General features: G+C 39.6%; 1 protein-coding gene across 1 annotated transcript; it reads right to left on the reverse strand.

Annotated features, from left to right (window-relative positions):
- Nucleotides 1-10201: 10201 nt before the first annotated feature.
- On the reverse strand, nucleotides 10202-109963 carry GALNT2 (polypeptide N-acetylgalactosaminyltransferase 2). The gene is made up of 16 exons (XM_062572247.1): nucleotides 109802-109963; nucleotides 57747-57837; nucleotides 51716-51869; nucleotides 46997-47095; nucleotides 46362-46429; nucleotides 45364-45429; nucleotides 41869-41990; nucleotides 35802-35889; nucleotides 31910-31997; nucleotides 30703-30806; nucleotides 25840-25966; nucleotides 21837-21929; nucleotides 21549-21632; nucleotides 19680-19806; nucleotides 15081-15200; nucleotides 10202-13671 (listed from the first exon to the last, which is right to left on the reverse strand). Exons 1-16 carry the CDS (start codon nucleotides 109910-109912, stop codon nucleotides 13516-13518), a joined length of 1698 nt encoding a protein of 565 aa, XP_062428231.1. The 5' UTR covers nucleotides 109913-109963; the 3' UTR covers nucleotides 10202-13515.
- Between the last annotated feature and the right edge of the window lie 34216 nt (nucleotides 109964-144179).

The raw sequence follows: 144179 nt of genomic DNA on the forward strand, positions 1-144179 counted from the left end.
GCCAGAGGCACAGCCAGTAAGACAGTTTCATCTTTGGAAATTAAAAGTTTAATGCAACGAAAAGAAAATGATGGTGAGAATTGAAGAGCTCAACACTGGGACCAAAACTGGAATCAACATATTAAATAAAATAAGAAAATCTTAAAACACAAAGGGCGCTTCTGGATCAAACTGTGTGCAACTTTTGTCCCTGCGTCACTGGTTCTCATACCCTCCTTTCTGACTGAGCGTTCCCTCATTCTCTCCTCTCTGCTCCCTTTGGCCTCCTGTTGCCTGCTTACCCCGAAGGGCTGTTCATGACCTTGTCTTCTCCCCAAGCAAAAACCTCCATCCTATCAGAAAATCCTCTTGCCTCATCAGCTCAAAACCTCTCCTTCTTATTTATGTATATGTCCATTGCTGTCCAGAAGGCATAGGTCACAACCCCTCTTAGGCATTAGCTCCCCCCCCCCAACCCCAGCCCCAAGGATTCCTACAGACCTCTGCCTGTGAACCCTTCCCCAGGTCAGGCTTTGAACGGGATTTCCCAGGAGTGCCTGCACTGATGTCACCAGAGATGTTGGCAGGCAATTCATGTATTTTACTCTATTTAGCCATTCTTTGCAGAATTTGTTTCCTGTAAAAGGTCTCAGATCAGCAGCCTGGGAACCCAAAATCCATTCTTTATCCAAAAAGCAGGAAGAGTGGCAAAGCAAATTCTAAGACTGATTGGGAATTAATGGTCCACAAATCTGGATGAGAATAACCAACCCTGAGCGGACGCGCTCATATTCCCCAGCATAGGCGTTGCCTCAGCAGTGTGGTAGCTGGTTACAACTGCAACAGGAACACACTGAGGTGCAACAAGCCAAAATATGCTCATTTTCAGGTACACTGACTCTGGGCTGGATATCAATCTCAAATAAAAGATTAGATATTTCCTCTGCCAAATTCAGATTCCCCAAGAACAACAAAGCAGAACTTAAATCACAGCATTGCCTTGTATCCTTCAGGGAAGGAGTGAGGCAAAACATGTTCATCTCTTCTGGACAGATGCACAAAATTAGAAAAAGGAAAAACTTGTCAAGCTTCCAGCAGCCAGATGCAATGATGCCACATAATAATCTACAAAATTGGGACGTTATGAAGAAATCTGGGGAGAGGGCAGATATTTATTTCTCTAATTTTTTGTGACTGGGATGAGCATGAGGGCAGGTTTAGCTCTGTTGGTTAGAGCATGGTGCTGCTAATGCCAAGGTCACAGGTTCAATCCCCATATGGGCTATGCTGAGGGTTGGACTAGATGACCTCCAGAGGTCCCTTCCAACCTTACCACTCTATGATTCTATGATCTGCAGCAAACCATGCCACAATAAATTACAAGCCACTCGCAGCAATTGGCAAGGTTATTGGCTACAAGTCTATCTGTATCCACAAGTCTTTTAACACCAAAACTGGGGTGGGGAGGAGGTAGAGATAGGCACACACATGAACTAATATACATATGTATGCGTTGTCTCTTGATCACTTAAACTGAAAGACCAACTGGAAGATCCCCAACTAAAAGCAACTGTGTCTCCACACAACCACAGAACTTCTTCTCTTGCTCAACACCCACAAAGAGTAATTCCCTACCTTTCAGCTCTTCTCCATTTTGTACATACTGTTCCTAGTCTCCATCTTCATTGTAGTCATGATTCATCTCTTTTCAGTTCTCACTTCACTGCTGTGCCCAGCAACTCACCATCACCTCATACAGAGGTATTTCTGAGACTGGGTGGAAAAGAGACATTCCAACAACTAGGGTGGCAAAACATTTTTGTATTCAGATAATATCACCCCTTTGATTCCCATCCAGTGATTAAATAGAGCAGATGATTGAACAGAGCTCTGTTCAGAAATGCAATTTCCAAACGTCAGTGTTGGGTTCCTCAGTTACTGTCTTTCCAGACCAAAAAAAAAAAAAAAAAAAAAAAAAAAAAAAAAAAAGTCAAGCAACAAACAACTGAGCAACCAATGCTATTAAACACTGCAATTTGCATTTAATAAACATCAGAATACGAGAGAGTATTTCTTTTTGTCAGGTGACGCTTTGTTGCTGCAGCCAAGTTTGCACTAGAGAAGCTCTACTGCACTCACACTAGTTGCTAAATGTCTACATTCCCTACAGTGGTCACGGCCAGCGTGGTAAAGAGACAATTTAAACAAGTCACCCATATTTAGGGCCAATTTTAATAACTGGGCCAATTTTAGCAGCCGGTTTCAAGGCATTTTGCATCACGGTGATTTTGGAACTTGCTTTCCCATTGCAGAGAACACATCTACTTTCTCCCGGGATGCACACACACAGCGTGGACGCTTAAACAGACTCTGTGGGAGTTAACGACAGCTTTTCTATTGCTTGAGCAATAAGCAAAAGACACTCCTGAGCTTTCAGTACCACAGGCCACTGAACAACTTGTTTCTTACGATTTACCCAGTAATATTGCCACCTTTTCATTGAAAACATCTATGGAGACACTGTAGTTCGGCAGACTAGTTGTAAACTGCTTATTGTGGCCAATTTGCAAGGCACTGGGACGCACGTTTCTCCAGATACTTCCCAGAAGAGCAGCCTGCAGGAGCAATGATCAGACAGTTGCAATAGAGACCTTGTCTGCAGGGTTTTTCTCCTTCAGCAGGAACCGCAAGACTTTTTGCCAGGGCAGGGAGACGTTCGCTTCGAGCCTCTGAACGCTGCTCTCGCTCTCGGCACTTACAGCCAGGGTCATCCTCATGCAAGAGGAGAGGAAACGCTCCCCGAGCAGGGGAGACCAGGCATTCGACAAATCTGGGCTGCAGGACCTCGCCTGCCGCAGCCCCCTCCTCGGCCGACCTGGGAGCGCTGCCCCACAGCTACGCAGCGGGGAGAGGAAGGGGGGACGGGACACAAGCCTGTGGCCGTGCGCAAAGTTTAACCGCCAGATATGCCCAGAGCAGCTCCCGCTGCTTCTCTCCCTGCGCTCACCCGACCTGTCCTTGCTCCGGCTTTACTGCTGCTGGTGCTGACCGAAACTCCCCTCGCAGAGCAAATACCCGTGCTGCTTCCGTGCTGCAAATAACCAACAGCTTCAAAGCTACCAAAACGGAAAGAACTGGAACAGAAAGAGAAACAAGCACAACCTCCCCCCCCCCTTTTTTTAATAACGACAAGTCATTTATAACATTACTAGATTCAATGCTGCAAGGCAACAGTGCCCTTCCGTGGCTGACAGAGCTTCTCGAGCAATGGCAGCCTCGCTGCAGCTTGCGGTGTTTCATCGCCTGAGGTAGCTTAACCCAGTTTCTCATTCGCTTAATGAAAATCAGCGGTGGATGAGATTTGCTGCTGCTCTTTGGGACCCTGCACAGAGGCTGAAGCACCCATAAGCACACGTGCTGCTCTGCCTTCTTCTGGCAGCAGCCCTTGAGAGAGTAAGGAGAAGTCATTGCAGATTTGCTTAAAACGGGTGGCTGCAAAGTTGTATCTTCCCTCATTGCAAACAACAAACAGCACCTTATCTAAGGCCTAGGGGATTTACAAGCCAACAGAAGATTTACCCTTCAGGGGCTTAAGGGATTGAGATATTCAGTGGAGCGCACGTCACCCCCTGGAAAAGCAGCCTAAATCCTACGCTCCAGGCCACCGAAGGAGTCTGCGCACTGCCTCATTCCCCTCGGCATCAGCGAGGTGCACTGCCACGGGGCCAGTATGGCACACGCCGGACCCCTCATCGCAAAGGGGCCGTCAGCACGCCGCAGCCGAGGGGCCCCGAGTGCAAGCGCTCGCTACGGAGCGCGCGGCCCAGGAGCGCTGCAGGCAGGTAGCAAGAACAGCCGCAGGCCTGCGGGGTGCTCAGAGTTGCAGAAAGCTACAGGGACAAGGCAGAGTGAGAGCATCCAGGGAAGCATCTGAGATGTTTCAGACATCAGGTACCTTCACACAGGCCCTTGGGCTTCGCGGGACCCTCCCTATGTGCAGCTGAGCCATTCGAGCCCAGATTCAGTTGGAGAGCTGTGCTATAAATTTGCAGCAATTGGAAAAGACGCATGATTTATGTTTGGCATGGCTGTCAAAAGCTAATTAAAACAGCAAAAGCAAACGGAAGAGGGCTCTGCCTATGACATGGGTCAGTCAAGTCAGGTAGAACTTGGGCTTACTTATCTGCGTCAAACCAGACACCCCCCACCCCAGCAAGCTTTCCACCTTTCCACCCCCTCAGGGCTAATTTAAGAGCTGTTCTTCACAGCCCATAATAATTTTGTGTGTGTGTGTGCGTACGCACGTGTGTGTGTGGGGGGGGGAAACAAGTTGCATTCTGCCAAACGGAGGAAACTGGAACAAGGGAGGCAGCAGGTAACTTGTCCTGCTGCCATCTCCAGCTTTCCTGAGGAAGCCGATGCTCCAGGGCACTGGCTCAAAAACTGAGCTGCCAACAAGAAATACACCTCAATCTCTCCCCGCTGGGGGAGTCGGGCAAACAGTAGCTGCTCTGTGCAGACAGAAAAGCGCATTTCCAACAGATTTTTATTTTAAAAAAGCCATGGATTGGTATGTGTAGATGAACACAGAAATAACAGTACTGCATAGAGAGCCATATGGAAAGGATTTTCTCTATGGATGCCTTATGTTCAGAAAAATCTTTGCGACTAGTATCTCAACTCCTTCCTGGCAGGCAGGTAAGCGTGGTCACCTCCTGTGCCCTGGAAGTCAGTCCCTGACAACACAGAAAAGATCAGTTCATTAACAGAGCTTTTCCTAAGACCCAACTTTTTAAACCCAAGAACGTGTTTGCGACGATGCTTATTCCAATTGAAGTATTTAGACAAGGACAGAATTAGGCAAATAGATGGGAGTTAGGCTAAAAGGTCAGGTTCAGCTCACGTGGCTTTAGACCCACCTCTTGTGTCCCCCATTACTTTTTACTTAGCTGGGTGTAAGTAATATTGAGAGGAAAGTGAGCATCTTAAAGCTTTTTTATTATTATTTCAGGAAAGTTGCTGGAATAGTCCTTGCTTCAAAAGCTTTACTCATTTTTGCCAGTTCTTCCACACAACCTGGGCACATCCTCAGCTTCATCACCAGAAAGTGTTTTTCACATACATGTAAATGGGTCACAGAACGAATAAAGTCAGGACACTAAGAAAAACGGTGGGGTTGGTTCCCACCACATCTCACTCTATGCAGGAGCCCTCAGGTTACGATAGCCACTTCCCCCTTTTTGTCATCGTTTCTGCTGCATTGGAGCCCAGGCTACTTAGACCTGGACCTCTTTGTGCCCGGTGAGAACATTCTCTAACTCTTACCAGCCTTACTCCAAGGGCTGCCATGAAAGGTCTAAATTCAGGCACAGCACAAAGATAGTTATATTCAGGCTCACGGAAATTTCCATGGCATGTTTTCAAAAGTTCATGAAAGACTTCCAAAGAGGGAGAGGGGGAGGAAGAGGAAAAGCTATGTGAATTCCCAAAGACTGCCCTCAGGGGCTGTGCAATGAAGAGTTACCAAACTGTCAAAGATGCTGTCTTCCACTCAAGATGTTACTGAAAATCCTGATTCTTACTCTTTTACGTCTGTGGTAGTTTCAGAAAGGAAGGAAATTCTTAAAGTGGCATTTGGAACTTGATCCCTGAAGGAACTAGACTTTCACTATTATTTACAAAAATTCATTTCCTAACCTTGTCTAGAATGATTTTTTTCATGTTTATTAAAAAAAAGTCTGAAGTTTTAAGTCTCTTTGCAGCCTCTTACATTAAAAAAAAAATCAAACCCTTTTTCACCTTTTAGGCAAGATGTTAATTAGACTGCTTTGTAAGCAAGTTGTAGCAAAGAAAGATAATATTTGAAACAAGAGCTGGAGATGGGATTCCCTAAAGAGCACATTAAATATCAGCTGCTTGGTAATTACTTCTGGGTGTGCTCAGAAGGTGCCACCTTGCACCTTCCTGGAGACACTCGCTCACCAACCTGCTCTGCATTCAAATATTTGTATTCATCCAGATTCGAGTGTGAGCTGCTCAGGGCATTTCAGCTGGAAATTGCTAGCTAACATGGTCCAAACAACCACATAATCCAATATCCTGGCTCTAACAACAGCAAGTAATGCCTAAGGAAAGATCAAAGGAATGAGATTAACACCAAGTAATATTTCTCCCACTTGCTCTTCAACCTTCTATCACCCTCTGACTGAAAGACTTCCTGGTGCATGCTGTAGTGTGCTAGCTTTCAGAATCAGACACTTCTCCTTTTAACATCCAGGGAGTAATTATCAACAGCATGAAGCGCTTTTGTTTTAAACTTGGTACCCAATTACATGCTTTTTTGCCCTTTCATTCACTATTTAGGATGAATAGTGCATTAAATTGTTTCCTATTCCCTTATTAGTGTTCACCAGCTAACCTCCCCTTATACAAGGGCCATCCCTTTCCAGCTCAGAACAGATGGAGCAGGGTGGACCCTGCTCCTCGCTGATGAAGGATTGAAGGAGCAGGGATAGAAGGTGGGCCACGGTATCTGCACTGCGTCTCTTGGTTTGCATTTTAGCTATGCCTGCCTCTCTTCTTCCATTTTCCCCACACCTCAAAATTTCATAGAATATTATGTAAATACTCATCTAGTCCACCACACACTCCCGTTCTGAATAAACAAGAACCACGATAGGTTGGAGTTCCCAGCTGGACAAGCACAGTGTTTGGGTCATCCCCTAAGCAAACTGACAGACTCTCAGAAGTGCCAGTTCAGATCTGCAGCCTGCGAGCACTGCTCACGTACGTCTGACAAAGTGCTTTGCTTATTGCTTTCACACACAAAAGGACTGTCTTACAACCTCCAGGCCACACACAGATTTATCTTGCTGGACTGGATTTGCTGGAAGCTAAGATCTGCCATCCTCAGGATTATTGATTTAGGGCCTTGCAGAGCACTGCGTAGAAGCTACCTGTCTCTGTTGCAAGCCCTAAAGACCAACATGAGTGATAAGCATAATCTTGCTTCTGCTGCAGTGAAGAGAAGTTTTACAGGAGCCTTTGCTCCACTACAGAGGACCTTCATTCCTCAACATCCCATAGCTGATCTGGCAATAGCTCAGAGAACCACTGCAAGAACAGCTGACAGTATGGAAAACCTGCCTTTCAGCCAGTTTAAGAGGCTCAGTCTGTAAAAGCAAAAGTTAAGAGTTGATGGCATCAGACTCTGGAAGCTCTAATGGGAGGAAGAATATTTCTAGCAGTGAAGTTATTAATTAGCAGACAAAATGGTTGGGACTTGAAGCTGGACATCCAGCCCGGAACAAAGCTGAGTACTTCTGTCAGAGGTCATACCCAAGCAGAAACTGGAGGACATGGGACAAATATCACTGTTGAGGATGCTATAGCTTATGCTGCAGAATGCAGAAGAGTTAGATCTCCTTTGACCTTAGCCTATGAATTTACTGACGTGCTAACCATGCTGTAAGTGATGCTATGTGATGGAAGATGGAAGTGCAGTCTCCTTCTCTGGAGATATTCAAAACCTGCCTGGACGCAATCTCATCTAACATGCTCTAGGTGACCCTGCTTGAGCGGGGGGGGGGGGGGGTTGGCCTAGATGATCTCCAGAGGTCCCTTCCAGCCTCAACCATGCTGTGATTCTGTGATTCCATCCTAGAAAAAGGAGGCCTAAGGTTTCTATTGTGCTTTTTTCTTCTCCCTTTCTCCTGATGACAGTTTGTGTTTTCCTACCTGTTAAAGGCTGGATCAGCTAGATGAGGTAACCACACAGCAAAATATGAACTGAAGAGTCCAGACAGAAAAAAATGGGACCTTGAGCTCTTCAGGCAAAAGACTTAGCTCAGCAGCTATGTCTCTACCCTCCTCACTATGCACTTCTTCCTCTGACCTTTCCACTTCATTTTTCTTTCCACTTTTTTACCCAGACAATAAGATACCAGGACAGCATATTTCCAGGTTTTTGTAGCCCTTAGTGACAGAGCCGTGACCTCCAATTCAGAAACAACTTGCTTGACAGGATGAAGCATGGTACAAAAGTTGGAAAAAAAAACATTTCGCAGAAATTGTGCTCAGGTGCAACCAAAACTGACTTTCTGTAGCCATTTTCTAACCTACTTTTTACCACAAAGCTGAGGTTACTGAAGTGGTATTTGAATAATATGGAAATAGGGTAAAAAACATGGGTAAACCTATTGATTTCCAGGCCTCTTTTAGTAATAATAATTAAAAAAAGACATAAAAGATATCTACTTGATAGAAAGATGGACATGAATTCAAGCAGTTCTCTTTTTGCATACAGAGCAACAATATGATTTTGTGTTGCAAGAATTCAAGTCAAAAAGAGTATTTTGCACCCAATTCAGACAACCTCTGGAAGGCTGTACAGAGAGAACATCTGTGGACTGACTTCATTCCCATTTTTTCAAGCTTGATTACTAATCAATCTTAAAATAACTATTGGATGTTAAGCTGTAAATAAGATGTGCAGTCTAACAAAAGATACACCCTGACATTTGTGCTCATTCTGTAATCACAGCTTATTATTCCAGACTATTTTTTCAATCATTTCTATTCATCTGAAATCATTCTATACAGGAACAAGCCTCTTGCTAGAGTATCCTATATCAAGTTATTGCTACGAAGTTATTCTTTGCATTTCAGGCTGGAAAAGGACACTGATAACGCATGCATGTGACTCTAGACCACATTAACTTATAGTATATCTACATTTAATATAAATCTAAGACAGACATGGAAGACAATGATATTTGTACACAGAAATATAACTTTATGAAATAATTAGTTATGGCAGTAGCACTCCAAGCAGGGGGCAGACTACAACATCCTACAGGACCCACCTCAAACCAGACAACAGTTCTTATCTCAAGCAGTTTATGAACTTTTAATCTCCCTCATTATTCAGCTACTTTCCCAAACACAATTAGGCATCTTCCTGAAAATTCTGCATTTAAAAAACATTTTGGTTAAGGTTCAGAGAAAATATTCAATACTTCATTCCAAAAAGTATAAATATATCTGATTTTACGCACAACGATAGGCAAGTGGGGTACACCTAGGCATATAAAGAAGCAACATCAGGATAAGAAGCACAACTTGAAAGAAAAAAAAAAGAAAAAGAAAAATGGAATTTACACTGAATGGGAAACCTTTGTATTTGGAAATAAGAGGAAAGAAACATTGGAGTTTTGGTCAGAAGCAACATAAAACCTGCTAGACAGTTCATTCAGTCCAGATACTTTCACCAAGAATTTTACAGGGAAGAGTACCTACAGAAGGTATGCAAGATTCTAGGCAGACATACGGGGACAAGAAGATATCTATATTTAGCATTGGATTAGACTAACAGCTACTACTGCCGGAAGCCTGTTGTAATTGTGTTTGTCACCTGTTAGCTCAGAGGTGTCAAGTGACATTCCGGATGGAGAAATCTCATTCAAGTTCTCATCTATAAACACAAGGTGGTTTCTTTGGTTTACTGCAGTTTTACAGGGCCATTTTATTCTCTCCAAGCATAAATATTTATCAGTGGTTTACCCTCTTACAAAAGAAAAAAAAAATCTATTTGATATCGTTTAGACTTTCTGAAAGGTGGTCAGCTAGTTACTGGCTTCTCGCGTGCAGGGAGCGTAAGTCTGCAGTCAGGAACTCTTCTTCAGCCTGACAGGAACAATCTTCCTGTCAATCTGACGGAACAGGGGAGTGTTTAGATCTTTCCCACAAGTGCTCCTGCATGGTATACCAGCTGGTCATCTCCCTGAGGGCAACTATAAAGCTAAGTTTTTAGAAGGAGTAAAGACCTTACTGCTGTATACTATTAATAGTGGGAAAGAAGGAACGCCCAAGTGACTTGAGGAGCCTCTGAAGCTGAATGAAGCATCACAGACAAGATTTTCACCTCCTTCGTTCTCTTGCTTCCTATTTACCCTCCTGGAAAAGGTCTTACCCTCCCCTACCTGCTTAGTTTGCAGCCTACCTCTGCCTAGATGACCATCACTGACCACCTTACATCCCTCCCATGACAGCAGGTGCCAAAAACCCAGCCTCTTCCTGCTCTCATGTTCCCAACTTTCCATCACCCACCATACACGACTTGCTCTCTGCCTAGTCATGCCAGTTCAACAGTTAAGTTGCAAGCTTTAACTAGACCTGTTGAGCACCCACCCCACCCCTCCCAAACACACATTGAAACCAACACTTTACAAAGTGTTTGGGTTTTTATTTAATGCACAATATTTCAGATCCAGCTTAAAGCACATCACAGATGGCTGCTTAAGGAAGGTCTGACGGATGGTAGGAGCAGACAAGGACAGGCACTCAAGTCAGCTACAGTCCCTCACCTCGAGTCCCCACAGGCTGCAGGAGGCCTTACCATTTTGGAAGAGTAGCTTGACAGTGAACAGGGGAATAGTAGAAGTCTTGACATTAGGCCAAAAAAAGAAAAACACACACACCCACCCACCCCACACACCCCAAACCCACAACCAAAACCACCAACCCACAAAAAAACCCAAACAAACAGTCTGCCCTTACCAGTGCTTTCAGGTGACTTCAGTCAGGGTTAATTCAAAGGAAAATAGACTTTAAAATAAGACAGTTTCTTCTAAATTGTCACACTAATTTAAATACAAGCAACATTTTTTCCCCTCAAATAGAAGCATACACCCAGGTACACATAGACACACTTTAAATAGGAATTTTATGACACAATCAAGTCAATTAAAGCATTTGGGAGATGCTTCAGTTTATAAGCTCCAGGCAGACTTTTTGCTTTCACTCAGTTAAATTAGCAACCATGACCTTTTCTATAAAGCATTCTTCTTTATTTAAGTTAAACATTTTCTCAAGGATGGTTTCCATCTATAAAATGAACAAGTACAAGCTCTGTACAGCAGACTTTTCAAACCAACTGAAAAAAAGTTTCCAGACTGTGTCTTGAGAATCTGCAAAACAAACATGTCACCATTCTTGCTCTGAAGACAGTAAGAAAAGTTCTCAGAATAATCCATCACAATTTGCTTCAATGGTTCTTAATTTATCTTTCAAATAGGCTGATTTCTTAAACATTAAAACCCCCCAAAAATCACAGTAAATAACTTTGGCACACTGTCATGTAAACATAACAAAGATACCACTTCTTTTCTGTTCTCTCAAAGAAAAGTAATGCTGTCTATAACATACTACTCCTATATTAAAATCTCTATGCACAGCATCTGTGGGGAATTAGACAAACTTCTACTTTGAGATACACGTTGACATTTAAGACTTGGTTAGGGGGAGGAGTAGGGAATTTTACTAGTGATTCTGACTTGGAGTTAGGATGCAGGTCAGAGTTGCAATTTCTGATTTCAATTACTACTATCTTTACTATGATCAAAACTGCAATCGGAAAACATCCACAGCAGAAGCTGCATGGATTTTATTTATTTATTTATTTAAATTCTGTTTTGCCAAACCTGCAAACAATTGATTTGCTGCTGAGCCCATATCTCAGCATTTATTTGGCAGAGCAGCAGAAATCTACTGCTGTTTGTAAATCACATTCATCAACACCTAGGTTAAAAGGCTACCAACTGGGAGAGACTAAAAGCTGAAGACTAGCTTATCTGCTGTGTGGCCTCTAAAGCAGAGAAGTTCGGAAGTGCACTGGAAAAGCCCCCCAAAAAATTAATTATTCATAGAAAAGTCAGAAGCTGGATATAACCATTTCCTTTAATGCTCCCATCCAAATAGGGATGCAGGTACTTGCAAGTCACAGCTTCAGACAAGCAAGGTATTTATGGGCACATTTACTGAAACAGTTAAAGCCATTTTGCCCACAAGAGTACCACCTTTACATCTACTGTATAAACACAACCAAAGGAAACTGAAAATCAGGAACTAGTCTATTTCCAGAAACAACGAAAGAAGGAAAAATTGTACCAGCATACTACAGTATAGTAAGTGTTTATCTCTACATTTCTGAGATCCATAATCTTACCAAAATCATTTCCTGGCACTGCGCATCTGTTATTAATTTGTCTAGGTTGTGTTGCTTATTAGTGATGGAACTACTTATTTACCGCTGCTTTTCATTGTAACAGCTCACTGAAGTATTCGCTTAAAAAAAATGTTCTATGTAAACCTAAGAAAGCACAGGTCAACTTTCAGGGTCAACTTTGACAGTATTACTTTAATACAAAAATGACATCAACTGGATTTAAGTTGTAAAACGCATTGTTTCCACAATTAGAAATACCATATTGTATCTGCTGGTATCCAGACTAATTCCCAGAGCCAAGCCTGAATCCATTCAAAAACTCCATTTAAAGAAAACTCAAGAAAATTCCCCAGTAGTAGGTCTATAAGTGAAGCAAGTGCAATTCAGAGGTATTATGTAGCTGCTCATCCTTGCAAATTAAAATCAAGGTCTTGTGCTATCTGTAGACAGTAGTGTTACTATTTATCTTGCTTTGAAAACTCAAAAGGGGAGTTTGAGACAGAAAGACACTATCCCAATCAGGACCAGCATAAAACTGTGCTGAACCCACATGGCTGCATCTGTGAAAGATCTGCACTGTTTAAACAGGTTTTTTAAACAAAGGAAGAAATATTTTAAAGTACTACAGAAATGATCAACACAAGTGTCAAGTAAAAGTTTACAGATGCCCAGAGCACATGTTGTGAATTTCCAAGTTGGAATAAACAATCCGAGCAATCATCTGTGCAGATACGCTGGCTTGTTCTGCTATTTTCTTTCTCCTCCTGAGTTGTACGATCTCCAGTGAGGGTGAAGTGTTAAGAAGTAGATCCAGTTTGCAAAGCAAAAGCATCCAGTGTTAGCATGGATATCATACTCAGCAGCACAAAACCTGCATCTTCAAAGTTTCACTCTCCTAGCATCCCAATCCAGTTTCTGGTTATATATATGCCAATCACTTTGCTGATAATTATAGGATGATGAAAATTGATATAAATCATTGAGAGCTGACAATATATATATTTTATATATTTATATTTAGAGTCCATCATAGAAAAGTTCATATTCAAATATACCAAGTACACACAGGAAAAAAAAAACCTTCAAAATGACATTTCTGTTTCTGGAAACCACAAACAATGATTTCTAAGCAAATGGAGACTTCAAATGATCTTCTCCTAAGTAGTTTTTCCCACCCTCCCTCCACATCCTTTTCCCCAAAGGTGTTTTTGAGATCCGTTTTCTATTATACATTAGCTGTTCCTAGAGTTAATTATCTGCTGTGCAAGTATGTAACTGAAGACAGAAAGGAACTGTTAAAGTCTTCATACATAAAACAGGAACCATGCTGCAGTCATGTCCAGTGAAGCCACTGCAGTGCTCCAAGTCCCCCTGGTTCCCTGGTGTCTGCTTCAGCACTCTCCTAGTTTCAGATAAAGGTGGAATACTGAGGTATATAAGTTCCATGGAAAGTTTAAGAAATACATCAGTAATGCAATCAAAAGTTTGCCCAATGTCTATGAACTGAAACAGCATTTTGCACGTAAGTCCTTCTACTGCTGCAGATTAAGTGTGAATTTCCATTGCTGTGACAAAGAAGGACTGCAGACCTCAACGGTGAGACCACCATTTTTGGCATTTCGGCTGTCTAGACAGAGGTTACTGCCAACATGCCTGAGTTTAGAGTTGCTTTCAATTTGTTCCCATTTCTGAAAGAGAAAATAAAACATATTAAGCTATAAAAGCAGAAAAAAGGATGAGTGCCACATCCTGTCTTCAGAAGTCTGAGTCCTCATATCCTTCCCCAACTTGTGCTTGGGAAAGCTTTGAATACTGCCAAAGTAGTATGTGGTGTGTATGGTCAAGGCTTGTCTAAGCTATCACAAATCTTGCCAAAAACAGCTATTCACATTCAGCTAACACTACATTGGATACAGGATACACCAAATCATTTTTCTTCATTTGAGTTCTTCCCAAATATACTGTCACACCATGTGCGCTCTTGATTTGAAGAAAAAAATTACAACACATCTACAATATCACTACCAGTACAATTCTGAACATAAAGCAGCAAAAAGCACAATCAAAGGCAACCTTAACAGAGATCTAGAAATCAGTCATAAGACCTTCAAATATATGGAAGATAACCAGCTGGTTAATCTGTGCTGTCAGAAACTCTGTTATCCAAGCTGGTGCTAGGGATAACAGAACAGAGTTCATAAAAGTAGTGTCTACTGATGAGCCCAAAACACACACACACTTTTCTCCAGTAATTATGGCTTATTCTGCCTTTAAACCTGACCAAGGGAATCCTTCTTTCTTGGCTTCGTTACCTGTAAATATTTTTGGAACGTTTCAGTGATCTGTTTGTACATGTAAACACTGTGATATAGAAGCAATGAAGTTGGCTGAAGACCAGAACTGATGACTTTGCAGAAATTGATAATTGTTACAGGACTAGATCAAAAAGATAAATACAACTCTGCAATTGTGATTTTACTTATGCATGGCAAATAAACGGAGCAACCATGCTGCCTTAATAATAAAGTGCTGTTATAAAGCCTGTTCATTCCTTTGCTTTCTCCATAATTTCAATAATGTTTTCCTTTTCTTCTAACTTCAAATGCTATATAAAATAAGGTTTCTTCACTACTGTGGATGCACGTTCATGTATAATTTGGGTTGTTCACAGTTGAAAAGGAGAAAGAAAAACCCCAAACCATCCTCCTCTGAGGCAGTTTATATGTAAGAAGGCCTTTCAAAAATAATTCTGGAATATCTATTTTGTTTCAAAAAAACAGACATGACACCTGAAGAGTGTTGCACACAAATGCTGTTGTGTGAACCTTTACATTAAGGCCAATCTTGATATAACAGCTCTGTATGTCAATATAACGTGGATACTTGTCTATAAATAGAAAAGCTCAGTACACAAGCATATTGCTGGAGCTGGTATCACCAGATGTCTCACACACTGATTTTACACACACAAACAATACGGAGACAGTGACGAGCAGAAGGCATAGCAGAAAATACAATTACCAGTGCACTTGCTTGCACTCTCATTCATATACTGCTCTTTTCTGCTGCTTGAGGAATGCATTCATGATATACTCACCTGTCTGCTATCATTTTCCCTACAGCCCTGAAGTTTTATTAGTGAACCAGGTGCTCTGTCCACAACAGTAAGGCACAAATCCATATGTTTTACTGACTTGTCCTTTGTTAAGGCCCATTCCTAGAAAAAGGAAGAAAAGTGAAAAATTTGTATATGCAAACATATGCACATGGAACATAACTGCTACCTCTGCATTTCTAGCACAGGTTAAATTCCTGTGAAGAACTCAGTGTGAGTGCTAGAACAGTTCATTATTCCACACAGATCAGGAAAAAAAAAAATTAAAAAAAGGTCATTTTCAAACAGAGTAAATTCAATTGCTTTGATATTCCCAGATCAGCTCTGGGCTAGACTAGCTTTTTGCTCCCTCTACTGGCTTTGCAGAGGTACAACTGGCAGTCATACAGGTCCTCAAATTTAAGTATAATACACCTTTTACAGTAAATACACTCATACAGAAGTCTGTGTTGCAGCATCTCTGGCCACTCTAACTATACACTAAATAATGCATGTAATGCAGAGGGAAAAAATTACAGTTCCTAATACAATAGAGTAACAGAAAGCAGCATAGAAGACTGCCAAATTCCAGGACAAAGGCAAAAAATACTTCCTATCCAAGATGTGATTTACAACATGTAATTTCTTTTGAATACATTTAAATATGCAATTTCTTAAATATAGAAAAAGGAAAAGCCATTTTGCCAATATCATCTGTGTAACAGAGGTTGCACAAACATTGTTCAACTTGTTAGGTTTCAGTGTCCTACAACAGGCCTGATCTTGCCCTGATGTTCAGACTTTCTCCATGCCTCTCACTCTAAAGTTTGGTCTCTAGGATCCACATTGCTTTTCCTATCTCTAACCATCCTTTAAGGGATCTCCTCTACCACTGGAGCCACACTAACTGTTCAACTCAAGCTCACTGCTACACAAAAAAAAAAAAAAAAAGCACAAAACACAGCATGATCAACTCTTCTCCAGCAACTCATCTCAGATGACTGTTAAAATGGCTTGTTTTCTCAGTTCCCTCCAGTTTGTACAATGTCATCAAGGGCCATTCATAGCCACTTTTAATAATGACTTAACATTAAGAAATTACCTAAGTATTTTTAGAACTCACCTGGAATTTCTAAGAAAATATAAGAGCCCCTGAAGAGCATCTGTTGATGATCCACTTTAAGATTTACATTTACTACTTCATTGCTAGGTTAAAGTGGTGAAACATGTTGTTTGAGAACCCTTCAGTCAAAGACAGTTACAGAATCTCAAAAATCTTGCTTTATACATCTTCACCCTTCCATCAGAAGACTGAAGAGCCCCAGATATAGCAGAAATCATGCAAAACCCTAACATGTTTATGAAGCTACATCATTGGCTTTTTAAGTCCCATGCTCTGCTGCTGAAAGCAGTGATGTAAGTGCCCTTCACAGAGTGCACAGATGCTTTCATGTGGTGACCTGAAACTATGAGCAGCTATAAATGCAAGCAAGCATCAAGCAAATTCCACTGCATCAAATGTTGGGGGGCAGGAGGGAGATAAATCACAGCAGTTATGTACACGCTCAGTACACAGAACTGTCCTATGGCTAGCCTGTGACGTGACTGGAAAAATCTGGGCATCTGAAATAAGTGTGCCATAAACCAGAACTAGCAAGTTAGTAGAGCATTAACCTTAGACCTTTCCCTTGTGTCTGTGTACACTTGGATTTATCTCCTTAACATAACCCTACATATTTGTACTCTATTGTCAAAATAATATAGCAAAATTTCTTCAGCTCTTTATACGTGCAGATCTACCTTTTCTAATCACTAAGTTTCACCAACTTGTTTCAGGAAAAGAATCTCATTTCCATTTACATTTCACATTTTCAATTAGGTCTAGCATATGCCAGAGCACACGTTCCACATTATGGGAGAGGTTCTCCACTGCTCACCATAGATAAGTACTCCTGATCCCCTCTAAGTGATCTCAGTATGAATGAGTATAGAATAGACAGGGCTAGGTCAAAGAATCTGGTCTGCTCCCCAACCCTCTTCTCCTGTGTTAAGCTCACTACATTCATTCCTGCTTGAGAATTTTTACACCTTCGTCTGTGGTCATAAAAAGCTGATCATTCCCATTTAATCACAAAGAAGCAGATTTTGAGGCTTCTTCCTAAATAAGGTTTACTTTCTCAAGAAGTCTTTTTAAATTAACATAACAAGACAGTGTCAGTATTCCAAAAATATCTCACAAATTTAAACTACATTTATGCTGTCTTCTGAAGATCTAGCACTCAATCATCTTGGGCCCCAGATGGGAACACCAGTAGAGTCTCAGGATAACCCTGAGCAAGATACAGGCCATATTCCACATCTCATTGCTGCCTCAGTACTTCCAGTAAAAGAAATATTGCAAATTCCTATCCCAGTCAGAAAAGCCTCTGTCCAGTTAAGTGCTGATAATAGCTGACTGAAACAAATCTAAACTTTTCTTCACAGTAGCATCCAAACTGAAATCCTCTACTATATTCCTTCCTCAAGCAAACACTTTCCATTACAAAAAAAACAAATGCCAGATAGGCAAAAACAATATATCTGAACATAAATGATCTTTTTAACCACCTCAGTTTCTGTAGAAACCAAAAGGCTAGGATAAAGGTACCTACTCTACAAGCTTATGAATAGCGTAAGCTATTTCAATATGTATGGCAATAAAGGAGCTTCTGCCACTCTACTACTGGCTGAAAGCACAAAACCTTCCATCTATGCTTACTTCCTTGTGAAAAATCTCTTTTCCAAACACTTGTGAGAGACATTTCTTATCCTTCAGGCTAAAAGCACTTGATGACTCTTTGTAAGATCCTTTTAAATAGAAAAAAAAGGAAGCCTGGTAGCCTCTCTCATGTTGTTCTTCCAGTGCCAGAGGCCTCTCCAATCAGCAAGCCTCAACTTAGGAGGAAAAATAGTCAGATATGAAAACAAGCATTGCTTCCTACTCCCTGCAAAGTTTAGGAAGTCAGTCTCCTGCTTTCTCTGCACCTATTGTTTAAGAGCAAGGTGTCAGTTGCAACTTTTCTGCAGAACCTGATGCATTTTTCACTTGTTTCCCTCCTTTTCTCAGCTTCTTTGGGGGAATGTTTCACCTGTGCTCCTTTGGATAGGATGGAATTACTCCAATCCAATATTAATTCAGCTTGGACATACAAAATATTTTTCACCCATTCTGCCTCCTAATCTGCCTGCGTGTCTTTTCTTGGGGAATTGTTCAGGGCAAATGTACATTAGGTTTTTTTATGGTCACTTTCACAGATGAGACTTCACAGAAGAGTCAGACTCGGGGAGTGAGGTTTGAAAGATGACAACTTTATACTTCTATAGAAAATATACATCATCATCAGAAACTTCCAAAACATCTGCACCAAAACAACTTTGACATGCCCACTTTTTCTTCTAAAAAGATCCTGGTGTTTTGAAAAGATAAGTGCACTTTCATAAACAGAAAAAGCCTCACTGGACATATTTTCTCCATTACTAAAGGGATTAAGGAATACTTCAAATTATGATGACAATATATTCTAGTTGACATGATGCATTTCCTGAAATAACTTTATTTATTGTTCTGTTTGATTGTAGGGTTTTTCCCTTTAATTTAAATCAGAGATCGAATTTTTGATATATTCACTCATTCAATAGTAATTTTTAATCGGTCAGATATTTTAACAGGGGATGTATTTGATGTGCTAATTTTATTTGTTTGATTTAGGATTAGATTGCTTCTGAAAAGAATTGAGTGACTGCCACTGACAACTAGTGAAACATATGCAAACTCCTGGTTAATGATGCCTATAAGTAACAACTGCATAATTAGATTCCTTGCAATAATTAATGTTCCCCTTTGGATGTTGTTTTCAGATTTGACACATTTGTGATTAGCTTAAAAGTAGAAAAGATTTACTGAAACACTCCCTTTTGGGAGTGTTACTGTTAGTGAATTTTACTTTACTGTTACTGTTAGTGAATTTTACTCCTTTACTGTTAGTGAATAGGTGATAACATTTAGGAATCTCTTTTCTGAAAGAGCTTTCCTGGGATTTCAGACAACTTTTTCACACTCCATTCTGCACATTGGAAATGACTAATAGAGCACCACAGTAATGTATCCTGCTGATTTTGCTGACCATAGGCTATATACTTAATATAATGGACAAAGTTCCAACCCAAATACTTTCTTCAGAGGGAGGAGAAACAACCAAACAAAACCACCTCCCCTCACCATCAGTTCATGGATAAAAGCTTTCTACAGAAGTAGAAAACTTCTGGGAAGGATATGACTGGCCTACAGGACAAAACTAAATATTAAGAGAGAGAGGAAGGGAATAATCTTATATATACTGCATGAATCTCTGGACTCTGAGATTAACCCTGAAAATGCGAAGTTATATTTGAGGGAGATGTTATTTAGCCACACTATTTTTATAACTGGTCTACTGAGTTCAATTCGATTCACCTTCCTGTCACCAGTACCTAGTACTTGCTGGAGTACTTGCTGGAGTTAAAGTTTCACTTCTTTTTTTAAAAGATCACATGCTCTGGAAAAAAAATGAATGGCATACAGACCTGGTTTCCCCCGGCATTATGGCATTCATAAACTCCAACAACACCATCTGCAAAATGGCCCAAAGTGTCAAGGCAATTGGTACCTTGCTGCAAAGCCCCAAAAGCTATATCTTGATGATCAGGTACCCTAAAATAAAATGAGAAATATCTGCTTAATTTAGTTTCTCTTTTGTTTTTAAGCTTCCGTTATCTGAAGTATTTTCAAGGTGAAAAGTTGAAGGTAAGTGATGATTTCTATTTGGAAAATTTAATCATCTTTTGAGAGAAGGTAATTATTTGACATTAACTGATCAAACATGAGCAGACTTGCACGCTTAGGACAGAATATGAAAAGACTCAGCAGAACAAATAAACAAATGAACTCAGCACAACATACAAATTAAAGATGATAATGTTAACGTTTAAGGTCACTCAAGGCTTAAAGTTATCTGTTAGTCATCTAGCACTTCTCTTGTTTTTTCCAGCTAAGTTAGCTTGTGGCAGAAATCTGACATTTCATATTTGTTCCAGACTTTCTACAAAAGTGTTAGGAATGGTGTCAAAGAAAAATTAGTGTTTTGTTGTTATCTATTTTCAGACAGTTGCATAGAAACTGAAATTCATATTTTGGAAACATTTAACCAAGTCCAATCAGAGTACAGTTGTAGGGTATCTATCAGTTCAGAGCAGACAGTAAAATAATAGCATATTCATTCCTTTTAAAACTTCAGACTTCCATAAGATTAAGTGCAACTCAGAACTGCAGCTCGTACAGCTCAGCAAAACTGTGCACATGAGAACTGACAGAATAAGACATTACACTTAAGTAATATTTATTTTAGTACATTTTCCAGGACAGCTTGCAAGCCGTATTTCTTCTGTTAAATTAAACAAAAATAAATATCCTCTGGCATTTTTTTAAAAAAATAAAGAGTAACTTATTTCCTTTGCATCACTGTCCTAGTTTATGGGACTGTTCAGTATCCATGGTTCTGTATTAGCTTTACATGGGTTGTGAGGTAGAGGTAGGAAAAAAAAAAAAAAAAAAAAAAAAAAAAAAAAAGGATTCTTACGAGCCACAACTAGAGGAAAAGCAGACAAACTAGTTTAAGTTCAGATTTGGTAGCCATATTTATCAAGATGTTATGGAACAGAAGTTTATTCATTTAAGTGATACAAAAATATTTCTCTTAAGTTTTCATTCATCAGGATACGTTCTAAAGCAGTAAATATTAATTTTCATCATGTATTAAGTTAAATTCTGTAATTATTGGTTTATTTCACAAGTTGTTAGCAAGGTTACCTCTTATTTCCCCGTTTTTTCACATGCACAAAGGTTAATGATTGCCCTATAATGCAGTAACACAGAAAAAAGCAGAAGATTCAACTTCTTATAGCTATTCATTTATCAATGTCTGCAAAAGATACACAGCTTTATCTGCTGACTTCAGTTACTTGCACTGTACTGAGATTGTCTGCTCACTGAACTAAGCATGTGCCTAAGGTGAGGGCAGAAACTTTAAAGGAAGATGACAGGATGCAGAACGATGCCCTTCAAGCAAACAGCTTGCGTAGGAGATTAACATGAGGCTCAGAGATGAAATATATATGTATGGGCACTGCTCTCTAAAAATACAGGACACAATGGCAGCATGCAGTTGAAGTAGGTGGAAAGGAAAATGGATTACTGGGAGATAAATGGCATTTTTGGAACAAAACTAACAAAACAAAAAGCAAGCAAGCCCATGAGGCATTGTTTTCACAAACCAATTTTAAAAATATATATTTGTATATAGGCTTTATGTCCAAGGAAGGGGAAAGAGAAATTGATGTTTTCTGAGGGGAAAACAAAGACAACTCCACACTACCCAAAATGCAGCTGAAACTCACCGTAACTCAGGATAAACATTTTCAAGGTACCACTTGAAGGGTTTACAGTTAAGTCTCTTTCTGAGTTCCATTCGGCTTTGAATGCTAGAGGGCAAAAAACATAAAACAGTTTTCAAAGTCAGGCTGTTGTGCTTCGTGTATTTTAATGGACACACGGAAAATTCTTATGCTTCTTAGTAGAACTATATCTTAGAGAGATAATACATGACAGCTAGCACTGCCATCACCTCAGAAGGTGCTGACTTGTGAAGACTAAATGAACAGCAGAAAGAAGCAACTGTGACTTACTTGCCATAAGGTACATTTCTGGCTGAAGGCACTGCTGCATAATAGAAATTTTTATACTCGTCCATCCAGACTTCTGCTGCTCTACGTGTATTTCTGGGGGGGGGGGGGGGAGGGGGGGCAGGAAACACATGAAATTCACAGGTTATATTTTTGCTAGCTACAATCAAGCCATGTCATTTGTTCTTGATGTGATTTTAATCCTTCCTAGTACTACATAGTCAGCTGTCTCAAACCAGGTAGAATGCTCCCTATTAACGATATAGGTAACAAAACAATTAGCAAATCAAAAATTGATGCATTCAGAATGAAATTTATGCCCTCTCCACACACACAGCTTCTTCAGGTTTATATTCAGCATTTAATACATATTGTCTCACCAAACTTTCTGAAAAAAATCCTCCTTTTTCAAGTTCCTCTTACAAAGAAACCAAATTCACTGAATGCTCATCTGGATAAGTATGCTAATTGGAAACCTCTAAAATCTCAACAGTTGCTAATAGCATGTCTCTTTTCAGCAAGGTAAAAGACATTAATAACTTAGGCATTTTCAATCTGTGTCTATTTCTACCAACATAGCCTTTGGCATTCCAAATAGACACAAGTTGCAATGACATTTAAGTCTATGAATCAAGCAAGTATACTGTAGCTTAACTAACAGAGGAAACCAGAACATTAGAAAACATTTTAAATGCTGTAAAATACAGAGAGATCTAATTACTGCAGTAAAGGTTAATAAAAACAAAACCCCAATTCTTTACCTCTGATGAAAAGCATCTCTAACTAAAATTACTGTATTTGTAATCAGTACCTTTAAATCTCCTCTTGGATTGCAAGAAGATAATGCCTTTTTCTGTGCTGTGGCTTCTATGGAAAACTCATATTTACTTCTATTGTTTGCAGCTTTATGCTTAAAAATTAAGTCTTATTTAGAGCTGCTATGTTCTGAAGCTTTTCTACATTTGGCAGTAAGTTAATCTAAAGCAACTACAGTAAACTCAGTCAGTCAATTTCTTTAATATGATTCTTTCTAATTTCAGAAGATAGAAATAGTTAAAATTAAGTGCTTCTTGCAGACTTCTCAGAGGGAAGGAGGTAGGGAAGGAAAAAAAAAAACCACAAGATACCTCAATCATCTTTTTTTTGTCTGAAGGCTGAGTTTTTCTTGCCCCAAGTTTTTTTTAAAAGAAAAAAAAGTCCTGTTCAACCTAGGCTGCTTCAGTTCACCTTCGCTTACAGTCTATCAGGCCTTTGGAAACTGGCTGCTCAGCCATCACTATGGCTGCCTGTGGACCGAACAATCTGGTAGCAGGAGAGAGACTAGTGCGGTCGCAGTTTGCGAGGCAAACTCAAAAGACACTTGCAACGCACATTTCTGTACCACACTTTGCCATACTCAGGGGTTAACAGTTCAAGCACAGTGCAGCACGAACACGGAAAGTCTAGATGCTGAAAGCTGCCTGAACTAGTAAGACCCCAGAGAAGTCAAGGTACTGAGGAACACTCTGTAGGGTGCAGTGAGTGCTTGTGCCATGCCGCAGTTAATGAAACCTGATGCTGTGCTGCCAGAAAGCACTTTGCATGGAGCAGCCTGGAGTCAGCAGGGTTTATTAGCTCAGGTGGAGTGAAGTGGTGTGTTAAAGCAGCTGGTCCTCAAGCAATAAAGCATATAAGTGCAAAGCTATCATGACTTAATAAACCCTACCAGACACAAGCTGTGTCTGCCCACACCACACAGCCAGGATGTCTTCTGCATTCTCCTCTCATGCTGCAAAGCTCCCAGTCTGTCATCCTGAACCACCAATTTGTTCCGGATGCTAAAAGGCAGTGCGTACTGACTAGTCTGACGTGACTGATGATGGGATGAGCCAACAAGTCCTGACTGCAAAAACAGCACCGATGTCACGCACCTAGTGTCTTGGCACCATAGTCCCACACATATTGGGCAATACCTGTATTACAAGGGTATTGCATTATGTTCGGTTTCTCATCCTCTCTCACCAAGAAAGTCAGTTTAGGCATACTGTTATACTAGTTTGACACCCAAATCAGCTGACTGAGGATATGACCTTCAAACACACCACAACTTGTCAACCTTGCTTTTAAGTGATATGCTACTTTTCTAGGTCAACTCAAAACTAATTCCAATGAAATAAAAATTTTAATAGCATTTCAATATTTGAAACAGTGGAACAGCCAAGGACAGAGGCAATAAGTCAGTTGCAGAAAAACGTAGAACAGGGAAAGGGTGCAAGTACCCAAGACACTAGACAGCAGGCTTCAGTTCTCCTTATTCAACTCTATATAGGTACTTCTTTTTAAAGTCATTTTAAACACAAGTGACTGGAAAACACAGATGTGACTTTTAAAAAAGCTACCATAGTAATTATCATAATGTTTCAGGGATCAAATCACAATGGTGATTTGACCAGACTACAGCCAAATCTGAATGACTAACCTCAATATGAATGCAGCATCTTCAATCGCTGCTGGCGTGATGCACTTCCGATCTACGCTGCATCCTTGCACAGTCACATCCTTTTTTAGTTTTCAGTCCTAAGCTGTATTTAGGTACCTATTTAACTTTATAGGAAGAGCAGCATCATGGCAACAGCTCAAAACCAGAAAAGCTGCAGAACAGTGGGAAAATTGTACCATTTTTCAGTAATGTGATCCTTGTTATGACATTGTCATTTTAAAACCTACTGTGAAACTAAAACAGTTGTGTCATAAGCCTACATAATATAGCTTAATTGGTGAAACTTTCTATCCTCCTGGCACACTACAAATAGTGGAATAGGTCTGTATTGTATTTGTTTTCTCACATTCATTTTTACCGCAGCATAAAATATGGAACTCAAAAGATGGGGGACCAGATAATTAAGGGAAATTCTCTATCATAACTACTGGAAGAAACAACATGGTGACTTTATTTAAGTAGACTATCCAATTCATTAGCATCATGCTGCTGGTAGGACAAGTGTTGAAGGCAAGAACTGTTCACCTCTGAAGTGTTTCTTTAATCTAATGTGAAACACTACGCCAAATGTATCAGCTCAGAACATTTTTCTGAATTTAAGTTACACCTAAGCTCTCTACTACCTGGTGTCAAACAGAGTTTGGGCTTTGTTTCCTTCAAGAGCAAATAAATGATCTGATTTGCAGCCAAAACACTCACTGCCTTAAGCTGAGACTTATGATACCTCTTTAATTCCCTGAACATAACAGCTACTTTTCTAAACAAAGAGCTACAGTGACCTTCAGCTAGGATTGATAAAGAGTCTTGGTCAAAATGCCATTCACACACTTATGCAAATCCTTAATCCACATGACTTAACACTATGAACACAAACCAAAACTGCTATTCTCATGCTACTGAAGAAACTGCTCAGTATTTCAGTTAAGGCCACATTTTGAATCAACAGCAAAATTAACATGAATATTATACTAAGCCCTTAGCCCTGCAGTTTAAGTCTGCAGAAAAGGCATTTGTAGTCATATCACAAGAAAAGAAAATGTAATATAGAATGAAGTTTCAACAGGCTGGTATTAGTGCCAGAATCAGTCTACATAATTGCTAATATACTGATCACACACAAACAAAAAGTAAACACAAATATATAACTTAGGTCATTCTGAATCTCAGTGAATGATCGACCTGTTCCTATAAGATGAAGATTTATGGGATGGTTTTGAAAATAAAGCTTTTTTATAAAGTAGATAAACAAAGTTTTGAAAACTGATAGAATGTCAAGCCAAACATATCCTCCTTTTCCAGATTCTCAGTCCACCTCAGCAAGGAATTCCCCCTTTTATCTCTGATGTTCTTTTCTCAACCTGTATAGTTGTAACCATTAATTTTCCTTTTAATTAATATTTTTCCATGTTAGATAACATTGCAAGTATTTCTCCTGAAAGGTCCTCAAAGTGAAATCGCTGCCACCTGCTGATCATTTGAAGAAATCAAAACACCCACTATTCAGTTGAAGGCTTGCCTAATAATTACCTTGCAAACACAGTACCACTTCCACCAGGAAACGTGTAAGGATGCTGTTTGCGGAATACATGACCCACTCTGCTGCAAGGGATGATTTCTAGGCTCCCACCACACTGCCAAACTCGGAATGAGATCTCTGCAATGAACACATGAGTGAAAGACCAACATCTCAAATAGGATACCACAACATTACAGCATTTTGTTTACAGAGAAGGCTGTTACTCATTATTGCTGAGAAGATCAGTAAGAGTGCTGAAAGACTTTAGCATAAACAAGGGCATATCTGAGCATTCTACTTCACTGTTCTATAAACAGTTTTGCTTCTAAGTTAAGTGGTTATCTAAATGGCTATCTTCTCTTATCTGATATTACCAGCATCTTCCAAATCCAAAATTATGTTGTAATTTGGCAGAGTAAGTCAGATCTATACATGCTTTTAAAGTGTTTTAGCTGAAGAATAAGTAAGAGTAGACACACTTAGATAAATTAATAAACTACCTTAACAAAAGTTACTCAGCTAAAGATGGAATAACACAGTAGACAAATTCAAGGAAGGATTAAAACAATCAATAGATTCAGGCTGCTGACTTCTTACAAAAGATGACCAAAGCACAGGACTGACAGTGGAAGGAATTACTTCGAGTCAGTCTTGATCTGATTAGAAGTGTAACCTCTTCCGCAAATTGAATGCTACGGACAGCACACCTCTAAGGCAAGCTGGTGAGCTGACCTTCCTAGTGAAGGAAAAGATGATCTTGAAAGGGTTTTGCACACTTTTCTACTTAGAAGTAGTCACCTAGTGCTGACAGAAAACTCTGCTTGTTCACTCCAAGAAAACCACAACAAGAGAGGGGCTCCTGGAAGCGCTGATCCCCTCATTCCATCTGGAGTGCGGCAGCTGCAACCAGTTGCTGAGCGCTACTCTTCGTTCCAAGCCTTTTTGCAATCATTCAGCATCTTTCTGTAGCTAAAGCCACCCACATACTGAACTACTCTAGTTCAAAATCAGTGTCTAAAGACTTAGTAAGTGCCAGAAGCCCTCCTTACACACACACACACACAATGATAAAAATAGCAACACTTCAAAAATCAAAAGTATCAGGAAAAACTAAGGGTTAGCATACAGAGTATGTCCTCTGGACGATCTCTCCAGAGGAAGAAGAGGTGCAGACATTTCAAATGTTCACAGTGAGACTTAACTGCCCTTCTTCTGAATGGTCTTTGCTTCTACAAGGATCATTCCCTATTTGTTCTACTTTGATAATCACTTCTGCAGTATCAGAGCCAATTAGGCATGTTCATGCATTCAAGATCTGTTGACAGATGATCTCCCAAAAATATTAATGACAATAATACTGTCTTTGCCATATGGTCTTGGCTTTCCAGTCGAATGAACATGAGAAATCAGCAAAAGTAATTAATTTCTAAAGCAGCTAAGCATGGCATTCTCTCCATACATTTTTCAAAGCAGTGACTTCACTGTTGCCTGTACGTTATTTTGAACTTGGAACAACAAAAATCAGGATTTGCAATAAATGACTAGTCAACATTTTTAACTAAACAAGCTATTAAGCAAAAATGCTTTTATATTTCTACTAGAATAAGTTATATTTTTTAGATAAACACCTTCAAGCTTTACCAATTCAACTCAGATTTGGTCTCACAGTGCTCAAATTCTGAAAGCATAGTAGTAATAGTTTTCTCATATCCCTTTGCTGGGATATAGAGCAGTTATACAGTTTATACATTCACTTGCCCAAGACTGAAGTGAATCAAAAAACACCAAAAGAATGATGATGTTGCTGTCAGTGAAGATATCTTAGTAAAAGAAAGATGGAGAAATTTTTAATAAAAGTGCTTTTGCATTAGACAAGCAAGAGAGATTGCGGATAAAAATGAAAATCAATGCAATATGCACAAAGCACTTCCTTTTTCTAAAGAAAAAATTTGAAGATTTAATCCAAAAAGTCATCATCTACAGAACATAGGTAGATGCTGAAAAGCTATTTCAGTTTTAAAAGTCATTCAGAAGTAGCCCATGTGTGAGCATTTGGTTCATTATTCATAGCTTCCTCTCTTGTATACATTAAGTTAATGCTTTCCCACTTGCTCAATTCCCCCTCCCATAAATCCCTAAAGAAAGCAGAGCAACTTGCACACTTCCAAGCACCTTAGGTCTCAAAAAACAGAAGTGGAAATAAATAGTTTTTTGAAAAAAAAAAAAAGGTTAATGACTAGTAAATAGGGAAGGGCAAACTAATTCTTCTTTGGTACCAATGTGGCTTCTGAAGTCTGCATGGATTTTTAAAGAAAAAGTAATGTACAGAAATTTAAACTTCAGATTTGTTTCTTTTAAATCACTTTTTTGACTATACTTATAACAAACAGTGATCAAAGAAATTAACACTGAAAATTTTAATGAATTTAGATTTCATCAGAAAGGCATAAGCAGCAAGTCAAACATTATTTTAGTACATGGTATTATACCTCAGTAAGAGATTTGCTCCTGTCGTGGTATTTAATTGATACAGAAGGTATGGGGAAACTAACTTTAGCAAAATTCATAAGATAACACTGGATTTTCAAAATGGATTCAAATCTTTTAAAAATTCATCCAGTCTTCCAGTGAACTCTGATCTTACACAGGCTTACCAAAAAAGCATTTGTAAAGATTATCAGAATTGGAGTTTCTTAATTCAAGAAAAGACTGAACACATCTTAACACATGCTTGAAGCGCAAAACACAGATAGTCACATTTCATAATGATGAGAAAATGCACCACGTTGATACCCTGCAGCATCATGGTAAGATCTGTCCCTTGGCTAATTTAGAATTTAAACTGTAGGCAAAATAGTGCAGGGCCATCTTCAAATTGCTGAAGTTAAGCCTATGTTCACATGTGAAATAAAACATAATTTAATCATTGTTCTGCACATGCTTCAAGGAAAAATGTGCAGTTTTATATAGTATAGGAAGTAATTCCAAGCACTCTGCTTAAGTCCATCTGGCAGATTATTTGCATATAGCACCAAGCCTCCAGTCCAAGATATGCTTGAGAATAAACAGGTCATACAAGAGTGCATAGAACATTTTAAACAGTACATCAAGTTTCCGGTATGTTCTGCATGTCTCATTTATTGCCAATTAAATCATAGGTTATTTGATCTTTATTCTTCATTTTCATAGCTTCTCCAGACTAACTGAACAAGTCATTAGCTGTCTGCTATGCTAACTGCCTTCGCATTTTCAGGAGTAAGTGGAGAAAAAGCACCCTAAAGTTTTATTTCCTTCTCCTGGTTTTGGGATAGAGGGACACAACACAGCAGGAACATAAACAGCTTTTTGCATGCAGACTTCTCACCTTGAGTGAGTGCTGTTACCTGCACCTTGTCCTATCAAGGCCTTGATTATCAAAGCCTGAAAGCAGCTGCAGAGTTCTCAGAAAGAGAATTCAGAGAGTCTGCTCAAGTACATGCTTTGTTAGTCAAATATTTAAATGTTATAGTAGCAAAAGAAGTTCTCAGACTGAGTGTACTGCAATAACAGTTTGTCTAAACAGTTTCCAGGATTTCTAAAAAATGAAATTACGATATTCATAGAAATATAATTTAACAATGTACAGTCTAAATAATGAAATAATCAGAAACCCGGAAAATAACTTGTTCAGAATACCAAGGGATTTTTGAGTATTGCATAGGAAGGTCAGAAACTAGGTTGCAAGGAGGTCTCTTCCACCATTTAAGTTCCTTACATGAGTGCTATGCTCAGTTTCTGTCTCTGCATGTAGAAATGTGCTGTTTACAGTAGACATTTTACTGCAGTCCAAGCATATGCTCCGTGCACACATTACTTCAGTAAATAAAAAAATCTCACTGGCTGTTAAATCCTGAGATACCTTGAACTCCTAACAGCTAGAGTTTGCAATAAGGAAGTTCTAAAGCCTTATAACTAGCTTCTAAAACTCACTATTTAAAACCTGAGACATACTTTTAAGTTGAAAAACTAAATTAGTGACAGACTGGAAATTGTAAAGAGTTAGAATTCTGTCCATTCCAAATCCTTCTTTTAACATAACTGGAGCTGAAGAGAAATGTCTGCAATACTGTAACACAAAGAGCCAATGCACTCCACTGAAGTAAAATTTAACCACCAGACCAAAGAAGGACACTGTCAAAGCACAAACTCACTTGACGTCCTCTCCCTTATCTCAAACCCTGCTCAAAAACATCTGAAAATAAGGAGTTACAGCAAAAATACCTTTTCAACCACAATTATCTTGTGAGACTGCAATAAGAGTACAAAATGAAAACAAACATTAAGCTTACATGCCACACAGTATAGTAGAATCAATGATAACAAAAGTAAATCATAATTCTTCAAATACAATTTAATTGATTTCTTAAGGTATAGGTAAGAAGATTAAACCCATGAACCCCTGTGTTCCGTTTTACTGGATTAAGTCTCAGCAGCATATAAAGACAACCCTTAAAAATTGGCAGCATTTAAACATTATTGCATTTAAATCAATATTATTAGAAAAGGAAATTATGTTCAAAAATACAATCTTGAAAGCCTTATCCCATCTACATCCTCTAAGTTTTCTATTTTACTTTCCAGCCTTCATGAAAAAAAATGAACCGCATAATGAACAAATACTTTCATTTCCTCACATTTAACATACAAGTCCCATCTTATTTTAACTCTCCCTTTAAAACAAGTCTTTGAGTTTTGTCAATAAGTGACCTTAAATTTTAACTCCTATTGAAATACTTTTTGCTAAAAAAGCTATGAAGTCAATGAATCCATGACAGTAAAGGCAAAGACATAACTTTTTCTTTCCAAAATGATTGAAAGGTAAGTGATATACGTACCTAAGTTTTCTCCACCCCAAACATCCATCATCATGTCATATTTCCCTAGCTCTTCAAAGTAGGATTTGTCCATCACAAATAACCCGCCAGCTATCATGGGTGTCCTAAATAGACAAGAAAACTTAAGTAGAATATTTAGAAAAACATGAATTGGTAAATAACTATTATTTGCATCTCAAGGTTAATATCTCGTAGAAAAACTTGCAGTGCTTTTGAAGGCAGCTAATTTTGCATCTGTTATTTCTCAAATTCTCTGCACATCATTATACAACATTTTTACGGTATGTATAGCATTATGACAATGTTCAGCTTCTGAAGCAGCTTCCAAATCCTCATTTGGTTCTGAAGTTTCTTATATAAAAGGGTGGCATTTTGTGCTAAGGGCACAGCATTAGAACTGATGCTGTGTTTTTAGCCCTCAAAACATACCAGCTTCAAACACAAAACATTTACTGAAGTAGATTATACATTTACTTAAGTAGATTTACTCTTGACAAATGTCCTTTGAAGTCAACTTTTTTTAATGTTCAATTTGTTTCTCATAATCCTGTTCAAATAATTAATGAGACACATCAATTCTGTAAGGCTATTAACTGCTTATCACACCTGGAGAAAGTGATTTTTTACTTTATTTAGTAACAGATTCATATCTGTTACTAGATCTATGTCAAACTTAGTAAATATACAGTTGCTATATTTTAAGGCACATATCATTTATACTGAAATATAAATGTATCTAATAGGGAAGTGATTTAAAGAAAAAACTCATCAATATTTTTTTCCTGAAGGACAGAGCAATATTTCACTTATTATAATTCTAATAATATATATATATATAATATATAATTCTAATGCTGGAAAATGGACTCTGGGACTGTACTAATTTTGTTTCCATTCAGACCTTGCAAACTGTTAGTATCTGTTTTAGTCTGTTTGTGAGATAGCAACATGTGCAACAGTAAAAGTGAAATACCCAAGAACAGAACAGAATTAGTAGTAAACTGCACTGCAGGCTATCTTCTCATAATATCCTGGAGCAATGTTTATCACACATTTAAGTCTTCATAAAATAAACTAACCAACACTTCCATTTGCAGTGATAATGTTTGACAGCTACCGAGTCCTAAGAAGATGAATCAATAAGTTTCTTTTATTCAAAAAGTTACAGCATTATCTTTCAAGAGGAGAAGTGGTGGTGCAGACATACTTTATGGGAGCAACAGGATTTCCTTGCCGCGCTCTTCTTTGCTCTGGTGTCATGTAATCCCACTTGAACACCAGATTCCAATCGAAGCCTTCAAGAAGAAAATGTCAGAGAAGGTAGAACATTAAAAAGGGCAGGGGCATTGTTCAATATAACATTTACTGAAGTCACTGGGAACTGTACTTTAAACTAGAAATAAATCAAATATTTAAACTTATATAAATTTGGAGGGAGAAAACAAATGAGCAAGATTCCAGATAAAGGGAAAAGCCGCTGGATAGGACAACACAGAAGTAATCTCAAGTGGAAAATAACTTTGATTTCTATTCTTTCCATCTATTACACAATTTAAGAAACTCAGTCAGCACCACAGTTGAGCGATCAAAAGCTTTTTATGAATCCAGTGTTCCATATACTTAAGTCAAACAAAATGCCATACAAAGATCTTTTTACCTATTACAATTGCTCTCAACAGCCCTTGTTGTACAACTACACTTTAAATCTTGTCAAGTGCCCACATATTTTTGTTTGCAGAGTCTCTACAGCGCTCTTCGTACTCCTCTCTAGAAGCAGGAGCTCTCCAATCATAAAGATCACAACAGGTTATGTCATTCCCAACTTACTCCATTAACATTTATTTTAATTCATCAGTCTTTCCTACTGTTAAAAAGCTTTCTCCCCTGACGTACATACATGTGTGCATGCACACAGAGAGCTGGTGTGGTCCTTTTGAGTTAAGCACAGAAAAACATAAGAATAGCCAGAATAGCCAAGACCAGATAGCCTTCTACAGCAGCATGCTGCCTGACACGCTTACAACTAGCTCCCTTTGGCAACAATACAAGAAACCTAGCAGATATAAGACGGTCTTCCTATAACGAAAACATTAACAGTTTTTGACCTAGCTTACACCCTTAAGTATGGACATCTTTAAAAAAAACCATACAGCTAGCAAATCTGCCTCACACTGGTTGCTTGCTGCCAAAAGCATTTAGAATCTGTGAGGTCATGTAATGAATGATTTCCAGATTTCTGTTACACAGATGTCAATAGTTTCCTTTCCCCAGCATTAGAGGGGTAGAGCAATTAACTTATCTTTTCCCACTTCCCCAAAAAGTAAACGGTTACAAGTGTATGACCAATTTGTCTGCATGCTTGTCTGCATAGTAGAGATTAGTTTGGATAGTTAAAAACTAAACAGTTTCCATTTTAATCCATAACATACTTACATCACACAATAGAGAAGATATCCTGAGCAGTCCCTAAAACATAAATGCCAACTTTCTCCTACAAATCTGAGTATTTAAACAGCCTTTCATTGCTACAATATAACATTTTATGGAATACTCAAAAACTCCATGTAGTTACACAATAAAATGGTTGCAACTGACAGTAGTTTAAAACCTCCATCATGAAAAGTAAAATGAACTTCAATATTTCCATCCTATTAGAAAGCCTCATTTCATTCTACATACCCAGTAAAACTGCTTGCAGCTGGGAAGACTAGAAGTACTCTTCTAAAGCACAAGCAGTAGAGAGATAAAGTTACATATACTCTAGTGAACACAAGGGGTCTCTTTTGGAACATTGCACAGCACTACAAAACTCAGAACAAGCATACAAATTGTCTATCCATAAAAATTGTTTTCCTCCTCCATTTTCACTGACCCTGGGGAAAAAAAATCTGCACTTGGTGAGATAGTATCAGTAACTGTAAAAGGAGGATTTTTAAAGACAAGTGTATATGAATTCTTCTATTCATATTTATTATTATGAAATTCTATTAAGCATAAGCTCTGTGATATGGCCTACTCTACATAATCAGATCTCAGCTAGCTACAGTTTATTCCAGTAAGTTGTTTCTCAGAGAAGGAGCACTTTTGCAACCCTCCCCACGATTCTGTTACACAAGTGAACAGATTCAGTAGTGACCACACTTGGGAATTTTTTCAGCCCTGTCCTCTTAAAATCTGTTGAATTTGCTAGACTGCTTGTCTTGGGTGATTAAGCCCATTCAAAACAGACCAGGCACAAATGCTGTCCCAGCTGTCTCAACTCTTCATGCTTCAGCCACAGATACTGATCTAAGGTTGAAAGCATAGTTTGATTTCCATGTTTAGATTTGGCCTCAGCAAAAACATCCCAGGATGCCAAATGCAGTAGTGCTTCTAATGTGGTAATCTGTCCTCTGGGAACTGGAAATATATTATTTGCATTTCAGCAGATCTTCAAATAACTTTAAACATTGGTACGTGCAAACTTTCTATTGTTAACATTAAAAAAAAGATGACTTCTCACTCCCCAGTCCAAAAGTATAAAGGCTCCATGGATTTTTAAAGAATCTTCCTATTGTGTATGGGGGGCAAGGGGAAGAAAAAGAGTACTAAAAAGCAGAGAAATTTGGGAAACATAGCTTAGTTGATGAAACATAAAAAAGCAGCAACAGTGAAGTAATCTGTCTCCTCCCATTCTGACTAGGAGGAATCACAGAGCATGAATCCCACACAAACCAATCTAAAGTTTCAGTGCAAGAATTGCTCCTCATACTATGGACAATAGCAGAAGCCACATAATGGTACAGAGATTTCCAGAACTTGCAGTATAACTAACAGACTGGATGAAGGCCTTCAGGATTTAATAAAGCTAGCACGCAGATAATAACATGGAATTATATATTAGCATATTTTAAATACTTTCACTGTAGGTGTTATCTATATTAATGAATGAGATAGTTTAAGTAAATACTGATTTTACAGCATTATCTAAAAGGTTAGAGAACCTCTTGCCTCCAGATCACCGGCTAGAATTTGAAACATAGGCAACATTATGCAAATATACATTCATTCCAGTAAACTAAGATGAACATTTGGTAGTCAGTTAAGGACTGGTATATCAAGGACTGAATGGGCTTAAATGGCTTGAAACTCATTCCTCACTCAAGACAGCCCATCCAGAAAAAGCTGAAACACTGTGGGAACAGTGCTGAATAATTTCCATATTGTACCTCATCTTATTTCTGTTACGCAGACACTTCAGTTTCTAGAGTTAAGGGAACAGTTACTTAAAGATATTTAGCAAGGAGGGTGAGGAGTGGGAGAGCGCTGTTTTAAATGCCAGATTCCTGCTAACAGTGGAAATAAACAGAAAACAGTTAACATACTTGCCATGAGTAGGATTTTAGCATTTGGGCTCCTGTTTGGGACCCCAACTCCCCTTTTGGGAGATGGAAAGAGCGGGAAGGGAAAATTTGAGGGTGGGGATGGAGGTGTTGCACAGGGCTTTTTACTGCTTGCTGTCAACAGTTCACACCAGACACAGTAAGACTATAGCACTTTAAATAGAATTTAAAAGAAAAATTTTATAACAGTAATAATATAACCACTACAGATTTTCAAGGTCACATTTTACTCTACCCATGATCATAGATCATGACTGACAAAAACATTCTTAAACACATTTGAAGGCTTTCTGCTTATTTAGAAGAGTTTTTTCTTCTTTAAGCAAACTGGCATCTTGAAAAAACCTCATAGGCACTGCATTGTTGATGGGCTTCTAAACTAGAGAGTAATTAGGACTTATCTAAAAAGCAAATGATAAATTCCGCCACAAGCTGCTTCTGACACATATAAATAATCCTACAAATGCTGGTGTGAGTCTTGCACACTGGTAAATGGCAGTATAAACTTCTATGAGTTAGTCTAATAAAGGCAGACTATTGCAAAGTAAAGGACAATAAGGCCAATTTCAAATCAAACCTAGAAAGAACTGGCCATTAGAAGGTCAGCTAGATATGGGAAAGGGAAGAACAGTTAACTGCCCATTCCACAACTGCAGTGATTATGAGCTTTGATTCTTGATGCTTTCTTTTTATTTGTATTCCAGTACAGGTACATACCGCCTTTTAAATCAGCTGACGCCCCCACGTACTGGAAGTTGTCCATATTAATTACATCAATAATAGGAGACACAACTCTGGTCTTGTCCTAAAATAAATATTAGAAAGTAATATTGAAATAATGAAATCAATATATAAAGATTCAGGCAGGATGAGATGTTGAACAGTTCAGCAGGATTTCATGAACACTTCTTCCCCAACTTTTCCTGGTTTTCACTTATGGCGCTAAATAGCCACTCAGAGGGAACTGCTCACCATTGCTTCAGAAAGTAGAAGCAATGCCTTATAGCTAGGAAGCCTATATCTATAGACTACTTTTCTATAAGTAATCCTTCTCTTGTGACTTGGTCCAAAGAAAAGAAGTAGGCAGACTGTTTCTATTTTCACAGCAAATCTCTAGTCACTCAGTACACTGCTGTCTTCAACTTTTAAGTGACATTTAAGCCTGTTTAGTCAGCATAGTGTTAGGTTAAAGCTAATTCATTCCACACTATGAAAAAAAAAAAAAAAAGAAAAACACTCTCCACAGTCAGATATTTAGATAGAGAACCTAAAAAAATGCCCTCTTAAAATAATGAATGCTATTAATCTCTGGCTGCCAAGATTCCAGTGGTACAGATACCATGTTTATCTCTCCGAACATGGTATTATATACTACTCTGACCAATGTTTATTACATAAGCTGACATCTTTGTCAAAATAATTTTAACAGGAAAAAAAAATCCAGCAATTCCACATACATCCATTCGGATCACAAAGAATGAGTACTACTTTTTTCCTTTTTTTTTTTTTTTTTTTTTAAAAAAAAGGCACTCATGATATTACAAATGCAATATGGTTAGGCCAGTCCATTTCCTCTCCATAAAGTACTTCAAAAAGTTTTTTCTTTTCTATATACATCAAAGCATAGCAGTTTCATTTAAACAGTCGTGGTTTGATCAAACACTGTCAAAAATCTTACTAGAGCATAAAATAAATGTCACAGAACTTTGACTCTGCATTCAGAGACCAGAGATTCAGAATAGTATATTATCAATTCTGTGAATATAAAGAATGTGTTAATAAGCAGGAAATATTTTGATAACTGTTACAGAAAAATTGTTCTCATGGTTAAAAAATTTGCCAGTCTAAATCTTGTTATTTTAAGAACCTATTTCATAAATAAGTCTTCAAACAGTCTAGACAGTGGTGTAGCAATCTATCTCCCTTGCTAATCAGTACTATACAGAATGGATTGGTACCAAACTGTTATAAGAATAGCTTAAGCTCATAGCGAGAGATTTAGAAGTGGCTCCTTTAGTCAAAAGGCTTTAGGTTGGTCCAGTTAGGACATTAAAAATGCTTGTATTCATTTATTGAAAATTAACTGCTAAATTAACATTGACTTTAGTATGCCCAAATCAGCCATTTCACATATTATAGGTCATTTTATGTAAGTAAGAAAAAGGTTACTAACTTTCGTAATTAGGCAAAAGGAGATTCCTAGTTGTGTCTTCAGCTAAAAACTCAGTCTGTTCATTACTGATTTCTACATTCCTTTTAACTATCATTTCAGCTATGCCATACAGACCAAGTATATACCTCTAAGGGATACAACATAACTTAGCATGCAACATCCAATCAGGTCCTCTACTAGGTACTGCTTGGTCTAAAGCACGCTACAGAAACATAGGAACAGGCAGGGAAAAAAAAAAAAAAAAAAAAAAAAAAAAAAAAAAAAAAAACACACAAACCCACCCCCTGTCCTGCTGCACTACCAATCACATCTTCAGCTCACATTTCTGCTAGCCATAGCCTCAAGTCTAGATACGTACAATGGCTTTACTGACTGTGTTACCTGGGAGGCAGTTATGATTTACTATACCTTAACTGCAAAGCACTGTCTCTACGTTTAAGTGTCCTCCTCCTCCTTTAAACATTTCTAAATACAGTGACAGAATTAATAAACTCCTCTACTTATGAGACAGAAGACACCCAATCCATCCAGTAATTCACAATATACCCATCAACAAGTGACTTAAAAGCAAAACAACTATTTTTGCTAGTTCTTTCCTCAAAAAAAATCTGCATTTCCTCAAATGGTTCTGCTTGGTACAGCTGAACCTGGTAGTAAAAGCTTCCTAAACAGCCAGCTGCTACATTAGGCAGAGCTTCAGTTAGGTTTCAGCTCATCTCCACTCCATACAATGCCCAGCAAACAGGTAGCATGTTCTGTCTCTCCATGTTTGAAATTTCCCCAAGCCACTGCTAATTCTGATTAGTTCTACCAGTATCAATGCACCATCAGGCTAGCAACACTTGCTCTGCTTAACAAATTTTTGGAATTTAGTTATTTCTCTGATACACAAATACCCAGGTTCTGACCATTCAGTCCTACATACAACCCACACTTTTTTGGCTTAGAAACATGCTGTTTCTTCCATAATTTCAAACTACAGATTTGTTTAGGAAAGCAGGTAAAACATTTGTGTATTCTTAAGCTAATGTTTTGCAGAGCTCTGTTAAGTAGGTAAGGCAGACAGTGCGCTAAACAGAGCATGCAGTCTCTGCGCAACCACTCCTGCTAAATTGCCCTAAAGTAACATAATTATTTACCTATAGTGTTATGATAATAGAAAGTTGATGTCATTTTGGAAACCAAAAAAACACAAGCAGAAAGAATTCTTGCTTTTGTAGTCACTTGCTTTATTCTCAAAGTTTTAGGTCATAATTTATAAGGGAACACACAACTAAAAAAAAACATGTGCTTCCTGGTGAAGAATAGAGAGAAATAGTCTGAGAATACTGCAACCGTTTGGTGTCTGGAATTTCCAATTTGTAGCATACTATTTCATCTTCGTATTCAGTAAGGTGGTTACATAGACTCTATAGAGTGTTAGATTAGTATATTATTCTCATAAAATATCAGAATTATCCTCAAGATTCCATACACTGCTTTTTCGTACAATCTCCAAAAAAAATCTCTAGACACGTCAAAGATTAAGCTTCACAATACTCGAGAGAAAATATGAATGTTATCCTTTGAGCGCTATGCCAGCTACAAGTGACTCATTCAAGGTCACAAAGTGAAACAAATACAGAAAGAGAAATGCATATCTCATTCCTTAATCTTAGTCCTTTCTTCTACTTAAAACCATCTTTGTTTAAACCTATCTTCCAAAAGTGATACCAGAGTTAACAGCTATGCTGTGAAAACAGGTAGGTAGTTAAATTCTATATCAAGTGTGTTCCACCCATATAATACATTGGTTATACAAGAAAAAATTAAAATTAGAAGATGCATCACAGTGATTAGAAACAGAAAATGGAAAATGCCAAATAGAAAAAGCTTTCAGGAAATAGCTAGACATTATCAATATTTTCATGATTGTATACTTCTGATATGTTGACATTTGGGGGGTACAAAGAGTTAAAATCTGCTGATTCCTGGTTTAATCAGCCCTAACCAATCCAAATTAAGAAAGTTTTGGGAGAGCATAAAGGCAGCCCTAGAGAACTAGACAGACAGTCATTCTGCAGGAGGGAGCAGACATACCAACTCCAGTTTACACAAGTATCAGTATGTTCTGAACTCCAAAATTATCATTTTTTAATGCATGTTTTTGCTGCTTTAAGCTTTTTCCTCAAATTGCTGAAGAGGAATCCCTGGCACTGTCAAACACTCCTAGGAATGCTAAGGAAGCATGGTCAATAAACATTAACTAGGGAACCATTTTGAAGAAAATCGTGGGGTGGATCATCCTTAAACTGAAGAGAGTCTTGATGCCTCAGGTGCTCCTAACATTAGAAAGCTGTCTTAGACCTCTCGTTTAAGTACGGTCACAGTACACCCAATATTATACTGTAGAACTGACTCCATTCAGATTGTGTTTCTAGAAGATGGGACTTCTTTTGTTTAACCACCCAGAAAAATCACAGAAGCATGCCCCCCAAACTCCCACAGAATTCAATGCCAGCTGGGTAATTGTTGAACTTGGAAAACTTTCCACCAAATACAGAACAGATGAAGCAAGAGCATCAGAAAATACCGCACTTCTTGTAGTAGCCCTAACCTGAAGTAGTTACTTCCGAGTCCAGAGAGGAAGTGAATTTATGTATACTCAGCTTCTTGCCACTGAAATCCTTAAGAAAATGTTTCTAATAAATATCAAATTACATGCAGTCTGCACTGTAAGCAAAATCAATTCATTTATATAAAATAACAAAGAGTTATCATATACTACATATAAACAATATGCAGGCCCTAATCACTTGAGCGTGTACCTTTATCAAACCCCATACCTGCCTGATAGGGAAACCTCCCTTTCTAAAAGAAATAAAAATGGTATTTTTACCCTTTATCTAAAAGTAAACTGGAATTCTACATCAGTTATTTAACAGTATGTAAAACTACTAAGAGTACAAAAGTATTCATACAGCTGAAAACTATTCACTGTCACATACATAATTAGTGTGACAGTTGTGAGGAACAAATTTTCAAGGATTTCAGTGCTCCTGTGCTGCTAAAAGCAGCTGCTGCACAAGGCAAAAACATGAACCAGGATTCTCCCATCAAGTACACCATATGCAATGCTGGATCTTCATCAACTTGTCAGCAATTTAACAAAAGGTTTTGTATTCTGTTATGACGAAAAAGTAAGATTTTTTAAGATTCCGTATCTGTTTTAAAGAAAACTAAATGAGTATGCTTTGAGAAAAAAACAAAAACAGAAAAACCCCACACACTAGAGCAGAGAAAGGATAAAGGGCAAAGTCTGTCCAGCTAAAGAAGAGTTGTACTGACCCCTAAACTATCATTCTCTTTCAATTTCTCAAGTAGATACCTCAAGTCATTTACAGAAATAGACTTGAAAACAGTTCCCCCACATCCTAGAGTCAATTAGTGGTTTAGGAGAAAGCATTCTCCACTTCCTTCTGAGATTTTTTTTTTATACATACATTGTGTGTGTGTGTGTGTGTGTGTAAAAATATAAACAAAATTATTTCAAGTCTGTTTTCCTGCTTAAGTTATACAGAAACTCCCTCAACACTTATAAAGCTACAACATTGTAAACAGGCAGAAAAATACAAAGAAATTTTATGTTAATCTTACTAAGTCCTGTGGAGGTTCTAGGTACCTTAGTGTCCAAGTTTGAGTAAACTGAAGTTATTTCTCTTCCAAAATATGACTTTAATTGCTGGTGTGTCTAGCTATTTGGAGTACTTCTGGAATACACAGTGAAATATCGCAGAACCAAACAGAAGGAGCAAAACCAGTCACCAGTTGATAGCTGCTCTGTTGGTATATTGAGGATAGGGTCTTTTTTTTTGGGGGGGGGGGGGGGAGGAAGAGATGCAAAAAAAAAATGTGTAGAGGATAAGGGAGGAACTGGACATTAACAAGATAGAGTAGCTTAGCAAAACCATTTCAAATAAATTCTTAAGTCTAAATCAAGTTAAATGGGAAATTTACTCGGAAAAAAACACAATTAAGAAGAATTCTCCTGTCTTGAGTGTTCCACAGTGCTTTCTGAAGTTGCACGTGATTCACTTTGATAGAATTCTCCTGGAGCAAGTTAACAGGTGCAACCAACCCATACAGAAAACAGTGTATTTGCATTCTCAGTGCTGTCAATTGTTAGCACTATTTTCATGGAAGCTGAGAGCATACAGCCCCCATAAGTTTCCTTGGTAATTTTGCTTTCACTGTTCAACCCCTCTCCAATTACTTGATCAAATCTCAGTGAGGTATAAGTATTCAGGTAAACAGAATTACATTGACATGGTGTTAGTCAAGCTGAAGTATGCTTCGCTCTACAAATTTCCGACACTTGCTGAGAAGGTCTCTGAAGATTCAAGAAGTATCCATTTTAATTGCTTGGAAAGATAAATGTTCACATTTTATGTTCCTATGTTCATGAATTAAATGAACAAAAAGTGAGTTTTACTCATAGAACACTCAGAACATCTCCATCATCTCATTTCAGAGGAAAAAAATCTTGAAGATGCATTAATGTAGCACATACTAGACTGCTTTAAAATTTAAAAGCTACTTCAAGAAATTGTTTTAGAAGAACTCTTTACTAACCTCAGCTACTCTTTCCAGAAGTGGTTCCAGCCAGTGTTCATTGCATTCACAGTGACTATCCAGGAAGGTCAGTACTTTTGCCTGTGCTGCATCTGCCCCTCTGACACGGGAGCGCATCAAGCCTGAGACACGAAGAAAAAGAGAGTTTCAGTAGTTATGGGAGGAAAACAATCAACAGTGATGAGACAAACTACCACATTATAAGTTAGCCATAAATTGTATTATTTTTACTCAATCAGGACAATCACAGAAGTTCTGTTCTAAAAAACAGATGCTAGCTAACAATCCAGTTAAATGACTTTAGAATATGAAGCCAGCAAGCTTCTAAATTACTGCTCCTTAGTCCACAGGTTTTGTTCCAACTTAAGGAGGATTTAAGCATTTTTTTTAAAACAATGATATACAAATGCAGCCGGACCTATATTTAAGACAAACACCACTTATATTGACAAGTGTTATTTACCATATATCCTGAAAATAAACACACTCATTTTGTCAGAAACATATTCACAACAGCAGATAGGCTAGTAATGTCAAAGTAGTACTAATTGAAGGATTACTATTGGGTCAATTTAAAGAAGTCCTATTTTTAATCAAGTTTCATCAGGACTGATGAAAATATCAAGCAGCTTGCCTTCTCTCCCCCCCAATTAAAAAAGTTATCAGAACAGTCTGTCCATTCTTCCCTCAACTCCTTCTAGAAATGCTGGAATCATTTCAAACCATGCTATGTTAATTCACGCCCAAGAGCCTGTTCCCCTCTTTCAACCTTTTTCCTGTTTCTCACAATTCTTTCTTTCTCTTAAAAGAAACCAACCAACCAAAAAACCCCACAAGCCTTCCTTGCTAAGATTTAAGAGGAAACGTCTGGTAAAGCCAGAAGGTTCTGTTCCTCTGTATACATCTCCCTCAAATACATAGTTCCCCTCACAGATTCATCCTGTTTCTTTCCCTCCTTCCTTCTCTTTTAATATTTGCTCCTTGAATGACCTCAGTGGCCCATATGGTTCCTTGCTACATTTACACACATCCAACCATGTCCTTCAAAAGCAGAAAATAGTCAACTTCCTCTCATCCCTTTGCAAGTTTCCTCCCTACTTTTCTCTGCAACTGCCCACAATTCATTGACTTTACTGTCACTCAAAATCAAAGCCAAGGAATTACTTAATTTGTTTTCTTTCTACATCGGTTCCCTCCAAATCTGGTTTCTTCCAACCTTATTTGTTTCCATCCCTGCTACCAAATAAAACTGCAAAATATGATCCCACCAAACAGAATACGAAAAGCTTAAAAGCAAAAAAGCTAGACTCATTTGCTCAGTTTGATATTCAGCAACTAAACAACTGCTTTAGGGTCCTTGTATGATCTCGCAAACGTGAGCGCTTGTCTCTTGTAGATCCGTGCTTTGGTGATGCTCTGTCTCATTACTTTATTTCACCTGTTGCGCATTGGCCATCAACCATACCTTGTTGCTCTTTGTGCTGGTTTCCCATCAACCACCTTTGTACTTATTTTGTTCCATTTTTTTCACATCAAATTATTCCTCCAGCACACTGGCTACGTTCATTCTACTTCTCCAAATGCTCTTTCCTGAATTCATTATTTGTAACATGCGTTCTTCTAGAACTTACTGTCTTGCTCCACTTCCATAAACAAACAAAAATAACACCCACTCACACCAATCAAACCTTACTTTCAAGTTCCAAGCAAAGATACAAAAATGACCATTTGGGTCACTAAGTCCCCCGTAATCACATTCAGCCATATGACAAAATGAGTCCAGAATGTTCTCCCCCAACATTTATTCCAGCACCCACCACATTCTCCAAAATACTCCATTTCCCATGACTAACTCTAGTCCTACAGTTCTGAGGCCAAAAGCTACTATCACATATTTCAGAAAGCAACAGTCATTGATGTCTTAGCTCCCCACCACAGAAATCTTCCATTTACATTTCATTTTAACACACATTGCTTTCCTCTGTTGCTCATAGTAACTTGTTACATTTAGTGTCTTATGCACTCTTTCATTTCACTGATTCTCTTACGTTTTCATTTGTATGTGTTTGTAAGACGTAAGCTTGAGCTTACGCTCACTTTCTGTTTCCAAGTGTAGGCAGATGTTGAACAAGCTAGCAATTAAAATGAAGTCTTACAACATTTCCATTTTAAAGTCATCACCTGGTGGCATATATACATATATTTAGGCAAAACTTTGTGAACAGAATAGTAGGTCCAATGAGTACAGTTTTTATCTTATTCTCACAAAACCACCAAGTGAGCTAATACTGTGCCTTCAATTTAGCAGCTATTGTTTTCTGACAAAGTGAGAGATGTCAAGCTGTACTACATTTTCAGATATACTGGTGCGTATCTTGTACGCATGAATAGGTGAACTGAATTTTCATTCATGCTTAAGTACAGTCAAGAGTTAATACTCGGTTACCAAAAGAGAAAAGTCAAGAGATAAGAGAGAGAAGTTTCCATATTATCTCAATCATTAAGTGTCATGTTCATCGGTTAAACGACATCAACTTACTCAGAGCCCTGTAACCAAGGCAAGTCAGAAAAGGCCTGCTTTTCTGACAAGCCTTTGTTCACAGGTATATTTCAAACAACTTATTCAAGCACTAAGCATCCATCAGTACGTAATAACTTTAATTATGGGACAGCAAAGGTTTTGTGCATGTTACTTCCAGTTTTTGGCAACCTAATGTTTCTAGCTGTTCCCAAGACCAGTCTGGCAGCCTAGAAGATAGTGTGTCTATAAAAATAAGCAAGCACATATCTGCTAATTCAGTCAGCTATTTCAACTGCCAGCTCTCAGTTTATTTTAAACAGCTTTAGAACAACAGTTGTGTATGTCTAATATGCTAAGCTCCATGGTCAGGAAGCTGCTGACTGAAGGGCTCAGAGATATGAGACAGCAACTCACAAAGCAAAAAAGACAAAGAAGAGTAAGGCAAGTTTATTACACGATACTCCTGCTTCAGCAGAACTGGAATACTTTGTTCCTGCCCTCCTAGCTGCTCCAACCCTGTCAAGTCTGTCAAATTGTTTGCCGGGCTGTTTGCCAACTGCATCATTAAAATGATCCCCACTAAGGGTAGCATAAAAAAGAGGGTTATTTTTCAGTTTGATCGTATGACATTCATTTACGGTGAAAACCTACATACAATTGGAGTAGCATAACAGAGGATTCAGCAAAGTACAGTGACAGAATGGAGGGACTGAAGGTGAGAGGGATTTTCAAGTTGGTTTCTCTGTGACAGGCAGCAATATACAATGAACAAGCAATAAGCCTAAATTAATCAACATAGCTGTTTTATTCACAAATATGTAATATTTTTCTTCCATTCCACTAGTAAGCTGATTTCTAGAGTGTAAATCTCCTCTGAGCAATGCAATGTTCTTTTAAAAGAATTAATCAAATTCAACAGATAAGGTAGTGCAGTGGAATTCATACCTTCCTTCCTCCAACCAAATTAAGCCTACCTTCTCGGCGATCATTTCGAAGAACCCGCACTTTTTCAATTTTTCCCAAGAGAGCACCATCCTCAGCTTAAAAGAAAACAAACAAACAAAAAAACCCACAAACTTTGAGACCTAGTTTGATATCCACTGTAAAGCATAAGAGTGGCTGTCTTCAACACAAGGAAAAAAACAATAGGGAAAGTGCTTATGGTTGCAAATAATTTAAAGATACTTGAAAAATGCCTTCTTATCTCACCATAAAGACAAAAGTTGGCATACTAAGATTACTACCCTCATTATTTAAAGCTACTTCTACACAAACTATTTTTATTTAAGCTTATTCTCTATGCTTAGACGGTTACATTGTGTAAAATAACTTCTATGGGATTTAACTATAAACAACTGTTTTATCTGAATGACAAAGACTTGTGCTCTACTGACATTAAGGCTTAAACATATATCAATCTCACTATAAATAGCAATGAAAATGTAGGCATTAACTCCTTAGAAAGCGATCCTTGAGTCCATTTCAACTGTTGAAGTTAAGTACAAGAATAGCACAGTACTATTAAAAGCACAAAAACAGCAAAATAAATCAAGGGTGGTGGTGATCTGTTGTTTCCAAAAGGTAGACAGATTAGTATTCATTCAAAGCAGTGCTACAAAATATTTGGTGCAAGTATTAGGAGTTTCATTTATTTATTTATTTTTACATCAGAGAACATGCTATGGAAAGGTTGCTCTCACCTTACGCTCTGCTTCTGCAGCTAGTAGTAACTAATAGAATATACCTCAAATATTATCAGCTCTTCACACTTCTACAATGACAAATTCAGAAGCAATAAAACCAGATTTTAGGCCTGCCCTATCAAACTGCAATTCATGTGACCACTTTTCTACTAAGTCATCTACTAGTGTCTACAGAAATTCTTCCAGTGGGGAGATTAAAAAAAGCAAACAAATGAACAGCCACCCCCCCCCCCCACACACACACATTTGGGTCCTGTGAAAGGACTTACGATCATTACTGTAGTCATCCACCAGTATGATTTCCTTAATAAGATGCGATGGGCTTTTTTTAAGGACACTGAAACAAACAGAAAAGCCATTCACTATTAAGTGGTGTTCATTTTCCATAACAATGTCATAAGAACAGATATGTTTTGTTAAGTCACAGTTTGATCTAGTCCAGTATCATATCTTCAACACCAGCTACTGCTTTATTCTTAAGTAGTGTGTAATAAAAGTGACAGGTAAAATTATTTCCCATCTCCACAAAACTCTTCCAGCCTCCAGAAATCAGTAGATTAGAAAATTTGTAAAATGGCAGTTTTATGGAAGTTTTATGGAGACCTTTAAGTTTAATAACCAATAAGAATCCATCTTCTGTAAATTTTTCAATTCTCATCTTGAAACTCTACACTTCCAAACATCTTATAGTAACTGGTTCCATCCTTTTTCATGCATTTGCAGCCAAGAGGAAGGTGGATTTTTTTTTGTTTGTTCGTCTTTTAATAATTTCAGAATTTAAGAACTGGAGACAATGTAAATAGTGCAGAAAAACTTTATGGACTGTTACTTGTCTCCCTTGTCATAAGCTATTATCTGACACAAACGAATGGCCTTTAGGGCAATCAAGGTCTCTTAGATATACCTGACAACAGTTCGAAGTAAAGCAGATCTTGCCTCATTGTGAAATGTGATCACCACACTAGTGGTTGGCAAATCTATCCGCCATTGTTTCCGCTGACACCTAAAAGAAAAACACTGTTATTTAAACATAAGATTTACACCCAAGTCTCAGCAGACAGCCTTCATCATGAAGCTGTTATCTATTAAATTGGTGCATACTCTACATCTGCTTAGGAAGTCTTGAGATGTCTTGGTCTCATCTGAGACCAGAATCATCTCCTCTGTCAGTTTTGGGAGGTGCCTTGGTGCACAATAGACTGAAGAAGTCAGCGCCAGACATGGGTAAGTTCAGCAAAGTCCAGGACTATCATCACTGCAGTACACTATATACTTTCCATGCAATTCTGTATGAAAGAGCACTTGTTTTACAGTAAAGCCATTTACTAAGTCTAAGTAAAGGAGCACATTTAATAAGAACTATGGGTTCACAGGCTGCCTCAAGAGTCCTCTTTAGAATGACATGTTTCTGCCTTTCTTTACATTTTTGAAGATACTGTAGCATCCTGGTCTTGCTCATAAAATAGTCACAGCTAGTTTTTTTTTTTTCAAATTCTGATTTTAAAAAATTCTATTTGTGAGACGTTTGAGTCAACTAAACACAGAACCAAGTCCATCCAAATTATAATGATAATGGAATTCCATCTAAGTCAACTCCTTTTTCATTCTCTCTCATAGTCCAAGATTAATATACAAGCATTAAAAAAATCCAGAATAATTGAACTCGTGCAGGGCTACATAAAATTAAGCTGCTTAAACACATCAACAAAAATACCTAAAAAACCACCATTAATAGTTGTACCAGAAACTAACAGAAGTAGAAAGCATTGCACATTGAGCTCATGCTGAAAACATCACAGTCTGATAGGTCAAGATAAGGACCCTTGTTCTTGTAGGAATGAACACTGGTCTAACGTATTGCTGTAATTTCTTTAGATCCCCTTTAATTAATATCAGGGGTAGAGTTCCAGCAGGCCTAGATGTCTGCAGAGTGGACAAACCTGGCTAGCTTAGCATATACCTACAGCAAATTCAGCAAATAATTCTGATAATACTCCACAGAATACTTAAACTAACTATTAAGGAAAGAAGAGGAGTATTACATTCCTAGTAAGTTTTAAAACAAATCATCTGCCTATATAAAAGGCCTCTCCGCATCTGACAGCGGAATCTGACGTGCATCATAAACACCACCAGATACAACTCCATGCAACAGAAGAGCGAGCAGCAGTGTGCTTCTTCCCCTTGCCCGCATTCCCAGGTGTTTTCAGTAAAGCACATCCGTAATGTCACACAAATACTAGTGCTTGCAGTGAAACAAAACATTGTGTAGCTGTGATCTCACTCACTCTGGAAAAAAAAAAAAAAAAAAAAAAAAAAAAAAAAAAAAACTAAGCCCATGCCAACTCTGCAACGCTCTGTCTCAGGTTAGCAAGGCCGTATCTAGCTTTGTTTTTCAAATGGTGGGTGTTTGAGAGATACCAAAGATGGCTTTGTCACTAGCATCCAGTATTGAAGTAAACCACCACATGTCTTTATGCATTCCTGGAAAGCAAAGAATTAGACTCTTCTATTGCAAACTTCTGGGAATACATTTAAATAACTGTAAGAAATTGAGCCACTATGATATACCAATGCCTACAATACGAAAAAGGTATCCTTTTCCCTGCTAATCTACAAATTGTTTTGACAGGTGAGCTTACTACGTATCTAATTATCACATGAAGCACTTGCACAGATCAAGCAGCTTGGTTTAAACTCCTCAAATTTGAGCATCTGTCTGTGAAGTTCCAGCAGCAAAAAACATCGTATCTGCCTTAAATAACAAATTTGAAAATCTGAATCTGTGCACATACTAGAAGCTCTAGAAGCATACTACGAATATATAACATTGAAATAGAAGTCCATTAAATTTCATGTCAAATGTCACATTCAATAATCCAAGGTTGCCCCAAAAGATCACATATTATAGCATTACAACAATTATTCAAAGACTGTATCAATCCATTTTAAGTAAGGTAAGGTCATGAAAGTGAGTAAATTTTGTTCGAGTCCACTGCCAGTAAGTCATGATGTTAGATTAGATGCATTGGAGGGAGGGGGGTAGTTAAAGTAAGTGCTCTCTTCTGTGAAGAGATCACAAGTGCCGGAGTACATCTTAAGGTGGAATTACATCAGGCAATTAAGTCTTATTTTTAAGAAAAAATAAGAGGAAAACACTACTGCAAATTCCTGACTGAGAAATCAAGATTTCTAGACTTCCAAATAGCAAGAATGTAACCATAAGAAAGTTTTCCACTGTATATTTTAAAGGTGACTGATTTATATTAGAATTAGCTCTTCAAAAATCTGTGTTTTGATTGATTCAATTGTAGTACTCTTCCTATTCTGCTATGACAATAATAAATGCTATAGCTAAAAGTAAACAAATCAAAGCAACAATGTCATCACTTTTGGCATGTAGACTAGACCTTTTCCTCAAGTTACAGCACTAAATTTTACAAGTAGAAAATATATTTTGACAAAAACACTCTCAATAAATTGCTTCTAAACAGTCTAGATAATTTCACCAATTAGAAGTTATTATGCAGTTATTTTAAAATCAATTTGATTTCTTTACACATGAATTCATAAAAGCTGCTTAAGCAAGAAAGTGTCGCCTCATCCAGATTTTTTTAAAGAAAAAAAATACTCTCTCCTGTGGAGCTGCTAGTTTCATCCTAGTTACCTCTAATTTTACTGAAAACAACAACATGCACCGAAGTGACACATGCTCAGATCTGCAGCATTCTTCCCATAGCTATTGCCCTTTCTATTAAATAGTTCTCACACAAATATCTCATGCGACTTTTTCAACTTTTGCAATGACTGTCCTTGTCTAAAACAGAAAGAAACTAACTTTTACGGGACCATTTACAGACTGATAGGCAGTTAAATCTCCTCTATGACAAAGTCTAAGTAATATGCACAGCATAGGTGCAGCCTTCCTCCAGGAAAGCCTCTCTGCTAATTGCAAGGTTGTTCTAAGTCCATTCAGTGAAAAATATCAAGCAGATATCAGCATATCACCACAACACTGAAACAGTTAAAATAAATCACTGTAATGTGTCTCCTGTCATCTCTCAATGTTCATCTCAAAGGAAAGCATTTATCTATGTTAGACCCATCCAGAAGATGCTGAATATTCACAGAATTTACAAATTCAGAGATTAAAATTCAGAATACTCTAATCTTAGAATTTACAAAAAGTTGGTAGCTGAGCTTTGCTCTTACTGAAAAGGAATATCTCATCTAAAAACAGTAAATGGATTTCCTGTGCAAAATAATGCACGTGATGAAGACAACTCAAAAGCCTTATAAAACTGTTCAGTATTCTGTAGGCAGCATCATGCTTTTCAGTGTTTTCACGGCAAAAAATGAAACACTGGATTCTTCTTCCTTCACAGTCCAATTAATGCTCAGTTACATAAGACTTCCTTTACTTTATCTACAACACAACCTGCTTAAAGGAATCAAAAAAGATGCTATTATACATGGGATTTAAAATGACATGTTGAATGTCTGAATTTTTATACAAGTCTTTTGTAAAGCTCTGTAATCAAGTATGACATAGAAGAGAGGAAAGAAAGCACCTTCCTTATCTCCCTCTGGTGTCTCCTCCAGGCACTCCTACCTCTAAAGCTGTGGAAGTGCATTCATCCTGACTGCAGTAATATTTACGCACATTAACTATGTGCTGTTGGCTAGTTCTGCGCTTTGAGAATGAATGCCTAATTTTAAAAAGTTGCAAACTAATTTCCTTTAATTAAATTATTGATGTCATGAGCAATTAATGTTTTAATATTAATCAATTCTCCTTAAACAAGACTAAAACAAGTCATTTAAACTGTTTTTAATAAAACAGTCTTCTCTAATAAAAATCAAGTAACTTTCTTGCTCTGAAGCATAGTGTTTTCTGAATTTGTGCAAGTTTTCAGTGTCTGAAGTTTAAACCTGTCCCACGTTCTTCAGGCATGCATGAACAAACTCCTTTCAAGGTCTAGGTGTTGGGAGACTCCATACACTTTGAAAAATTGAATAGCAGAACGGTAGAGATGGGAAGGGAACTCTGGAGATCAGCTAGTCTAAAGTCTGTACTCAAGCAGGGGCAGCTAGAGCAGGTTGTCCAGAAATTTTTGAATTATCACCTCAGATGGAGGCTATACTACCTCCCCGGCAACCTGCTCCAGTGCTCAATCACCCTCACAGCAAGAAAAGCTTGTTATTTTGCTTAAACGGAATTTCCTGTATTTCCGTTTGTGGCTCGTTGCCTCTCGACAGCTTTACTGCAGGAATATTAATTGAAGTTGTGCTGGCTGAGGTGTCAATCAACAGAGCATAGCTAATACAAAAACCTAGTTACGAACGCGGGAAAAAGAAAACATCAAACAAACAGCAACAAAGACCATCTTACTCAGCAACAGTTTGGATACAGAATATACACCAATGAAAGTCATAGAAACAGAAGAATCTTAACAAGATCTAGAGTTTTTTACCCTACTGTTTAAGAATCATACCACAGTTCACTATTTGTATCATATGGAAAGCTGAAAAGCTCCTGCTCTAGAAAAAACACCTGCTGCTCATAAGCCCTAAATCTAAAAATGGCTAATCAAAGTCAAACACATCTCAGTTTGGTACTTACTGATCATGCCTAGTGTCAGGAATGTTTCGGTCCATTCGCAGTTTGTCGCTTTCTACTTGATTGAACTTATTACGGGCATACGGATCCTGACCAGATCGCACCATGGTAGCGCTAACATACGCATCTTGATCAAAGTCTTGCCATCGAACTTTCCCTAAAATGGAAAAACAAGATTTAATCTTTGCAATTTAAAGAACAGAATTCAGCAATTCAGATCAACTACTGAATCACTTGGTCTTGGTTTTGCAAGTACTTAAGCCTCAACAATATCATGAGGAGCACATCACACACACTTCTGTACATTAACTTGCTCTAGAACACCTTGCAAATTAATGTGAAATTTAACAGTTTTATAGATATCTGCTTATTCAAGCGTAATCACTAGACAATGCTTTATCTCAGCTAAAGTTTTTTCACCCAAACTTCCACAACTTCTGTTTAAAAACCCCTTTGTGTATCCATACACATTAAGGTGATAGATGATCTGGCTACAGTTTTACCCAAGATGCATTTATTTCTAGAGATTCAGTTTAGACTTCAAAGACATTACAATTAATTTACGACTGTCTCATAACAGAAGTAAAATGCAACTATCTATAATTTAATCTAACCTACCTGAGGAATAGGTCTTTTAGAAGTATAAGACATCATTCTGGAAAACGAACAAAACCCCAGTATCTTATATAGGCTGAGCAGTAGCTCTCCAATATGAATCATGTGATATACTGCAATCCTCTTTACATTCAAAACAAACTCACAAATTAATTTCTTTTTAAGTAGCAGCATGTTATTATGTAACCAGTAGTAACACTTGAATTGGTATACCTAAAATTGAAAGAAAAATTAACACCCATCCTCCAGGAACAGAGTTTCAGAACATTCACCATCTCTGGCTATAAAAACCAAAGTACGATACTTAGCAAGCATCTTAAAATTGCCTGTCCTTTCCTCTAAAGGAACACTAGTGACAACCAATCCTACATTACCTACAGCAAATTTATATCCACTATAACTAAGAATTAGAGCTCTAATTTTGATATAGACATTTAACTTGGGTATGTGTAAGGATCTGCTGTGACCATTTTTTGGTAAACAGAACATTGTTGGCATAAGGAAAGAACAGGTATAAAACTAGAATTGTCTTTGGTGTCACTGTTTATTACAGACTGCAGAGGACTTTATATTTACTGTTTTTCCTAATTAACACAAAACTTCCAAGGTACTTTTAATTAAGTTCAGTGAGTGCAAGACTGCAAAGATGTCACTCCTTTTGAGCTAAGGTTTTAGACAAACACTATGCTTTAGGCATATGCTGCTGCTATGCACAGAAGGAATACAGTTTTAAGAGCTATTAACGAGCTAGAGGCTGCTCAGACATTTCATGCATGCCTTTGCTCCTTCTCCCAACACACACAGTATGAAAACTAAGGCGGGCTTCATTTAAAGCTTCCTAGGCATGAGCAACATCCCATTTAGTGTGTGAACTTCTGCTAGAAGATTCCAATATTGAGAAAACACTTTCCCTAAAAAATAGACTGGATTGCCTGCTGTTTACCAAGACATATCATTGAGCTGATTCAATATTCTCCGCAATCTCAGAATAGTCTGAGGTGCTAACCTACAAGAGCAACTTGGACCCAAGGTGTAAATTGCTTACACTTCAGACAGCAGCAGCAGGTTAAAAAAAAATTAAAAAAAAAAAAAAAGAAAAAAGAAACCTCCTGAATCCAATTTCAGCTGCAGAATAGATTAGTGACCATGCTTTTGAATTACTGGTTTAAGAGCTAGCCAACCAATTTTTATTGTGTATACATTGCTTCAAAAGAATTACCTTTCTAGAAAAGTTCACACAAACACATGCACGCAGAAACCAGAATGAGAGTTAAATAACACAGACTACAGAACATTGATTAGCTATCTGAAGCAGTCCTGAGGGGAACCTACAGAAAAATAATTGGATGGAAAAATAGATTTTTTCAAATCCTTTACAAAGAAAACTCTAGCTGTTGCTGATAGCTCATAGATTGGCAAGAAACTTATCGTTAGCCTTTCGACTATTTCCATGAACCTACTCTTTGAAGACAAGTTTACACTTCAGCAAGCTAACACACTCAAAATAGCCTAATACAGAACTGCTTACAAAAATATACACCTACTCTTAGTTGCAAAGCTATTCAAATGCAGAGTGGCTTGATTCAGGGAACTGGAAGAGATTGTGTAGATCACAGTACCTGCCTCATATAAAACAGTTCCCCAATATTTTTGCAACCTCCTCAGTAACTACCTGTGTATTACCACCTTTATTTCCAATTTATAATACAGCTTCAATCTCTAACCCATATTTACTATTTTTGAAAATATAACACATCACACCACTGCTTTTCTGGTCTAAAAATAAAGATGATTTTAGCATATTACTCAATGTTACAATGCATTCATTATGAGCTATACTTCAATTGCATTTCTACAGAACTTTTGCCTTTCAGACAGCACTACCTCCAATTTTCAGTGGATTCTAACCACTCCTGCACTGCCACCCTCACCGGCTCCTCCAGCGGAGAGGGGAGCTGTAACACATTATACCCGGAGGCTGTCACACAGGTGGCGAGGGTGACAGCCTCAGGATGTCCAAGGGTTCTTCCTGAACAGACTATGTCCTTTACTAACTCAAGTATGCAGCATGGGCTGACCACGTGACTACAAGCTGTAACAATTCAAGCAAACCACTGTAAAAAGCTAAGAATATTTCCTAGCCTATTTTTGTAGAAAGGCTTCCATTTTCGACAATTCAAAAATTAATTTATAAAGATAAAAGTTGACTAATAAATAATTTTCCAATAGCAGGTATGGTTTCTGTCATATGCTTCCCAGGATACAGGCACAAGAGCATATTCAGTTATAATTTCTTCTGGAGAGTCAGCTGGCTGCCTGGTTTCCCAAGTTTCAGTAAGTTTGCAGGGTAGAACGAATATCATAAGATGCAAATACATTACCTAAGATAGTCATTTGAATTTGAAGTTATAAGCTTAATTTAGGTTTATGTCACCTATATAGAGATCTAAACTTACAATAAGTTAATAATTAAAACTCAACATTAGATGCACTGTAGGGTTTGCCACCAGAATCAAATGAAGCCCCCCCCCCCAAAAAAAAAAAAAAATCCCCCACTGAACTGGCTAAGAACCCTCATCCAGGGTATGCTGAAGTGCTAAAATTGCTTTTGACAAGTGCCTGTGTTACAGGTGCAGAAGTGTTCTTCACTTTCAGGTTAGTCACTAGTTTGACTGTTTTAACCTTGAGAATCTGAGCAGAAATAAGAAAAAAGCCCAGTAAAGTTTTTTGGTTTTGTCCACATACAGAAGCAGATATTTCCCAAATCTAATTTTAGTTTTTGAAAGTAACGGCAGTCAGCAGAAACAATTCACTGTAATTTTTGTACTAATCTGGTCAATTTTAAGCAGGCTGCCTATTTTGATTTTTTGTTCTGTACCTTTAGTCATAGTTGTTTTTTTTTAAATGCCAGCATTGTATTTTTACTGTATGCCAGTTTCAATTCAAGAGGAGTTTGATAAGATTCATTAAAAACATACCATTCACTTTTTTCCAAGATTTTAAAACCAGAAAATGCAAAAATAGTCCAAGAAGAGTAAAACAAATTTGAGGGAAAAAAGAAACAAAACAGGTATTTAGGCAAAATTTACTTATGTCCTATAGGTTATTAATGTGTTTAAGACAAGTAATTTGGTTTCAGGAGACAGGAAGTAGGCAAAGCCTGGCTCTGGTTCCAGCAGAAAATCCTGTGAATTGTGTGGAAGGGGGTGGAGAAAGAACAACATCAGTAAAAGCAGCTGTTCAAAGTGAGATGGAAGAGAAAAAGCGGATCAGATAAATCCATACTCAACCAAACAGCAGTCAGAGAAGGGATGGATGGATACACAGTTTTCCCAGAACTTGCATGCCATCTCACTGACCAAGTACAGTTTAAAAGCAGGAGGATACTCTAAATAAATATGATTATTTTGAGCTACAGACATTAAAAGATTCTAGAGCCTTCATAACTCACAAAAGACTGACCTCTGCAGCATATTAAAAGTCAAATGACAGCATATATATAGTTTAATATAGAAAGAGTTAAAATAAAGCAGTAGTTTATCTTCAAAATGGCTTTGTATAAAGATTGTATACAATTCCTTGCATTCTAGTTCTGAAGATGTTATACTGCGTAAGAGGCTGAAACCTAACCTGCAGGTCTTCTAACCTCAATGGAAAACCAAGAAAGGATTTTGAAACAAAAGGCAAAAGCACCCTCCTGAAGTTTAGTAACTATGCTTTAAAGTGGTGCACAAAGTACCTGCAGAAATATGAATTCAAAGTTCAATTGCCATGAGAATTCAAAAATTTGCTTATACAAACCAGAATCAGAACAGCAGTTTAAGAGTGCATAATTCTGTGTTGCCTCTGACATTTGATTAGAGGCCACACACTCTTATGCAGTAATATGACAATTCTCATACCTATTAAATCAAATCATAAAGATAACTGATTAATGCACAAAAGAAACCCCAAACTTGTTCTACTTGACATTTAATCTTACTTCTAGCTTCAACCCTTCCAGCTTCCGATCTCTCCCTGTCCACCTATGACCTTCCTATCTTTTCCAGTATAGCTTCTTAGAAAGGAAGATCGTATTTAGAAGAAGCATACAGGGTTTGACCCAGAATACCTAAGACTTCAAATAGTAGAAAGAGGGAATACTACCTAGACACATGAGATTAAAAATATTTTAAATATTCCCCTTGTTACTCGGATTACAGGTTAGCTAGAGACTCCTGTTAAAGCAAAATACTTGAAAGACGTGCCAGAAACCTGGTTAGGAATCCAAGACTCTTTTCTTAGCATTTATTTCCAAAGTCACCCACAAAGTACAAATTTTGCTCAAAAGCAGGCATACATGACCAGTCTTGTTTCCCCTCTCCAGAATACAAAGATATGACAGGTCAAAGGCTAAAGGAAAAAAGCTATGAATTTCCAACAGCTTATGCTGTATCAGGACTCTAAGACTGAGAAACAAAAGTCATACCTAACAATTTATTAGGCATGGAACAACATGGCTGCTTATAGGAGACTTATCTGGGTTAGCTCTTTCCACAAGACCCCAAACTTTTCCACACACTTGGCTAAAACACAAATTTAAGTCAAGTATTAGGGTTAATAGTAGGAGAATAAACCACATTGAGGCCATCCGAACAGAAGTTCTTTTCTTTGTGCAATAAACTTACTTCCTGGATGTGGTATAAAATACTCAAAACCATTTATTTTTGCATTCCTTGGTGTGTCGATTCTAGCTATATATTAAATCTCACTGACATGAAGTTTCTAGCAATAAAAGAAGTTTTATGGAGGCAAGTCCCATGAGATGAAAGTTCTGCAACATTTAGTTTTCCTACCTCATCTTCAAGGTACGTATCTATTTCATTCAAAGGATAAAAAAAAAGAAAGAAAAAAAAAAAGTAATTTCCACTGTTTGCCTGTCTGTGACAAACACTAAGCAAAATGAAAAATGAAGGCACACCATCTGCACACTCTAAGGAGAGCTGCCACATCACATCATCTGCGCAAAAGCTTGACAAAACTAAAAAAGCCCATTTCTAACTGAAGGTTCAGCCAAGCTTCCTGCTCCCAGATGAAGAACGTTTTCCATGCCAGCATCATCCATGGACAGAAACGGACCTTTTGCACCAGAGGTTTCTGCCGCAGCTAGAACCTATTGCAGGACAACAAACTTACTAGGAAAGAAGTAGCATCTACCTATCTTTAAGCCAAAGGAGTGGTAAAGCAGGTGTGATGTAAGGAAACTGAAGTTTTAAGAATATAGGGGTACATGTTTTCTAAAGTAAGCCTGTTGCTTCCAAACCACAAAAAATGTTAGCATTAGAACAATTGCTGCGTTTTATAGTGCTCACACTATGACTCTTTCAAGTGGTTATGTTTTACAGCTATGAATTTAGCAAAAGAAATATTACTGCAATACCTGGAGGTAGCGTCTCCACATTTTGAGCTTTGTCCTCCCCATTGTTGCCACGCACATCTTTCCTTTTTGGGTCGATATCACTTGGGTCCTCCTGAAAAAAGTACACAGTCTTTAAAATGATCTCCTTAACTGATTCAATTTTATGCTTTCAAAGCAAATGGAAATAACTAAGCTTTTGGATTTTAAGTTCATGAAGTGGTCCAAGAGAGCTAACTTTGTTTTTTTTTTTTTTTTTTTTTTTTTTTTTTTTTTTTTTTTTAAGGGTGACTTATTGAGGCCATCTGAACAGAAGTTTCCTTCTTTGTGCAATAAATTTACTTTATAGATACAGCGTAAAATACTCAAACTCATTTCCTCCATTACTTGAAAGCATAAGAAACGGAAATTAAACAGGCTTCTGCATTTAATTTATGCAGAAATTTTTATTTGGAGAAATTATCCATTTCTCAAGACAACAATGTTCTAGAAAAAATAGAATAAAAATGTTGATCAGTAATGCTCAAATATGCAAGACAGTTTAAACAAAGCCTAAAGAAAGCCCTAACCAAACAGGAAATGGCCCAAGTATAAAAGTTAGCTGAAAAATAAGTCAGGTTATCTAGCAGTTGTATTCTGAGGAGCAGTTTTATGATGGAAAAATCTAGAATACCTGGAAGTTACTATCTTCACATGCTCATTTTGTGAGCTTATTTCTAGCTTTTGCAGGAAACACTATGGGATTTCTTACTCCAGTATTCTTGATAACAGCAATTTAGAGAAGAAAGTGTTGATAAGTTTCTTTTCCTTTCCTCCCTCCAAAAACCTTTTTTTTTCCCCCTAAATTTGTAGTTCTCACTTTCTTTTCAACAGGAAAATAATCACTTGTGTGTGTTCATACACTGAGCAAGTACTGCTGTATCTGGAAGAAAATCTTGCCAATATACAAAGAATTTCTAGTTTCGCAAAGTTTCCTCCAAGCTCTTCACTGTCCCAAATTACTGTGATGATTTTAAAAGAAAAGTATGTATGCTGACAAATGAATGCAAAACACTTATTAGACAAACAAAAAGCAACCCCTGCAGGAATTTGCCCCTGAAGTTGAACAAAATCCAGTGAGTGATTCCTTGTAATTCACTCCCTCCCCCTCTTAAGTCTTCACAAGAAAACTCCACTTTTCCACTAATCCTATCAGTTGAGGAGCATGTGCTCTTAAGCTCAATTATTCTTCAAGTTCTTTCACATTAACCTTTAAAAGAAAGGGTGGGGGTTTTTTTTGGTCCATACAAACTGTCAAAGGCAAAAGGTAGGTTCAGAAATTTAATAAATGCCATTTTAAACTTGTATAAAATTGAGAATTCTAGGAAACAACTTGGGTAGTCTTCAGCAATTCAGAGGCAAGTCAAACTGCCAAGGTAGGAGTTAGGAACCCAGCTTACTGGATGATCCAGGGAACAGGAGAGCATGAAAGGTTATCCTCAAAGCTTTGTGCACTAGATCACAGGTTTTTGCTGGGGTCCCTATTCTCCCACACCATTAAATCCATTTGAATGATTTTAAATCACATACTCTGTTGAAACTGATGCTCTACTGTAACCACTTTAACTGTCTCCCAGTAAAGCACTTGGGAAGTACACGTACACATCCAATGCCCTTCAAGGGGAAAAGAAATCCAGTAAACTGTATCCTTGAGAGAGAACTTTTGCAAAAAAAGCAAAGGGAAGCACATGCTGAAGCCACAGGGATAAATACGCCAGACCAACTCATTTCTTTATATCTCTAACTGTAAATTGCTTCACTATGTTAATTTGGTGCAATACACAAATAAACCGACCGTCAAACGACATTCCTATGCCATCACCACAGGACATAGTTGCTTTTCCAGCTTGCTTTCAATGAAACAAAATACCAACTTCTAATCTAACCTTACCAAGTAGCTTGCATTTGATGAGTAGCCTTCTGTGTGGAACAGGCCAGTGCTCACACTGACACAGAATTCATTCAAACCAAAATAGATAAGCTTAGGATAAGATGAAAAACAGTTTAAACTGTTTAAGAACAGGCTAGCACTTCAATTATGAGAGATATTTGATGAGTAACAAATTAGAAAGACTAATGCTAACACACTGTAAGCAATACAAGAAAAGTTAACATTTTTCAATAATTGCACTCAGTCACAAAAAGGTGGCTGGCCAAATAGCATAGACACTAAACAAACAAGCATTAGATGCATCGGAAGCATCACTAGAGCAATGCATTTGTGGCCCCTATGCGTACTGTTGCTTTATGGGGCCACAAGCTCTACAGCAGCATCAAAATCAGCCCAGCTATAACGCAGGTGTTGCAGGGATTAGGTACAGGTTAGTTCTACAGCTCACATCAGTTTCTGATTACTTCCCCCTTTAGTAGCATCTTCCTTCAGACCAGCAATACTGCAACCTCTTGTCCCCATTCAGTCCAAGTCTTACCACAATATTGTGGTGTTTTAGATGTACCATACTAAAATAACCTCTTTCAGTTACATTTATTTAAATATCTTTGCTACTTCAAAAAGCGTTCTGTTTTCATTGGGTGAAGTGATGTATGCTTACTTACCAGATGTTAGGCATTAAAAATATGCCTTACAAATCACAATTCCTTTTTTTGTTCACTGAAAGTTAATAAAAAATGATCATCTACATTAGCTACCCAGCTCTAATTGTCATAAAAAAAAAAAAAAAAAAACATGTTCTAGCAAAGAGGATAAGAAAAGTGCTTATTACTCAGCAGAGTGACTGTCATAGCTCTCTTAGTAGCTTTAACTACAGGAGAGGAAGGTACATAAAAATTAAACAAATTGTTTTTAAATAACTAGCTAGTCACTGAAGTGCAATAACTTTCTATTTCATGAATTAGTAAACTTTCTATGCCTGAGAAAGCATAGGATAGTTTACAAACCTTGCTATTATCACTTTTTTCCTGCTCAATGTATTCACTCCTTTAAACGTCTGCCAGGAAGACTGGATTTGAGATATGAAAGATTCAGTAGGAAGAATTTCCAGCTAAAAAAAAAAACCCAGCTAGTTTATATAGAGAGAAAAGAGTGTTCAGCCAAATGAGCAGTTACACTTTCAAAGCTGTGTTGACTGGTGGGGAAGAAAGGAGTATGAGGTGGCCATTAGTACAAACACATAGCAAGATTCAAACTCACGTTTCTAAAGAATTTCTACAGATCTGTAACAAGACAGTCATATGCAGGGAGAAGTTTAAAACAAGTGCTAATTTAGTTTGGAGAGCTGTAATTATACACAGACAAGCGTTAGCGGATAATTTCATTAGTTAGTTGGGTCTTCCAGACTACTTATCCTTCTGTTTTTGGTATATTTACTTGCATCTAATACTATATTCCCCACAAATTCAAAGCTATTAGTGTTTTGGTAATTATTTTGCTTAGCACAAAGATACTAAATTGAACATGGCCCAAGGCATTATTGCTATATAGAAAGCACTACTTAAAACTAGTGCTGTTATTTCCTATTTGTACCTTCCAATTTTTTTAAGGATTTAAGTTTCAAGTATCACAGATTTGACATTTAACTGCTATAAGGTTAGATCTCATTATGGGAAAGCTTTCTATCCTACAGCTGACTTGTGAACACAAGAACAATTTACCAATGCATAACAGCTTTAGATAAATTAAGATATTACATGACTTACAGATGGTGAGTACAAAGACCTCAATGCTGACAACATCTTAACTGAGAGCTGAGTGTACCTCTAACCCCAGCCTTTCTTCTCCCAGAGGACCCAAACTGTAAGCACCGTGCAACATCCAAGCACAGGAGATGGACGGGAGCTATGAGGGTAGCATGTGTTTCTGGACAACAGTTCCCTGCCTCTTCCACAGAGCTGGCAGCAAGACACAAACACATCTCTGGGCTAACACAGAGCAGTACAGTCCAACTGACCTCAGATACATGTTAAATGTGGAGAAGACTGTTTGGCACATCATCACGCACAGTACTTAAAGAGGTTCATGCCAAACACTGAGAAAGGAATTTAATGAAATAAAATTGAAAGTTCTATTTGCCTAGATACCATATGCTCAGTTAGAATAAATGAAAGGAGTTGGCACCACGAGACTAAATACATGCTAAGGCTTAATATCAGTTTTGATACTTGCTTTTAAAGCGCTGGCCACTGGCCAGTCTTCTACTGATGATTTTCCAAAAGGCAAGTGAGTACTGGCAACACCGAAGAGTATCATTTAATCCAGCTCACTAACCTAAAGCTTTTTCTGCATCACGCAGTACAGATAAATCAGTTGATTTCTTTGGAAGAGGTGCTCTTTTCTGCAAGAGATGTTCTTCTCAGCAGCGTATACACTTCTGTTCTGATCAGGCCCTTGGGCCAGACACATGGAAGCACTTTGATGCGATGTGGCACAGCACTCTGCATCACAACTATTCAGTGCCTGTGAGAATTCAGGACCCCAAAGCACACGTGACAGCTCCTTACAGGACCTTGTTACCTAAGAAAAGGATTCACACACAGCTGAGTGCGCTCAGACAGCTGCCTAAGCGCCTCAGATGCAACCAAAACCCTATCTTGTTGTTACTGCTTAGTATCTGCCTCTTTCCAATTCAGTTTGAAGTCTTAAAAAGAGATACAGTATTAGATTCTTATTGTATAGCTTAGTCGGTTCCTAAAACCTAGTCACCCCTAATCCAGGGGAATACCTAAAGCGAGATGACAGTCATGCTCTAACTTGCCTGCTTGCTTTCTGACCCAATGCCCAATTGCTGCCCTCTAAGAGTCTTACAAAATACGACTCCAAGTCTCTGTTACTGTAGAAAGATGAATCTGGGTTTCCCACGTGTCAGACAAGTACTTTCACAATTTAATCTAATTACATTAAGGGGAATCCACAAAATCCTCCTCCAGCAATGTTTTGCATGAAACCAAGACATAAAGCACGCTGAGAATACCTAGAATTTTGATTCCTGCAGGCAAGATAGGCAGGAAATAGCCTGTAAATAAATGCTGACTGTATCTGGCTGCCAAGTTGCTCAGCATTAGGGAAACAGTCATCGCCAAGTACATCAAGTAGTAAACCCTAAGTGACTAGAAACACTCTGAAAAGATATGTATGCTCTGCAGTGTTTGATTACTGTTGTTCAAAGCATTATAGCAATTATTATAGCAAAGAGTTTAATTTTCCTTCTGGTCCCTTTCCTCAATTTAAGTAAATTCCTATGAAAGTAATCTACTTTTCACAGAAGCATCTGAAACAAAAATAGAAGCTTCAAGTGAGGCTGGTGAGATAAAGAAAAACCACACATGCAAGGAAAATTATAAATGCACAAAAAAATAGCAAAAAATAATCAAGATTACAATTGGTGGCTCCATACGTGGAGCCATGAAGAATTTTTGAATATACTTTCAGCAAGTACACTCAAAACATTTCTAAAATGCCACTTATTACACTCTGTAGCCTCCAAACGGAATTAAAAACCTTAGTGCCCTACTTCTCTGCAAAGTTTACCTTTACTTATGACTAAGCACATAAGTTAGTGCTTACAGCTACTATTTGTGCAAATACTGGAACAACTACAAAGCCTGAATTGACATTTTATTAATCCAGAATGGATTATACAAAAATAGCACTATCTGAAGTTTCTGGTTGTTTACACTTAATGTGTACATGTTGTCTGAGGAAAACCTGACCTAACTTTATGAAAAATGACTTGTTTGTATAGCAAATGAGATAAATTAGAAGTTCTGGTTCAACTTCATTCAAGATTTCTGGGCTTTTTCAAATGATGATAGCCACTGAACAATGGAAAAGAGGGATGTTAGGGCAAGAAAGGTATTCAGAAAGTCAGCTTTTAAGTGTAAACAAGCTATTAAACGAAGATCTACATTTAAATATATTCAAAGGAAATAATTCAAAATAAAACTGAAGATGGCCTGAGAGTAACAGTATGATTTATCTAGAAAGCCTCTGCACTGATTTAATATACCTTGGGTTTGTTGAATAGCCCACAAATGCCACACAATTTTGAGTTCTACAGCAGTATTTTGTAACACACAGTAAATTCCTCAGTAAACATTTGATATAATATATGGGAGTCTAGATGTATAAAAAACTAGTGTTCTTACAGCTCAGTAGAAAATTCAGACATCCAGCTCTGTAACTACAGCTCACCTCTAATAAGTCATATTCTTCTTTACTCAGAGATTTCACTTTAATCAATAAACAAGAAAGCAGAAGAATCAAACATTACCTGCTTTCCAAAACTGGCAAGCTAGTATCCCATAGCTATTTAAACTAAAATGCTGTTTTCTTGAGTAGTACAGTGAAAATAAAAATCAAAGAAGATGCGATTTAAGCAAGTCCACTCAGCTACAGAAAGGGCAGATAAGAAAGCATCTCACTGTCAAAGGCACCTTTAATAAGGTCAGTCAGTCTAAACCTGCCATGCCTAACAAAAGCCCTGCCAACCAAACAAGAACCCCAGCACAGCCTCCCAGGGAGAGCAGTAGGAAGGGCACTTGCTGTGAAGTACAGGAGCACCAGAAAAGGGAATTTGAATCTCACTCTGACTCCTGAAAGAGACAGTCTCTGCAGGAGGAACAGGGGTGACAAGGCAGGCTCACGTCCCAGAAGGAACATGACTGCAACAAAGGCACTGCAGAGGAACCAGCTGGAAGCTCTGCTGATCCTTCCAAAACATTCAATTCTCAAGATTCATGAAGCTATGTATAACTAGGGATAGCAGGAAAGGAAAGAGAAGAGAAGGAACAGTTAGGACACAGGACTGATGAAAGGGAGAACTCTCAAGTGCACCAACAACTTTGACAGCGATCAGGAACCATCTCTGAAGAACATCACCAGGGCATGAGTCAAGCAGAAAACAAAAAGGTCTGTCTATTCGGTGAATATTTCCTGTTTAATTTACCATATCAGGGCAGGGAGGACCTATTGGTCTGCACTACTAGCCACAGACTATAGAAGTCAGACACTACAAAACATCTGCAACAGTTAAAGATACATCCTGAATATACATAAGTCTATTATCACTCAATTCTAATTCCCAAAAGCAAAGGCTGAGGGAGACAAAAGACACTTCTTTCAACAGTTAATTTTTGTTTTTATAAATAGTGTTTTTTAAAAAAAGTCTTCTGTTCCCAAATGATTATGTCAGCAAAGACGCATATAGTTCCATGATTTATATGGTAAGTGCACACTCAGCAGCAATGGCATTTATATTGCTGTTTAAACTGTACTGGATTGGGAAGGGGCAGAGGAAATCAGAGAGTAAAATCAATCATTAATCATCATGATTCAACACTAGTTGAGTGATCCAGCATCCATGATACATATGCCAGAAAAGCTTAAATAGAATAAAGAAAAGGCAACTCAGGAAGACACCACAAAATCTCTACTATTTACAATTTGTTAGAAGGCTCTTATTGGTATGTCCACCTCCAGGAAGCTCCATCATTACAATGCGTCTCACATTAGGCAAGGAGCATTTTGAGGTACACACTTTGGCAGCAGCATTTATTTCAGCGTTCCCATCTCGCACCTAGTGCTTTGCCCACGCTTTAAGACATCTGCAAAGAATATCTTTAAAAATGTTACTTATCCTGGATCAGCTCCTGGAATGGGACACAGAAGCAAGCAGCCAGGCACCACTAAAGGGTAGGACATGGCTTGACACACGTACAGTAACCGCCCACTGTGGTTCTTTCATGAGCACTGAATTCAAAGTCCAGAGCTGTTTGAGGAATACTGTGTTTTTTCAGTTTCTTATCTGAGGGCCTTCCAAACAAGATGAGAAAACTTGAACATTCAAGTAGTTAAATACAAGTACAGACACCCCAATTCAGCTCCCAGATAGTCAGCATGTTCAAGTCATTCAAGAATTTAACCAGATTGGCCTAGACCCCCGTTTAACACTCCCAGTTGATTTTACTTCAAGCAGATCAGAGAGATCACATGGAAAGACTGTTCTGACATGGGGAAGAAACTAGTTGTATAAGGATAATATAATCTTAAATTGCTGCTACAGTCTGCAAAGGCAGCAGGCATTTGGCCCAGGTTTCCATCACAACACAGCTGCTTTAACAGCCAGCTGCTGCTGAAAAGGGCTGTTTGCACCTCACCAGGTCTCCATCCTGAGCTGACAGATTGCCCTCACTTCTCCCAATTTAGACACTTGTGTGCCAAATCTAACAGTTCTTTTTTTTTTTTTTTTTTTTTTTAAGGAGGTTTTAAATTATTTTTATTGCTTAAATACCAGACCAGAAAATTCTGAGGCATAGAATCCTTACATTTGATGCAGCAGTAGGGGTGTGCAGCCAGGGTAGGAGGAAAAAATGGTAACAAGGCTGCTCCTTTCAGCACAAGATTAAGAGTTTAGATACAACATTAAACCACTCAAATGCCTTGCCCACTCTTTCAAGCAGAAAAATATGCAATTACTCCAACAAGTAATTCAGGCTTGATTTAATAACACCTCCTGTTAATTCTGCAATATCAAAAACATCCAGTGAATTAACCAGCATTTCAAAGCCCTGTATGTAATGGCCTTTGATTCCAATTCATCATTGCTTGCTCTTACCTCTAAGAATGACTCTAAAGAGAAAAATATATGCTTTTCCATAGGGTAAAAACAAACAAAAGAATCCCCCAAAAACAAACAAACAAAAAACCCAAAGACACACAGAAAACAAGTGTGCTGCTTTTAGTATTTATGCACACAATGAAGTCTTGTATTTCTGGAGGCCCAGGAAACTGGTGTTCTTAGTTGAGATAAAAGCAAGGGACTGAATCAACAGGTAGAACTCAGCTTATAATATCTGAATCCAATAACTGTAAATATATTTAATTACCTCAATAGCTCACATATTTCCAATTCTTTGTCTATATACTTCCAAAGGAAAGAGGAGGGAATCACAACTGTAAGTTCCAAGTGGAACAGAAGGGAAAAAACAGAGGGAAGAATTCTCATGCCTTTTCCATACATCTTAAAGCAAAGATAGCAGAAAAGGAGAGTAACAACAACTGAACACTTTCTGCTTAATTTTATTTTAGAAATATTTAAAAATATAACTAACTGAAAAATCAAGAGAATACACATATGTTTACTGGGAATACAGGTGTATCTGAAATAGAACTGCTGCCGCAGTCACCCGTGTAGCCTCTACATAAAGGAAACAATATGAACCATTATATTAAAACATAAAAATCTAGGATCCAAGAGAGTTATTTAGGATGGAGAAGGATGTCCTTCACAGGCTGTTTTGCTGGATCAGATCTGCAGGTCTGTGATACAATGAAGCAACACTACACTATACTACACCACATTTTCTTTCTCCTAACAGGAGACTATAAGAGGTACAGAAAGAAACTGAAGAGAAGACAAGAGAATTAAGTAATAAAGTCTTCATGTCTTGAATCTTTTCTATAGCATGTGAAAGCATTGTTTTGTTCTCTAAGAAAAAAAACTAGGAGAGCAAAAAGTGAGACAGACCTAAAGCCTAAATCTTTTAAAGAGAGAAAAGACTTAATCTTCAGATTCAGAAATGAGCCACTGAAGAACAAGGGAGCTGTTTCTTTCCTTCTACCTCTTCTATGAATGCCACCTTTTGAATAGAAACAGATGGAATAAATCTCAGAAGTGTGAAAAATTACTTGGGAGTTCCTTTAATTAGATAACCTTTTAACAAACTAGCATTTAAGAGATTTTTGCTTCCAACAACTCTTTGCATTTTCCCCCCAACCCTCTCCCCATTCCAACATGAGGATTTATAGACAAATCCTTGCAAGTCTGGGCACATGACAGTACATCTGAGTATTTACTGCCTTAACAAAAAGGCCAATTCTTATTCAAAAGAAAAAATTGTCCCCAATAACTGTAAAGTTTTAATGTCCACAGTTTTTGACAGTACTTTCACAGAGTAGTTGATTTTTACTAATATATTTAATCATTAAAGGATCCACAGTATGAAATTCAGATAGATTACTACCAATAACCTCGTTCAGTTTTGCCAGATTTAGACGTTGTCATTCATCTGAAGTTCTCCTGACAGCTACATTAAAGCTCAACTCCACAATGCAATAAGTGCCTATCACAAACCAAGCTTGACATGTGAAAAGTAGGCCCTGGCATCAACAGGAAGAAACACTGATTACCAGAGATTGTATCACTTCTTTCAAATTCTCTGTCAAATTTTCAGTACTAGACTTGTATCAGGAGTAGCAATGCAGACCTTCACGTCTCTCTCCAACACAGAACAGAGCTACACAACTCAGTGGTCATAGCGTGAGGCTTCTGAAGACACCGTTTTGCAATAACTCACCTATTAGCATCAAAACAACAAACAGAAAAGCAACCATTTATTTTTAGTAGAAAACAAGTGCCCAAACTGATCTGATGATCTGACAAGAAACAAAGACGAAAGCACTCTGTTAGTGAAACAAACCACCCTGACCCAAAATTTAGGGACAGGAGGGCACGTTTCACATTACCACTACACATTCTACTCCCAGCACGCAGTGCTGCTTTCTACTCAACCGTACTTCTGTAGTTTGTCCTTCCTTTCTGAGAAGCCACATCTATTACAACTGCCATTTGTTCACCAACCCGTGCAAATACAGATAGTGAGGCACAGGGTAGAGCAGCAGCTTTACACAGTTAAATTTAATACCAACTGTATAAAAGAAGAAGTCTTTTAGAATTGATTTAAGTCCGATAGGCAACTTGCCTTCAGAATTTGCACCATATATCAGGTAGACTGCTATCTGTAAGGGTTGGGAGAACATAATTTCCAATGCAACAAACTAACCAGCCACAAACTAGTTTCTGAAGAGCGCTATGACTAACAGGGAAAATTTTTAGAATGGTGCCATCTGCTGAACTATCCCAATAATTCTGTGCACTTAAAAGCAGCAAGCCGGAAGTCAGTCCCACACTACCCAGGCATGCTGAAATTAATCTCATTCTAAAAAGAAGTGGGAAACCTCCTCTTGAATGTTAAGGCCTGGCAAGAGGAGGATAAGAGCTCAAGTTGTGCCCTATTCATCTGCATCCCCTCGGAGGAGAGGTCACAACTGTGCCCTGCTCACTAGAATCGAAAACAAATGCCACAAAGAAACCCAATAATAGAAACAGACTTAAGAGGGGCGGGGGGAAAAAACTGAACTAAAGACTGATCCAAGCATAAGGGATAAACCAGGTGCAGTATAGAAAGCTTTTGTACTGCTATCAAACCCATCAACAGACTTGGAGCTTTGCAACTCAAAAGACTTCAACAGAAAAGACAACTCAAATGTAGATTCCACTTGGAGGCTGCCTAACAGTTTCTCATGAACTGCGAAGAGAAAACTTTTCAAAGTTTTAATTTAGTCCCTTCTGCTGTGTTTTACAAGCTAGCATTTCCTAGAATTGGTTTCCCCAAATGGAGCTTTTTACTACCAACCTGGAAATGGAATAGTACCTTAATGTTCAAAAATGCCAAAAACTGGAGTAAACGCCAGGAGCTGTTTCTGAAGTCATGAATGTTATATTAAAGGTACCAGCAAAAAGTCACTATCATCTACTCTTTCCACAATACATATTACCCCATTATTTTCAACAGCGGGTTCCTTACCTCTTCCCACAAGATCTGCAAGTTAAATATAAACTTAAGTAGAAGTTGTACCAAAGCAAGCTAGAAAAAAAAAAATAAAAGAATTTTAGGAAAAGGAGTCCTTAACCTCGTGTGTGTGTGTGTGTCATCCTCTGCAAATGCATAAAGCAGATTCGCAACCCCAACAGGTCAGACAGCATGGGGAAGGGGGAGACAGGGGAGATGAAGGAAACAAGAAATGAGGTGAGACACTATGTAGATATCAAGACAGTTGCATCATTTGCCTTTTTCCTTGCCTTCCTCAATCCTTCTTTCAAATCATCCCAAACTCCTCATCACAATGATGCACTAGAAGTGTCTAATTTTATCAGTTGGCCCTTTCACTTCAAGGCTGAAGGACAAGGCTTGAAATCAACACGTTTTCTGCAGACATCCAGCATTTCAAGCCTCAAAGTTTCATCCTCTGTGACAAACCAGAATGAACTTTTCTAGATATCTAAGTCATAGAATAGTTTCTTTCATCTGAAATAGAGGTGAAGATAAGAAGTAAAAGTTATTTATCAGCCTCAGAGGGAGTAAAGTTACCCGAGTCAGAAGTTCTCAGATATTTCCTCTTTAAGAGACTGATTGTTTTAAATAAATCAAGTATAGCTGACTTCAGCTTCAATTTTTAGGCCAGTCATGAGAGCCATACAAAGTTGGAGCCATCAGATTAAAAACAAACAAAACACACCAATAAATACTCCACCACCATGCAGATATTACACTCATCTATTTTTCCTTCATTTTCTTTATATTTTGGGGAAAAGGGACCAAAATAATGGGCCCTAGCATACAAAGTGAAATGGAGAGTCAGAGTGGCAGCACTTGGCATAACCATTCTCCTCACTTGCACAGACTAACAATTCAAGAGCTATTTGTGGACTAACAAGTAAATCTGACCTGTCAAAATTCCTGAAGTTGTGACGCACATAACCACATTAATAGCGAGCTGCAGTCTAAATGCAACCTTACCGTAACTCTTGCTTAAGACTTTTGTTAAGATAACAGAATTACACAAGCAACGGTATTTATAATGTAAGGCCACCAGAAACCAGGCTTCATAATCTTGGCTCACAAGAAGTTTAAAATATCTCAGTTTACAGTATTTCAGTTCAGCCATTCCTTCAGTAGAGACATAATCTAGTCTGTCCTCATTTACTATATTGTCTAGTTTCAAAGAACTGAACATAAAAATGACTTGAAAATATCTGAAATTTATTTTGAATTGACCAACAATTTTGAAAGTTGGTGGAGGAAGAGGAATAAGGAAGCAAGCCCAAAGGAACTTTATTGGAGGGGAAGGGAGAGGAAAGAACAGCCTTAAAAAATTACTCAAATACACACAGATGCAAGAAAAAAAAGAAAAAGAGAAAACCTTCTAGAGAGCTCCTAAAGCAAAGCAGCTTCAGAGCCACCAAGCAACATTTCAAAGCAAGTATTTCTTTGGCATTTAATTTGTAGCACTGAATATATACTTTTTAGATAAGAGCAACTTTAAAAGGTTTATTATTAGAAAACACAGACAACTTAGAAGTTGATTTATCATCTTGTATTTACTTGCAGGAAAAACTGGATAAGAAACAGGTGACCTAATCTATATCACTGTCTCTAAAACGTGTGCAGTTTTGCTGATGGATATTATTCAGATGTTCAGATTAAAGTTGGAAAATGAAGTGCTATAGAAAAATTCTGAAAGAAAACTAAAACGCCCTAAATTTACAGAAGTAGTAAAAGCAACATTCACATTAAAAAAAAAAAAAAAAAGACAAGAAAAGAAAAGAAAAGAAAGAAGCCCAGGGGCAGTGGGGAGGAAGAGGGTTGGCAAGCAGCAGTTAGCATAGCCTTCCTGGCCACAAAAGGTTAACTTCTCTACCTACTGAATGTTACTTTCCAAAAGCTAGAAAGAACCAGTAAAAATCTGGTACTCTCCAGCCCCCAGCAATGTTGCTCGGTGGCTCCACTCTTAAGAGTGGATCCTTAAAACTATAGGTGGTTTCCTTGATCCTCAAACTGATCACATACCACTCAATCAAGCTGCAGCACAAACAGAAGCAAATTATAGTGGTGTTTTTTCACATCATTTTTGAAAGTCTCCAGCACTATGTCTTGCACATAGTAACATCAAAGAGTGTTCTGAGCCTGTATTTCACAAGGCCGTCCCTATCCCTTGCTCCAAACTTTGACCACTCACATTACAAAAAGGAGTCAGTTACCACCAGCAGTAGCTGCACCCGAAAACACAACCTGTTTTAAGATGGGAAGGCCAAATTCGGTTCCAGAACTGCAATAAGCACTGCTTGCTTATATTTTCTACCGCTTAAGCTATGCACTCAGCCATAACCAATTTTATGATTTCTTGTGCTGATGACCCCTTTACCATTAACATAAGGGAAAACACAAAAAAATAGATAAATAAAAAGCCATCAACCACAAAGACAGCGCTAACCATCTGTTGCAATGGCACACATCTAGAAATGATGTTGAGGTTTCATAAAGGTACTCCCCAACCTTCTCACACGAGGGAAAAAAGGTCCGACTGCAGTAACTGGAACGTATCTTCAACACGCCCCTTTCAACACATACAAGAATGTTTTGTTGGAATAGTCTTTCTGTAACACTGTTGGGTTTATTGCTGTATCAGCTGCTTTCATCAGTACCAAGGGAGTTCTTGCTCCAGCTGCAGTCACTGCAAATGGCAGCCAGCACGTTCCTAAAGATGACAGATGCGAGTTGTCTTGGACACAAGCGGGAACTTTTAGAATTGTAAGATCATATTTAAGTCAGTCATGAATGGTAACAAATCAGACTATTAATTTAAATGCTTTTCAGATACAATCACGAGAATGACTTACTCAATGCATGAAGAAAAGGGACAAGTTTGAGAATAATCTTGGCTCATTATCTGGTCACAGTAGGCCTGGAGCAGCACACACAGGCAGTTTTATTAGTTTTGGACACAGGGAAAAATTGCATTTATGAATTCAACTTCAAGCAAAGATAAACTAAGTTGTGTACACTGCAGAGTTTACAGTTCACTTTAATAAGAGATATAGATTTTTGTCTTAAGCATCATTTTTATTCCAGTGACTAAAAACCACTGATACCAGCACTACTACACAGAAACTAAATCTTCATTTCTAGATTTTCAAATATATTTCTCAGCACTGCTTTTCACTACTATTTTAATTAACAGTAGATTTATGGACTAATGAAATACCCTTGACACCACTACAGTAAAGAACAGAGTAGATTTTTTGAGCCTAGGATAGAAAGTCTTACAGCAATTATTCAAGACTTGCCCAATGAATTTAGTATTCAGAAATGGTTCACTGGCAATCACACTGGCAATCACACTTTCTAAACCTTATGAATAGCAAACAGCACCTTGTACTTCTTGGTGTCCTTTTATACATTTATGCACCTCATCTATATCTTCTCACATTAAACACTTTCAAGTTGATAAAGTGCATTTTTCTACTCCTCCTTTTTAATTTAGACTTCTTAGCCCAGGTCTCCTGCATGTTAATAGTTTTTTTTACTGCCATCTCACACTGTTTCTGTGATTAAAATTTTTTTTTATTTATTTTAGATCTAGGATAAGTCACTCCTTACAGAAGAGTTAACACTAGCAGAGGATACAAATAGGTCAGGCAAGATTCTGTTCCCATAAGAGTTTTCATTTCACGCATCTTTTTGCTAGCCCTCCTTCCCACCAAAGAGGAATACATAGTATCCCTCAAACAGCTTACATACCTGAGAGCAACTCTTAGAAATAATTTTGAATTGAAAAATAAATAAAAAAATAACCTTATATTGAAGACAACCTCTGCCATAACAAGTGTGAGCATATGGAGGTGGAAAGCGAGGTGAATGGACAGCAAAACCCCAAGACAGAAGATTATCTGGAGAACATATTACATCTGCAGGCTGATAGGTTATCAGAAAAGCTCTCTTCCAAACTAAATGTAACACTGCCCACTTTTTAATCAGTTAGCCCTTTGCATCCAAATAATTTGTCCAGGTTAAAATCTAGAAAAGTCCGTAATAAGCGCACAAAATTTTTGTGAAATAATGCATAACTTGCAGAATTGCCAGAAGCAAACTCAAGAGATTTTTCAGAAGAACACTGTAGAGGGATCATCATTCAGGATCATGATATCAACTCTGAAGTACAGAAACAATCTGTAGAAAGCGAGAGATTAAAAGATATTGTTTATTTGTAAAACCAGAACACTCATATCTAAGGACAGAAAAGAAAGTTGAGCGCTCAGGTTTGATTATGAGAGAAAACAGCATCTGACTTTGGAGGGGAAAAGAGACATCTTGAAATTATTTCTACAGTGAACTCGTGGATGCCAGCAGAGATCATATGGAATGGTTCATCAAAATGAGAAAAAAAAATCTAAAGCTCTGTGCCAGCAGAAATAAGCTTTCAAATAAAAAGAGACTGCTCTGAAGTCCAAAATGAATCCTAATCAAGACTATCCATAAACGAGACAGCATAGCAGTATGAATAATACATACTTCAGATTACAGAAAATAAATATTTGTTCTCTTAATGAAACCACTGCTTCAGAGATGAAATAGAATACTAGTTATTTTTACTTAAGTTCTCATATTTTCACCTCCTTAAATATATGAAAGCACAACTGCATCCCTGATGGCAACAGCTTTTCTTGGAGAGAATCAGCACAAACTGCAGGCTCTGCATATTTTAGCAACTAGGCTGAAATTCAGTGACCTTTTAAAGAAAGTAATGCCTTTATCTCCGATCATAAATACAAAAAGCATACACTTCTGTATGCTAAAAAAAAAAAAAAAAAAAAAAAAAAAAAAAAAAAAAAAAAAAAGAGGCAGCCCAGCGTGGGAAGCAGGAAATACACGGATAAAATGTCATGGAACCCAAAAGAGCTACTAGCACAACAATACCACTTTTCTCCTTCATACTATTGATAAATCTGAATAGGTTTGGCTTCCAACAAAGGAAGTAAAATATTCCCTTTAGGGTATTTTTATTAACACAAACATCAGTTTCCATGCTCTTGCACAAGTCTGTCATTTGCATTCTTGATCCATTTTCTGCATTGGTTCAGCACACAGGAGGATATGCTCCTTGTGCACGTTCACAATATGCTTAGTTACAGCTGGAAAAATGTTCAAAACCACCTTAAAGCTTATTTCCAATTGTTGTGAAACACACAATGCTACAAAAGACTGGGCCATTTAAATACTAATCTAAACTCACAAGAAATGACAACATACGAGATATAAGCACAAAAGCACAGGCAACAGAAAAACAGACAGAGGTTGAGGAGGATAGGATTAGAGACCTTCTGGGCAGGCTAGACATCCACAATCCTTGGGCCCGGATGGGATGCACCCACGGGTACTGAGGGAGCTGGCAGATGTTGTTGCCAAGCCGCTCTCCATCATCTTTGACAGGTCCTGGAGAACTGGAGAGGTGCCTGAGGACTGGAAGAAAGCCAGTGTCACTCCAGTCTTCAAAAAGGGCAAGAAGGAGGACCCAGGAAACTATAGGCCAGTCAGCCTCACCTCCATCCCTGGAAAGGTGATGGAACGGCTCATTTTGGATGTCATCTCCAGACATATGGAGGAAGAGAAGCTGATCAGGAGTAGTCAGCATGGATTCACCAAGGGGAAATCCTGCTTAACCAATCTGATAGCATTCTAGGATGGAATGATGGGCTGGGGAGATGAGGGAAGAGCAGTGGACATTGTGTACCTTGACTTCAGCAAGGCTTTTGACACTGTCTCCCATAACATCCTCCTAGAGAAGCTCGGAAGTGTGGGTTAGATGAGTGGAGAGTGAGGTGGATTGAGAACTGGCTGAAAGGCAGAGCTCAAAGGGTCGTCGTCAGTGGCGTGGAGTTCAGTTGGAGGCCTGTGGCTAGTGAAGTCCCCCAGGGCTCAGTGCTGGGTCCCATCCTGTTCAACTTTTTCATCAATGACCTGGATGAGGGGACAGAGTGCCTCCTCAGCAAGCTTGCTGATGATACCAAGCTGGGAGGAGTGGCTGACACACCTGAGGGCTGTGCTGCCATTCAGAGAGACCTGGGCAGGCTGGAGAGCTGGGCAGAGAGGAACCTCCTGAGGTTCAACAAGGGCAAGTGCAGAGTCCTGCACCTAGAGAAAAACAACCCCAGGCACCACTACAGGCTGGGGGCTGACCTGCTGGAGAGCAGCTCTGCAGAAAAGGACCTGGGAGTGCTGGTGGACGACAAGTTGACCATGAGCCAGCAGTGTGCGCTTGTGGCCAAGAAGGCCGATGGTCTCCTGGGGTGCATTGGGAAGCGTGTTGCCAGCAGGTCGAGGGAGGTGATCCTGCCCCTCTACTCAGCCCTGGGGAGGCCTCATCTCAAGTACTGCGTCCAGTCCTGGGCTCCCCAGTCCAAGAGAGACATGGAGCTACTGGAGAGAGTCCAGCGTAGGGCTACAAAGATGATCAGAGGGCTGGAGCATCTGCCCTATGAGGAACGGCTGCAAGAGCTGGGCCTCTTCAGCCTGGGGAAGAGGAGACTGAAGGGGGGGATCTTATCAATGTGTACAAGTACCTGAAGGGAGGGTGTCAAGGGGACAAGGACAAACTCTTTTCTCGTGTGACAGAAAAAGAGGCAATGGGCAGAAATGGAAGCACAGGAAGTTCTGCCTGACCGTGAGGGGGAATTTCGTCCCTGGAGAGTGACGGAGCACTGGACCAGGTTGCCCCGAGAGGTTGTGGAGTCTCCTTCTCTGGAGATCTTCAAAGCCCGCCTGGATGTAACCCTGTCTAACATGCTCTAGGTGACCCTGCCTTAGCAGGGAGGTTGGACTAGATGATCTCCTGAGGTCCCTTCCAACCTGACTGATTCTGTGATTCTATTTAGGAACTATTCATCACTGCTGTACAAAACAGACAAAGGGGAATCTTATTTTAAGGCATAATACTTGTAAAGTGTGGACTCAAACTGTTAAAAAAAGTTCAAGCAAATTTTCTTATGCCATTCGTCTCTAGACCTGTTAATTTCTAAGAGTGTCAGCAAATCATCGCACTACAACTTTCGGTTGTATTTTCCACTAAAGTTGGAAAATAGCCTCCAAACTACCATCAGTATTGCTTTTGATATCACTCTGAAAATACTAGTTTAATACCCCATCCAAATGGCAAGACTACTTGAAGACCTTATCAATAAGCATTTCATTTAAACTACAACATCTCTAAATGGCATTTCCATCCAAATGGCAAGATCTCGTTTTTCACTTGGAGTTACAGAGCTCCATAAAAAGCCATGAACACCAGTAAGGGGTAGCTAATAAATCATGCCACAAAACAGCAATTCAAGAGGCATCAGCTACAGATAAGAAACTCCTCCTTTAAAAATAGGAACTACCTGACAAGCTGGACTTGCTACTATTTTGAGTCCAAGCTGTGCAGCAACGTCATCAGTGACTCAGGTAAAAGACATCAAGCTCAAGAGCATTTAAACACTGAAGTGTGAGCCCAGACACTGGGCATAAATCTATTCCACTAGACCAATTACAGCAGCTCTGCACTCAGGGAGCAGTTTGTCCCAGAGCTAGCAAACTTGACAGCACACTGCTGCACAAAATGGTATAAGGCATATTGATAATATATTTGGAAGACATGGTCCAGTCAAGACAGCAGGCTTGAATTATCAAAAGGCAAATCTGGTCTTGAGGGCAGCCCTTTAGACTACTCTGATAGCACAGATGTCAGCAAGTTTGTGCCCGGCAAGGTTTTGCTTTCCTCCTCTCCAGCCACTGAAAGGACTACTAAAACTTCTCCTCTCTGCTGACCCAGGAGACAGATGTGCAAAATAGAGTTTCTGGCAGTAAATCCACTTGCATTTTATTTATCCCTTAGCTCAAAGGAGGGCCATGTTTTCTTAACAAATAGGTCCTCTTACACAAATTTTGCACTAAAAATCTACCATGCACACCATAACAATGAAAACCAAGGCAGTAGGTGGAAAACAGCCACAGAATATATTTTAAACACTTAAGGTATGAAAGTTTAAGATGAGAGATTTGTCCTATTCCCCTTTGACAACATTTTTTCAGGTGTCTAGTGTCTTCATCTTACGGATGAAGAAACAAAACCTGTTTGAAACTTTACAAAAGCAGTGCACAAGCAGTGAATTTCTGAAAAAAAAGAGAGAGCGCGCGCGCTGTTGGAAACAGAACAGATTTATTTTCATTCTAACATTTCTGTCCAAAAGTAAAATTAGGTTCCTCCTCAAAACATTTCCTTTACAGAAGATTAAGGAATGTGTCTCACAGCCCATGTTATTTTCTGCAACAGTTCACACTGCAACAATTGCCTGGTGCAAGGAAAAGAGTATTCCTCCTTTTCTATGGGTCTGCTGTGGTATTTTGAGAAAGCCAAATGCCACAGAGGCTCAATAAAAGAGTTCCTCACCAACACAAATATTTAGATGAACAACTTACTTTATTGCGCAACCAGCGAACTGCATAGAAACATATTCTTTAAGGGGTAGGGGGGAAGAAGTTAAGCAAAAAAAGAAAGAAAAAGAAAAGATAGGATGAAATAGCTGTCCTGGCAGTCCATACTTCTCTTAAGAACTCTAGATTTTTTCATTTTGTTATTAATACATTTCTCATACTGGATGACATGTATTAATGTATTATATTTCCTAGGCATTCAGGTTTCATCATAGCACAAGAAAACCACGTTTGGCTTTTCTTACTCCTACCCATGCACTTCTGTGATCTTAAAGTTCTTCTATTAGTCTTCCAATGACTCACATCCAAACCAGCAAATTTTCATCTGTTAAATGATTTTTGAATTAAATTGCTACTGATAAGTTTTATATAGATGTAAACAGAAAACTATCAGTTTGATAAAGCTTTATCAAAACGAGATAGGGAAAATACAAGGAACGTGGTAACCCTTGAAGTTTTCTCAGTGAATGCATATCTGTGGGTTGACAAGATTCCCATTGTGAATAAGGCTCTGTTTGAATTGAAATGTATAAGATTACAGAAGTGTACTAGATATACTGCTTGGCCTACCTATTAAGGTATTGCTTGCTAGAAAAAAAGTCTTATAGATGATTAAAGAATAATTTGGCAAGCCCAAAGCTGTCTAATTTAACACAAAAGTCATGTTCTTTTCCATCTTGAAAGACCAAAATGAAGAGAATTTTGCAATTTTTAACCTTTGCAGGAATGCATACTGTAGACATCTACTCCAGCTACTCAAAACATAAAGCTAATAGAATATATTTAAAAAACTGTCAAATGCATAGTAGCACCTAGCTTTTCAGTGCTGTTAAAATTCTACTCCACTTACTTTCCAGATACTGTATCAAGGATTTAAGCATTTCTTCACAAAAATAAAGTTTCTAACACTGGAATCTCCACACACAAAAAAAGTAAAACTCTAATCTTACAAGGTAGAACAAACTCCTGACATCTGTATTTTGCAAGACCATTCTAAGACTTCGGAATGACTATATTTTTCCTAGCCATTAACTGAAGAGTGAGAGCTGAGTTTTACAGGGAGCAGAGTTAATTGTTAGTCTGATTGACTGGCATAAGCGAGAGCTTAAAAACAGTAGCTTTCCTCTCGGTTCCAAAGACTACGTTTTGAGCAGAACTCACTGCAGCGCCCTGACACTGACCTGTAGCAGAAGCACCCCCAGAACACGGAGTTCACCATTGGCTCCAGGCCACCATCTGCTCAATGCAGCAGCTGGCAACATGCGTCTGCTCAGCAGTGCCAGCTCAGTCTCCCTCTCTCCCCGCCAGGGAGCCATCAGGCTGCAGGCTAAGGCACAAACTGTACCACTGGTCCTCCATTCTTCAGGTACCAAGTCACCCAGCAAGCTTCGTCAGAAGGCACATGATAATCAATCTGTACTAATCATTCTAGCAGTGATGAGCCAGATGAGAGTATGAAGACAGAAAGCAAGAGTTAAGAAGAACAGAGTGAAGATAAAAATTTAGTGAGCTTAAAGTGTTCTCGCATGAAACAAGCCTAAGGGAGAGAGCAAGATATAAAAGCTATTTTAAGGAACAATCAGCTAAGGGCAACAAGTACCATGGCACACATTGTTGTTTTGCAGCAATACTTTCTACCGTTAACTTACTGCAATCGTGAGGAGCATCAGCTTTTCCTTCACTATTACATTTAGCCTGTCCAAATCAACTATGTGCAGTTTTAATGACTTAACTGTTTTCAAACAAAAGTTTGAAAACTCAGCCTCATGCACTGAGTACCCGGCCTGCTTAAACCTCACGGCTCTCCTGCCCCAGCTGCAGCTGCTGTGCAGTTAGCCCCCCTTCTATGGGACTCTTCATGACTACCATCACCTTAGCCTGATCTCTAAGCAACTAGTCAGCCACAACTACAGTCAATGACCTGTAAGAAAACGCAGTCAATGCGACTAGACAAACATATCTAGGCCTCAGAAACAGGCAAGCCTTCCCTTCCCCAGTCATGTATGTATGGCCCACAGATTCACCTGTTAGCATACAGAAAGTTACACATGTCTAACGACACAACATAAAAATCAGAAGACAGGATAACAGATAGCTTTTCCATCCATCTTGCACTATATAGTATAGGTTCTCATACAAAGCCAAATAAGCAATAGGTAACATGTAACAGGATGAAATAATAGATTTTTCTTAGCTTGTATAGCTACACAGTCTAAAAAGATAACTAAGGACATAATTGGCCCCTAGTTCTTCCGAGTATCTAAATATAGAACTACTTTGCTAGTTTTCCAGCTGGTTACATAGGCAGTCTCGCTTTCATTTTTAATGAGGAACACTAACCCAAAATGAATGTCAGAGCATAAGCAATTATGAAGGCAAGCACATTTGTCAAACATCCAAAATAGATTCTTTTGGAAAGAACAGGATATGCGTAATTTAATTTGATTTCACTTAGCAAATGCTAAAATCCAAACAATGTGATACTAATTAGTTTATGTAGACAATAAAAGGAAGTTCCTAATTACGCTAAGGATTAGCATAATTCATTTCAAATCTGCAAAAATGTGGGCAAAATCTGTATACAAACACAAATATACTTGATTTTTTTTTTTTTAAAAAAAAAAATCAGACTCCAGAGAATTAAGTCTTTGCATATTAGAGAAAGTTATTGTAATGATAAATCTTGCATTACAGTACTTCATTTAGCACTTCAATAGTTATACAGCATTTTTAGAAGAAAAAGTTGTTGCATTAGACTTATTTTTCTGCAGTAATCAAGATTCAGGGACATAGAAGAGTCAGCCCCATCTTCAAACACTTACAGGAAACCCTATAGCACTAAATGACTGAGCACTATGATACAAATATATAGGCAAGAATTTTTTAAAGAAAAGAATGAAGACTCCTTATCCCTGGCTAAGAAACCCTTAGCAGTTTGCTACAGATGGGCTCCTAATAAAGATAAGTCATCTGGGGGTGGTGACAGCAAAATGTAAAAGGCAGAACTATGACATTTATACTACTTAAAAATTTGAGAAAAAAAAATACTAATTTACAAGTAGCGTACAAACAAAAACCAGTGAAGTGATCAGCAGTGACAGAAAGATGGGATACATAAGTGTTGACAGAGAAGGAAAAAAAATTAGGTCTGTTCGCTACAAATTTAGGATAAAGCTTCATGAAGAAGCATTCCAAAACCTACTCTACAAACAGATCAGAAGTAATTTATCATTTAAAAGCAGGTCCGTTGCATTAACTGCTTTGAACTGCATGTTGTTAAATGTCTATCATCATCAACTCTTAGAGGGATTTGGGGCACTTAAGATCCTCCAGCAAGCTGGAGCAATACTAAACACAAGTACTATGATATTTCTAATACCTTTCAGTTCTGCTGAGCTTCTTTGGGGAAGACTTGATCTGTCTGCGGTATCTCTAAAGTCAGTCAGAATCATCACAACTGAGGAATAGAAAAAAGTCAGACAACACCATGGATTCTTAGAAGGTACAAACTCAGTATAAGTGAGTTACAAATTAGCTGTGGAATACAGTATAAGTAAACTATATATTAACATTAGTCTTTTCTGCTCTGAAATGCTGAACAGCAGTTTATGAAGCCATCTGAACCTCAGGAAGACTTTAAAGCATCCAGTATCTAAAGATACAAAATACTTTAAGTGAATAATTGTCCTGCTTCTACAAAGGAGCTCTTAGAGCCATTGGATTACCACAATCCTTGTCATAGGTTGCAGTACAGATCAAAAACTCCTCCTGAGATACAACTTTTGTACTCCTACAGACCTTTCTTGTTCAGAACTTAATTCGCTTGCATTTCCTTCTCTACATGCATTTCAAGAAAAACTCTTGTAAGAAGCTAACTAGAATTGCCAGAGAGAAATTTTACCCTAGCTAACCTATACACCAAATCTTCAAAAAAAATAAGTATTCTTCTCCTGTTTGAGTTTAGAAAAGAAGCTCTCTTAATTTATCAGTCATGCTCTGAGCAAATATTTTCATAACGAAGAACCAAACCACTGCAAATCCCATTGCTTCAAAGATATGAACTTCAAAGATAAATTGAAAATTGTTAAGAATGTTAAAAGTATGAACAGCAAGAACTAGGGTAGAATAGATTTTCAAACTTAAGTCTTACTCAGTCAAACAACTTAAAAGCTGATCCACAAGAGATTAGTTGAAAAATGCCTCTGCCCTAGTTTTTTTCATCTTTGAAACAAGAGAATGAAAGGTAGAATACTGAGTCCTAGTCTTTTCCTTAGATTTTTCAGATGAAGATTAGATTCCTATACCTTAATACAAGGCATAGGTAAAGTAAAGAATAAAACTATCTCCAAACATTACACTTCACAGTGTAATGAACACACTGAAGAGCATAAAACTTTCAGTTCTCCTCACTCCCCACTGAGCTGTAGAAGAATAAATTGTTTCTCCCCCAGCGAGCCGGGGAATTGTTTGCAGCTCTTCCCCTAATTATCTGATAAACTAAACTGTAAAGCTCTGTATTAAAAACATATCTAGATTCTGTTCAGCCTAGAACACTAATATGGACACAGTGGAAGTATGCTTATGTTTCTCAAGTATTTAATTAATGAAATTTTTTTCCCATTTAACAATTGTCAGATTTCTTAAAAGTCACATCTTCCACTATTCAGCTGGCATAAACTCCCTTTCAAAAAGTCATTTTTACAGTTGATAGCCTTAAACATACCTTCTTTAGAGCACCACAAGTGGGATTCATGCTGCTCCAAAAACAGGTATATTCATGCAAAAACATGGTCAGAAAGATCAGCATATGATTTGCGGGAAAGAAAAACATATGAACGAGTAACAACATAAAGAACTAACTAACAGAGTAGGTAGCATTATGGACACTTGCATTTTGATATCTAATAATCTTTCAGGCACATATATTATTTCCATGGCAATTTCAAAGTACTCAAACTAAGAACAGGCAAAAGATAGTATAAGAATGAGATTTTAGCCAAAGAAAGAATCATATAGAAAAAGAGATTTCAATTTCTGCTAATTCTTCATAGAAATTTCCACCTTTACATTTTCTTCCTTTTATTCTTATTCAAAAAAAAAAAAAAAAAAAAAAAAAAAAAAAAAAACTTCAGACAGTCCCATGCACCTTATTCTTCAAAGAAACTTATAAGGTATAGAATAAACCTTCAGTAACAACCATTTAAGCAGTCAAGCATGCTCTATGTTAATGTCACGTTCAGTTAGGGCTGCTACCTAAATCATGCTACAGTATTTTCTTTCAGCTTCTTTCAAAAATAGCAACAGGTTGCTAGGAATAGGAGTATCTCAAAAATCAAAGCAAAGGATCTCAGTCATCTCTCAGTTTCCTTTATGAGGATTAAATATTAGAAGTTTGCCCTTTCCTGAAGATAATCTTCCAATAGTTATAAAAAAACAACAGGAGCTGTGCAAAGAAACAACAGCAAGTTTCCAATCAGAGAACTTTTTCCATACCCTTGAAAATGCTCACTTCTACCTTCAGCTGGAGTAGCAGTCCAAGTGGATGCTACACCTACTGCCAGAGCCTAGAGAAACTGGAATATCTGATCTGAGCAAATCTCCAGCCTCCTAGCACTCTCTTCTCCAAGCAGGCAGAAGATAAACTGTATTTCTTCCGAGAACATCAGTCCAGGCTAACAGCCACTAAGCCTTACCTTAATAAGGGTTTTGATGACTGTCTTTAAACTAAGATCTATGAAAGATGCATTGGGGTTAGGGATCAGTATCAAGAAACTCACTGAACACAGATGCTTACACCTGATGAGGAAAGCAATGACAGAACCAGTCACTATAGCAAAAAGCTGACCACATATGTCTTCTTCCTTACGGTAAAAGGACAGAGGAAAAGGAATGAAATGACCAAGGAGAAAAGTTAACATATTATGAAAAATGAAAGTAGAATATAAATGGACAAAACAACACTAGAAAGAAAAATTGCAGTATATAGTGACAACTGTAATTTTCCAGTAAAAACAAAAACACTCTTGAGTTCAGAGCACCCCAAAAGGCTCCCCTGCATTTCCACCCAAACTATCAGGGCCTAACTCCTGTTTCAACTCACACCAGGTAAACTTTTCAGACTTTATCACTGAAGATAATCAGTGCAAGGGAAATCCATCATTTGACTTCAGAGACAGAAAGACATCCAAATTTAAATGTCAATTTTCAGAAAGCAAGATTTGCGCATGACTATCTTCACTGTTTACTAGTTGAAAAGAAAAAGTTCAGTTTTAAAACTGTAAAAACAGGTATAAATTATTGCGCAAAACTGATTCATTTAGTATAGCGCTAGACAAAGCTAAGGAAGAAATGTTACTGATACAATTTTAGTAGCAGAGCATTCAGGAACATTGAGGCACTTATGCTCACAACAAGATACTTTTAGCTTCTTAACACAAAAGCATTAGAAGTTACTTTCAAAATAGCCACTCACAGTTGGGGTTTGTTGTTGCTCTTTTGTATCAGAACTTCGGAGAGCATGCTAGCACAGCCCATTTCCTGGACAACACACAAACAGCAATGCCAACAGCACAGCAAGGAGTCTCTCTAATACGAGCAATAAAGAATATTTGGAACAAATGGATAGATTTTATATAGCCATCACAAAAGCAAACAGCAAGATGCACCTCTAAGTTAAAGTTTCAAGAGCAATCAATACTCCTTTAACATGCCAGACAGGCTAGACCAATAAAGCTTTATTTCACAATTTCTGGCAAGTGCCCCTTAAGCAAAATAACAACAAAAAGCCAAAATCAAAATCTGCTTTAGTACTAAGAATAATTTTTATGAGGTCATTCTGCCATGAAATCACTGCAAATCTCTCTATTTTCTGAGTCAACTAAAGAAGCATTATCACAAGAGGTGCCAAGAATATTTTGCCTTATCTAAAATTATAATCCTATGTACTGAAAGTGAAAAAGCATTTTAAATCGGTATGACTATGTGCAATACCTTCTTTTAGAAGTTATTGCAGGAATACCAGAGGATATTCATTTTGCACTTTTGCAAACATTTTAATATGGTAACTCACTGTACTGTACATAAAATACTGATGACAGTTTCCATAAAACTTTCTTTTGGTTCAGGAGAATTAAGAACATGTATCTTAATTCTTAAAGGCATATACCACATTTACAAACACATCAGCACAAAACAAGCATATAAACAAGACTGGTATCAGCTTTTTTTCCCTGCTCCCTCAGCAGCTCACCTCAGGTGTGCCATTACACAAGCTCTTTAAAGTCTGGTGGCACACGCATAAAAAGTCTCATTCCCTAGAGTGGTGAACAGCATCACAGTAACTACATCATCTTTCTTACTTCTGAAAGAAGTCAAACCCTAACCAGTTTACTGCAGTTCTCACAGGTGGCAGCTTTGCCTAATATACACATAGCATCATCTTGCTATACTTGCAACTAAGCATCTGCTTTGTGGCTGCTACCTATTCCAATTTTGTGCAGCAAATATTCATATGCACTTTCATGAAAGAAATGCACTTTCATACTGATCCGTAAGAGTCATAGTACACAGAATCAAGTACAAGTACATCCAGAACTCCAAAAGTGACCCGGGAGGAGGGGAGGGGGAATGAAGGAGCAGGGAGAAGGAAAAGATTTGCCTGGTGTTTTAAAATAGCAGACAACACAGGGACAGACAACAAGGTTTTGCTTCTGGAAGGACTTAGGAACACCATTGCACGCCCACCCAATTCTCCACCAAGGCTGCGCTCTGGATACCACTGATCAAAATTAACATTCATTCTCTAGCCCAAGCCTACAGCTAAGCTTACCAGGATAGCAAAAAAGTGACACTGTTTCTTCAAGTGAATTCATTAGGTTTACGCTTATACTCTTGGTACACAAATAGCTAATGAAAATAACACACACACAGAAAGCACCACAGAGAACACACGCTTACATCCAAGTTAGAACTTGTGTTTTAACTTCTTTCAGATTTATCCACAGTAACACTTTTCTTTATAACAGACTGAGCAGTTCAGAGATAGTGAACATACGTGAGTTCAGACTGGAGTCATGTTCTCAACCTTGCCTTTTAATCCTTGACAGGAAAAACAAAAACACATTCCCTACAGCTTGAATAAGTTTGTCATGCAATTTTCTTCCTAAATCAATACCAAGTAGTACGATATCGGGAGGTGCAAAATAAAGTCAAATTGTACATTTACAAAACTGTAAATAAACACTGACAATATTTTAAGCTAAAGCATATCATTTGTATCAAACTTAAAGAAAAGGTACTTGTGCCAAAATTTGTTTGTTCTCTAGTTGTATCATTTAGTTCAAATTAGACTTTACCTCTCTAAATTCTGCCTAGCTTATTTCTAATTGAAGCATCTAATTTTTAAGATCAGGTCACAGCTGCCAGTACAAAGCTTTATGAGATTTCACAATACCAATACCAGGAGAAGACCAGATGATATTTTAAAATTATAATTTTGTATTTATCAGGAATCAAAACAGTTTCATCTTTCTCAGACTTAACTTACTGACATACTAAACGCAGAGAGATTTCCAGCATGGACAATATTATGCACTCCACTTGAGCCCCTGTATTATCACAGTGTGGAAGCAACTATTATCTCTACACAAACAACGCTATTTTGGTGCCAACTTTTTGCAGACTTCAGAGAACTCCCTGCAAATCATTACTCCCCGAATCCTGTTTAAACTTTGAAAGTAAATGCATCAAATCTGACCCTGTCAAGTATAAGACAGCATCACAACAATTTCTAGACTTCTGAGTGTTCACAATCCTCCTGCTTTACTTATCTAGGACAAATTAAATGTTTAGAGCTCAGGTTAAAGCTGGACGAAAAAAATTAACATTGAAGTAATGGACGTGGCTCACAACACCATCTACAGTAGTTATTTAGCATGCTGGATGGGTGCTCATTGGTACAAGCTTGACTCATGACTACATTTGGAGTTTTGCAGCATATACTCAGACACAGTCAAAGTAGCCTCCCTCCTCAGGAAATGAAATCCCATGCGAGGACACTGCTTATAATGCCATACCTATAATGCAGATGCAAGGTACTCCAGCAGTTCATCCTCTGTGCAAGTGCACTGCACTCCTAGGACTGACAGCCAGCACAATCTGTATTGATAAGAAGAATGCCAAGTGGAGCTGAAGTCCTAGAATCATGACGGAACATAGCAAAATCAAACCTCTTTTCATCACATCAATCAATAACGGAGATGTACACAAACTCAGTATATCAATACTACATGCTTGAAGATAAAATAGGGAGCACTAAGCAATGACTAACTCACATAAAACTTGATTTTTGTTTATTCCGTAATAAAAGTGTCTACCCAGATTTGCATTAGTAACAGTTCAGCTAGGGATACTAGAACTTCTGTGTATGCATGTAAAAGGGACAAGCCCCAAATTCCTAGAATCAATCAATTTCTAAATTGGTTCCTAAATTAACTAATTCCTAAACTGGGCCTCTATCACAACAGGTTGTCAGAGGGGAGTGGAGAGTTCTTAGCAAAAGCTTCCAGTTTTTCTTCAAAACTCCTCATCTGTGTATGAAACACACCAGGAAAAAATTCCCAAGCTAATAAGAATTTTAGTAGTGAATTAACATCTGCGCTTATTTATATTTTTAGAAAAGAGATGATAGAAAGCAGGTGTTTGGTCTACCCACTGCCACTTTAAAGGCACAAGTTCAAAAAAAAATGACGTGCTTAAATTCATTTTATGATCTACCCTCTCTTCACATGGACCCATCTGCTCCTTCATCTCTACAGTGCCCACTCCCTGTGCTCTGCCAACTCTTTTCTAAAGTAAAGTAATATTCCTATTGCATTTTGTTGATGACATCCCATTAGTATAGGTCCTTTCATACTTTCTTCTTCAGCCTTTCTTCAGCCCTATCACTTGAGTCTTCTTCCTGGCCCGTACTCGAACTATTTTCCTCCCTGTTTGCTTTAAAACACAGAACTGAGTCTAGCACAGCTTCTTGTGCTAGCCCATTAGGACCATCCACTAAGTTACCTGTTCTTGGTATTGATACACAGTAACTGAGATCACTGAAACCTATTAATAAGCTGATGTAAGAGGGCTCCTGCACAATCCCAAAACAGTTAGCTCTCACCTGAGCTAGACTGCTTTTTACAGATAGCCTGGCAATCACAGCATAAAGAAAAAATTGTTTCCTTATCACTATTGCTTGGCTTCCAACCTATATTTTGCTCTATCAGAGTTTACAGACTAGATAGATAAAACTGGCTCAAAACTCCTTGAAGTGTTAATGACACTGGCTGTAGGGCAAATAAGCTTTAATAGTTTGGCAAAGTTAAACAGAAAAAAAAAATCCACCTGGCCACTTACCATATTCTCTTCTGGTTGTCTAACAGCCCAATTATTAGATAATTATAGAACCAGGCCTCATACACACACTTACTACCCTTATAGAAAGGCTGGTGTTTTATTCAATGGTGCTATACTATGCACCTTTATTTCCTGAAAAAGGAAAAGTAAACATATCTGATCAGTATACCACACTTTTTTCCTCCATACTTACCAATGACTACCACTGCCATTTCATCCAGCAGTCAGTATCTTTTAACACGTGCTAATACTGTCTTCCATAAAAACATACAAATGGCCAGAGATCCATTGTCACACTAAAAATGGTAAAGAATTCTTACCCCAACCATAGTTCCTATGCTCAAAACAAACTTGAGCATTTGAATACACTATAAATGTGTACAAGAACTGTGCACCAGAACTTTTGACTATTCTCCTGCCTCACCATCCTTCCATGTGTTTAAGATCTTTATGTCAGGAGTTATTATTCACTTGAGGTGGACAAAAAGAAAATTAAGATCAGCTGAGTTTTACAGCATTCTCATATGTCAAGATTTGGTCAAAATATTGAATAATTGTGTTCAGAGTCTAAAAACAAGCAGTACAAATAAAGTTTACACAAAATGAATATAGACATTTTCTACCTTACTAAGTGCAGCTGAATGAAGATTTGCGTTCCTTTGCTTGATTTGAAAGTCAAACACCCTTGTTCCCTTTCAGAATCTCTTATCTATTTGCATAAGCACTGTTTTCCACAAAACACTCATGCAAATGCAGGCTTTTATCAGGGGCTAAAGAGTCAAATCTTCCTAGCAGTGTGAGCCACATCCTAGAAATGTGGACGTGGTTGGGAAAGGCAGCAAATACCCCACTCACTACAGTGAGCAGAGCCTGGCAGCATTCTGCTATTCATAAGCAGGAAGAACAGATTTGATTTCCAACACAACAGACTGACTGCTGGTTTCCAAAGCCTTAGCTATGCCCGATGCCACAGTCCCAGAGAAGGATGCTCTCCTGTAGTCATGGATCTACCCCACGGTCCTTTTATCAATAAAACTTCACAGCATCACAGAAACTGCAGTCAAACTCGCAAGCAACAGCAGTGATGGTGTCATTGAGAAAGGTAGCTGTAGATGACAGTCTAAAATGTTTGCAGCTACGAGGAGGAGGGAGTTTGCCACCTATCCATATAACTAGCACAGACAAGATAAAGGAAAATTGTCACATCACTACAGGAAGAAGCTTCACAACAAGTGGAAACTAGGAGAGTAACAGAATGCTTTCTATAGCTTATGCTTATTACAGTACAATACAGCAAAACCAAAGAAGAAAGGGTATTTGTATGACTGGTTATAAGGCTTCTCTCTTCACTGTTTACCTTTTCAGGTTCAAAATGAAAGAGCTTTCAACATAATACAAAGTCACAGGATTTGCAAAATTTTTCACAGGTTGCTCTTTCGAGTCAAACCACACAGAATAAAACATCAGGCTCAAGATGCTACCAATCACACTAAACACTCCCAAAACAGGAGGAGAGGAGGAAATGAAAATCCCAATCTCACAGAAGGGAAGTCATTGTACTTTCAGAGATGCTGAAATGCCTTCAGTCCTAACTGATAGATGTAGCCCTTGCATTTTGAAATTTAGTACTAAAATAAATAAGTAAAAAGCACACAGAGTACTGCATTGCTAAAAAGAACATATGCAACCACACATATCCCTCCGAAGCACTTCCCCACCTTGCAAAAAAAAAAAAAAAAAAAAAAAAACAACTTCACAGTTTCTTTTAAAAATCATACTCCCCATCCTTTACAGTTCTCTCAGCAATACTAGGAAAACAATCTGGTGACCATCAAGAACTCCCTTTGAATTCAGTAACACCTTTCTCCAGATTCTTTTTTTTTTGTCTTCTCTTTCATCCACAGGAAAATCTGTATAAAGATTTGTATCTAAAAATCTTTAGAGACAAGTAAATCATTCTGCCTCAAATAAAAGAGAAAGGAAATCTGAGGGAAGAACAATGCTGAAGGATGGACACAAGCAGTGAAAAGAAGAGCTTCATTCAGACATTTCCTGTACTGATGAATTCTTAGCCCTCTGAAAAGGCAATATAGAATAACAAGAAATTTAAATATATTGTAAATTCTAAGTCTCATAACAATCATGAAAGCTCCATCAGCTGTTCCAAGCATATTTTCCAAAAACATAGCATCACTTAACCAAAAATGTCAGTATAATAAATACACGATACCTTGAGTTCAACATAAAGGTTCCACTCCCTTAGTACATGCATTTGCTGAGAAGTTATATTCTGAAAGGCAGCAAGGGAAATTTTCCTTTCTTTCTAAAATTTACCTGAAAATTTGTGCAAGATTAGAAAGCTTTAGTTTCAGAAGTATTTTTTCAGGGCAATTGTCTTGGCAGCCTGTAACAGCCTGACAATTAGTGCAATGTTTCCCAAAACTTTAAGACAAGGCAAAGTCCACCAACAATCTAAGGCTACTGATGTATATTCTGAGAAAGCTGCCAGCTACTGAACTGGTCAAACAGCAACCAGGTGAATTGTGCACATTTTTAATTCTGCCATTAGCAAAATAATTATGTCAGTTTTGGCTTTCGGTACAAGTTGAGACCACCCATTCACTCATTTAATATAAGTACCCACACAGTGGTTAGTAAGAACTTTATGATCAGAAAATAAGCTAATCAGCGTGGCATAGCAAGAGATACTACTATGATTGAAGGGAATGACTGCTTCAAAGACTGTCTGACCTATGCGCTAGAAAGTCATACCAGACTGTCAAAACCCTGACAGCAGTCACATGGACAGGGAGGAAAGGCAGACAAGAATTCACATATGCTGCTATTAAAAAAAGATTTTTCTTGCATCAGACAAATGCTCACTCTGGCTTCACTGAACAGACGTATAACAAAGATAGAAGCTAAAACAAAGTCAAGGAGGTTAAAATAGGATTTTAAAATCCAGAAGCTGCTCTTAATTGCTCACGACAACCATGCAACACTAACTTCTGAGGTATAGCAGACTGCCAAAGGCTGAAGTGGAGAGGGTGTTCTGCATTACTGTATTTTCTATGGATTCGCCTACTTCGTTGCTGATCTGTACCAGCCAAGCTTACTGCCGTGCAACTTACACACTGAACCTCTTGTCATCAGTACTCACCAGGGACAAGTCCCAAACATCAAAAGCCGAAGTGTATTTACTGAGGTGGATGTGAAACGTAACAAAATCCTGGGTTTGAAGATCAGTTCCTCCTTTCAAGTCAAGCAACTCTAAAAATTTCATAAAGTCGGGGGAGTTTCAAGGAAAAAATACTGAGGGTTATATCTATTTTATAGAATGAATGTTAGAATGAGCAGAACAAAGATGGTTGATTTTGCATGTGAGCAGAATAAAGAAATAGCTACATCATCACTCTTCAAAAGTGAATTTCCAGCCCCTTGGAGTTATGCCATGCCACACAGACTCCAAGAATGCTACTAGAGCAGATTTCTTTGGGGGGGGGGGGAAAAAAAAAAAAAAAAAAAAAGCTCACAATGACTAGAGATTCAGATTTGGCAGAACTATTTTTCAAAATGTCCTTCAGAAAAGTCATTTTTAAGTTAATCCTCAATCAAAAATCCTGGATAAATTCAGACCAAGTTGAATTTGAAGTGTCAGATTGCCTGAAGCTCTGTTTCATCCCCCAATACACCCTGTAGTTATTTCTTGTAAACCCATTACGTTCTTTGGGCTATGATTACCATCAGCATAGCCTTGCGTCACACTTTTCTCTCAAGCAGGATAACCCCTATGTTATTTCTCTTTTTTTCTAGACTTCCCCCTTTCACAATAGCTTGAGGATTCCCTAAGCAAGAGGGAAAAAAAACAACTTTAGTCTTGTTTAAAGATAATACTATTTAATACATGACTTTTGGTCAAAGGTGATTTGTACTTTGCAGCCAAAAAAAAAACCTCAACAAGTAACAGAAAACAGAGTTAAGTCAGTAACTAACACATGGGGCTTGCATCAGAAGAATAACAGACTATTGTAGAACAGAAAATTCAGTAAAATTCCTCAGATAGCTATGTGGTTCCTACCTTCACAGATAGCATGAACTTTGCATAAAGATACTCAGGAAAAAAAAAAGCTACTAATTCTCAGCAAACAAATATCAGCTAGAAGGGAAAAAAAAAATAGAGAAAAGTCAAAAGGAACAAAGCACAGTGATCAGACAGAAAGTCAGTCAGCATAGGAGTTCTTCAGTGATCTCTACAAACTTTTCCAAAGCTCCCCTCCTGGAACATGGCTTTCATCATGAATATGGCAGTGCTACTTGGAAGAGCAAGGTACTAACTCTCTCAGAGAGCTGATTTTCTAAGTATTAGCTAAAAATGAACATTAATTTTAACTTGTAAGTTTGGTACCCTCTGCACTGCTTCTACGTAATGATCCAAAGAAAGTCTATTAGTCAATGCTTGAAATTCAAGTAAGGTTTATGCACCAAGATTTTTTTTAATTAGCAGACGACTAGGTGGAAGACACCCTTCACAAGAAAGGCTTTGTTACAAAGAACATGCTTCTTCAAGGACTCCCAAGGGCTACCACTTTCAGAAACTCAAAAGGAATAAAAGTAACCATGTATGTTAACGCTGTTGAGGTTCATTCGTTATTAATCCTTCACAGTGAGGAGAGCAGCAGAGGTGCGGGGAGGAGTACAACAAAAAAACACTTCCAAATATTTAATCAAGAAGTACACTGAGAATCTGATTCTTTTACAAATAATTACTATGAATTCCTAAACAGCCAGCAATGGAGAAAAAAAAAAAAAAGGATCAAAAAAAAAGAGAAGCTTAAATTTAGCACTCAGACATGCATGCTAGCTTTACTGATGACTGAAACTCAGTATTTTAGTGGTTGGGGTCACAATAGTAAGCTGATCCTGCTTTTAAAAGATCATTTCCACTACCTTTTAGCTTTGTCATAGTTTGACCTGTAACTTTGCTTGTAGGTTCTCCCATCCAACTGAATCTTTTTAGAGATTCTAAAGTATGAGTTGTGTTCACACAAAAAGCTTATATTTTCATAGATTGCTATGACTTAGGTTTTTTTGAAATGTGAGCCCCAAAGCAGGTACAGTTCAAAGCATCTTGCATCCTAGGATGCAACAATGATAAACTGCAACATTTCTCCCAGTTTCACTACTCCTACACTACGTATTTAACTCTATACATCATACTTCATAGCTGTCAAACACGACACTGCAGTATTGCGATGTAGTTTGCTTCTTAGAAAAGAGCTGCCACCTCCTCTGCTAATGCAAATTTGAAGGCAGTTGAGAGAGTATTTCCTCCATTCAATTCTAAGAAAAATTATCACTCAAACCCAAATTCTAACATGAGAGAAGGAGAGAAATCATAGTCAAGATCAAGAAGTGACAAAATGGTTAGAGGGATACAACAGTCCAAACAATATGAACTTGGAGAACAGCCTTCCACTCACGCTTACTCTGAATGGGAAATAATTGCATCTGTCTAAAAGTAAACTTGGTAAACAGATACGCAGTTTTAGACCAAGCTATTCAGTGTAGCTATTGTGAGGACAGAAGCTTTTCTTTTTTGTAGATGTCAACACTAAGCAAATTTAGCAGGATAACTACTAGAAAAGGACACACAATGCAACATAGTATTCTCTCAGTTACTTTGTTAGACTCCATCAGACTCCTGCAGAAACTAGGTAATACAGGCAGCCTCCTATATTAATGGCAAGATTAATCTAAGACACACTTGTTCACTTGTGATGGTTCTCTGTGACAGAAAAGTAGTAAAGAGCTTTGCTTCTTTAGGTCATCTTCCTTCCCTTTTTGCCCCATAGCTTATCTTCTCCCTGTTGCTTCCTTTTCTACAACAGGATGATTTGTTAGTGAAAGAGATGAAATAATCCTGTACAAAAGAAACTAAATTTTTTAAGCAACAGAAATAGCCTATGTCATCTTGCTTCCCTTTTCTATTCGGGAACAAAAGTAGAGTGTTTGTGGGTGTGTGCCAGATATTAAGAATCTGGCCATTTTAATAGCATCAACAGTCCTTGATCCTCCAGTCAAACTCTGTCTGATATTGAACATTAGAAACAAATGCAATTGGTTCCTAGTTTGCACAACTGTTATAAGCTATGCACTGAAAAAAAAAAAGAAAAAAACAAAAACCCACCCCAGTGAACGGGGCAAACTGTTCCTTTAAACATTAAAACAGAAGATTGATTTTGTTGCTTTTGAGCCATCAACAACCATGTTTAGACTTCAAACTGTCTTCAATATGCAAAGATATTGCACATTCAAATTTGCAAACAGACAACATTAATACCTGCAAAACAGAAAGGAAAAGGAACAGAACTATGAAGTTCCAGGTGGTCAGTGAACAGCCGGAAAGCAAATTTTGAGGTGTAGCTGAAATACATTTACACAAAGTCAACAAGGTTAGAAGGGGAGAATCTTATCCTTTTCAAACAGAGGAGGGAAGGAAGTGAGCAAAGAGTTTATTCCTCATCTCCTTAATTCTCAAGGTTAGAAAACATGAAATGAGATAAAAGCATGGGCTTGGACCAAGCAACAATCTTCAGGCAATAGACTTGGCACAGTGTCATGAAAGAAGGAAAGTCAGGACTGCTTGTAATGGTCTGACCAGCAGCACAAACCTACCTCCATTTCTTGCACTTTTCTCCCAACTTCTATCTGATCTGATCAATAAAAAGACAGTATCTAAACCAAGAACGCTATCTACTACTAAAATCTAGTGTGTTTCATGTCTGAGTCGCTTGAAGAGCTGTCCTGATTGCTTACTATCTTCCTCAGAGTAAATTAGCAGAAATAACTGTGCACTGATAATCTCATAACCAAATGCCTTATAAAATCTGCATTATTTCAATAGTCTGTAAAAGGTAACAGGCATACGCAAGGATCTCCCAAATACATGTATGCTCTAGAGACAGGTGCTGAACTGCAAAATTCTTCAGCACTGGTGTCCTAAAAAAATACTGAATGGGAGCTGCTACAAATAGCCAGTCTGAACACATTTTCATTAAGTCCTCCAGAAACTGTGATCTTGTCTGTGAAGGGGAAGGAAACAACAGGGCAGGGAGGAAAGGACAGTTCTACACCTAATAAGAATTTACTGAAACTTCTGACCTCTCCCACCCTGCTAGAACAAGCTTTTTTCCTCTCTCTTTCTACCAGTGTCACTTTCTTCAGGTTTGGTATATATTCCAACACCATAAAGCCAGAAGACAAGAATTCACCTATTCTGATCACACCCACATAAGAACATTATTCCCCTGAAATTCACTTTATCATTGAGGATTTAGATATTTAAAATTGTTCTAAAGCCTGAAAGTGCTGTTAAGCTCTTGATTTTTACTATTTATCTAGTATTTAATTATTTAATGCTTAAATTCAGAATTATTAAATTTCTAGTTAGTGTCTCTCTGTGGAAGACAACCAACAGACCTCTAACTTTCTCTTTATTAAACTTGGTAGAACAACAGATTTCCCCAAAGAGTATTCACTATACAGTCTTTCCTTTTTTGGCAGAAATATTATCCTGACACCAATATTAGTAGCTTTTGGTACTTCCAGGTTAAAGAGAACACGCAGTTTGTTTGAAAAGAAAAAAGAGGAAAAAAAAAAGAAAGAAAGAAAAAAAAAAGAAAGAAAAAGCTTGTTTACACAATTAAGATACAAAAGAAGATTACAGCCACTGGGAGATTTGAGCACAAACCCAAGCGCAAAGCACAGAAAGCAAAGAAAAAGAACTAATACAGCTTCTACTATACACTGTCAGCACTCAAAGGAATAAAACACAAACATAAGTTACCTCTATTATTGGAGTTGGGTATATGAGTTAGAAGTGTGCTTCCAGAAACAGACAGAATCAGATTAACAGTTTAAAGGCTATGTAGTACTACATGTGAGGTATGTTTACTCCTCATTATATCATCTAAAAACAGAATGGCTCTTAATAACATGATAGTGGTAAGTTACTTGAACTATAATTCGCTAAGAGGCATTTGCACGTTATATTAGACATAGGCCAATGTTTTCATCAATAGAAAACAAGAATACTCCTGGCTGGAGTATCTAGGGCAGTATTCCTAACATGAACAAATTAAAACCACGTATGAAAACACACTGGTGTTCACTGGAGCAGCAGAAACACAGTTCATACCATCTATGTGCCCATTCAGCCAGTATGACTGGGACACTTCAGTAGTTCTAGCTACACTAACACCATCGCATTAACTGGCGAGTGCTGCTGTTTACTGGCAGAGCTGGGAAAAGCTGCTTTTGTTTCTTGACAAAATTCAAATTTAGGAAAAGAGAGAGAAGAGAACCGATTGTTCGGTCACTGAACTATAGGCAAAACATAGCATGCAGGCATGCAGTAACCACTGTAACTTCCAAATCCAGAAAAGCAGCCAGTCCTAACACTTCCTGCCATTTCATTCTCGTTTTCTTCACTATTTGTATAATGGCAAAAGGCCATTCAGATACAGGAAACAACTATAAAATTGTCTTAAACTGATAAGCCAGAAAAAGAAGAATAAACCATGTCACAAGACTAACAGGCTGATATCCCAGCTGCTGTAGTCTACTGCCAGTAAGAGCATGAGAACAGTCCAAATGAAAACACAGTGCAGTTGCCAGAACAGTTTTACTGGCATACTTCCAAAAATTCTCCCATTGGACTCTTCTTCCATCAGCTAATTCTAAACAAATTCAGCTCCAGAAAACCAATATGTGCAAGTACTACTTGATCACACAAAAGACACAAAAACAGAATTAACTAAACACCCTGAGAATTATTCTGATAAGATGCTGTTGTAAAAGTGTGTTTTCCAGACCGATTGTTAAATATTCCCACCGCAACACCCTTCATGACTAGAGGCACATTACTTTTACCTCCATAACAGAAAAGCGGACAAAGTCCTTAACTCACTTGGAGCTGCAGAGAGCAAACAGTATTAGTACAACTAAGTTCACATTTCCAGGCAAAAAGAAAGCTGCAATTGTTCAAATATTGTATGAGGAACAGCAGCAAACAAAGTATCATTATCTAGATAAAGGTCAGAGTCTTTAGTAAAAGCACGTATTTTGCCAAAACCAGTTTTACAGTTATCTTCATTCATGTAATAAAAAATACCCTCTACTTTCAAACCTTTCTTACCTAGGAAAATATACTAAAAAAAGAACCCAGTCACTTCTCCCTCCTAGATGTTCTGACAAAAATACATCAGTACAAGAGGAAAGTAACACAGTCATAGCTGGAGGAATTAAGGATAAATTCAAAATAAGAACACAGGATGTAACGCTCAGAACAAGAGTACTAGTAAGTGAAGAAAACCACAGAAAGTTTGAGCTGCTTTGCATACATAAATGAACGCTTAGGGTCTTCAAGGACTGCTATAATTTTGGGATGTCTATGAATCATCCAAATCCATAGAAGTTACCAGTTTAATTACAGATCATTTTGTTTAGTGCTACTAGTCACTTCTAAAGCAGGGGAAAGAAAAAGCCTAAAAAACACCACCTGCATATTAGTACATGCTCCCGCTAATATCCAATACTATTCATTCATCTTATCATTCAGCTTTCACCACAAACCATACATTAAAACTGTTTCCTTACATGATTTTACAAGTTTTCAGAAAACCTACCGAACGCAGTCATGAAGATTGTTGAAAAATCTTGAAAGCAATTTATAACTGGCAAGCAATAGGTCCTCACACAACATTGTAAAGCACTGAAAAGGAGTAACATCTGAAGAACTCCAATACCCTAAGGCTCATCTAACATCCCCCAAAGTACAAAAATAATGGTGCAACTTAGGAAAACCACAGACATTTCTATCCGCTTTTGACAAAAATAATCCTCACAGGACACACACTACGAAGAGAGTGAAAGTAAGACAATTTTACATCATTTTCCCTAGGTACTTATCCAGATCTGTCACTGGAAACTCTTCTCACTACCGGGGATACCAGCATCTTGAGAGGACACCTACAATCACAGTTATTCTGAATAAATTCCACACTATTTCCAAACTGCTGCCCACATCCAAGTTGCAGTCACCTCAGAAATAAACACTGCAATTCTAAGCAAAACTAAATAGGCATGAACCAGAGGTTTCAGAAGTCAACATCAGCCACTCTCAGGGCAGATACTAGACATGCTTCTCTGTATAGATTCACTACTTATCACATCCAAACCCATTGGATGTGATAGCCATTCTAGTCCCCTTCCCCTTCCAAAAGTGTAGCAGCCCAGGCTACATCTCACTTCAGTACTGAGGATCATAATAAGCTTGAGCTATGTTTTCTATTTGATGTATAAATTGAGTCATTATCATTCATTAAAAATCCATTCAATTAGCAAATTTTAATCTGTGCAAGCCAAATCTCTAATGTAGCTTCTTGGGATACATCTAGACAGAAAGCTTTTTGTTCTGTTTAAATGAATCACACCAGAAGACAGCCACGCAATTTCTACTGCAAGACCACCACAACCAACTTTCACACAACATACCTAAATCCCACTAGGAAGAAGCAGTTTTCATAAGACATGATATAGAAATGACTTGTTAAGACCATTCAGTCTTTTTGCACACCAGATTTGTGTCTCTAGACAGTACTACAGCAAACAGTCAAAATTCTCCCGTAACAGGTAGTGGCGTTCTCTTCACCAGGCTTTCCAATACTGCCAGACAGTGTTTGTAACAGCCCTGCTTTTCAAAAGAGAGGCTGCAGCAATGACTTTGCAAATGTACTCTTTGGAATTGTCAAAAATATGACTTTCCACACACTACATTTAAAAACAACTATTTTGGCACTTCACTAAATCAAGGTATAGACACACAATCATGGCACAATTTGACACAATTGCAGCCATTAAACAGGTAGTTTTGTAGTAACTTTAATAAAAAGCCCCCACACACTCCAAGATCGTGAATGTTCCTAAAAACAGTTTCTGGATAAGTTTCTTCCTCTTGCAAATATATATACACAAATGCATATATGAGAGAATATTAAATTTGTGCAGACTGACACTATTGTCTTGATTTTTTAGCTATTATTCCCAGGATACAAGACTTCTTAGAACAACACTAAAACGTATCATCTAGATTAGTCATTTGAGTAGGTAACTGAAAAGAATTTTTTAGCAAGCAGAGTTTTCATGGTAGATAAAGCTGGGTACTTTACATCTAACCTAAAGTGAATATCAAGTTCATCAATCTCTTGGCTATTTTTGCTAGAGAACATTGAGAAAGCACTGGGAATAACTGAACAACTGCACCTTAACCAAGAGCAATGCATCATTATTATATCTCTCACAGAACAGAGCCACTGCAGGCAAGTCTTTTGAAATTCCACCCCCTCCCCTCCGAACAATATATGCTTCTACTAGTCAGCTTACATATTTCTAAATCTTGTGATACCACCTGTTCAGTTGTCTTACCATTAAGAATCGATCTGGCTAAGTAACACCTGAACTTATCTTAACTTTCCATACCAAAAGGTTCAGGCACACTTTTTACTGTCATATTAAATACAAAGGCGCCAAGTGCAAGTCCCTCCCCTCTCACTTTTTGCATATCATTTTAAAAGCATTAAACCTAAAGAGGAAAAATAAGCATTACTACTTTCTGGGCTACAGCCAACTACTTTTACTGAAATACTTATTTCAGATCAATGCCTTTTCATTCTAACATGACTTGCAACTTTTGTGATACGCTTATTAACAGAAATCACACAAGTAAGCAAACGAAGAAACTCTAACATCAGATCTGAGGAACAACAGTATCAAATTCATTTTTAAGTAGATTCTGAAGAAGAATGTTTGAGATTGTGATCAATGAAACCTTAGCAGAGACTTTAGCTCCACTTCACTGCAAAATAAATCACAGATCACTACATTCAAGACAGACAAAGTTCATAGCAGAGACTGGTGCCTTTTCATAGTACAGAAAGGGAGGAAAAGAGTCTTTTATAGACATTTAGCAGTTTTAGAGGCATTAGAAATTGTTCTGAAGAGCATACCAAGTAACAGAACCAATCTCTAGCTTTCTTAAGGGCTCTTTACTGACATATGACAGTTACTGCTCATCACAGTTGCCACCTACAAAGAACATCAAAAGAAAGCCAGATGCTGTACTAGTGGAACTAAGAACATTCCTTAATTAAAGTTTCAAGAAAGTATCAATTAATATACCAAATATGGGTAATAACTGCTCCACATATGAAAGAATTAGTTACCAATTTAAGACAATCACAGAGCAAAACCTCATGTCAGTGACATTTCCATAGCAAAACAATAGTCTAAAATACAAAACCTGTGCCATGTTCCGAGAGCAGCCATCAGAGGGCTCTTTTGGAGAGCACACGTACCCCAACACTTGCTACAAGCAGATAACGCAGAAGACAGCGAGCAGGTTTGCTCTTTATGAATGGTCTAGCACAGTAAACATGAAGACAGCAACGCTCCACTTCAGCAGGGGAGGCATGCCACTCCACTTAACAAGAACTTTATTACGCTGTCTGGAGAACATACGCAATCCTGATTCTGTGAAACACTCAGGCAGATGAATACTGTCACCTAATAGCCTCTGTGTTTTTGGTAAGACCGCCTACAGCAGTAGGGCGATACAGACACTTCCCAGTGGTTATACAGGAACCAGTAATTATATAGGGTGGTCCACCATTCCTTGGTAGTAGCTTGCTGCCAAATCAAATGATTAATGGGAAGGAAGCTTTCTTTTTCCCTCACCGAGGTCTTAAGAAAGCCTGAGTGTATTTGAGTGATCAGACTTTTCCATTTAACTTAAGAAAAGCAAGAAAAGTCAAGCTATCTAAAAAGCTTTTATATTTCACTAAAATACACACACACACACACACACTATATATATTGTGTGTGTGTAAACACACATTTCCTGTCTAACCTTAAACCAATAGGCCAAGTAAAGCAAATTTATTTTAACAATCCAAACTAACTTCAGTCGTACTGACTATTTTCAGCAAAAAATAGCATCTGGAACCTCATACAACCAAAAAGCATTTTCTCCTCAAGTCATGACTCCTGGTGGATTTATACACAATAGCATTAGCTTAATGCCAATTCTTTCTATAATCTTTCCTCAGCTAAACTCTGTTTCAAGCAGCTCTGTTACTTAGTAAAGACAGTCTATTATTATACTTTTTGCTAATGTATGACCTCAGTAGAATCTCTAGTTACTTTTAATGCTTTTCTTGAAACAAAAGTGCCTGGATTTTATTACTTTAAAAAGTTATCTAACAATCAAATGCACGACCTTTTCAGTATGTTCTCTTTTCCCCCATGAGAGAACACAGTTATAAAGACAAGTCCAAATTACTACCTTTGATGGGCACTGCATAGCAGTTTTTCCTGATATATGAAATGCTCTAAGATTCAGAAGTTCTGTTCTTTTACCACATCATTGATGCTTTCATTTGAATTTCATAAGTGGAGTTGAAAATTAACATCTGCTCCAGGTAGTTCCTTTACATGGGTATCCTCTGTGGATGGCGTATGTATTTGAAATAGGATATTTTACTCTGTTTAAATGACAATGAAGGTAGTCTGTGCAATTAACAGAAGCACTGTTTCTACCAATATCACCTAAATAAGAACTTTAGAGATGGAAATACAGTTGGGGGAGGGGGAAGTGTTGACAACCTATGAACACAACCTATGCAAGTTGCTGTCAATTGAATAGGTCACTTCAGTTTATTTCCTTGGAAGAAAAGTAATCATTGTAACATGCAAGTTACACACAAAAAAAAGCCCCCCCAAACCTTACTTTAAAGCCATACTGGAAGTTTAAAATATGCTACATTCCAACAGGGGAAGTGAAAATTACAGTTTATAGAAAGAAAACAGATGCTGAATTTCTCACTTTCCTGATTGTTAACGGCCACAGGACATAGCAAATATACCAAGACTGCTTCATTCCCTGCAAGATTACTTGGAAAATGAACATTTGGAGTACAAGAGGTAAGCATGTACTTAGCATGCATCAATAACACGTAAATTTTTACAAAATATTTCATCCCTCAAAATGAAAGTGACCAGTTTAAAAATCTTCACTTCCACTTAGTGGGAGAAGACTACTGCAATAAGCTTTCTGTGAAAGACTTACGGGCCCGAAGGGAACAAGATTCAGTTTCCAATATGGAACTTGTACTACGCCTTTAAATTCCCAAATGTGTAAGATGAAGGATATTTTGACATGGACATTTAAGTTACTTTTATCTTCCCTCCTCTCTTCACTATTTCTTTGAAAGCTTACATGAAAGGGAAAAAGCAAAGGAGATGAGCAGCTACTCATTTCAAAACAAACAGCATAACAGAACACACCCAGATTTTAAAATTTATAAGACTTAAGATACCACCACTTTGTTACATGATAGCAAATCAGGAAACAAAACAGCTTGCTTAGTGTTTCCTTCGGTAAGTACCCAAACTACTGTGTTTCTCTGCTACCCTAATACATTCAGACAATGGAGTTCAACCCCACGTTCCTGTAAAACATGAAAATGTCTTACTACTTCCTACCAACTCATTTCTAGGATTCTCATGTATTGTCAGAACATGGCATTTCCAAAATATGAGCAACACATGGCTTCTCCACTAATTCCAAATAAAAGTCACACTTAATAACAAGTTATTACAGTCCAGTCAGTTGAACATTATCTGCTGGAACCAGACCTGGCTATACATATCAACATATCACCCAAGTTGCACACATTCAACTGCATCCTAAAGTTTTGTTTCAAATTAAATTAGCTTAAGGTACTGCATATGAAATTATTTATGTAATCATATGCAGGTGCCAAAAAGCCAGCCACAAATGCATTTTCCAGGCTGTCTGTTGGAACTACAGTTTTTAAGCAGTTTCCATGCATGAAACATTGTACGCAGCACAAACACACCCCTTCTACTCTGTAAAAGGGAATCCTTGGGAGCAGGTTTTCTAGCAGACACCACCACACTTCTGGTGCGACCTACCATCATCTTGATGAAACAGTATCAGTTATACACAAACACCCAAATAACACTGTAAAACAATGAAAGAACTGAAAGAGCAGGTGAGAAAAAAAACAGGCTTTCTATGGAAAAACATAAGAAAAGATCATCTAACTTGCAAGATTGAAGTTCTCCGTGAGATATGTTTAATGGTTTTCTTATATATAAACTAGGCTAAAGACCAAGTGATGGCTTAATTTCTTTTTAATAATCATGACTGAGATATCCCTTTAAGATTTTTACTTCATATGAAGTAATATTATACTTCTTCTAAATTAAAAAACAATTTTTCCACTAGAAAAATAGTGTTATTGTATTACTTTTCAAGCAGTATTTTGGAAGGAGGTAGAATACAAGGAGAGAATGACTGGAGTTTATTTAGAATAGATCTCAAAATGCATGACTGACAAGATGACAGAACAAGTAGGGAATGCATTGCACACTTCAGTTTGCTACTTAATTTCTTAATCCACATCTCTCAAAGGGCATCACTACAACTTTTAAACTGCTGTACTTAAGAGATCACAGTAAGCAACAACCTAAATTAACAACAGAACAACACTGAGGAGCGCAACCAGTAAATAACAATTACAACACCCATATAAGAGGAAAAGCTAGGGGGAAAGCAAGTTAATTAACCTGTTCATTAATATGAAACTATGGAAGAAGTAGGAATAAACCATTTCTCCCCTTCCCACAATCCCTTCCTGAACGGCTATAGTCCAGCTCTACTTCTCCACGTATGAAGCAAAAGTAGCTATCCAAGAGTAATAGCATCAGCAGCATCAGCACCAAAGCCAGAGATATCAATTTCTAAACTGGAGAAAGAGCAGTGGGTAGAAGAAAGCACTTATAGCTAAGAATTAGTTTCTCACTATCCCTCCGTAGCAATGGAAACCTTCCTACTGAAGCACTTCAAAAAGCAGGGGAGGAAAAGACAAGCCTAATATGACAGCAGATCTAAATAGACTGCACAGCACTTGCATATGACCATCTTTCCAGCATACCTGAACTTCAATTTTAGGAAAAAAAATAATCCACAAAGATAACTGACAGATCTACCACGTGAGACAGTCATTTTATGAAGTAACATTTTAAAGTAAGAATATACACAAACTTCAGAGGCTTTTTCACACTCTAGTAAAAGAAGGAAAGCTTTAGTATCAAAGCGATTGGTCATTTCATCTCTTCCCATTTAATAAGAACTATATGAGAGAAAGTCATCTACTAGACAGCAAAAACTGTTACCTGTTAAAAGGGGAACATCCTTTGTTATCTTCTTGCAATTTCTAGGAAGTGAATGCCCCAAAAAGGACATGTGATTATTTGACTTTTTCATCTTGGATATCTTCACCTGTCTAAAAATTGGAAATCACGTCCAATGTCACACCATCGAGGAACTGAACTTAACTTTTAAAATGGTACAATAATCTATATTCTCATTACATAGCAATTAAAAGGGATAATGTCTTCCCTAGACAAAAGACAGCAAAATAAAGATCGCTTTTAACCCTCTTCCAAAAAAAGAGTACTATTAGAAGCTCTACTGCTTTCTGAGTCTTCGAGAAATCAAAGTTAGACCCCAGAGTTTTATTTCCGTACAAAAATAGTCTAACATACCTAAGTCAAAATACGTTTCCTTTTTCCTCCCACTTAAATCTGCAAAATGAAACTTAAGCACACTAGACTTGTAGGATATGCAACTCTTGTTCTCCTTCACACTGTCATTAGGTATGCCTCATTTAACATAAACCGAAATTGTACATGGGTTTCCAAAAAGGAAAAAGAAAGAAAGTTTTGCACAATCGAAAAGAAAATAATTCCAAGATCTTGTCTTCATAGAACTTAACAAACAACTTGCTTCCTCTCCTGCTACTTCCCTAAATTGATCAAATTACTTTTAACAAATCTCATACTTGAGGCAAAGCATCCCCTTTTCCCTTTGGATGTATTCCATCTTAGATAGCTTTATGGTAAAGCCCCTACCAAAAGTTTGCTCCAAAAAACAACACAGAAGGAAAAATTAATACTGTATGCAAGGTAACAATCAGTTCCACAGGAGAAGCCTGCCTCCTTGTGGCTAAACTAATCATAAATCAAGATTTCTCCAATTCATTCTATTACACTCAGAAAACTTAGTGAGCCAAGAAAGTAATAAGCTTCTAATCTACATTTTTTGGGGGGGAGGTGGAGGGAGTGAAGTGAGGAAAAAGAAGGCCGTGTCTAATTTTAACAACCATTGGCAGAAGTTACACATTTCTAATTACTGAAATACTACTTTTAGCCTCTGTCTTTAGACAGTAAAATGTGTGGGGGAAGAGTTGCAAAGGTCAAAAAAAAAAAAAATCTTTAAATGGCAACAAAAGTGAAAGCTTGGCAGTACTCTGGCACTTAAATCCAGAAGCCTCCAAACCTTGGCTCATCAGTAGCTTAACCTAGCAGGCATCTCTTGATGCCTTAGCTTTCAACAGTAATTCATCTTTCCGCCTATAAGTCTCCTTCAGTGCTCACCCATGGGGATTTCAGTCTTGGCAATGGTGAAGCCTTTGGTGCCTTCAACAAGATGTAGACATTCTCCTGTCCTGCCCCATGGGCTCAGTTCAACATGCTGCCTTTGAGAACACCTACTAAAGCAAGTTCTCCTTCAAAAAAAGTTTCTGAATCCAATAGCTCTGCTGTGCAACAATTTAATGGTTAAAGAACTCAAAATTTGTGAGAAAACTTTTAATATACACAGACTCAAATTCACACCAGTCTTAGAAGGGGATATCATCAGAATGTTATCAGCTTGGGAGGGTATGACTAGCTTTCTAACCATCTTGTAGAAGCTGCTCCATTTTGTGCAAGTCTGAGATACCAAGCATAAACCACTTTTACTTCAGGTTAGGAGATTCACCCAAGAAAAGGAGAGAAGTTCTAATCTCCACTCCAAAGGCTATTTAGAGGAAAACAAACCGAATGAAAACAGCAGCCCACATTTTTCTACATTTTGGAACAGTTGGGCTTGAAAATTTACCTGTGTCACAGTCTGTTTTGGGAACCATTTCTCTAACCATCAAGTGAATACGACTCACTCTTTCCAATCTACAACCTAGCAATCTGGCTGGAAAAGCAGGAGTGAACTGAAACCATGGCTTTCTCACATGGACAGCCATTTTAATCAGAGGTTTACTGGGGGCGGGGGGAAGGAGAAACTAACTATATTCTGAATGAAAGGCCTAGATTCTACCCTTTTTCTTTCTTCAAAGAAAGAAAAAATTGTCATACATCAAGATGTTGTCCCATACCAATTCCAGAAGTGGAGGAAGTCATTTCTTTCTACCAATTTGGTGCCTAGGTCTAAATATAAAGCCTTGCTCCTTTATGTTTTTTTATTATTATTATTATTTACTCCTGGGGCAGCTTCTGCTTTGCGTGGTATTGAAAGCCCCATTTGCGCAGGCTAGGCTCCTGCTGCACACTGCTTAGGAAGCCTGAGCACTGCACGCAGGGCCAGAGATTCCACTACCGTTGCAAGAAGCCAAAGCACTAGGCAATGCTGCACTGCACACTGCAACATCCTAGTAACTTCAGAGATCTAATCTGAAAGGCTGACAATTGAAAAACAAAATAAATTGAGGCTTACAGCAACTCTGACACTACTCCAGTGAGAAATAAACCCACTCCTACTTTCTCTTACTCGGTGTAATCCTGGAAAACATCATATGCCTTCAACTCTACTGAAGGTAATGGGAACTGATGGTGCTCATCACTTCACAGGACTGGGTGCAGTACCAAACAAATCCAGTATGTCTGGAATACACACTAGGATGGTACATGGTGCCACCCTTACAGAAAAATACACTGTTTGTACAACCAGATCTATAATTAACATGAAAATTACTTATTCATACAGATGAAGAGCTATCATCTTCTGGTTTTCTAATTTTAAAGGCTGAACAAGGCAAATAATTCAATCCGTTAAAAGTGATATTCTGCAAGGAACTGTCTATTCATTATATTGGAGTAGTAGGAAAGTAATAAAGACTACATGAATTCATGCAGACCAAGAGATCTACCACAGCAGAGTTTCTGTACATAAGTTTAAGACAGTTTGTGCTTTTGCTTTATACCAGGGTCTAACACTAAGTTAGTAAGTCTTTTACTGAGATTTCAGAAGCTATTACATTGCATACATCTTCCCCTTCTTACATTTGCTAAACTACTCTGAGGCCCAGGATTAAATTTTACGCTTTGCCAACAAAAAATAGAATCCTAGATCACCAATCCACATATAATTGTTAATTTCCCCACTTGTTTCTTGTGATCACAGTACCTATTTTCATTCCTATTGCGGCCTTACTTTAGGCTTTCACATTTGATACCTAGCATCAAGTCTCAGCTCAGGCTTACAAAATGTGTTTTTGTTTTTTGTTTTTTTTAATTATCTTTGCCTGAACTATCCCAGTTTCCCAGACCAGTAACGTTTATCAATTTTTGAACAGACTGACAACAGATTATAAAACACCAAGACAAGGATTAGCATCACAGGTCTCTTAATAAAACCATAATAGAAAGTCTTACTAATGTCAATAATAAACAGGAGCAGGTTGTAGTAGGTTAGATGCCAGATTTGTACTATGAAAAACTAGTTTCTGTTCTATTTTATTCTTACCTGGCCTTCTAGGTGACCTTGGGCAAATCATAATCCGCACACTGCAGTTTCCCCAGAAGTAAAAATGAACTGAAACTCATTTGCAAATCTGTCTGGAAACTCCAAATGAAAAATCACTATAAGCATTAAAATATATTTCCCCATCTACAAATTTATTTGCCTTAGATAGCTTTCCTTTATCCCATTATACATCAGCAGCAGCCTAAGATTGCTTCTACTTCCTAAATACACTCTGGCGGTTCCTCAAGAAAAGCTTTAGGCTACTGCCTTAGTTTTTAATCACATGCTTGATCTATTTCCGCTACTGTATCTACTTCGAAAGACTGCAAGTTCGTATTTAATAATACAAGCTTAACGCTTACAGCAACTTTTGACATAATATATTGAAGTAAAGAGCATTCCTAAACTGCTTGGGGTGGGGGAATAAACAGGGCACAGGCAGAACACAAAAATGATTATCAATGTGCAGACTCATTCTGTAGACCCTTACTCACATAAGTGATATTATTTGCTTCAATGACTTGCCACAGGAACAGGTGATCAGTAGATTTTTTTAAAAAATAACTTGAAATACATGCCCTTCTGAGCTAAACTGGATCAAAGTAACCAACAGAAGATCTATCTTGTTATACACTCCCAGACTTTAGAGACATTACTATCTATCTCTTTTAAAAGAGAATACCATTTCTTAGCAGAAAACACTGCTTAACTATGGTGTGCTTCGTTTTCCCACTTCTGTGTTTTATTTGGGTTTTTTGAAGGAGAAAAAAAAACCCACTACAATCAGATGTTTTGCCATCGCCCCTGTTCTATAACATAAGACTTGAACAACAGTGCCCAAAAGCTCCTGACTTTGCCAGTTTACATTAATAACACCTTCAACATTCATAATTAATTTTTCTAAACAGAAAATGAAAAGATAAAGTCGCAGCTTCAAACATTATCCCACAGCAAAACTATGAATTGGCACAGATGGGAACTATGTAAGCGTACTTAACTCAGGACACTTCCACCCATTTTCCCCAATCAATGAACTAGTACAACATACGAAACCATCTCTTTTTAAAATAAAAGAAAATAAGTCACAGGGCAGAATTACACAAAATTACTCATCCTATCAATAGGCAACTTTTGAAAATTAGTAAGTGAGCCATAAAAAGAAAAGAAAAAAAAGAGAAGAGAAAGGCACACCATCCACATGGAAGGTGACAAATCCAGCTATTTCCTGGAACATTGCAAAACCCAGCTGAAACCCGAGTCTTTTCGGCACAACGACGTGAAGAAAAGAAACCGCCACACGTTTACAAAGCGCAAGGGGCGGCGTGTGTGTGGCGCGGGGGGGGGTCGCGGCACAGATCCGCGCGTGTTCCCTGGGCTGAGGAAGGAGCCCGGGCGCCGGCAGCGGCGGCCGGGGGAGCGGGGCCGAGGCGGGGCCCCGCCGCCGCCGCCGCTCCCCCCAACCCCCCTCCCCAAACTTCCCCCGGCCCGGCGGGACGTGGCTCGCCGCCGTTGGGCGAGGAGCGACGTGACGAAGCCGGGAGCGGGCTGAAGTCCACAAAGAACCCGCCTGCCTCGTGGAAACGGGCGGGAGGACACACGCCAGGGCGGCGCGGGCGGGGAGGGGGGGGTGGAGAAACGCGGGCGAGTTTCTCCCCGCCGCGAGCCGAGCCGAGCCGAGCCGCCTCCTCCCTCCCCCTCACCGCGGGCCAGGAGCTCCCCCCGCCGCCTCTGCCCCGGCGCCGGCACTGCCCCCGGCACGGCACGGCACGGCACGGCACGGCACGGCACGGGGGCGCCTCCCGCGCCCGGCGCTCACCTTCCTGCCGCCGCCGGCCAGCGCGGCGCTGCCCCCCGAGTACATGTAGTAGGCGATGCCCAGCACCCAGAGGAAGGCGAAGCAGAGCAGCAGCCGAGACCTGCGCCGCATCCTTCCCCGCCGCCGCCGAGCCACCAGGAAACGGCCAGCAGCCGCCTCCGCTCCTGCCGCCGCCGCCGCGCAGGGTCAGGGGGCAGAGGGCGAGCGCCCGCCCCCCGACCAATCCCGCGCCGCCCGGCCCCGCGCGGGGCGGGGCGGCGCGGGGCGGGGCCGCCCGCGTCGCCATGGTTGCAGCACGCCGCGCCGCCCGCCGGGGCGCCGCCCCCTAACGGCCGCGCGAGCTCGCGCCCAACGGCTGCGCGCTGCCGCCGCCGCCGCCCCGGGGCTGGAGGCGGCGGCCGCGGCGCCGGGCTCGCGGAGCTGCCGGCGGAGGCTTCTCGGGTGCCGGCGGCTCCGGGGTGGGACCTCGGGAACAACGGGCGGCCCCGGGCCCTAGGGATTTCGCGATCATTGCGCCTCCGCCAGTCTGGCCTCCGGCGGCTGGAGCGTAGCTCTGAGGGGGTGGTCGTGTCCCTGTCGGCTTGCCTCGGCCTTGGCCTCCATTGCTGCTTACAGCGCAGCTGGTTCTATACATAGCTCCACAGATGCTCCGGGCTGGCCACCGCAGGTCCTGTCCCAGTCCCTCTTCTTACACTGCCCACCCAAGAGCTCTGTATAAATAAAGAGCGCGCTGTAGAGAGGTGTTGCCTGAAGTCGCTCACAGCAGGCAGTGAGTCTGCCCTCATCAGACCTCTAGCAGGGGCCCTATACCTTGGGATGTCAGTCTATTACCTCGCCAGCAAGAAGGTTTCCTAAGGCAAATTGTCCCAGGCAGAGGTGAGAAAGCAATGTCATGCTGAACGATGTCTAGTGTCCTGTGGATGGCAGGTGTCTGCAGCTCTTTTGATAAGTCTCTGTCTTTCTCATATTATCCAACAGATTTTTCCCTGGCCTTATGGCAGACTTCAAGGTCCTGACAAACCAGCCGTACCCCTGAGGCCTGGCACCTGCTCCCCCACGTGCTGCTGGGGTCCCCCCATTACCCCGCGAAGCAGTCCCAGTTTGGCATGGTGGTCCCCACGAAGGGCCAAGGGAGCTCTAGGGATTGTCCCAAGAGCTCACCCTGATAGGGCTCCACTCCTAGCTGCTGGTCTGTTAGTTTGGAGGCATTGTGCAGCAAAATACCTTTCTTCCCTCTTGCTCAATCCCACCCTTAAAACCTCAGGGCAGATGCTCCACCACTTGTGGCTCTCACTGGCTTCACAGGTTCACTAACTTACATGTGCGCAACTGGTGTTTGATGCCCTTCTTTCACGCCACTGGGTTTCCTGTTTTTCAGCAGTAGCTGCTATCTTACCCCTTTGCATTTGCCAGAATGCAAAACTAAAAGAGAAGAGATGCGTTCACTAACAATTAAACAGCTCTACTATTTTATAGCCAGAGTATGACATTCCTGATCTTTAAAGGTTTGCTCTATCATCTCTCCATGTTTCTTCAACAGACTGTTTTATTGCCGCCCATTCTGACTGACTGCATTTCTGACTTCCTTCTGTCTATAGCAATGTCAGACTTTTGCCAGTCCTGCTGCCCTTCTGCCAGTCCATCTGCATCAAAGACTACCGAGCCTCTCTAGAAAGACTGGACTCCAAGCAGTGCTTGGATGTGCTGGGGGCCCAGCATTACACCTGGCAGAAATTAGCAGGAAAAGAAATGGTAGCCAATAGAAATGGCATTTAAAAGTCTGGCTCACCTACCTGACAGACTACTAGTCAGTCACTCTGCCGACTCTCATCAGAGAAGCTATGGCCTGAACAGGCACTGTGGCTGGGAGGTGATTCTTTCATGTTAGTGTTGGCTCTGCCTGAGCAGAAGTTGTCTGGCGTGCAAAGGTTTCAGTGAATAGCTGCATACTTTCCCACCTGCCAAAGCCCTGGTGGAGAGATGAGTATACAAATAAGTATACATTCAAGAAGTGCAAAATGGCATAAAGAGATTTTTCTTTAGTGCGAATGATTGTTTCAATAAACTGCATAATGATTCTTGGTTTTGGAGAGAGTTGAAGAAAGGCACACAATTTGTGCAAAATACAAGTTTTGGAATCAAATAACTGGCATCTCTTGAGATGAGGGATACTCAGGAGTGTGGGCTGCCAGCAGACACGTAGATGTTCTGGACCAGATTTTTTGATTTATCCAAGGTATGGTAAATGCAAGTGACCACAGATGCTGCAACAGCACTGCTTGAGCCTGTGTATAAAAAGGTACACAAGACGCACCACCACAAAGGCTGAATTTTTTTTGGCAAGATTTTTTACAGTTTGGAGTCTCAGCAGCCCAGGACTGTCAGCATGCTGATAAACCCCAGCCTCTTGAGCTCTGCTGTCAGCTAGAAGTGAGATGAAGAAGCCGCTTCCCTGACACTGGAGAGTTCTTTCACTGGGCAGATCTGCTGAGAAACATGTGCAAGAGAGACCCAGCAAGAAGATACTATTCATCACATGGTTCCACAAAGAAAACATCAAATACTTGTATGTGTAAAATGCTCAATTCTGGAGGCATAATCCCATTTAACCTTACAAATTCTGCAGGCTGCTTACTCCTTAAACACCTTACAAACCCTACAGAATCCTTTCTTGCCCCTTTCATACTCTAAAGGATCTTGAGATAGTCTTCAAAGGCCTTCCCGAAGCCTCAGGTATTTTCTATGATTTTAACAAGATACTTAGATAGATTTTTCACTTTCCAGAAAAATTAGCCAGCCATGCATGTACAGAAAATCCTTCTGTAGCTGCACACTTCACAAGTGTAACAAAAGAATCCACTGCACATGCCCAATCACAGTTTTCAAAGGTTTATAACTCAGTCAAATCAAAATTAATTTCCTCTTGAACAGGAAAAGGCATGTCTACTTAAAGAAGACTACTTCTTTGTCAGAGTTCACTTGTCAGCTTTCCGCTGATGAAGCTACAAAAATGCTCAAGAAAGGCTGGAAGAATTTTTTTACCTTGAGAAATATATTTTTTTCACCCTCCTGATATTCTGAATGGGCTGAACCAGTTTCGTTCAAGGCTTTCCAAAATACTCATTTTTGAATAGAGTCCAAATCCAGAAGAGTTCATCCTGAAATATTTATATTTCAGAGACCACAGAAAACACAGGGGTTTAGAATGGAAAATATTATACATCTTTAACTCTAGGAATAGCTGCCTGTTCAAATACAACGCACTTGCATGCACATACCTTTTGCCTCAAAAGTCCTAACATGTCTAGTCAGCAAAGAAAAACTGAAAAAAATCACTTCAATTAAAGCAAAGGATTTAAGAAAAATGTAAGACACTTTTAAATCATTTTCCAGTACATTTCAAAAGAAAATATTAGCATATTTTAAGAGCAGTATTGCAAGAATGACTCACAGAATATAAATGCTTCTGTATCAACCACAGCACTTTAAACAAAAGAGAGATCAATCATGTGAGAGTACAAACAGGGGTGAAATTTGCAGAAGGAGCCATCAAAACTTTTCCTTTGATCTGTAATGCAGACACCTAGATTCAATAGGCCAAATTCTGATCTAGTTAGCCAGGGCTAATTTCACCATATACATTTGAGAATAGGTATAAAAACTGACACAACTGAATTCTCAGTCTAATTCAGAGTGTTAGTGTTCATATTCTTGTGACCAAACACCACAAAAGTTGCCCATCCTCTTCTGGAGTTGGATGATCTAGTCAGAGGTAAATAAATCCTCCAACAGTGTGAATGGAAAATAAGGCCTCACCTTTAGGGAATAAGTGAGTCAATCCATTACTCATGCAAGCAGTCTTGTCCTTAGAAGGACTACTGACAGAAATGAGGATTTTGGGGTGAGGTTTAAAACTCAGAAAATAGATTTTAAAGACCTTAAAAGGCCAAAATTATAATAAGGCTGTCTGAACCTCTTTGCTAGATATACCAAAGCTAACATGTTGCTGATCCATTAGAGAATGTACGTTTTCAAAACTATGCAGTTATTTCAGAAAGCATAGCATTCCTTCATTTTCAAGAATAAAGTTACTTATTAGCCTAATATAGGATGTCTTATAGTATAGAAGCCACACATTTACATGACATTTAAAATACATCTGTAGAGGATATAGTTTTACTGACACATAGAGATCTTGAACTGAAAACTCAGCCCAAGCTGAGTTTGTGTTTGTAGTAGAAGAATTGTGTTTGTGGTGAAAAACCCTGATCATGCAAACATTTATTCATATGTTCAACTTTATTTCGTGCCTATTCCTATCAGAGTCAGGAGGATTACTCAGATGTTGAAAATTATATGCTCATGGCTGAGTACTTGCAGGATTAAAGGTTAAGTGCAGCTAGCAGGTCTGAAAATCTATGTGGGTGTTGTGCAATTCTTCACTGCACAGTGGTAACAATGAGGAACAGACTACCTCCTCAGCTAAAGACTTGGGAGTCAACATGTCCTTTCCCATCTGTTTAGATGCCAGGGACGATGTTTGCTTAATTTTCCAGCACAGTTTCTGATGCTACCCAGAGTAGGCAGACATGCTGGCAATAGCATTCTAGAGTGGCTCGCCTCCAGAAGATCTTGTTACACTCCAAGAATGTTTTTTGAACTGTTAAAACCCCAAGTACCAAATATTGTGTCATGCACATTTTGCCTGTGCCGTGCCTGAGCACAGAGCATGCTCTGCAAGGTATGAATACATCCAGGCCTTTTAGAACTAAAGCTCTCCCATCCTAGACTTTGCTTTGAATAAGGTAATATCTTCAATTTTAAAGCACAGAGCAGCTACTATTTCTTTGGATAGCAGTTTTTCATGCTGTTTCCCCACTAGAGATTGATTAGCTCATTATGTCCCAGAATGACGGTATTGTAAACATTGTATTTTCTCACAAAGGTTTACAGTATCAGCATAAATCCTGATGCTTCCAAGGCCACGATCCAAATCTGGAAGTCCTTCCTCTCTGTTAAAGTTTAAAGCTCAACGTTCCTTGCAGATGTTCAGTTTTAGGAGCAGAGGAAACAGATCCTTTTCCTATGGGTGATAAACAAAGAATAACTTAGCTTTTGGTAGGCCACCTGCTAAAGACAGCAGAAAGCAGTACAAACTACAGTTTGCCATTGCCAACTATTCTTCCTTAGCTGAGTCACTATGCGCGTTGGCCTGAACTTCAGCAGCACAAAACAAACCTCTTATGGCAATCTGGAGGTTGATGATCAGATTGCAAAATGTGATAGCACTCAGAAGCATCTCTCATAGGAGAGTGATGATAGCTGAAAAAGAGAATCAGCTTTAGAGAGACTTGCTGAAACAATGACCTCACCTTCGATCGAGGTAATTTGATCCCTGTGCAATTGCATTTATCCGAATTCTTAGGGTCAGGCTGGATTCTTCAGAGCTGCCATGAGTGGTGAAGACTGATGAGCTGTGGTCTGTGACAGGGCAGGAAATTCCATCCTTTCTTCTCAGGCAAGACCACATTGCAGTGGGGTGCAGCCAGACTACTGTAAGTCATTTGAGGCTGGGGTAAATACCAAGTGCTTATGCATAATACAACAGTCTGTTTTTGAGCAACAAAAACAAATGTGAACACATCACACAATGGCTCTGTCATCTCAACTGGTGCTTTATCTATTCAAACTCATAATCCAAGTCAGTAAGGCTAGAGAAAAGTAATGTGAGGCTATATATCTATGATACAGCAAAGCCTAGAAACAGCAGCTAAATTATGCTACAGTAAGATTCCTGCATATCCAGAAAGAGGGTTCCTCAAATAGAAATGTTCTACCAGAAGTGTTCTTTGCTTATCTCTTCAAACAAAATCTTCCCCATCTAATAGCTAACCATGGGGGAAAATGAGACAATAAAGGGGGGAGGGGGGAAAGAAGAAAATGGAAAGAGGAATGGAAGAGATGTGGCAGAAAAGAAGCTGAGAGTATAAAGAAACAAAACAGCTCTTTCCCTTCCAAAGTTACTGGACCATATTCAGACCATCTATCTGCCGTGTCTGAATTGAAGAGAATGGTAAATGATGCAGTTCACCAGCTCTCCAGGATGCCAGAGTCTGGCTCCTTGTACAGATAATGAGGATAAGCTGATGCTTAACAAGTGCTTAGCACTGATATTGTGAATGCTTCTCTCCAGTGACTGTACATAGGATCAGTCTTAGGTGCCATAGTGGACAGGCTGAATACAGCTCAGATGTCTTTGATGTATTATTTTTTAAAATATTCTATTTCCTCTCAGAGTCTTTTATGTTTATACTGTTGGAGCCCATGCCTCAAAACTGGTAAGCTGCCCACAGTAACCTATTCACACAGTTCATCCTGGGCACAGCACAATCTGATAGTCGACAGAAATGTACCTCCCTGCAGACTCCTCTACGCCAGGCTACTCCACACAGTATCTCGGTCCTACGTCTGCTCATTGTATCACGGCTGTGGCTAAACAAATAAGTACCAGTGAGGTACTTTTACAAGAATACTGTATATTTTACTCTGGGATATTGCTGAAGAATATTTTGTACTGTGCAATTAAAAGTGGTCTTTTCACATAGTATTTTTGATTTTTAAATCATAGCTGTATTATCAATAAACACACTATGTTATCATGGTTTTTTTGTGTATTTACCAATTGGCAAATTTGATGTTTTGCACCAGACCTCACAGTCCTAACAAATTACATAGGTCTTCTATACCATACTCAAGAGCATATTTCATGTAAGAAGGAAAAGAGATGCCCATAGCTATTTCGGTTCACATACCCTTTAGAAGTCATATATCGATTTCTCCCAGATTTAATCTTCTAGTACTTTGGAATGGAAAATACATAGGCTCATATACCACAGGGGAAAGAAAGTGACCCTATTTGTAGCCTGTATGACCCTTTTGGCTTTAAAACTTTACTATCATCTGTTGTGATCATGAAATATATTGTTTCTAAAGATGGGACCAAAAACAACAAATCAAGAGAAATCTCTTTTGCAATGTTCCATTTCCAACTGGGGTAGCCAGATCCCCACCTTCTGTGTAACACTCCTGAACCACAGTGAATTTGACCCCAGTGCCTATCACAGAAACAAAATAATTTGAAAGAGAAACTGTGATTATATGACAAAGACCATGTATTTTCCTTGCCCTTTGTTCTTTCAAGACTTTCAGATAGAGTAGCAAGTGTTTTCTTCCAAGAAGTTGAACAGAAATACAAGAATTTTCTGTCAAATTTCTGTAAGCAGAATGTCTTCTGCGGGTTTGTAAAGTGAGGTTAAGATCCTTTTTCCTTTCTCATTCTAACAGAGCATCCTTCATTGTTTTCTCTAGATTTCAAAATGGTTTCTGAACTGAGTGAGGGACATATATTTCACAGAGAGATGATCAAATAACAATTTTGGTTTTACTTGTAAATTATATTCTTCCAGTTCACACAGGTGTAAATGAGGTTTTCTCTATTGAAATAACACTTCTGGCATCAGAAATTCCCCAGCAAGGTCATTCCTCCTATAATTCCAAATGAGAGATGCTTTGTCTGATTGTCATCTTGCCTGCAGTGGTGTAAATTGGGAGTAACCGTAAAAGTCAATGTCACTGCAACAAGGTAAAACTGATGTAAGTAGAGAAAAGAATCAAGTTTCCTACAAGGCTCCTTCTCACACTGAATTATGTTAGTGTACAGTGGGGGAAAAAAGGCACAGATGCTTCACTTTTAGGTATCCTGATCACAGAGTAGTCCTAAAAACTGTCACTGTGGAAGACTGCATGGAAATACTCACTGCCAGCCCCAGAGGCTGGTGTGTGCTGGGGGGATGAGAGGAAAGGGAAGGCAAGGCAAGGCAAGAAAATCAGAAAGGAGGTGAAATGCCCTCTGCTGGGTTACATACTTACACATAGTGGTTGTTGCAGGACGGCCCATCGTGAGGGACATGCCTTGGCACTGTGGTCTCTGCACATCACTTGAGAAAAAGAGAAAGTCCTCACAAGTTAGGAAATGCCTTCTGCTTTGAAGCTGGGTATGGAAAATTCTGGAATATTGAACAAGGAAAACACTATTTCTGATATCCTCTCTTCGGAGGTGGCATTTCTACTGTATACTTATTTTTCAATCATATTCCATCTGAATCATCCCATATTCATGATGTCCCAGAACAATCTTGTAGGAACCAACATCCTTGGCTGTTCTGCACAGTATAAACATTTACCAGAAACTCTTTGCATGTCTGTTTCAGAAGAGCTCACTAAATGCTTGCCTAGGGATACTGATGACCCACAGAGCTACAGTATGACAATGCTGAGACAAATGTGCACACACAATATTGACCTTAGCAGTCAGGCCGCATGCGGAGCATCAGCAAAAACCCTACCCTGAACCCCTGCCCATCTTAGCAGAACCTCACCTGATCGTTGGAGGAGTCACCAGCCCTTTCAGGATCATGCTATGTGCTCTTGAGCCACAAGACCTCGAGGTTTTGCTAACAGAAAGGCAGAGCGGACGATGGCTTGGACCATGCATGCCGTCGCACCAGAGGGCAAGGATCCCCAGAAGGGGAGGACTGTGTCCCAGCGTGTTCGCCAGGCACCCACCTACATGCTGAAAAGAAATCCCGCACTTAAGAAATAACTCCCTCTGCTGCTGTAGCTCCCCAGGACTTTGATGGGCTGCTGTTACAAGATTTCAGCCAGAACAGATGTAACATCTTCAGGATTTGAGTACTACGGTTTTCCCTGCTTTCTGACAGGACTTAGGTAGGGGTTGCATGGAGTGGGAAGCATCAGCCTCTGCAGTACCTCTCTTAGTTTTTATCTTACCCTTTCTCACTCCTATTTCAGTTTATTAACTTCCAAAATTTTGTCTATCTCTCTGGCAGGCATAGCTCTTTCAAACCTGGTGAAGGGCAGTGCATTTTCTTGCTACACTTAATCACATGTTCTCTAGCATGTGACTTAACAAAAATAATTTATCCAGCAGTGGAGTTTCCCTCGATTAGATCACAATGCTCTGTGCTGGCTCTTCGTAGCATTTGCTTCCTATTAGTTTGTCTACACTGTTTTCTTGGCTGGGTTACCTTCAAGCATACCATGTGCTTGAGTAACAACGATAAACAGGAAAAATGAGGCAGCTCATAAGATTATTATTTTAGTTATATTTTCTATTTTAAAAGCCAAGAAAACATCAGCGGTGCCCAATACACTCAAGAGAGCTGTTTTTTCCCTCTACTCACTAAAACATCGAGCTATTGTATAGCCATATCAAAGAATTTGATGAGACATCAAATTAGTTCAGGATCCCACTGGTACTTTAGCTGCCGAATTTGATCAGCCATGAGCTCACATCATTACTCCTGAAGAAAGAGAGGGAAAAGATGGGGAGTCTTCCCTTCTCCAGACTTTCTCCCTCACGTCCAGGCTACAGGATTCCTGGGGGCTGCCCTTAGCAGTGAAGACTGAAGCAAAGAGGCTGTCCATCTGGTGCCATTCGGAACCATTAAATTCACTAACAACAAACAGATGAAAAAGTAGATACAAATGAAATATATTTTCAGGTCATTGTTCCAGGTAACTCTCCAGGTATAAAAACAGCCCTACATAGGAGAAATAGCATCAAGAAAAGGCATGACAAATGCCACCAGGAAGCAAAAATGTATTTTATCAATTGATTACACACATAGGGAAATCATACAAGCAGTGGCAAGGATGACAACTGTTTGGGAGAACTGGCAACATCCCAAAGGCTAACGAAAGTGTCTTCATCCAATGCTTCTTGACATCTCCCCAGAGAGCAAGTTCACAAGTTGTGCATGTTTGAATTCAGACAAAAATGTCCCAGCTTTATCAAAAATATAGAAGCTGCAATTGCCCAACCAAGGCGTCTATAGGTGTTGCCTTTTCTATTTTCTTTTTTTTTCTTTTCTTATTTTCTTTATCTTTCTTTATCTTTCTTTCTTTCTATATTTTTTTTTTTTTGCTAGAGATGGCTCTTGTAACATCTTGACTCCTGAGCAAGATGAATTCTGTCACTGTGCCAATTCTGTGCACTAGGCAATGGAGGGCAAAGATAAGGTTTCAGATGTGTCCCACTTATATGTCAAAATACTGCAACACTGACAAGTATTTTAGTACTGTACATTCGCTGAATACTAAACTTCTTTCTACTACTAACTTGTGCTATACAATATGGATTTGTTTATACTGCAGTTTACCAGTGTCCTTTTTCATTTGAAGTTAGATTGATAGGGGAAGAAATTCCCCCACAAAAATTAGAATTGCTTTTTTCCAGTCTTTACTCACATGTGTAGCGGATGTGAACTATTCATGCAAGCAATGATTGCAAATCCTAGAGCTAAGATATATTCACACCTTTTTCATCCTGTAGTGTTCTTTATCAAAGATTAACTCGCTATTTATCTTTGCAAGGTTTAAAAAAGAATGTTTTATTATCTAGCTCAGTATCTTCTCGCTATCCTCGGAGATGATGGAGTGGAGAGTGCACTTATAAAATTTGCAGATGACACCAAGGTGGGAGTGGATGCAAGCACTTTAGAGGATGGGATCAGAATTCATAATGATAACAATACATTGGAGAAGTAGTCTAGAACCAGCAAGACTCAATTTAGTAATCACATGTACAAAGAACTACATGAAGAAATGATCAAATGCACAAATACAAAATGAGGAATCATAGAAGAGAGAGAAGGACTGCAAAAAAGGGATCTGGGAGTTACAGCAGGACTCAAATCAAATATGTGCCCAGGAGACGAATTTAATGAAAGGCAAATCCCATCCTGGGATGTATTATTACAGGAGTATCATTTGCAAGAGGGAATTATTCTGCTCTGTAAGGCACTGATGAAGATACTTTTGAAGTATTGGATCCAGTTCTGGGTGACCTTTTTTTTTTTTTTTTTTTTTTTTAAAAAAAAAAAAGAGCAACAAGGATGTAAGACATCTAGAGAGTGTGACCTATCAGAAATAGCTTGGGCAATTTGTTTGGTTTCTCTAGAAGCTCTGAAGGGAGATAAAATAATAGTTTTCCAGTACGTGAAAGACTGTCCAAGGAAGGTCTATGATCATTTACTCTCTTTGGCCAGTTCTCAAGAAAGAATCAATTAGATCTGCAGAAAGGCAGATTTAAGTTAGATATTGGAGGGAAATGCAAAGCTGGCTAATAATTCTCTCAGGGAGACTGGGAACTCCATTCTAGTGGTGGATTTTAGGAGCTACCCTTACTGAACGGATCTGACAGTGCTGCAGGTGTATTTGCTCCCATTTGGAACAGGGAAATGATCTCAGAGTTTTCATTCCCCCCTCCCATATTTTTGTAATTAGACTGTTGCCACAAATCCTATTTCTCAACAGCTCCGTCAAATCCCTTTTTATTTGCAGAAGAACAGAGCTGAAGCCTAGCTGTGGGTGCTTTTTAATCAGTTCAGCACTTTGGCAGTTCATGAATTCAGGATCAGACACCTTCCCTTTCTCTTTTTCCTGGATCAATGCACTTGTTGGACAAGAAGGGACCATTCTCATCATCAAAGCTTCTTCCATCTCCAGTCTCCACTGAGGATCCAGTTGGAGCAGCTGAAGGTGAAGAGATCTGCAGCCACCCAGGTGATGAGGAATCCCCAGTGTCATCCCACTCTACCCTCTGCATGCTGCTTGGCAAGGGGCCTCCTAAAACACAGGTCTCTACCAGAGCCTGAAGGCCCAGCAACCCTTGTAGGTGCCCTCCTCACCCCAGCCACACTGCAGACCTGCAACAGCTTTACTATCCATGGACCTGGAGGCAGGGGTCAGACTTCTTTCTCAATGTAGGGTTATAACAGAGCCTAAACCCACAGGAGAGCCCGTGCAGCAAGGAAACAAAGATATCCTCACAAGCTCTCTGTCTTGGTGGTGGGAAGTGGGGAATGGCATGAGCTGCCATGCTTGCCTGGGTCCCTGTTCTGTCATGTGCTGCAGACTGTGAAGTAGTACCAAGGTGCACGAGACAACCTTAAATTATGAGGAATAGTTTAGCTGGAGGAGAATGGAGCACAATGTGGGCAGATTTGCCTTGCTTAACAGTGCTTCATACAAATGATTTTGTTTGCAGCCCAGAAAACCCCAGCAAGGCAATTATCACAGCAAATAAATCCAGATGGCAACCTCAGGACTGAGGCCAGTGCAGGTGAGCAGCTGGAGATCTCTCTTGCATTGCCCTGCAGCACTTCTGTTACGGCTGAAGAATATCCTCCCGATGGACAGCCAAGTCTGTGTGAAGCAGTAGTGAAGAGAAATGCAGGAACTTTTGTATAAGCAATTTTTTTGGAAGGGGTATAGAAAAGTACAATTTCTTGTATTCAAATAAGTTTATTTTAGTTTAAAAAGATTTTGTGTTAAGAAAAAAGAAGGCTCCTGTGGAGCACTAACCTGCTCATGAAAAGTTGTTGAGCTTCTGAGACATCAATATGAACCAAGAAAAATCCGTGCACAGATGCACTCAGGTGATTCCCAGCCACCTCAGAAAAGCTCACAAAAACTTCTGAAGAGGGAGATTCAAAATTGCACCCAAAATGCAGGGGCCGAGATACATATCATTCAGCCTCCATCAGATGTGCCCTGTCCTCTTCTGCCTCTCAGCATCATGCATTGTGGAAAGTGAAAAATGAACATTTATTTCCATAACATTCTGGCATCAGCCTTTCTGTTTAACAGCAAGATTGATTTTTCTTTACTTTTGCATTTTTTCAGCCATCCAATTCTCCATCTACCTCACCCTCCTGCCAGAGTCTGATGCCTCCTCTCACATAGGCGGGCCCTTTGCTCTCCAGAGCATCCCTTGGATTCAGTGGCTTACCTTTACTGAACAGAAAGATGTTGCTTAAAGTGGGTACGGACAGTAAGTTTGGCTCTATATGTTTCTTTCTCTCCATTCACATGCCATGTTTTCCCAGCCAGTAACCTTAACTTCTTATTTTAACATCCTTCAACATCTTTCTTTTTTCTTTTGATGTTTCTCTTACTTTTTCTTCTCTCCATTTGCAATTGCCCCTCCCAACTCTCCCTAAGGACAATGAACCCCCCAGCAAAATTCTCCTTTGTCGGTTTTTCCTTCTGCCCTTGTTGTCCAAGCCATCCTTTCTTCTACTTACTTTTCTTACTATACCTAAGGACACGTTTCTACAGCCATTTACTGTTTTATTTATTTATTTATTTATTTATTTTCTTGCTGTCTTCGGTTGGGGTGAACATCTGTAGTCCACCCCTTCAACTGTGGGCAAACTGCAAGGCAGTAGCAATTGCAGCTGATGTAACATCTAGGTTTAAGTTAGCTCCATACTGCCAACAGTAGGGTTATAGCTATATGCAGGGTTTAGTATGGACTGCCCAGGTTCCTAATGAATATTTAGGGGTTTGCTGTGGTGCAGCTCTGTGCTGCAACAACTACTCAGCTCAAGCGAGCTGTAATCCCGTCTCTGGATAGTTGTGTAGCTGCAATGTGCGCAGCAAGGAGCTAACAGCCTTGACATCAGGCCATGTTGCTTCAGAATGCCCCGAGTACTGCAGGACATACCCAGCGCTCCTGCTCAGAAACAACTGCGGAGGGAGCCACCGCCATCCCTAGCAGACCCCTTACCACCAGTGCTCCAGCACCTCTCTGCCACCCAGCTTGCCAAATGGCCTTTGAATGCAGCATTAGGGCTCCTCCCTGCAGAGCTCGCAAGGAAATTATCTTCTCTCAGCCAGAATGGGACCTTTTAGAGCCCCTCAGTGAGCAACATTTAGGGGCAGTGGCAGGGACAAGGATATTGAAGGTTAACCTTTTGGTCCCGTAATGCCTTTCATCACCAAATGCCCTGATCGTATGATATTCATGTTCACGAGAATTTTGCTTTTGTGGTCAAACAAATAGAAGGAGCCTGTGGTGTTTTCTTCTCTTTTTCAACACGTAAGATGGATGTTAAAAGAAATGAGAGAAAATAAATGTGATTTAGGAATGAGGTCCTGGATTCCCACTGAAGCTGATTTGAGTCCCATTTTCTCTCCAAGGCCAGATCCCTGAAAGTATTTGGATGCACAGCTCCCAAATGAAGCAGAGAGGAGCTAATGCATCTAGTACACCTGTGTGAAACCCTTTGATGATAAGCCCTGAAGATAAGGGAGAGTCAGACTCACCAGAGCAGCACATCAGCTTACCTCGGCTGTGAGTCAGGCTCCATATTCCTTTCCTGCACAGTGTACAAAACCGAGCTCACTGGCAATGCTCAATAAATAAATAATGATCACAAAATTTGAAGCATAGCCAAAAAGATACAGAGAAATGACTTGCATATGGAATTCCCCTAGATATGGCACTTTGCTTTCAGCACAGAGAAATATACTTCCACTATAAGCTTAAACTAACTAAGCGTTACATTTTATGAATTATTCTAGCGAAATAAAAACAATAATCTGAGACTGTGATAGGTCAAATGGTAAATAAATTATCAGGGGCATTATACTGCAGGTCCATATAACAAACTGCTGGTGTTCTGGGAGTAATGATGGAAGTGTTAAAGTTACCTGAATTCTTCTTTTTAACATATGGTCCAACCTTTGTATCCTGACGACCTGCCAGACTTGTCTATGGTGCATCACTTGTTATTTGTGAGACAGGACAGGGAGAAATTAAAAAGGTTGGATGAGTGCAGCCAGCAGAAAAGCATATCCTGATGAAACAGCATCTATCTCAACAAATGTCCTTCCATTGCATGTTGTTTAAAAGCACTGTAGTGAAGCAAGGGTTTTTTAGTCACTGGATACTGAAATGAGATATTATCCTGTGCATCTGTACTATTCTTTTCAGAATGAATGCAAGGCATAAAAGAATAAGCTGCAGTAATGGAGTGCTGTGCAATGGGTGACAAATAAATAATTCAGGGCTAGGGACAAGCAGGTGAATACCAGCCTGTTCAAGCTGGTATTAGCCGCAACTCGTATTTCAAATCAGTCCCTTGGATAGGAAGCTCTCTGCTGTCAACAGAGGTCTCAGCTATTCACATTCGGATACTTCAGGATAACATTTAAGACCCAGTGGTTGACCAGAAATCCTGCTGCACTGGAGCAGGTAACTTCTTATTCCCTAGCTTGGCTTCCGGTCCCCGGCTGTGGCCAGGGCAGCGTGAAGCATGAGAAATCCCCCAAAATTCATCAGACAGCTGAGCTCTGCTCTGGGCTGCAAGATGTCTGAGCCCTCAGTGTTCGCTTTGAAAGGTGATATAGGTAACTTGTACTTGCGATGGACTCACACTTGCTCCTGCCACAGATAAGGGCAGATTTCCCACTGAATTCATTAGGGCTGGAATAAAACCACTGAAAACCACTGTCCCTGCTATTGTGATAGTAAAATGTCATGCAATTAGTATTAATACTATAGTCAGACAAGAATCACATGGCTATACAAGCACACGGAAAAAGAGCCTCTAAAGCAAATAAATTTAAATCAATTCTAAGACATATCATCAAGTTCCAGCATAAAATCCACAGAATGAAATGAAGAAAAGATTAGAAGGATTAGAAATTTTAAGACATTTGTGGATGGACCAAGTCTACGCACAAGTAGTACAATTTATTCTTTAGAAGATACAACTAGGAAAAACTGAACAATGTTATTAGCATCCAATGACTATTTACTTAGAATGACTGAGTGTGCACTTCAAAACTGAAGTGAGATTTGCAGAGGATAAAGTGGTATTTTTATGAATGAGCTGGAAAAGTTTATTCTGTCCGTAACAGAGAACAAAAAGAAAGTGCAGAAGCATCCTGCTGAGGTGGAATCACTCCCGTGATCCTGCTCTTACCAAGGAGCCCAGGCGCCAGCAGAGAGGGTGTCCTACAAAAGCCACCCACCAGAGGGGATACCTTCTTCTTGTGGGCTTTGCCATGGCTGGAGCCAGGACCAACACCATTTCCCTGAGGGCCATCTCTCTTCAGTCCAGGAGGTGTGAGTGGCAGAAACACAGAGTGAAAAGAAAGCTGCACCTAGGAACTGTAATACTTGGGGTTTCAGTGTGGTGTGCAATCTAGGGGGAAAAAATATGAAAAAAGCTCCAGGCTCAGATCAATGTGAACCAGAACAAATTAGAGGTTCTGTGAAACAAATCAGCTGCTCCACAACGCATCTTTTGAAATATTTTGTTTGACCTGAAATAAAATTGTTTGCTTCTGTCTCAATTTATGTTACCCTTTAATAAAAACAGAACAGATTTCCCCTGAAATGTAAGTCAATACAAGCTGGGTTTCCCCAGGCAAAACATTCAACTTTAAAACCACAAACAGAAAGCATTTTGAAATCTTTGATTTGACAAACCCGACTCCAGTTGATGTATATCTTGACTGTCTTCCACAAAGCCTATCATTTTCTGAGTAAAAATTTACTGTTTTTCCATGAATTGCATTCCATCATATTTGTAACAGCTCTTACCCTGTGTGTCAGACACAAGCAGAGGCAAGTAACACATACTTACTGGAGACTGCAAAGATGGTTGCCAAACACTTACTATCTTACTGTCTTACTTAATACTTACTTACTAGTTCTATCCTGTGATGAGCGGTTACTGATTTCTTTCTTTTTTTTTAATTCAAATGGATCTCTCAAATAAACATATAATTTAAATGTACTTTAATTACATTTAAATGTACCTTAGAAAAGCTATGACACAGGTTCTCTACTGAAATGTTATAAATGTGCAGCTTCCAATAGCAATACTGTCATTTTTGTGCCATTCTTCTAGCACTCTGCTGTGCTCTCTTCTGTATGAATTGAGTATTTTCTGACCCATATAAATACCAGTGGGGGCAGTTACAAATACTGTAGTCTCAGTGTCTCCGTGTATTCTCAGTGTCCCTCTGTCTCAAAAAACAAATACAAGATTGTCAGCTATACATTATTTTAGCCAAATCTGCATGGTTCTTTCAGAACTGGATTTGAGGTCTTCTTTATGCTGTCAAGTCTTAATGCCTATACTGGGATTCATCAGAGTGCTACTTACTGTGCTGATGTAGTGCTGTGTCAGTATAAAAGTAGGTCTAAAACATTCTGATCAAGAGGTTTAAGTATGTTCACGAGTTAAAACCTGCAATAAGAAGCCAAACAATAAACTATCCTTGTTAAACTATACCTAAAATTGACCGCACTTGGAAACAACGTGAGCGGAAGCGCATGGTTTTGTTCATGGCATTGCCTTGACTGAAGGGTCACGCTCCAGGCACAGGAAATGGCAGAGCTGCATGAGAGCCAGCAGTAGCACCCCGGGGTTGCTGGCTCCTACTCCTTTGCTGAAGCCACCAAATGCCTGCTCTTGCATGGGCTCGAGGGTTTTCGTAGGGTTTTTAGGAAGTAGGTTATGGCGATGCTTCAAGGTTGCCTCAGTGCCATCGGTCCCCTGCAATTCTGGAAATTTAATATCTCTCCAGGAATGGAAGATATCTCAGTCGTGTTCAAGCCTTGTTGATATGGGGGCATACAGGAGAATTAAATTCCTTTGACCTTGGAAGCGGATGAGGTGCTGATGCAGAATCAGCAGTGGCTTAAACGCTCTTACGCAGAAACGGAGCATCTTCAACGTGGCTTCTCTTAGCTCGCCCTGGCAGCAGCATGTTAGGGCCAGGAGCAGGCAGGGTCGAGCAGTCGTGGCAGCGTGCAGAGTCCTGCCGCAGTGCTCCGCTTCGGTGCCTTCAAGTGCAAGCTGTTGTCCCTGGCCCAGTGGGTGCGTCCTGAGACACCTTTGGAAACGCTCCTCTCTCCATCCACCTTAGAGATTTTAAGAAGCGTGGTTTCTGCTTTGGGAGAAGAAAAGTCAAACTACCGGATCCCTTGCGTGCTCAGAGTGAAAGACAAGTATTTGGCATAAGAAAAGACAAGGGCAGTGAGACCTTCGGCAGTTTGCCAGCGCAGTGCCCGCTCGCCCAGCAGGCAGACGTGGCCAGCAGGCCACGCAAGCCACCACGGCCTGCGCCAGCCGGTCCCCACACGCTCCGCGCTCCTCCGCTTCAGCTTGCCCTGGCAAAACAGCAGCGTGTGCAGATTCAACTAGAAGTGTTTTACAGATAGGAACCCATCGTTTTATTACCAAGCGAGTTCTTATTCATACAGATCCCAGCTACGGTCACACGTGGAAATTCTCATATTATTCTTTGAGCAAGAAGTTTTGTGCTTACTAAGAGAAACTGGCAGAAAGATGAAAGAAAAATGAGCACGTTGCCCCAGACCATCCCCTAACCTACAGATGCCCAGACGGCAGAAATCGTCATGCCAATGACGATTCTTGGGGGTGGCCTTGCTGCTTCTGCATTACGTAGCTTCTCTCACCTTCGCGAGTCCAACCGCTGTATGAGCACATGTCATCGCCCGCTGCACACACGTGCTCCCCCCCAACACCGCTGCTCCTTTCAGTCAGTGAATTTAGGAATCCTAATAGGTACTCTATTTATTAGATTTGGTAAATCTGAAAAGTAAAAGGGTATGTCTGAAGTGCAGTATGGCAAATAATCATATACCATATACAACTGGACAATGCTAGATGCTCTGTCTAAATATACATGCAATGCTTAGACAGCTAATGCACACATATATTCATATGGACAGACAGGGACATGTCATTTATACATTTGTGTGTAAATACACATATGTACATAAGTATAGAATATTTCAGAACTAACAAGCAGATTTAGTCACACAGCTTCTTGATGCTAACTGTGTTTTATAACTATCTGCACACACACACGTGCACACACTGCTGATACTGCAAAAACCATCTGCGCTTGCACTGCATAGCAATTTTTAGTTACATTTCCCATGGAAATAATGATTAATGAAATCATCCTCCATGTGTCCTTCTGCCTACTTGTTCTCTCCTTGTAACTCAAAACCTTTTTAGCAGCTCCAGCCATAATTGGAGATAATTAGTTTCTTACAGAATCCATGAAATTAGGCATCCAGACAGAGGAGACAGCCCCTTCCAGCACCATGGCTGAAATGAAGTCTGTAACATGAACTGACCCTTATTTGGAGCCAGGAAATCTGCAAGAGGTGGCAAATTTAAAAGTATAGCAACCCGAGGAAAGTTTAAATAGGAACTTTCGTTCAACCAAAGGGCCTGCTAGCTTCATTAGTTCCAGTGCTCATGGCAGTATTTTGCTTCAGTTGAAGCATATCTGAAGGAGCATTTTCCTCCATTTCTAGATTTGGACCTTCAGTAAATATACACATCTGGTAGATTTTGGGTGGGTGGCATATATTTATTGCAGAAGGAATTAGGCCAGGACATAACTGAAGAGGGCAAAAAAGATCCATGGTTTCTTGGTTTAGCAGCTGGAGAGAAACTAGGATTTCCAAATTTATTTTTCTTGTTCCAGATATTCCATATTCCCTTCTCAAAGACATGTGGCAGAGTCAAAAGGATGCATGTATTAGGAAAATCTGCCCACTATGAATGCAAAACGAAGTTTAGAGCTCATACAAAATGGTGGGAGATTCCCAGCTGAAGTGGAGATTTATGACTCCTGGAGCTTTTCCCAGATGAAGATGTCAGGAGTCTGGTTTCATATTACTGAACTCTTCTGAGACTCATGACCAAAACCTATGCCAAGCAGGCACAGTGCAGTGTGGAACTGGCTCCTGGATGCTGACTTTCACACCCTGTGCCCCTGGAGATGCAGGGCAGGAACCGTCGGCTCTCTGAGGCTTCTGTGTGCCCTGTGGTGCCAAAGAAGGAGATACCAGGGGCTTCATACAGTGAGGGGTCTAATTACGGGTCTCTAAACCTGCTAAAAAACCTTACTTGTATTGCAGGGTTTTACACATGATGGCAAGATAGAGCTCATTGGGATTCTAGTCACCTCATTCCCATTAATCATGTTAATAATTGAAAACATACGTTCAGCTTGAAAGCACAGCAAGAGTTAAGCAACCCTACATGGAAATGCAGTGTTACCTGAGTCTAATGATACTCATTATACCCTTGCCAACCTTGCATGGAAAATCCGCCCACCAAAATCAGGTGCAGGCTTTGCATTTAATTCAACCTTTCTTGCCTGGCAAATCCCTTCCCCAGGCATTTGTTCCACTTCAGAAGCTCCTTTGAGACCAGTATGACCCTCTCCCTTCATGTTACGTGGTGCAAGCAGTGAGCAGAGCGTCGTCCAGCCCCACAGTCACTCAATGCTGGTTGTGGTCTGTGGGAGTTAACACCAGACCTCCCAAGGTCTCCTGACAAACACCCATCCTATTTAGAGCAAGTTCAGACACAGCAATGCTGAGCTCCCCTGAGCTTCAGAAATGTGTTGGTCTGGACTTTGGCTCCTGAGGCAGGCCAGGGTGCCTCCTCTGCTGTGCAAGAACTGGAAGATCACATTCAGCTGTCTGCTCTTCCCATTGCTTTTAGGAAAGCCGCAGGATGAGTGCAGGGGGCAGATACTTGCTCAGCATCCAATAAGCAATGACATGGTGAAGCATTTTGGAAAGCTATTCTCTACTATTTTGTAAAACGCTTATACAGAGAAGTATTTTGGCAAGGTGTTCTCTTTACATTATTTTGCAGCAAAGGAGCTCCTAACTTCACAGGCTTGTTCAATGCGGGTTTGTGCCTTCTTTGGATGAGTTGTGTCAGATGCAGGCACTACCCACACACCAGCCACCACCACATAGTTAAAGCTAAGGCGCTTTCTTGAAGGTTGTGGCCCCAGAGGAAGGCTTTGAGATCTCTGAAAACAAACAAGATTAAATAATCACAGGCAGTGATTCTGTCTTTTTGTTGTTCCAGCTTAAGTTTTTGCCAGAGCTTGCATGATGTAATCATTAAAATGAATTCCAGGTGAAAACCCACAGTACAAATTCATAACAGAACAGTGAAGTTAGGACCAAACCTCACTTTCTGAAGGTGAGTAATGTTCTTAATTCTGCATCTCAACCTTTCTCATCTTCTGAAGCAAAAATGGGGGCCTTTTGCTTTGAGCAGTGGAAAACTGGGCTCTTCTTGGGCCTGGCCAGACTATCTAGTTACCATGACAGTTCAAGAAGCCACAGTAACTCCATCAGGTGTCTGCGCCCTGAGGGAAGAACAAAGAAAAGAGGAGAAGTTTAGACATGGGTTGGAGAGGGGATGGATGGTGTTTGTTGGGTTTTTCTGATCCCCCTCAAACCTACGTATCACTTCTGCTGCTCTTAACAACAGGGAAAAGAATAAGTCTGTTTGGAGATAAGTTTTGCAATCCTGTAACAGAAAGATTAAAAAAAAAAAAAAAAGCAACAAGACTTGTTTAGGTACTAATAGTATGGTGTACACAGGCTTTGAAATCCTGACAATCTGGCTTATCTTCTACATGATCTTATCATCAGTTCCTCTCTCCCATATACCCTTTCTCCACTGATCCATAAACACAGAGGGAGGGAATTTCTCATACCCGGACATCAGTTGTCATTTGGCTTCCTGCATTCATGCTGGTCCTTATTTCAAAGGAACACAGTGCCCTGTGGGCAACCTGTGCAGGAGGAGCCTGTCCAGTCCAGTGGCAGGGCAATGAGGGTTGCGTATTGAAGGTCTGTCATGATGTCCACTTGGGAAATAGAAGCCTGTGCCAGGGCAGCCTGGGGTGACCTCGTGGGGCTGTTCCCATGGAGATTTGAGGTGAGTTCGAGGCTTCAGCAGGGCAGCAAGCATTTCCTTCTGCATCAGTCGTGCCCCTTCTTCTGCTTCCTATCTCCTGCCAAATCGTTCCCCCAGTAGGTGCTGGCAAGAACATTGCTCTGCTTTTGAGCTGCACAGCAGCTGGAAGGTGCAGAAGAAGTAAAGATTCGACAGCTGTTATTTCATCTTGCTCAGGAAAAGGGGTTTTGCAGGCTCTAACGCACTCTCAACTCATTCCTGCCTCTCCCAGAGCTCAGTCGTGTTGCACCATCTCTGGGGTGCTCTTTGGGGCAAGAAGGGTTAACTGACATCAAGGCTTTCAAGCCCTGGTGCCCTCTGCAGGGTGCACCATTTGCAAGGGGGAGCCAAGTGCTTCACAGACAGCCTGGCAGATGGGATGAGGCGCAGCAGATAAACCCCGGGTGCCACGGTGCCTCCAGATCTCAGCTGACACCCCCTGTATGCTGGAGGAGACTGTGCTGGGGCTTCCCGGGGGCTGCGGAGAAGGGCTCTCCACTCCCCCAGTCCACGGGCGCTGCTGGCCCAGTCCTCTACTGATTAGACCACTCTGCTATTTTTCATTAGCAAATTTTGGAAAATCCTTTGGAAAATACAGGCCAAGCCCTTGAGTGGCGTAAATCAGTGTAACTGCCCCGAAATATATCACCGGGGATGTGTCACGTGAAGCACATGGGATTACTATTGTATAAACAAGTAGTAAAGCCGCGGGCCAGGCCCAGGGAAGTGGAATTGCAGAGGAGGCGGCCGCCCGCTCCCCAGCCTCCTCCAGGCTTTCTCTCCGCCGCGTGCTCCGGCCGCCTGTGCTCCTCAGCTCCCACCGAGGACTGGGCGGCGTGCGCTGCGCAGGGGCTCCGGGCTGCTTCGGAAGCAGGCCTCAGCTCGTGTGTTAACAAATCGGAACATATTGTGCTTGTCACAAAGAATCGGCGAAGCGGCCGCTCTCTACCCGCCTTATCCCCCTCCTGTGATAATCGCTGCTTGCAAACGCGCCAGCAGCTGCTGCTTGCAGCAGGGCTTCCTCCCCGCTGCGAGCAAGCTAGCCTGGTCGTAGAAGCGCGGGGTGGGAAGGGACCGTGTAGGCGTTGCTGCGTCCCCGGCATCGCAGGCCACGTGCAGCGGGGCCCAGGTCCACCGGCCCCGCGATACTTCCTGATGTCCCTTTACGAGCTGAAGTCTTGTCGTACCGGACTGAAAGCTGCTCCCCTCTAAGAGCACAGGAGGAGAGCCGGGGAGCACGTCCCAGGGGGCGGCCGGGGGAAGCGGACCGGGCTTCGCGCTGCAGACCAGGCAGGGCGAAACCAAGTCGGCAGGTCTGACCGGAGGGAAAATTCCCTTTTAACCCCTAATCTGGCAACGGGTGTATCTGAGCACGTGAGGAAGGCGCGCACGCCAGGCGCTTCTCTTATCAGCTTGGAGAAAGGCCGTGCTAATGATCTCGTGCCCGGGTGGCTATTCCGCCAGAAGGAGCACAATTAGACCCAAACTGTTGTTTCCTCTCTGCTTCCCGAAACTCTCCTCTCTGATTAAAACCAAACTCTTACAATATCTTCTCTCCCAGACTTTAAACTTTTTGGCTGCTTCTTTTCTTTTCCGTGTCGGTGACGGCCAGGCGGTAAGTGCCAAACTGCTGAGTGAAAGTTTGTTTTTTCTGAGAGGCTCTCTGGCCACCGTGGCTTATTCCAAAGCTGCAAATAGTCGAGCGCAGTTAAATAGTTGAGAGAGAAGTGCTAAGTGAGCCAGAGAGCAAGGATCTGGGAAAATTTGTATTTTAATCCTGGCCACGCTGCAATACTATCTACCTCCCGAAAAATCTCCCTTCAGCCACAACACAGCCAAGCACATGAGTTTCCCCAGGGCGGTCACAGGGCTGCCCATGCCAAAAGCTCCGCGTGCGTGTAATCGCCATGTCGTGTCCAGGACCCTCGTTCGACAGAACGTATAAGCCAGCGGGACAACTCACATGCTTAAAGTAAGGGCACATGTTCAACCACCTTGCTGGATCAAGGGCTTAACCCTTCTTTCTCACAGCTGAGCAGGCTTTTAAAAGGTTTTGAAGATGTTTACCAACAAATTTTTTTTTGTTGATGTTGTTTGGAGAATCAAGACTAACTTAGGCTAGTGTATATAAAGCATAGCTTTAAATTGAATGCAATAAGCCTAAGGGGACAAGGGGGATGAATGGTTAATAACTGTGTTTACTAACTTCCTGGGTTTCTCCATTTCATTTCTTTTGTCACGGGGACCTTAAAATCTTTTTATGACAGCCTGTCAACCAATATCTAATGTTCTTAGACATCTTTGCACGAGCAGCTCAGGACAAATAGGATTCAAATCACAGTGCAGTGGGATATACAAGCATTTTGTACTGTTTTGATCTGTTCTTCCTAAAAGTGAGCCTTACACTGTTTCCCCTGCAGGTGATAGTAAAATTCACCACTGATGTCAATGGGAGCCAGAGCAAGCAATCAGACCTGCACATATTCATGTGATTGATTCATTCCAGCTCTCAGATCCCTCTTGCCTGCCTGGCTTGCTACCTACCTTCTCTCTGAGATCTATCCAAATTATCTGCTCCCAGTTCTGAAGCTAATGGTACCACACAGCCTATGGAGGGAGCCAATTCCAAATTACAACTTCCAGACCGTCATGGGTTTAAAGTTAAAGACAGATTACAGCTTTCAATCCATAAAACTCCCTCTTTGGATTCATTCCAGATGAAGTCATCTTCAAGAAACCCCAGATTAATGTGACATTCATGTTGATGAGCATAGCGCTGTGAGACATCCCATGTGTTGTGGGGCATAGGAGAATTTTGCTCTGGGTACAAACTCTTAATATCACTCTCAGAGGCCAAAAGAGCCCCCCTTGGATTCTCTCATGTTTTACAGTCCCACGCTCCCAGCCTGTCTACCAGCATTTTCATGGCTGTTACAACTTTTTATGGGGATCAGAGGAGGCCCTTCAGGCTTGGTCAGTGCTAGCTCTTGGCACTGGCTGGAAAAAATCACAGACACATGATAGTCTCCTATGGGCTGGGGAGAGTCTTGACAAAACCAGGCCTGATCGCTCGCAGGAATCTTGTTTGTGAAGGTACAAGGGCCTGGAGAAAGTTACTTTGCTGTGTCTTTCTCAGTTCTAGCTCTGTTTTATTTCATACATTAAGTTGGGTGCAAACCACTAGGAAGAAGCTCTTCCCCCATAAAATCAACTGAGGAGTTTAATTTTGTGCACACTCTTTGCTTGGGAATTTCAACTGGAGCACAGGTGCGCAGAGCAGGCAAGTGAACATGCACAGCAAGTGTCCCTTTGAATAGCTGCCGTGGGCCTCACGTGCCTCCTTGCATTACTGTTACTTTGCATTTTTATGGTGGTGGTGTAATTGAGACGTTCATGTGCGGAAACGGGGCCGTCGGTGCCTGAGCTGTCCTGACACACACCGGGCAGCCACGGCTCCCAGTGGCAGCAGCCTCTCCACAGCACAGCTCGGGATAAGGCCATCCTGCGTCCTGCTAATAAATGATGACACACATGGTACAAGTCAGGTTTCCTATACGAGAGCTGAGGAGTCTTTTGGATTAAATTATTTCTCTTCCCAGGTACCCTTGGGGTTAGCCACTTTCCCTTTTGTCCCTTTTCCATTTGCTTGATTTCTTTTCTTTATGTTGCTTCTGGGACATTTTGTTCAGGGTTGCAGTGAGTGAACAACAATTTAGGATGATAAATTATGGATTAAAAGAAAAGGCCGGGCTATTTTGGAATCACTATTCAGTGCCTTTTGAAGCGATAAGGAAATTTCAAAGTGAGGATTTTTCAGTTATCTATGTCAAAGAAAAGAAAAAAAAGAAGAAAAGACAGGAGAAAGGGACAGAAGAAAAGGACAGAACAAAAGAAGCAGAGGAGAGGAGAGGAAAAAGAAAGAAAAGAATGAAAGAACAAAAGAATACAAGAATGAATGAATGAACAATTAAAAGAAAAAGAAGAAAGTGTGGGAGGAAGGAAAGAAAGAAAGAAAAAGAGAGAGAAAGAAAAAGAGGAAGAGAAAGAGAGAAAGAAAGAGAGAAAGGAGGAAAGGAAAGAAGAGGGAAAGAAGGAAAGAAAGAAAGAATGTATTCTGTTCAGAGTACTGGAAAAGCACTCAGTTCACTGATGAATTGTCCCTACCAAGCCTTCCATGGAAAATTTTGAAACATCTGAATTTAATGGTGCTTGCAAAAGTAGCCCCTTGAATCTACTGGGAGCTACTCACAGGAGTAAAAGCCACCCAGTACATGTGAGGTCTGCCAGCTGCTGTCCTCTTTTACCATAGCTGAATTCCCTGAGCACAGGACTGTGAAATAACCGTGGGGGGATGCTGCTGGAAATTTGCAGTCCTTTACTTAAAGCCACAAACAAACATTTTCTCAAATACTCTGAGCAATATCTGCGTAAATACTCCCTCCCTTGGCTGGAAGATTATGGGAAAAACAACTGCAATTTTGTTGACCTAACTTCAACATTGAAAACTATTAATAAAGATGCATGGGGGAGGCTCGTATGGTGGAACAGAAATTGCCATCTAATTCCACTGCAATTTATTGAGCGACAGGCATTTTGAGAGAGGCTGTACAGAAATGTTAAATCCTTGTCTAGAATGAAAGAACATTATTGAATGAGTGATTTTAAGTACAGAATTTATTGCAGCATGGCCTAAGAGGCACAGCCCTGAACTAGCACTCAAAAAAACCCTGCTCAAGGCCTGGCATTGCTCTTGGGTTGCAGATAAGCAAGGGACTGAATCTTCCTATCTTTGAGCCCCTGTCTCCAGTCTGCAAACTGAGGATTATAATGTCCAAATCAAGATGTTTTTCAAGATCTTGGGGCAAAAAGGCCTCTATAAGGATAGGAGAATGGTGTTGGAAGAGAATCCTACTCTCTCTGTTAGATGATGACTTAGCAGCATTTTTTTTAATAAATTAACAACAATGTACTCACTTCATGTTCCAATCTGCCTGTTTCTGTGACCCTGGCAATGCAAGTGTTGGGAAGACACAATCGGGATCTAACCCATTCCCCACTGCCTGCTCCTGCAGCTCTCCTCCAATCTCAGCTGAACTGTTTCGTTACCCAACACGCTAACACGTCGGCGGAGCCGAGAAGGCTGAGTGCTCCTTGAAGTGTACACAGTGTAAAATCATTAGATCAGTTTAAGAAGCTACCAAAAAACTATCTGTCAGCAGTTAGATCGTGATTATGGAATCAACTGGAACAGACCACATCTGTCCCTCACTGACCTACAGCTTGCCACCAAGGTGATACCATTGCAGTGAAAAAAAGGTATCACCTATCAGAAACCTGTCAGAAGGACAATAAGAATATGAATAGCATCTGGAAACCGTTTACCAGCTACCATAGTACACACTTGCCAAGTGTACTGCAAATTTGAATACTGCCCCCCAAGCTCTTATACCATCATATGCAGCATACTTATGTGGATAACCTCCTCTCTTGGCATTTTAACCTTCTTTTCTCCTCTGCAGGCCTAGACCTTATTCATCACCTTTCTCTCTGTCGTATATTGCATCCCCAAGCTCCCCTTGGTTCTCCTTACCTCTGCCTTTCCTGACAGTTGAGCCTCCAGTCCCCCTCCACTCTTTCCCTTGCTGTCTTCAGCAGTGTCCTTGGATGCTACTATCACCTCCAGACTGGCACCATCTGTCATGTCACCTCCTGCCTCTGAAACAGTTTCCTCACTACCTACTTATTTGACTAACTCCTTAGGGTAATGGCAAGCAAACTGCAACACCCAGCAGCAAAATGTATATTCCTCGATGTGGCTCATGAGATTGGGTTCTCACACAACAGCCACTTTTCTTAGTCTTTCCTGCTTGTATTATCCTGCATTGCTCTTACTTGCACCGTTAGTGTGTCACCTGGAGAACTGCAAAGGCCTCCACACGTGGAGTACCAAGGCCACAGCCCATATATAGACCAAATGCAGGCAACCAGGACTATTCACCCAGTCTGCAGCCTGTTCCTCGTACCTTTTCTCTTGGGAATGCACAAGCCGTGGGCTGAGGAATTGCCCCAGATCTGTCAGGGCAGCTCCCGCAAGACAGCAGGCTGCTGCCTGCCACTTCTGGGAGCCTTCAAGGAGAAGATAGTGGAGTCAGGCAGCATTAACTGCTCCAGGGATGGTCACCTCCTGGGTGCCCTCCAGGAATGCGCAAGAGCACCATGATGAGCAGTGTGGCCCATCCAACTGAAAAGTTTGGGCATGCTGCTTTATATTTCTTTAGGCAAGAGCTTGTTAAGTGTTTTTACACTTTCTGCTTACCATAAAGGGCCAGGTACATCTCTGCTCCTACATGCGGTAGGAGAACAGGTTGAAAATGTTCAGCTCTGTTTTGTTCCATGGGGGAAAACCACATTACTTTGTATTTCAAAATCTTTTATTTCATTTTTTTTCTTCCAAAAGGAGAAAAAAAAAAGAAATAGCTAACAGTGAAGAGGATTTCCAAATAAACAAAAAAAGTTAACATCAAAACTCGAAACTGGACAGAAGCCCCTTTTGAAAGTGCTGTCCCTTTGGGGGATTTGTTTGTCAAAGCACACCTGGTTTGTATGTGACGTTAGTGAGAACCGTGGATGCTGCTTTATGGCATTCATGAGCTTGTTCGTCAGTCAGGTCTTCTGAGTAAATGCCCCAAACCTTGACAGGGCACCTTTGCACTTGCGTAGGGAAAGACCTGACTTGGACTGGGCCTCGTGAGAAGGGAAGTTGCTAGGAAAAGAAGGGATGAAGGCAGAAAGAGAAGCGCTGAAGGAGTATGATTTTAGGCTGTGTAGTGACTCTTTCTGCTGGCGTTTGTATCTGCCATAAATATGAAACTGGGAACTGTTCAACACTTCAATTTTTATTTTTGCATTGGGAAAAAAAGCAAAGGAAAATCAATTGCCAATCCACAGTGCTGCTAAAAGGGCAGCTGCAAAGGAGGACAGGCTTTAAACAACTCAGGGTACCTAAAATAATGAGCAACTCAGGAAAACACAACCAGCAGGCCAGGCTGCGGCTGGGTCCTCTCTAAGGGGAAAGCAACGAGCGCCAGGTTAAATTTTCAACCTTTTCCACCATTGTTTCCTGCCACTGATGAAGCAGATTTGGCTGGATTATGACACTTCCACTTAGGTATGGCCATGCACACATGGTGTTTAAGCTCCCAGGGTAGCTAAGGGAGAGCCAGGCCTGCTACTCAGGCAGGCCATGAAATGCTCAGGGAGCATTTCAGCAGCAGAAATGCGATGGGGTCAGCCCTGTCCCGCTGGCACTGCACCAGTCCTCACCTGGCCCCAGCACCTCCTGTGTGGTAGGCTCCTGAAACCTCCACCCTCATTCCTGGCTAAGTCCCCCCAACTCCAAGCTGCCCAAAGTTGCTTGCCATCATATCTGTTCCCAGAGGTGGCCTCCAACTCCTGGGTCATCTGCCAGCGGGTGGCAGCTATGATGGCACTGGCTGGAGAACGCGTCCCTCTGCACCAGCAGCCAGGGGCCACGCAGACCATCCAAGGGCATCTCAAATGGCACTGAACACCTGGCAGAGACTGAATTAAGCCTCAAAATTTCCCAGTCCTCAGTGGTTGCATGCACAGGTTAAACTGAGCATATATATAAATGAGGGTAGGACAGAGGCTTAGATATTCACCCCCCAGGAGCTAAATTTTCTTATTTTATCATATGTAAAATGTCCTACATGTCTTTTTCTCATATCCAGATAATCATTTTCAAATCCAATGAACCTCCTCACCTCACCTCAGGTACCACCTCCTAATTACCACAAGAAATTTCATCCCCTGTATATAAAAAATTCATGGCAAAGACTTGCCTACCACATGCCTGCAAAAATAATTAAATGTTGATGCCAGAAAATATGAAGCTAGAGGTTGGCAGAATTTCCCTAAGCCTTTTCATCTCCAACTTTTGAGTTCATGGGGAAAGAAAATGGGAGTTTGGCAATGACAAGAGATTTAAGGGAGTCTGTGAGAACCATTTTTTCTGTGAGCAGAGAGCGAAGATTTCATTAATCTTTTTATCTGTCAGGGTACTGCACTAACTTATGCAGAGCCACGAATTCTGTTTGGTATGTGATATTATACTACACAACCACTGTTTTTTTGTTGGTGGTGTTTTTTTTTTTTTTTTGTTTGTTTGTTTTGTTTTGTTTTGTTTTGTAAAATACGTTTTGGCTTATTGAGTTGCTGTACCAAATCATTCACTACTCCCTTTTCTCCTCTTTTTAAAATAAACATCATCCACCATATATTATACAGAAACTCATCTCATCTCATATACCACATACAATGCAAAATACAGGCAAACAGAGAAAAGAAACAAAACTGGATGCAAATGTCACCGGGCCTATGTCACTAGCTATCAGTGCAAATGTAGGATAACAAAAGCACGATGGCTAGAAAATGGGCTGTTTTGGGGCGTGAGGTCTGCTGTCAGTTGTGGGTAATTAAGAGAGGGAAAAGATCACAGCAGAAGCAAGCCCTTGGCTGGACGTCAGCCACACTGCTTCTGTCCCCGGCCAAGATCTGTGTCCAGAACCTGCTCTGCTCAGCCTCCTTGGAGAAGACAGTGAATTGATATTTTTGAACGTGGGTCAGGGAACAGGGGCTGCTGTTCACACATGCGCAGGGATGCGTCTGCATGAGCCTGCTCTTTATCTTTTGTTTTGCCGTTTCCTCTCCCTCCTCGTCCCGATGTTCTTCATCTCTTGGTGGATTTCAGCAGCTCCCTTGCCAATGATATTCTTGGCATCTCAGTTGTTTTCCTCATGTTTCTTCTTCCACGTGCTTTTGACAATCTCAGCGTCATGCCTGGACTTCACTGCTTCCTCTTTCATGTGTTGCCGGTGCTCTCAGTTCCTGCAATAACTCCCCGTTCTCTGCGCTGGGCAGCTGGGAACGCCCAACCTCCCGGCCTTGCCTTTCCTTGTGCCTGCATGGCTGCAGTTCTCACAGGCGGGGATGTGCTTTTCCTGGCAAACTGGCATGTCTGCTTATTCTACCTGGCTGCCAATAGCCTTCTCTGTTCTCGGATGGGGGGCTGACCAAGTACCTGCAGCTTATGTGTTTTTAGAGTTCTCAGATGTCATCAGGGATAGGGGTGGGCAAGGGATTTAGAGGCAGTTCTCTAATTTAGAATGCTAAATCAGACTGTAACCTCCTCCTCCTCCTCCTCCCTTAACTTGGCCTGTCCATCACTTTCAATGTACATAGCCACCCTCTTTGTATGATGTGTTTCTCCCAACCCTTCAGTGGGGAGGTCTTCAGTGAGGTCTTACTCAACCTCCCTTCAGGTTCTAGAGCTACAGGGCTCTGTCCTTGGTTTCACCCACCTTTCTCTTCCCTCCCTGTGACTGTGTGGTATCGTTGGCAAACAGAACTCACACTTGTCACCACACTCAGATCTGCCTACTATTCCAGCTGTCTCCTTCTGTCCAAACTATAGTTGTAGTCAGTCCTTCAGAAATCTCTTTTGGAATGTTAGGTCAGCCCCCTCATGGCTAAAAGAAATCTCATCCATAACATCCTCCACTCCATCCAAACAGCCTAATTAGTTCCTCATTCGACCACTGCAGATCATATCCCAAGTTCAGCTTGACATGGGTGTCTCACGTACCCAGGAGAAATCATCTCTGCCATATCAAGCTTGTGAAGGCCTTGGACATTTATTCTGCATCGTTTATTTTATACAATATGATACAATCACCCAGCTAGAATCTTACCCAACTCCTCATCATCTCACACCTCCAGTGGTGCAACATTCATTTCTCCACCTTTGAGTTGACTAACGTGATCCTGTCCCTGTCCATTTGTAAGGCCACCGTGGCAACTCTGGCGCATAATCCTTCAGCTTCACTGCTGCTCTGACAGCTGTTGTTCCTTTATCTTCTTGTCCTTCCTGGATGGGTTTTTATCAAGGAGTGCAAAGTATTCAGGCCCTTGTACAACACAGAGCACAGCGAGGGCCGGGTCCACAGTGAAGGCCTCAAGGTGCTGTCACTAATCTAAGTGATAAAATAATAAATACACCAAAACTGACAGTAGAGTTAACTAGCCTGATCTAATTGCTTTTATACAGGTGGTCAAGACTGACTCTGCCGGGTTCCCAGTGAGAAGATTTCAGAATTACCGGACTTAGTAACTACTGGTGGGAACACCAAAGGTCATACTTGCATATCAAGCACCAGGTCTGATATTTGTACACTTAATTGCATTATATACTTCCACTGATTAAAGAAAAGGCACAAGATATGTCTCCAATAGTTATACCCAATAGGTTGCAGGAAGCTGTGCTTACATCATCTGAAACATTTTTTAAGATTGCTCTTATTGAGAAAGCCTACGCTTATTTTGGCTGTAGAATGTATTTTTTTCATGATAAATCTCTTCTTGCTTCAGCCCTCTTCCTGAATACTTGCTAGAAGTGATGGAAAAACAGAGGCATTGTTTTCCAAAATAGAGCAAAGTCACGTTTGTCTCACAGGGTTTGAAAAGGAGCTCTTTTCATTTCTCTGCAAATATTTCTTCTTTTTTATTTTATTGAATTTCACTTGAATAACTTTTCTTAACCAACCTACTTTTTCTGTTAGATAGTGCATTTTTAAGATTTTCTTTGAAATGCGACACAATGCAGAAAAAAAAGCTACAAAATAAACAACTTCCAGGAATCGGAGAATAGGTTGTTTGTCTTTTGCAAAGAAGATTTAGCAGCTTTAGGCTTAATCCTCTCTCCTCTCTTTTTTGTCATTCTGTCTAGTGCCTTGAATGGAAGACAGCAACCCTCTATGCTCATCAAGCAATCTTAAACACGAGCGATGTAGGTGAATTCAGCGTCATGAACAGCAGGGGCACCGGAATCAGATGTCAATGATACTGTCTATCTCCAGCAGGACTCAGGACTCAGCTATTTATGATAGAAAAAAAATGTGTGGGACATGTGAGCTTTGTGAAAAATGGGGAGAAAATGGCAGAGGAAAAAGAAAGGTGTCTTTTGACGTCAGTAAATACTGGAAGTAAATACGAGATTAATTTTGGAGTCTATCAGCATATTAAACCAATGACGGATGCGGTTTGTTTGGTTTCTATCTGCCAAATCCAACAAAGTCTATCAGGGTGGAATTTGGCCGCACTTACAGTATTTGAGTGAAGAAATGATGCTGTAAGAACAGGTACAGAGAAAACAGTACAGCAATGTTTGTAGTTTCCAAGAAGAAATGTAAGTTACATTAGGATATAAGGTAAAAGCACAAAAAAAGAAATCAAGTAGAGAGTATATAAATATTTAAATACAGGAAATGCCGTCAATATGCAGGAGGAATGAAAACTATAGAAAAATAATGTGTCAATAAATTCAGCTCTTAGGCAAAAAAAAAAAGTGACAGAGAAACTAAATGTTTTCTTTGCCTCTGAATTTGTTAAGAAAATACATTTACAATAAATCTGTGGGGGATGTGCATGGGTATTAATGAAAGCAAACTGGAGATTACAAAGATTACTGAAAGAATACAAAAGAGCCTCTTGTGTGGGATACAGATAAAATATGCCAAGCAGGTATGCTTTAATCCACAGTTAATACTGGAGATTAGGGATCAAACAGTTGGACCATAAACTTCACATTCGGAGAGAATTATTTATTAATTGTGAGTCAGGAGGGTTTTTTGAAAGGCAAATCATGTCAGATAGATGTGGTTTTCTTCACAAAATAACTTGCTTCAGGAAAGATGAGGTAAAAATTGACCTTGACTCTCCTCTCAAATCAACTTCAGATCAGGTGATCAGCCCAAGGTCACCTTCTAAAGCCCATAGCGTCGGGGAGAGTCGCGGTTCGCATGACGGTCAGCATTCAATCCTGTTGGCTCTGATTTTCTCAAGGATAATAAAGAGTAAATGAAAAAGCACTTGCAGTTTGCTATAGCTGGCTTAAAAAATAAAAGCATGGTATTCTTTTTTCTTTTTGGTTGGGCCACAGAATTAAATTTCTGAGTAAGTGTCAGATCATTTGTGAAAAAAGTCGAAAAACATTGTAGGTAAGCGGATGCTGGAGTAGGATTCAGTTTTCTTCAAAAGAACCAGTAAAGCGTGAAGTCACCTCTGCATCTGTCAGACAACAACTACTTTTGTAACCATTTTATTACTGATTTTGACATAAGAATAATGTGTAAAATGCATAGGCAAATGAGGTTACAAGGGAGCGTTAAGAGACAGCCAGTGCTGTACATCTCAGTTAGCACATTAATCCAAGCAACACTATGGGGCTATGAGTTAGAAATGCCTTGGCCTAACTCGCATCCCCTTTTCGCCACCGTGAATTGGAACGATTTCTAACAAAACTGTGAAACGATGTTGGTATAAAACTCGCGCGAATGCGGGCACAGGGCTGGTTTTGTGTGATCAGATAATTAGGGAGCAGAGTCTCCCCCCAAGGAAATGAAAAGGGAAACCGTAACCTTAATTACGGCGTTTTTCTGAATGCCTTCTTGTGGCCTAAATAATTCTCTTCCAGTAAGTTTTCTTTTAATAGGAGGTAATGACTAGAGCTAATGAGTTGCAGATGAACAGAAATTTGAAAAACTGGGCTTGAAGAAAGGCAAGCGGGGACAAGCCAGGCTGAAGCCGTCCCACTGATACCG

The sequence above is a fragment of the Rhea pennata genome, chromosome 3 (assembly GCF_028389875.1).
Source record: "Rhea pennata isolate bPtePen1 chromosome 3, bPtePen1.pri, whole genome shotgun sequence".
In the NCBI taxonomy this organism is placed as follows: Eukaryota; Metazoa; Chordata; class Aves; order Rheiformes; family Rheidae; genus Rhea; species Rhea pennata.

Excerpts from the sequence above, each read along its gene's own strand:
- GALNT2 (XM_062572247.1), bottom strand. The coding sequence starts at position 109,912 with ATGCGGCGCAGGTCTCGGCTGCTGCTCTGCTTCGCCTTCCTCTGGGTG. Across the intron at positions 51,870-57,746 it reads TGTGGAGACGCTACCTCCAG|GGAAAGTTCGATGGCAAGAC; the intron begins GTATTGCAGTAA and ends TTTCCATTTTAG. Across the intron at positions 15,201-19,679 it reads ATAATGCCGGGGGAAACCAG|GAATGGGCCTTAACAAAGGA; the intron begins GTCTGTATGCCA and ends TCCTTTTTCTAG.